Source organism: Leuresthes tenuis, unplaced genomic scaffold, assembly GCF_036924035.1.
Source record: "Leuresthes tenuis unplaced genomic scaffold, fLeuTen1.0.hap1 SCAF_2, whole genome shotgun sequence".
Classification (NCBI taxonomy): Eukaryota; Metazoa; Chordata; class Actinopteri; order Atheriniformes; family Atherinopsidae; genus Leuresthes; species Leuresthes tenuis.
In genome coordinates, this window is record NW_027325356.1 from 39,676,575 (window position 1) to 39,820,753 (window position 144,179).

At 40.3% G+C, this 144,179-nt stretch overlaps 1 protein-coding gene across 1 annotated transcript; it reads right to left on the reverse strand.

Moving 5' to 3' along the window:
• Positions 1 to 13,586: 13,586 nt before the first annotated feature.
• efl1 (elongation factor like GTPase 1) lies at positions 13,587 to 121,134 on the reverse strand. Its single transcript, XM_072381056.1, has 23 exons — positions 121,031 to 121,134; positions 120,508 to 120,607; positions 117,399 to 117,466; positions 117,199 to 117,283; positions 116,578 to 116,711; positions 116,150 to 116,287; positions 115,733 to 115,947; positions 108,130 to 108,253; positions 95,328 to 95,407; positions 91,065 to 91,201; positions 88,828 to 88,950; positions 84,485 to 84,584; positions 81,502 to 81,620; positions 80,651 to 80,805; positions 71,240 to 71,375; positions 56,684 to 56,815; positions 43,768 to 43,915; positions 37,462 to 37,591; positions 36,610 to 36,736; positions 29,302 to 29,506; positions 22,347 to 22,855; positions 18,251 to 18,435; positions 13,587 to 14,038 (listed from the first exon to the last, which is right to left on the reverse strand). Exons 1-23 carry the CDS (start codon positions 121,100 to 121,102, stop codon positions 13,850 to 13,852), a joined length of 3,411 nt encoding a protein of 1,136 aa, XP_072237157.1. The 5' UTR covers positions 121,103 to 121,134; the 3' UTR covers positions 13,587 to 13,849.
• Between the last annotated feature and the right edge of the window lie 23,045 nt (positions 121,135 to 144,179).

The following is a 144,179-nucleotide window of genomic DNA, read 5'->3' on the forward strand; positions in this document are numbered from 1 at the left end:
GCCCCCAAAAATATCCTCTTTGGCACGCTGTCCTACGATATAAGCAACAAACGTAAGAGGAGTGGGTGGGAGAGCGGGAGCGAGGCCTGTAATGCTGAGGCGTCTGAGAAGCGCACACAAGCAGAGGTGAAAAAGAAGTGGTTTGAACAGAGAGTCGGCACAACTATGGGTGACACTGCTCTGTCAGGGGTTTGGGTGTGGGTGACTCTGATTAAAGGTAAATACCTATATTTGTGTAACTCACAACAAACGTGTTCATACAGTAACCAGAGCAGAAGTGCGCCGGGGAAAAGGTGAAGCTAATTATGACACTTCACACTTTACGTTCGGGGTTATTAACATTTGCACACAGACACGATCAGGGGCTTGTTAGAAAGATCTTAAGCTGTTGTTTAACCAGCAAAAAACAGCAAGTTACTAACTTTAACCACCAACTATGATGATGTGAAGACGGGATAGAAATTGGGGGGGCACACGCTCAATGCACGTCACGGGGAATAATATTAGGACAATTACACGAATAAAGTTACTCACCAAGAAGCCACCCATCACGCACAGTGCCAGCTTGTAGTCTGTTCCCAACAATTATGTTACTGAATGTATGAATTGTGCTCCTCGCTGTGTTGCACTCCAACGCCGGCCGCAGCTCTGGTACAGTTCCAGGAGGATTGCCCTCAAAACGGCTGATGAGCCAGTTGTCATCATGTGCCAGCAAATCCTCTCAGTCTCTTAAAACACGCTATTTTCTATTTGCACTTCTTCTAATACCGCTAAAGCTGCCATTGTTTTTAAAGGTATGCACTGCAACACTTTGCGCATGCTTTTATATCCACTTGTGTAATTGCAGACACGTGTATTAATTGTTCATGTGTCTTAGATGTGCACATCACATCACAAAAAGCCTTGTCGTGCTTTTTCCTAAAGCACGACAATATCCCCTGAATTGCAGGGTTTAAAAGACATGCAACAACAAGCACCAGACAGCAAAAGATAATAAAGGAATAATAAAGGAGCAATTTTGAAAGATGACATCTACACCTGACCGTTTGGAAAACCAATCTTGCTAAAATCCATGTATAAATGGGCAGCAATTGTGGCACATGGGCCTTGCCATGTGTCAACAGGAGGGATGAACAGTATAATAGAACATTATATATATTATATTACCACTTATTATTAAAAAAAAAAATTGTCAGATTTGCATAAAACATTGTGGTTATCACCCTCAGAGTGCAGGGCTAGTGGAAAGAACTAATGGAACAATTAAGCTGAAACTGAAGAAAGCAATGGAAGAAACAGGGAGAAACTGGACTGATTGCATAGACTGAGTTCAGCTAAACACGAGGATAACTCCCACACAAGGTCAATCTTTAATTCGAAATAATGTATGGAAGACCATATTCTATCCCAGACCTAGCTAAACTGCATGCCACCAGTATGAGTAATGGAAAATGAATTCTTATATGCATTGTATTGAGTGTTACTGTGCATGAACTGCAAATGACCGAGCTGCAAGGTGCCATCCTGCCCTGTTTTCCTTAAATTCCTCTTTACAATGGTGGGCTGGTTATAATGAGATAGCTGCACTTTAAGGGGGGCACGGTTAGGCTGGTATTTACGACTGTGTCTGGGTAACCTCAACTGATGGTTGGGGAGGAAAGACAGAAGAACAATCAACTATACCCAAAGAGAGATGATCTGACAATTGGGCAATATAACTGTGTTTTTGCCTCAGTAATCAGAGCAACTCTGTATTTTGTACTGTGTTGTTCTCTTTTGCAAGATATTATTATTAAAGCCTCTTATCTCCTCAGAAGAATATAACTGACTCTGTGCATTACTAAATTTCCCCAACAACACTCTAGCAAGTTATATGAAAAGGATGTTCGAAACGGAAGATATAAGTCAATATAATAATGTTCTGAATGAGACTTTGCCATTACAGGTTGGAGCAGAGCTTAATATCGGAGACTGGGTCTTCACGAAGGTGATAAAGAGGAAGGTGTGGAACAAACCGAGCTGGGAAGGCCCGTTCCAGATCCTGATAACCACCTCAACCGCTGTCAATACTTGGATACAAGAGCCATTGTAAGAGGTACTCTTTGCCTTCCCCTGACTGCTAGAGAGGGAAGTCCAGCTACAAAGTGGACCAGGTGTATAGATCCTGGTAAACTCAACGCTGGTGAAGCAGGGACATCTCTCTAGCACTTAGCAGGGCAAGGGGCAGAGAGCACCAGAGAAGAGAGGAAAAGAAGAAAAAATAAAGGTTCAAAGTGGTTGTTGATGGCAGGACTGGTCATGATTCTCTTTGTGGTTCTGCCTATCAGGGCCCTGTTAAGCAGCAAAGGAAGTTGTGAAGCAGGGAAGGTGCATACCTTCGGAACTAAATGGAATGTGTGTCATCAGGAGAATCATCAGGATCATTTATAACTTTTCAACTGTCTGTGTCCTTCTTTCCTGGCTGAAAAAGGAGGAGCGTGTTCTAACACCTGATACCTGAGAACACAGAACCAGACGGATCTTTAACGAAAGCATCATATCTGAAGAATTGAAGGAGCATTCAGGAGATGACACTTTTATATGGTCTAACATGATGAATATGTTTGGAAGATATTGTGCCATGATTCTATTACTTATGACTTTAGCAGTATTTACTGCAATATTGGTAGTGTGCGGGTGTTATTGTGTGTCTTGTCTCCGTTCTCTATGTACCAGGTTGGTGGTCCACACCATAGAGGAATGCCCTTCTGAGTTCAGAGTGTTGCTTCTCCAGGAGGATGAAGTAGATGAAGAATATCATCCGGAGCTATATCCAATGTCGCACATTGTCCAAGAAGCTGACAATAATTGTGTTTAGACAAAAGAAAATGAAGAACCTTTTGAGTGTAAATTGATAAGGTTGTCATAAAAATGAAGCTAAAAACACTTGTAAGATACTGAAGTGAAGGTTGACATTTATTAATGATAAACAGGAGGGAAATGTCAGAAAAGTTGGCTTATTATCATTATATAAAAGTCACAGCCAGAGAGGCCATTTTATATCAAATTTTCACAAGGAGAAGTGGGGAGACAAAGAGAGCTGTGTTTTAAGAAGGAATGTTGTCTCCCCACTGATCGTTATCTTTATAGATCCACAAATAAGGACATGCCTCCAAACTCAGGAGATATACCAGACCTGGGCACATAGAGGATTGTATGTATGTGTGTGTGTGTCACCAAATAAAAGAGCAAGGGAGGCAATGACTCGTTGGAGAACTCTTGTGAATCTGCAGAGAGAAGGTTTGTGTGTTGTTCTCCCCTTGCAAGTAAAATTCTGAGGCCTCTGAGGGATTTCTTGGTTTCATGCCGTTGTCTGTGAGTTAATTTTTCTAACACCCATCACCGTTCTCTGAGACATGAGTCTGACTACAAAGGGGAATTCTCTCAACAGGAGGGGGTTCGTCTCAACCTCAGTGAAGAAAACAACAGCTAAAACGAGAACATAGGGTGTAGCTAAAATAAGACAGGGACAGACAGACAGCAGCCATGGCATCTATTTAGATTACCAGGATTTTGTAGGTTAAAAGGAACCAGCTGTGTATTGTTCATCATTATTCTTATTATCATATTCCTAATTCTATGGGATTAAGCACAGATTAATAAAAAAACTGAAGATAATGCATTACAATGAATCACCCTCCGACCCTTGACACAGACTGACCACAGAGATAGGAAGTCCCTCAGGTCCAACAGACAACTTGTCAACCTATTTTTTGTTGCAGGAATAGATGGGGTGGCTGACATTGACTTATGCTCAATTATTTTATGTAAAGACAACCAAAAAGCCCATGTGTATTCTGAAAAGTACATATGTGAAATGTATGTTAATACAAGATTTCTGAAGAATCGCCGGTGTATCAGTTGGAATTTTGTCACAACGAATAGTAGTCCATAACAGGTGATAGTGATCGGAATAAATGGCTGGAATGTATACAGCATGACAAAATAACCAATCTAATTGTATTGAATATGCTAAAGCCAGAATATAAATCTAGAAATTAAGCAATCACTCTGACCCAACTGGTTTCCAATGTGCATTACAATTGTATAATGAATCTTTTGTACCTAACACTGTAATGTAAAACTCTCTCTCTTTGTTGTTCCCAGCAGTTAAGAAAAGAGATGTACTGACCTCAGCGTTGGCTTATAAGGATAATTATATATACAGGTAAGAATGTGGATACACTCATGTCAGATAATTGTCAACAATCCATCAATGTCACTCAGGACGCAGGTAACTACTCAGCATCTTGGTTTTGGAACCAGACTTCCATGAGAGCAGACCTCTGGTGGCTGTGTGGGGAGATGAAACTGAGGTCCATCCTTCAGCCTAACTGGCAGCTGCGCAATAGCCCAACTACTGATGCCTTTCCGTCTATTCCCTATGGGGGACTTTAAGGCCTTGGGTGAGAAGCTGCAACGTCTCAAGCATTTAACTGTGTCTGGAGGTTCATTTGACAACAGAGTGTACCTGGATAGCATTGGCGTTCTGAGTCCCAGATGAATTTAAAGCTAGAAATCAAGTTACTTCAGACTTTGAATCTTTTCTTTTCTGGTGGGCAACAATAAATGAAAATGTTTATTGGATAAATTACATCTACAAGGCATTGCTGGACAATTGAAATGTTTGGAACTTTTTCCTGTTCCTTTATTCCTAACAATACTTCCCCAGATGGCAGCATCACCAAGAGGGACTCGCATCACTCTCTGCAGAGCTGATAGAAAACTCAGGGATCAACGACCCCTCAACTGACATGATGTAGAAGTGGTTTGGTCTCTATCTATTGTAAGAGCCATAGTAGTCACCTGTGCTTGATGTTGTATCACATGCTTGAGAGGACTGTCCCAAAGACTGATTGAAACCACCCTTACCCGCATAATGTATCAACAGGTAGAGGGTGATGATGACAATGAGTTACATGTGGATGATGGAGACGAGGATACAGATAACATTTAAAGTTCAAAGTACTTTGAATGACCCCGAGTGAATTCTCAATGATTTGTTTCATGATTATTTTTGCATTCATATGAAAGAGAAATGAACATGGGAATTGGACCTATTAAAAGGAAATTCCTGAATGTAGAACATTGTAAAGCTGACATGTTGCTTTGTCCTGCTAACATTTGTCCACAGGTTAAATTAACTGCATCAGCAGCAGAACCACTACAGGACTCAAAGTCAGGTAACTGACCAGGTGTTTGGAATTCTGGAGGGGGACCATCATGCCAAGATGATGGTGGAACAATCACAAATTTTTATCCACATGTGTATAAAAGGGTGGACGGCGAAGCTACGCGCTCCACCCCAACTGAATGAAAAGCTGATTTGAAGAGTTCATTCCACCAAGTAACATTTAACAATCTACAGCCTCCAACCATTGTATGGTTGAGTTATATCCTGAAAGGTCCTAAAAGAGGATTAGTTAGGGAATAAGAGGTGGTAAATACCTCTTCCTGGAAGTGAAGTGCTAGTAACCTCTCCTTCCAAGATAGCTTAGCAGTTCCAGACCCAGCCGGACTGATGTTTGGCCAGAAGCAGACGATTGCAGTGTTGGTGACGGGACTGGACTGAATAAACTGCATTGCATTATTATTATTATTATTGTTTGACTATTCTTGATTTTCATTTGTTATTATTTTTTATTTTATTATTTTTTTCCACTTAATATCCATTTCATATTGTTCATTAATTGCATTTAATCATATTTTCATTTATTATTCATTATTCTGATTTTCATTTCATTAATTTTTTGTTTGTGTATTCATTTTGTGTTTGCTAATCACACGTATGTCCATCGCCATTCATTAGAATCAACTGTTCGGAGTGCGACCTTTGATACTGAGTGAGTGATTAAGCAGTCGGTCGCCAGGGGGAGAATGGAGCCATAGGAGAATTCTCCCGTAAATACAGCAAATGGGTTTTTCGCTCCTATGCACTGCGAACAGTGGAAAATTTTCAATGTTAATGATTCAAAATGATTCAATGTTAATTGTACAAGATGCAGAGTTTTTCCCTTTTTCTTCATAGCATAAACAGGAGGAAATGTTAGAAAAATGATTTAGTTATACTATGAGAAAAGCTGCAAGAATAAGAGTTTCTGTGTTGTGGGGAGGCCTCCTCCTGCCTTTTGGTTGTCATAATACTATGTAGCAAGCAAAAGTGTTTTGACTGTCTGAACTCATCTTCCCATAACATTAAATGGCTAGTAATGCCTTTTCCCATAACATTGAATGTCCCTTTCCCATAACATTGTGTGGCCAGCAAACATAAACAATATAAATAGCAATAGCACCATTTTGTTAGTCAGACAACTCTGAGCCAGCTTCCTGACAGGTTGTGCGGACTTGTCTCTTTCTTGCAAGAAATAAATGTTTTGTGTTAATCGTATCCAGCGACTCTGAGCCTAATTTTGAGAGAATTTTTCTGACATGGTGCAATCCACTGATAGCCTATGTGGCACTATTGTTGCTCTTCCTTATAAGGAGCCAAGTGATCCTGACTGATCTTCGGTATTTTAACTACCTGGCTGTTGACAAGATCCATGGTTTTCCCTTCTATGGCCACAATTGTGAAGGACCCAAGGTAATTTGGGTCTAATTTGCCCCCTTTCCTCTGCTGGCTCCTTACATTTACACTCCAGACCTTCATGCCCATCTGAAAGTCTGGAGCAGGTTTTTTTATTTTGTATTACACATTTGTATCGCCACATTTATGCATTGTTTCTTTACTTCTGCTCACCTGGAAAATACAGTCACAAGCACTGTTTAGCGCGATGGCATACTGCTGAACATTTTGGTCAACTTAATCAGTGTGCCACCTGCGCACCTTAAAGACCCCTCCGCTGCCCAGAAGTGCCTGCATGAGCCGACTTATTATATTCACTGATAAATTAACTAAACATATAACTAGCACTGCTTGAATAGAAATCACATTCCAATTGAAAAATATCACACAATAAAACATAACAATGGGGGGTACCCAGTAGAGCCCTGCGCGGGACTGATTTCTTCATCCTCCCGCTAAATTTCTGACCATTACCACGCGCGCCCGCTTCCGCAAAACTTTAAGAATTTATGTAATAAATTTATGTAATAATAGAAATGCATTGATGCATTGTCTTCTCCCGTCCCGCAGGAGAAACCACGTAATTTTATAGGCTATTAATAAAGAGATTAATGGACAATTGAGAAACTTCTCCAAATGTCAGACTTGCCTTGCTTTGACTTTGTGCTGTAAAGACCTTATTTGAGCTTCTTTTCCACATAATTTATTGACATCCTGTCGCTAGGACACATCCCGACAGTGTTGCCAGGTGGGAAATGTAGTATTATTGTACCAGAGCCATAAAATGATCGTCTTTTGAGGGAAATTATCGTACACTTGTCATAACTAAAATAACAACTCTATTGATGCACTATAGTCACTCTAGTGTTGAATAGGGTCTAACAGGCACTCACGGCTTTGCATCAGCAGTTGCGTTAGGCTAAATGTCCCCGTAAACAATGACGAGTGGGAGCTAATGAGCCAAATCATGAAGCCTGGAGGCCACCTACTGTTAGGACCTTCTGAGGCAAATGCATGCACGTCACTTGTAGCTCACATAGAAAAGCACGATTGGCTTGAAACTTGTCACATGGAAATGGAAATGCCTTCAGGGTTCACAAAAAAATCCGACAGACAATTGCGACAGGCTGATTACAACCAGTTGCAACCACACATTCACAGAATGGTCAAATTATCATATATGTGGCTTTTTTGGGATTATTGATCGTACATCGTACACAGGGCAAAATTATCATACAAATATGATAATTATCGTACACGTGACCTGGCAACACTGCGTCCCTATTCCGCAGTGGGTTTTTTTAGCCGACCGCTCCCGCAGGACCTGGTGACCAATTAACTACCTCGGTGTTCGACCAAGTCTTTGTCAACAGAGTTCTTCCTTTACCATATACACATAGGCTGTTTGAAGGCGACCTCTTATACACCACAAACTTGGCGTCACAAACTGAGAATTTTATGCTCTGCTATTCGACTTTGCCTGACCTTCCAGTGGGGAAGTGGTATCTGAGGCCGGCAAATCAAAAGGGTGAGTTTTTCTCATCTACTCATGACAGCAGGCGCCTTACTGGAGGGGTTTTGGTGAATTCTGTTTTACAATTGGGCATGCTAAAATTACCTGTTTGGACGGTCGTCTGCCATGTGGTATGAGTCAGGGGCTCTGTCTAAATTTATGTTTTGTATTGTATTGTGTATTGTGTTGTTTTTTAAGGAATTGAAGTTAATGAAGAATAAATTAACAAAACTGTGAGTTGCTGTTCTAAGGTTTACTGAGTAATAGTAAAATACAGACTTGAAGTTTCTGAGCGTGGCAAATGTGCACGCTGCAATAGTAAAATGCAGAGTTGAAGTTTCTGAGCGTAGCAGATGCACGCTGGTTTATAGGGAGAGTTAAAGTCAAAGTGACCTGGGTCTTATCAAAATGTCTGATAAATCGTGGTGTTTACAGGTTACGTCATTTAATATCAGTCAGTGTACATAGGGGCTGAGATGAGATCCAAGGGAATCTGTATTAGGCCTATGGAGCTGGAAGCAGCTGCGGTAAACGAGTACAAGATGAAGATTTTGAAATAAAGTTGTTGAAGTTTTAAGCGTGGATGCATGCTATTGACAGTTAAAGTCCCAGTGACCTTGGTCTCATTAATATTGTTTTATGGCACTGCAGTGTAAAGGTTTGGCGCTTACCTGTTACATGTTAGACAGTTTAGCAAACTAACTGAAATGGGACCCAAGGGACTCTGTATTCAGCCAATGGAGCTATGGCAGCGTTGGTAAAAGAGTAAAAGTTGAAGATTTTGAGAAAAAAGATGTGCGCACACATAGTGAATAGTAGAAAAATAGGCAGGAGGCAATGCCGGCTGGGGTAAATGTTTTGTATGTTGTATGTTGACTATTTGGTTTGAATGTGTTGTGTAAGTGTCCTGTTGAAATGTTATATGTTTGGGCTGTGTGACTCTATATATATATATATATATATATATATATATAAGTACAGACATACTTTAATGAAGTGTTCTTATTTACAATAACTTAAATAACACAACTGTGATCTCAAATAATAACCTTCACATGTCTCATGAAAATAAAATGGGTGTATGACTGTTGATGGCAGAGCAATAACTGCCAAACTTATGAGTTCTTGTGGCAGGTTTCATTCAGTGTCCTGACATGTAAATGCTGTTTCGCTGATTTGACTGCCACAAGAAACAAAGTGTGTTTGATAAGATCTGACCATTTTCTTATGGGAGGATCACTCCGTATGGATTCTGATGTGGCTGATAAACTCATTCGTATCTTAATCATAATCTAATAAGTGAGACAACGCTCTGGCACACTAACCAAAAAAAAAAGTGTGTGTGTGTCCCCACAGTACACAATGTAGAAAAGAGAGGGAAAACAGTGTTTCTGATTTGGTGTGTGCTCACAGTGCAGAGTGTGGAGGAGAGAGAAAAGAAAGGCGTGTTGGCTGCACGGGCGCTGTGACTTACACACATATTTATAAGTTGAGAAAGGAAATGATTTTAGAGGAAGCACTGGAGTTTGGATCCCACATTTGTTGATAGACATTAATTTAGTTTTTTTTCTTTTAATTGGCTTTAAAGTGAATACTAACTGAGAAAAGAAAAAGGGGCTTCATTGAACAATTAAAAAAGATTTAGATTGTTAAAATATCCAGAATTTATAGGAATGGTGGGGATTACTCTTATTTTTAATCTTGTTTTCTAGGATGGAAATACCTGTACCTTGTGGTCTGTTTCATGAATATAAGGGGCTAAAAAGTTTTGTTCTTATTTTTCTATGGTTAACTGAATGTATATGAGAGTCCAAACAGACAGAGGGGCTATGCCCGAGTGCTACGCCCAAGTTCCAAACAGATAAATGACCGCCTGGACTCATCAAAGTCCTGCTGTATAAACAGGCCAGTGTGATTTATGCACAAGTTCTTTAAACATACAAACACATACACATACACACACACTCACGCATTCTTGCGCTTACTGCAAGAGTAAATCTGTGTGCGACTCTGAGTCTCATTGAGAGAATTTTTTTAACAACTGGCATTTTTTCCGCCATCCAGGGTCGGAGCTGAAACTGTGCACAGGGGAGTCCTGGACTCCTAACGAAAGACCCCCAGCTGAATTGCTGAAATCAGGGCCCAGCGTCCACTGAAGGGGGGAAAAGTGATGATATCGTATTTTTGAATCAATGGCCAGAAGCCATTGGCAGTGCAGGCATCAACAATTATAACGTTATTTCACCCATTAACACTTAAGCCGATGGTGTTCGACCACGTCTGTGTCAGCAGAGTTCTTCCTTTACCGAGTTATACATAAGCTGTTTGAAGGCGACAATCCCTTATACACCACACTCTCCTGTGTTACAAAAAATAAATTGAGTAATCAAACATGAGTTAAAGTCTTTGATATGCGGGCATGTTTAAATATAAATTGAACAGATTTCAAACCACATACCATATATACAGCATTTACACATGAACCTCTATCTCATAGGACTGTGAGCAGGCTACTGTATGAACACATTTGTTGTGAGTTACACAAATACATAGGTATTTACCTTGGGGGTTATCGGAGTCACCGACACGTGCTCACGTGTATTTGGGCACACTTCGGCGGTGGAAGGCCAGTCTCCGCTTCACATCGACCTTGATGTCGGACCACTTCTTCTTGACCTCCGTTTGTGTGCGGCTCTCAGACCCCACAGCATTCGCAGCCTCGCACACGATCTCTCACCCATGCTTACCAGTGGCGTGCACAGACTTTTTGAAGGGCAGAGGTGGAAAGAAAAAAAAAAAGACATATAGCGCGTCCTTACCACTGTAGATGGCACTTTAGGACGCGTTTTGGCTCCAGGGAGGACACTTGAGGGCAGTTTAGCACATGTTTTGGCTCCGAAGGGGGCAGTTTAGCACACGTTTTGGCTCCCAAGAGGGCACTTTAGCATGTGTTTTGGCTCCCAGGAGGGCACGTGAGGGCACTTTAGCACTCATTTTGGCTCCCAAGAGGGCACTTTTGCCTGTAGCCAGTAGAGTTTCTAAAAGTAGAATGGGAGGCAGAGCCTTCAGTTATCAGGCCCCTCTCTGTGGAATAAGCTGCCAGTAAATGTCCGGGAAGCAGACACCCTTTCCACTTTTAAGATTAGGCTTAAAACTTTTCTTTTTGATAAAGCTTATAGTTAGGGATGGCTCAGGTGATCCTGAAACATCCCATAGTTAAGCCGCTATAGGCTTAGACTATTGGGGGACCTCATCTGTCACACCTTTCCTCACTTTGCTCTCTTTTTCCCCCTGTTTAATTTCTCAATTGATTTTATGTACATGTGACATTATTGTGGTCATTAACTTGTGTTTCCCTGTTCCAACAGGTATCCTTTGAATGGTGTTATGGTGTTTTCCCCCCCTCTTTTCCTTCTTTTCTGTCTTCTCAAACCCCAGCTGGTCGAGGCGGATGGCCATCCTTCCTGAGTCTGGTTCTGCCAGAGGTTTCTTCCTGTTAAAAGGGAGTCGTTCCTTTCCACAGTTGCCTCAGGCTCAGGACGGGAGATTGGACTGAAGACAAGTTTCGGTGCAGTCTGTTGGTTTCCTTAGCTAGGATATTGTTTTTGAATTGGCTCTACATGAATTAATTGGATTATTTTGAAATTAATTCATTGGATTTCATTGGATTATGATTACAATGAATTGAATTCCAACTGGTTTGAATTGGACTATATTATTTAAGTGCCTTGAGATGACATTTGTTGTAATTTGGCGCTATATAAATAAAACTGAATTGAATTTGCTGATGACACAGTAGTTGTAGGTCTCATTTCCAACAACAATGAGAAGGCCTACATGAAAGAAGTAGAGAACCTGGAAAGGTAGTGCCAGGATAATTGCCTCCAGCTGAAGACATGGTGGTGGACTAGAGCAAGAAACAGCAGCACTCCTGTTACATCCTCATAATTGGTGGTGCTCCAGTAGTGAGGGTGAACAATCTCAAATATCTTGTGATTCAGCTCACGGATAATCTTACCTGGCCCATCCACCTGCACACTCAGGTCACAAAGACAAGACATCAGCTTTACCACTCGAAGCAGATGAGGAGATATAGGGTTTCTTCTAAGATCCTCAAAACTTTCTACTCAGCCACAGTTGAGAGCGTACTGACTATGAGCATCACAACATGGTTAAATAACCATGGATCATGGAGAGAATGATCACAGCAGCACTAGCTCTGACCTGCCCTCCCTGTGGAACAACTATACACTAGTGCCAGAGCAGAGCTATCAAAATCATCAAGACATTTCCCATCCCAGTAAATGCTTGTATCAGATGCTGAACTCTGGTTCTGCAGCCTGATAACAAGGTCTGAGAAACTCAGGAGGAGCTTTTATCCTTAAAATATGAGGCTCCTCACCCAGGTCATACCTCACTATCATGAGTACTAGCTCTGGAGAATACAGTAATACAATGTAGCCCATCAAGTAGTACTATTGTACACTCTGATTTCATTACTGTTACTGCATAATGCCACTGTTTATTTGCCAGTGCCGCTTTCATTGCTGTTGCTTGTTGTCATTTACTTTTTTGGGTACTAATATATCTAGATTGTTTAGTATACTTTCAGCATAATTTTTTTGTATATTTATATTTTAAATATATTCCTTGTTGTTACATTTTAACCAGTTTTATTGTTAAAACATACACACAGGTTCCGGGTTACTGTCCTGCATGGAATGCATATATAACACAGCATGAGACAAACACGACAAACACTGATAAACACGTGCTTGATTCTTGCAGCTTAGAGATAAAGAGTTTGACACAATCTATCATATCATCCTTATTCGACCTGGGTGAGGAAAATATGAGGTTGAAGTTAATTTTCCCTTTAAAATAAGGCTTGTTTAGAGGTACCTCTTCCTGAAAAACACATTCTCTTCTTACAAGTCTGGCCAGATATCACCTTGTTGTTTTGTACTTCAAGAAATTGCTCTTTGGCTCTTCTTTAATTAGTGGACCCCATGACACATCGGACTCTGACAATGTCTCCCTAGGGAAAAGCCAACAAGCCTCTTCCCTAGGCCTTGCCCAAGTCTCCCTAACTTGGGCGAGGTAATGAATTTGACATTTTAAGGGTTTTTGAAATGCACTTCATCTGGTCCCTCACCCGGAACTAATTTGCATTGTAAGACCCTGCAAGCTGCCCTTGACTACATAGCTCCTAGGACCCCTCAGGCACCGCCATATTACAACCTTTTATTTTTATCCATCATTCAAATACACTTAACCAGAGTCTTCTTTGAAAAGCTCAGTCTGTTTTTAGATCTGGATATATCTAAATCAGTCTTATGTGCCAGACTGGGTGAGCAAGGGGGAACAACAGAACATGTCTTGTATATTCCACATTTTGACCAAATTTTTATGCATTTAATGGACCTCCATTTATCCACACAAACACACACATGACTTTTCTACAGAAAAAAGGGAAGCGGAAGCCAAACTTGCATATTTTATTCATGCTGCAAGCCTTGCTTATCATCACTTTGTAGAATAGCCATTTTTTTCTGATGTGAGTACTGTTTTACAAAGAAGCTGATACTCATCTACTGTAACATGAGTAGGAAAAAGTGAATCAATGTTTGAAAGGTTTAAAGATTCATGAAAGATGTAAGAGCACAGTTCATAACACACAACATTTGTTTGATGGATTGAGACTATCTCCTATTGTTCTTGCTCAATGTTGTCTACTTGTTCTTGCTGAGAGTCCTCTGCTTCTCTGCATACTCCACTATCTTCTCCTCAACGTAAAGACCTTTCCGTCTGCGGACAGCATTCATATATTTGAGCGCTTGATTGACAGAGTCTGCTTTCTCACCGAAGTGCAAGTATTCTTCCTCTGTGGTGGGAACCCAGTATGGATCACTGCTGATCACCTGGAACACAGATGAACAATTATTAGAAAAACTGTGTATATATATTCTTGTTACAAAAAGACATCAGTTACAAAAAGATACAAAATATTATTTGGATGTAGAGAAGTAGAGAATATTGGGATTTGAAACCCAATGAAGTCAAGAACTTCGCTATTCCCTGCATGTTACTGTTTTCTACTGCCATTTACTATACAACCCCGAGTACACAAATCAATTTTGCAGGATGTTTCTTCAGCTGTTTTATGTTGTGGAAAGAAATAACATTCATGACACAAAATAATTCAATATAACAGCTGAAGAGTCCCTCTTTATACAAGCTTTTATAAAAACTTTTATAAAACCATTATTCTATTATCTTTACAAAACAGTTGACAGATCACCTTTGTAGAATGGAGCCTTACCGTGGAGTACCCACCCCCCCTTTTTTTCTTTCAATTTCCACCTTAAATTCTTAATTGGATTAAGTTCCATACTGTGGGCTGACCATGTCATTGAGTTTATATCTTTCCTGAAGAAAACTTTTAACACTCACTGCTCTGTAGAAATATGCATCATGCTTGATGGAATGAGAAAAATGTCATAATACGCCTGTGTATTTACTGTAAAAGCAATGACGGCTATGTCCCCTGGTCCTTTACCTGGCATGCAAACCATCGCTGACTGTGGAAATTTGCTTGTTTTATTGTATGTTGTGTATGTTTGTCGTGTATCAAATAAAAGTTATGGCATCATCTCCTTGCACGACACAGAATTAATCACTGATTATCAACCTCATCCAATCATCCTCAGTTCACGACTGCCTCTCTTCAGCTGATCTGGGATCTAATGGCATTTCAACAGTTTTATTCATATTAATATAAAGTTCATGTGCAACACACCAGCAGCTTGGTGGACGCTTTGATTGGAATTTTTTGAGAGCAGACAAAGAATGACAATACTATTAGAGAATTTGACTACATGCTGATTTGGTTCAGAGCTGACACAGTCATTAGTATACAGAAAAGGATGATCAGACACACTCCTGAGGCATGCCAGTCTTGCTTATTGCTCTGTCTGAAAGGAAAAAGTAAATTTCACCTCCTGTAGTCTTTTGACAGAAAGGAGTGATACTACCTAGATAACAAGGGATTTACATTTAACTGAAAAAGTTAATCAAGAATGATGTGTCACTGAATTGAATCAAAAGCAGAACTAAAAAGCATCCATCCATTTTCTATAGCCGCTTAATCTGTCGGTCGGGTCACGGGGGGCTGGAGCCTGTCCCAGTGGTCATCGGGTGAGAGGCGGGGTACACCCTGTACAGGTCGCCAGTCCATCACAGGGCCACACAGAGACAAACAACCACACACACTCTCACACTCACTCCTAAGGGCAATTTTAGAGACACCAATTAACCTCACATGCATGTTTTTGGATGGTGGGAGGAAGCTGGAGTACCCGGAGAGAACCCATGCATACACGGGGAGAACATGCAAACTCCACACAGAAAGGCCCCAGCTGTGAATTGAACCTGGAACCCTCTTGCTGTGAGGTGACGGTACTAACCACCACACAAGCTCTGAAAACTGTGGTGTTTTCAGAATCCTCTGAACAAATGTGTGTTAAAACAAAAGAATGGAGAAATTGAGTTTTCTTTGTTTTATCAAACTCTTAACACCTGAATTAAAACTTCTACTTTACACACCCAGGCAAATGCCATAACGGTTTCAGGCATATAATTGGCTGAAATTTGGAGCATAAGCCTGCGTCATGGCCCATCTCCGCAAAACAAACTCAGGAAACCCGCGAGACAGAGACAGATGAAGAGAGGATTGAGAGAAAAGAGAGAAATAAGAATGAAGTAAAAGAAAGATAAACATTTTTTTGGTTTTACATCGTTAACTCATCTCCATGTGTTCTTCGTGGCATGTTTTAACCTCCGCTGCTGCATAAGTTATCACACAGTAATAGTTTTCCCTACAAAGACAGCCAGCATAAGCTTGTCAAATGTTTGTTAATATTTTTGTGAAGTGGAGTTCACCTGACCAGAGTTGGTTATTTGACCAAGCAAGCAAACCAACTCCAACACTCGGGTAAACATCTACAGTTGTCATTTTTGACGATGAAGTCTCAATATAAACCTTTCCGTCTCCTTGGCAACGAGAAGACCCCGGTGGAGAAGAGAGACCTTCCTGGGCAACTTGAAAGTTCACGGAAATTCATCCAAAACTAGCTGACTATCGAGAAAGGTCCAGAGACAGCAGACAAAAGTTGTTAGCCTTTAACCGTAAAAAGTAACTAAAATTAAGACAATTTGAGCAAGTCCATTACATTTCTCCATTCTCTTGCCCCTTTTCAAATCACAAAGGTTTCCCTGTACAGCCTTACATAGCCAACACATTTCTCCCGTTTGTCCTTTAAGATTCATGTTTTGGTTTGGTTTCAATACATAGTTCATATATATTTAACAAGTTGTTATTGAATGCTTCTTTATGTAATTTCAGTCAATTCAAGCAACAACTGAAAGTAGCACTTTGAGATTGATTACCATTCATCTTAACATACCAGAATTTTTACCAAGATTCTGTCTTTTTTCCTTCTTTTGAAGGTGGTGCCTAGACCTAGACCTAGATGACTAGGTCTATGGATTTTCTACTCCTAAATTCAGACAAAACTAAAGTCGTTGCCTTTGGATCCAAGCGCTTCAGGGTGAGGCTGTCTAGATATATACAGTACTTAGCTACAGACTTATAAACTCTAGATGACATTTTGTTGGCTTCTAGAGTAAGGAACCTTGGAGTTATTTCTTTACCAGAATCTATCCTTTGACTCAGATATAAAACAGGTTGCTCGGACTACATTCATTCACCTTAGTATTATTGCCAAAACTAGGAACATCCTGTCTAAAAGTGATGTAGAAAAAATGCATGTATTTTTTATGTCAAGGTTGGACTACTGCAACTCTTTACAACTAAATAAATTGGATTTGATCAGATAATGATTGTGTTCCAGTGAATTGGGCTCTAATTGGTTTGAATTGGATTGTAACTTTGAAGATGCCCTGAGATGACATTTGTTGTGATTTGGTGCTATATAAATAAAACTGAACTGAAGTTTAATGAAAATGAAGGGTTACGACAGTTTCCCCCAATAGATTCTGTGGGGGGAGTATGAGGTCAGAGTCGCTTTTGTGGGCTAGCGGTCCTTGTATTACCAAAGCAAGAGCAATGTCCACATTCTCGGCACAAAATTGGCTTTACACGTTACACGCTGGAATCGGCCATGGCTCCTTGTCGCTGATTCTGTTTGTGGATTTCATGGACAGGATCTCAGGGTGTAGTTGGGAAGAGATGAGTGTCAGTTTTGGTAAGCTAAGGGATGCCTCCTCAGCTTTTTACAGATGAGGTAGTTCTGCTGGCCCCTCAAAATCATAGGTCATTGTTCTCAACTGGAAAAAGGTGGAGTGCTCTCTCTGGTTCAGGGATGAGTCTGTGCCTCAAGTGACTGAGTTAAAGTATCTCAGGATCTTGTTCTTAATGATGGCAAGTTAGAGCAAGTGAGTGAGTATAGTTATCTTATTGTTGAATGTAACCATCTTGTGATGCTTTGTCAGTGTGAAAGAGAAAGTTTAAGTATTAGGAAAGTACTAAAATAAATGAACATAGTAAAACTAGAACGCTTACCTCACAATATAGCCAACACAGTCTCACAGCAAAAAAAAAAAGTTCACATTTGGAGGTTGGATGGGATGGAGGATGGTGCTACACAGCCATCCAAAAAGTGGGAGACTATATACTGCGTCTATGTATAAATATTTTCCTGATACTTAACTATATTAAGATTTTCCATGAGACTGGCTGACATAGCAGGCCTTGAAGATAACATGCTTTTCTAGCATGTAAGTGTAACAGTTTGTCTCTTTTGTCATGATGTATTCACTTCACTTTCTGAGCATTTGATATTCTGCTCACTAGTCAAATCGGCCATGGTGAACAGTGAATAATGAGTGTCTGTTTAAAACTCTAGCGGTTTAAAACTGTTTGATTTTTAATTTGATGAACAGCAAAAGGCACATATAATTACCAAAGTATTTTTTTACACAAATTACGCAATACTAAAATGGACATAACCCGTTAACACAAAAACCATGCAGGAAGACCCAAAGTGATCACATGTAAAAGCAGGATGGGAAAATTTCCTTGTATAATATAATAACTAAGTAATATCAATCACCTCCCAGTGGCTGAAGACTAGCTGTGGACTGGCCAATCCGCTCGTCCTTTTGCGGATCTCATCGGCAAATCCAAAGCTCTCAGCAACAGGCAAAACAGCCTTGATGATAAACATATCCGTCCCTTCCTTCATCTCTTCATGGAGGACTCGTCCTTCTCGTCTACCCAATACACCATAAACCCGACCTGATGGAAGAGAAACAGCGTACACAGAAGTCAGGACACCCAGTAAACACATTCCTAGATGAGATTCCAAGAATGCTTCTTTCAAAAAAAAATATTTCCCAAGTGAGGATAAGCTAAGGCTTGAAAAATGGCCACAGAGGTACTTTCTAAATTATTTAATGGATACCTTTTGAGTTTGACACAAACATAACTATTTTTGAGTTTGCTTATTATATAAGTTTTCCAAACACGAGACTACTTTTGCAGGATGCCTCAATGTTGCTGTGATATATATACACTGAAAGTTTGCCTTCTGGCTCAGCTCCCTCCTCACCACAAGGGACTGGTGCAGCGCCCTCATTGTTGCTGATATAGCCCCAGTCGGTCTGTCCATCTTTCGTTTCAACCTGCCATTAATCCAGAACAAGATCCCAAGATATATAAACTCCTCTGCCTGATCTGGAGGGAGCACTCCACTTTTTTCTAGTTAAGAACCATGGCCATGGTTTTGTAAGAGCTGACTTTCACTCCGGCCACTTCAGTCCGGGACCACTTCCGGACCGCTCTAGTGTTCACTGAAGATCATGGCTTGAAGAAGCCTACAGAACCACATCATCCTCAAAAAGCAAAGATGTGGCGCTGAGGTTCCCAAACCAGACGCCTTCCTCTCCCATATTATGCCTTGAGATCCTATCCATGAAAATCACAAATCAATGACAAGGAGCAGCCCTGGTGGAGTCTAACAAACAAGTTCAATCTTCTGCCAAGAATACGGACACAGCTCTTGCTTTGGTTACACAGAAACCGAATAGTTCACAAAAGTAACTCTGGTGTCCCCATATTTCTGCAGCATCCTCCACAGAACCACACACCACCTCAGTCTGCCACTCCACAGGTGTTGTTCGAGAACTACATGCAACATTGAAGAGGTGTGTCAACAAAGAAAGCCCCACGATGTCCAGAGCTTTTAGCATCTTTGGGCAAATCTCATCCACCTCTGGTGCCTTACCTCCAGGAAGCTTTTTTTAACTACCCTGGCAACTTCTGCTAAGATGATGGTTGTGTTTCCTTCCACTGTCTGACATGTCCTCAGTTCGGGACAGCAGTTCTCCACCCAGGCCCAAGAACAACCTGGAACAAACACTGCTTTCTCTTTCTGAGTCACCGAATGTTTTGGCAGAACATTCTTGAGGCCAATCGAATGTCCTTCTCTATGGTCTCACTGAATTCCTCCCATACCAGTTTCAGATTGGCATTCAGCAATCTAAGAGCAAAGATACAAACAATTTTGCGGTCTAAGAACAATCTCAAGTTTTCTTGAGAATTTTATTCAGAATTTAAAAGAGGATTTAAGAAAATTCTTAAGAAGATATTGGCGAATGAGGCCCATTCTTCTGCTGGAGCATGCTTTATTGTTTTTCTTCTGCACACTCTGCTTTATTAACTGTTTTTGAAAAGTCCTCCATAACTCCCTGTCTTCCTCCCTGAGGGTTTTCTTTTGCATGTTCACCGACTTTTAAAAAGCCTATACAGAGATGAGAGGTGAGAATAACCAGATTGTAATCTGATTTTCCAAATGGAGGACAGACAGAGAAGCAGTATGCATCTTTGACATTTACATCTAAACATTTCACAGAGACATTTCCAGGATTTTATATATATATATATATATATATTTACAGGGTGTGATTTGTCGGTGGGGGTGGTGGTTTACATGTCCTACCCTCTGCTGAATTATTTTTATCCTCGGCGGGGACAAAATTTATCCCCCCCACCTAAAATATTTTCACCATTACATCGTAATTATTAACAACCAAAATACAAAGGGTCCCTGTTCATTTTGATTGTGCTGTGATATTGATCAACCGGGAGCGAGTCAGACCCGTTGCACTCGCAGAAAGCAGTTCTATTTTGAAAACCAACCGGATTTTCTTTCGTCTTCTTGTCTGCGTCATCCGCGCCAAAACAAAAGCTTAAATCAAATGGAGAAAAAATTAAAAGAATCCAGAGCAGCATATTGTTATATTTTACAGGACCACAGCAAAGCTATGTCCAGACCTATAGTCTACCCGATCAACCATTAAAAAAAAAAAAAAAAAAAAATACATTGTGGTATTTCATGTTTTCTGTTGAATTGGGAAAGAATTAAAATGTTATTTTCATTTGAGAAATTTAAAAACAATATTTTGAGAAAATATTTCTGCAAATGCAGTGGTTAAATTTACGTTCAAAATAGGTCTACCGCCTACATTATCTAGCCTAAGTGTAAGGTTTATCTACACAAGAATCAACAGATTTAATGTTTTCACACTGTTGTGTGTCAAAATTACCCCTCCCTTTTTTTTTTCACCCTATATATATATATATAAAAATATTTTGTTATATACACATATACATACAGTTAAGCTCAATATTATTCATACCTCTGGCAAATTTTGACTTGGTTCTGTTCATTTGAAAAAAAATGGAATGTCCAAAATTTAGGGTTGGGCAAATATTAAATTAATCGTATTGTTATACGCAAAATCCAATAATAAATTCAAAAGTAGCATATAACGCACTTGTATTGGAACTATACACTGAAGGAACTGAAATACAATTCAACATATTGATAAGACAATTCAATGTTGCAGTGCTTACAAATAACTTTGGCTATGTCGTCTGCGCCGTCTGGAAAAACTTTGAAATGAAAATGGCCATGTAAAAGTTCTGTAACCTTCTCCATGTTTCTTTAGCCCGTTTCATCTGACATTCTTTTCTTTTCTGACTGTTTCCTGTGAGCAGTAAGCAACATACTAAAATAAACATTTACAATAAAAATAATAAAAACAGCGTTTATTGGAGACAAATAATTGTTGGCGATAATGATAATTCATTAATTAACGCAAAAATAACTGTTCAATTTCTCCTCTCATATTTTTTACCATTCATCTTTTGCAAGGAGCTGCAAGTCTTTGAGGTTGGAAGACCTCCTTGCCATCACTCAATCTTTAGCTGCCTCCATAGATTCTCCATCAGATTCAAGTTGGGATTATGGCTGGGCCACTCCTAAATGTTAATATTTTTGTCGGCTAACCATTTCTTCACCACATTTGCTGTGTGTTTTGGGTCATTGTCATGCTGAAATGTCCAGTGCTACCCAAGGTCAAGTTTCTCTGCAGACTGCCCGATGTGGTTTTTTGATGGTGCCATTTACTTAAATTAGGTTGCCTGGCCCATTAGCTGAAAAACACCCCCAAAGCATTATGTTCCGACCACCATGCTTGACTATAGGGGTGGTACTCTTGGGGTTGAATGCTTCTCCTTTTTATGCCAAATTTCATCTGAACACAAAATAGAAGACTGGAAGTTTTCTGCTTTGTCCAGATAAGATTTTGCAAAGGCCAAGCAAGCTTTCGTGTACCTTATTTGGAAAAGTGGCATCCTCCTTGGTCTGCATCTGTGGAATCCAGCTGTTTGCAGTGTCCATTGGACTGTCTGCCTTGAGCTGTTGCCAACACCATGGCCCAGATTCTTCAGGCTGGCCTTGGTGGTGATCCTCATATTCATTTTCACCTCTCACACCATCAGCCTTGCCAGTACAGGTGTCATTTATGACTTCCTAACACATCCTCTGAGATTTTCCATGGTGTCTTGTATTTTTTAATTTTTCTTTGAATTTTGGCTACTGGAACTTGGAGAAATTTAGATACGACCTTGTCACCTTCTCCTGAGTTGTGAGCAGCCAAAATGTGCATTTGGAATGACATAGAACCTTGACTTGTTCCATAGACTGATTACATAGACTACAATGGGTATGAATAATTTTGGACATGCTATTTTCCATAAAATGTAAGTCATTTTATGACTTACACATATATATGTGTGTGTGTGTGTGCGTGTGTGTGCTTGGCAGAAAAATTCTAAGATTTGTGACAGGTGTTCTCCCTTACCCAGCACTTCAGCTGTAGCCATTATCTCACAAGTATACATGGCTGCCATTAGTCTTTGGGGCTGAGCTTGGAAGGCATGACGGCAGGCCTCCTTCATGGCAGCAATCAGCTGGCCAGAGACCGGCCCATAGCAATCTGCCAAAGCAGCCTCTGTTCTGCTTATGGCCTGGCTTGGGCCTGCTGCCATATCCTCACTGCTTTCCTCCAGTCTTCTGTCTGCCAAAGTCTCATGGGATATAGAATCCTCTTTCATGGAATCCCGTTCTGATGCAGCTGAAGACTGAATGTCCCACCTTTCCACAGAGAAGCAGACTCCCATCAGGGGCTCCTCACACATTGGCCCTGACAAAGTTGCCAGCTGGAAACCACTGACAATGCTGTTGTCAAATTCTCGAGGAGCAGCAGGCTGACTTCCATCCTGATAAGTTTTGTCATCCTGGCTCAGACACTGCCACACTGAGGGACGCTTGTAGGCCTTTAGGCTGTTCAGCAGAATGTTGGGACCATTCCTGAAAACAAGAAACATTAAAACTATAGATTTTTCTATACCTTTTCAAGGTAATAGAAATCATACATTTGTGTTCTCATAAACCAAAATAAAGTAGCCTCATTCTGAAGGATATCTGGCTGAAGTTAATTGAATGAAAGTGGTAGCGTCACTGCTACAGATTCACAATAAAATTTGTGATTGGTTACAATGATAATATGTTGGTCACTAAGCTTTTAACACCAAGGTTTATTACACCTGATTTCTTATATCCAATTATTCAGTGCTTAAGGTAGGACTAGAGAAATATATAAACCTTAAGACTATGTTCTTCTGAACTGTTCTGATGGCATACAGATTTTAATCATGCTTGAGCCCCGAAACTGCTTTGGAAAACCTGTAGGCTGAAAAAATTACAATTCACAACTATGGTTTCCAAATCGAGAACATCTCATGAGACTTGCTTTTTGCTTCATGGTAACACACACCAACAACTTGAAAACAACATATTATCATCATATTCTAGTTATATAGTTACTCTAGATGGTATTTCCTTGGCTTCTAGTCCTACAGTGAGGAACCTTGGAATTATTTTTGACCAGAATTTATCATTTTAAGCACATATAAAACTGGTTTTACTTCTTTCACCTTCGTAATATTGTTAAAATCAGGAACATCCTGTCTCAGGGTGATGCAGAGAAACTAGTTCATGCATTTGTTACTTCAAGATTGGACTACTGTAATTAATTATTATTGGATTATTATTATTATTAATTATTATTCAATTCAATTCAATTCAATTTTATTTATATAGCGCCAGATTACAACAATTGTCATCTCAAGGCACTTAAGTAATATAGTCCAATTCAAGCCAATTGGAATTCAATTCATTGTAATCATAATCCAATTAATTCATATAGAGCTAATTAAAAAAATTAATATCCTAGCTAAGGAAACCAACAGATTGCACCGAAATGTGTCTTCAGTCCAATCTCCCGTCCTGAGCGTGCCTGTGGCAACTGTGGAAAGGAACGACTCCCTTTTAACAGGAAGAAACCTCTGGCAGAACCAGACTCAGGAAGGGTGGCCATCCGCCTCGACCAGCTGGGGTTTGAGAAGACAGAAAAGAGGGAAAAGAGGGGGGAAAAACACCATAACGCCATTCAAAGGATATCTGTTGGAACAGGGAAACATAGGTTAATAACCACAATAATGTCACATGTACATAAAATCAATTTTGAAATTAAACAGGGGGAAAAAGAGAGCAAAGTGAGGAAAGGTGTGACAGATGAGGTCCCCCAGCAGTCTAAGCCTATAGCAGCTTAACTATGGGATGTTTCAGGATTACCTGAGCCATCCCTAACTATAAGCTTTATCGAAAAGAAAAGTTTTAAGCCTAATCTTAAAAGTGGAAAGGGTGTCTGCTTCCCGGACATTTACTGGCAGCTTATTCCACAAGAGAGGGGCCTGATAACTGAAGGCTCTACCTCCCATTCTACTTTTAGAAACTCTGGGAACAACAAGTAAACCTGCAGTTTGGGAGCGAAGTGCTCTGTTAGGAAAATATTGTACAATGAGATCTTTAAGATATGATGGAGTTCGGTCAGTAAGAGCTTTATATGTGAGGAGAAGAATCTTAAATTCTATTCTGAATTTAACAGGGAGCCAATGAAGAGAAGCTAAAACTGGAGAAACATGATCTCTCCTGTTAGTTCTCATCAGAACTCTGGCTGCAGCATTTTGGATCAGCTGGAGGCTTTTCAGAGAATATGTGGGACAGCCCAATAATAAGGAATTACAGTAGTCCAATCTTGAAGTAACAAATGCATGAACTAGTTTCTCTGCATCACCTTGAGACAGGATGTTCCTGATTTTGGCAATATTACGAAGGTGAAAGAAGGCAGTCCTAGAAACCAGTTTTATATGTGCGTCAAATGATAAATTCTGGTCAAAAATAACTCCAAGGTTCCTCACTGTAGAACTAGAAGCCAAGGAAATACCATCTAGAGTAACTATATAACTAGACAATTTCTCCCTGAAGCGCTCAGGTCCAAAGAGAACAACTTCAGTTTTGTCTGAATTTAAAAGCAGACAGTTCTGAGTCATCCAGGTCTTTATGTCTTTAAGACAGGCTTGTAGCCTGACCAACCTGTAGGTTTCATCTGGTTTCATAGATAAGTACAGCTGAGTATCATCAGCATAACAATGGAAATTTATGCCATGCTGTCTGATAATGTTACCTAATGGAAGCATGTATAAAGTAAAAAGAATCGGTCCAAGCACAGAACCCTGAGGAACTCCATGACTTACTCCAACGTGTGAGGAAGATTCCTCATTTACAAGAACAAACTGGAATCTATCAGATAAATATGACTTAAACCAGCCTAATGCAGTTCCTTTAATCCCAATAACATGTTCAAGTCTCTGTAACAGAATGCTGTGATCGATCGTATCAAATGCAGCACTGAGATCCAACAGGACAAGCACAGAAACAAGTCCGCTATCAGAAGCTAACAGGAGATCATTGGTAACTTTCACCAGTGCCGTTTCTGTGCTATGATGCACTCTGAATCCTGACTGAAACTCTTCAAACAGATTATTTCTATGTAAATGATCACAAAGTTGAACTGCAACTATTTTTTCAAGAACTTTGGACAAAAAAGGGAGATTGGATATAGGTCGATAATTAGCCAACACTTCTGAATCAAGAGTAGGTTTTTTAAGTAAAGGTTTAATTACAGCAACCTTAAAAGTCTGAGGTACATATCCTGTCAACAAAGACCGATTGATCAAATCCAATATGGAAGTGTCAATTAAGGGGAAAACCTCCTTGAACAGTCTGGTTGGGATTGGGTCTAACATACAAGTTGATGGTTTAGAAGAGACTATTGCTGTTGTTAGCTCAGAAAGATCAACTGGACAGAAGCTGTCTAAATACAATTCAGGTTCGAAAGATACTTCTAAAGCTGCTCTACTTGATGATACATCAGTGATAATAATGGGAAGGATTCCATTAATCTTCTCTCTGATAGAAACAATTTTATTGATGAAGAATCTCATGAAATCATCACTGCTGAGAGTTAAAGGAATACATGGCTCAACAGAGCTCGGAGTCTTTGTCAGTCTGGCAACAGTGCTGAAAAGAAACCTGGGATTATTCTTATTCTCTTCTATCAATAATGAATAATACGCAGTTCTAGCTTTACGAAGTGCTTTCTTATACGTTATTAAACTATCTTTCCAGACTAATTGAGACTCTTCTAAATTAGAGGAACGCCACTGTCTCTCCAGCTTTCTTGCAGTCTGCTTTAACGCACGCAGCTGTGAATTATACCAAGGAGCCAACCTCTTCTGACTGATTACCTTCCTTTTCAGAGGGGCAACATTGTCCAGTGTTGTACACATTGAAGCTGTAGTGCTGTCAACAAGAGAGTCAAGTTCTACTGGAGTAAAATTTAGGTAGCCATCCTGTGTCATATCAGCACATGGCAGTGAAGAAAAGGATGATGAAATCAACTCTTTAAATCTGGTTACAGCATTCTCTGACAGACACCTTCTATATGTAGAATTCTTCTCAGAAACCGTGTAGTCAAGTAATGTAAATTCAAAAGTTATTAAAAAATGGTCAGACAAGACAGGGTTATGAGGGAACACTGTTAACTGTTCACTCTCAATGCCATAAGTCAGCACAAGGTCAAGGGTATGATTAAGGCAGTGAGTAGGTCTGTGAACACTTTGAGAAAATCCAATAGAGTCTAATATAGAATTAAAGTTAATATTTAGGCTGTCATTTTCAACATCTACATGAATATTAAAGTCACCCACTACAATGACTTTATCTGTACTCAGCACTAACTGGGATAAAAACTCTGAGAATTCAGACAGAAACTCAGAATAAGGGCCAGGTGGACGATACACAACAACAAACACAAGAGGTTTTTGTGATTTCCACTTTGGGTGGGAAAAACTGAGAATCAGAGATTCAAAAGAGCTAAAACTAATCTTGGGTCTAGGACTGATTAGTAACCCTGATCTGAAGATAGCTGCCACTCCTCCTCCTCTGCCTGTGGTTCTAGGAACATGAACATTTAAATAGTCAGAGGGAGTTGATTCATTAATGCTAACATGATCCTCCTGCTGCAGCCAGGTTTCTGTAAGACAAAATATATCAATATGATGATCACAAATCAAATCATTCACTAACAGAGACTTCAAAGGGAGAGATCTAATATTCAGCAAACCACATTTAATAGTTTGATGTTTTTGTTCAGTTAAAGTTTTTGTTTTAAATTTTTTTTGCACAAGAGGATTTGCTCCTTTTGTGTTTTTTGATTGAGGGGGGGGCAGCATCAGGTGGGAAGCCGCAGAGAAGTGTGTAAGACTACAACTCTGCATCCTGGTCTCAACCCTGGGATGTCATGTTTTTGGATGACTAATAAATTCGTCCATATTTCTAGAAATGAGAGCCGCTCCTTCCAAAGTGGGATGGATGCCGTCTCTCCTCATCAGACCAGGTTTTCTCCAGAAAGAATTAAAAATTAAAAATTATTGTCCCACATATTCTCTGAAAAGCCTCCAGCTGATCCAAAACGCTGCAGCCAGAGTTCTGATGAGAACTAACAAGAGAGATCATGTTTCTCCAGTTTTAGCTTCTCTTCATTGGCTCCCTGTTAAATTCAGATGGTAAATGGACTTGTACTTGTATAGCGCTTTTCTAGTCTAGCTTCACTACATGCCGCATTCACCCCAATCACACACATTCATACAGCACGTCTTAAGATTCATAACTACGTGCTTTTCTAATCATTCATACCCCCAATGATACACTGGGGTGTCTTGCCAAGGAAGCCAGAGTCGAACCACCGACCTTCCGATTGGTGGGTGACTGCTCTTCCTCCTGAGCTACAGCCGCCCGTATTATAAAGCTCTTAATGACCGAGCTCCATCATATCTTAAAGATCTCATTGTAAGATATTTTCCTAACAGAGCACTTCACTCCCAAACTGCAGGTTTACTTGTTGTTCCCAGAGTTTCTAAAAGCAGAATGGGAGGTAGAGCCTTCAGTTATCAGGCCCCTCTCTTGTGGAATAAGCTGCCAGTAAATGTCCGGGAAGCAGACACCCTTTCCACTTTTAAGATTAGGCTTAAAACTTTCCTTTTTGATAAAGCTTATAGTTAGGGATGGCTCAGGTAATCCTGAAACATCCCATAGTTAAGCTGCTATAGGCTTAGACTGCTGGGGGACCTCATCTGTCACACCTTTCCTCACTTTGCTCTCTTTTTCCCCTTGTTTAATTTCTCAATTGATTTTATGTACATGTGACATTATTGTGGTTATTAACTTGTGTTTCCCTGTTCCAACAGGTATCCTTTGAATGGTGTTATGGTGTTTTTCCCCCCTCTTTTCCCTCTTTTCTGTCTTCTCAAACCCCAGCTGGTCGAGGCGGATGGCCACCCTTCCTGAGTCTGGTTCTGCCAGAGGTTTCTTCCTGTTAAAGGGAGTCGTTCCTTTCCACAGTCCCTCAGGCTCAGGACGGGAGATTGGACTGAAGACAAGTTTCGGTCCAATCTGTTAGTTTCCTTAGCTCGGATATTATTTTTTGAATAGGCTCTATATGAATGAATAGGATTGTGATTACAATGAATTGAATTCCAATTGGCTTGAATTGGACTATATTATTTAAGTACCTTGAGATGACAATTGTTGTAATTTGGCGCTATATAAATAAAATTGAATTGAATTGAATTGAATAACAGACGACCTGTCCAGGGTGTACCCCGCCTTTCGCCCGATGACTGCTGGGATAGGCTCCAGCCCACCCACTACCCGATCGACGGATTGACGGTATAGAAAATGGATGGATGAATAACAGACACACATCATAGTAGATCCTGTTAAAGGACCCAAGACAATGCTATTAGAAGAATCCAGGAGGATATGTAAGAACCGGCTGCAGTGGCAACAGCTGAACAACAGCAACATCCCGCAACTGTAAGGGGAGCCCCAGAGATACTGACACAGTGTGTTTTAAATATCAAGAAAATTAGTTTGGGTCTGGAGAAAATGACCAAGTCCTTAAATGCTTTAAGCTGATCAAACCAATAAACCTCCATTTGCTATTTGATGTTGTGAAGGGTATGTTTAGTCCATATAGGTTTTATGAAAATATTACCTTTAAAAAAAATGTGATTTCTGAATAGAGTAATGGGACCGAGTTTAAACCCAACATAATGAGCTGATAGAAGCTAAAATTTCCATGGCAGGGCCTACATTACTGGAAAAACAAACAAACAAATTAAATCAGATAGGATGTAGTCAAATCCGGTATGAGGATGGATGATTACAACCAACCAAACACATGTGGCGTCATAAGAAAATAGATAAACAAACTTTTGATTCAATTTTGCAAGACAACATCTATAACATATATATACGCTCAGGTCACTCTATCGCCTCTAATGTCCCACCTGCGAGGCCCAAAGGCCCAGATTCGTTCCACAGCATTCCTCCACTTTCTCCCTTGTAACAGGTTTTCTAGTTGGGCCTTCAGTCCAGCAATGGCCTCCAGGGTTCTGAGGCTGATGTCCACAGTCTTCCCCTCCCTTAGGGAGATGTTAATTTGCTCCAGAGTCCGAATTACATCAGAGCTACTCTCCAATATACGGTTCACATCTGTCCAGAAAAACAATATTACTGTCATGATTTTGTTAAATACAACAATGACCGACAAAAATTGGATGTTCATTCAGTTTTAATCTTATTTAACAGCTGAATATTATTGCTTTTGGAACCGCCTTTTTTGCAGATGAAGGAAGGAAAAATAATTATCAAATCACATAATTGTAAGTTGATGGAATCATGAACAACAACAAAAAAAATCTACAAGACTTGCATCTCCTTGTGCCTTTATGAGAGCTTGAATCCTTGGAGGTCTTCAGTTTAATAATGAAAAACAATATTCATCATCAATCAAGTTACAGCTTTCTTGTATAGTAGTTGACAGATCAGCTTTTCAGGATGTCATGAACCTTTTTTCAATTTCCACCAATCAGACAGAGATCTCAACTGTTTGACAGTTAATTTAAATTAAATGAAGCAAAAGTTAAAATACTTTTTCAAATCCAAATGGAAATGAATTTGTTGCAGTATTTTTTTTCCATTATTCATCATTAGCACTCACTTCAAATAGTTACTGCTATGTCAGGAATGACCTCCTGTATTGCTTTTAGTTGCAGCAGAGCTGAAGACATCTAACTGAACACACTCCATTGTTCCATCACGGCCGTGCATTTTGCCTCTGAAAACAATCTTTATTGTTTTGGATGCTGTGCTGCTGGGATAATTTCTGCTGGTAACTGTGGCAATTTTTTACATCCGTTATGATGCATAAGCATGACTACAGGAAAACGGTTTGCAATTTGGAGCAGTTGATTGAGCTTTCCAAAGCCCAACTAATTCCTGAAATAAGATGATACACGGGTATGAATGATTACATCTCATCTTCAACTCATGTATCACAAGATGATACAAGAGTTGAAGATGAGATGTCAAGGAGGCCGAGCAGGAACAAATAAGAGGGAGAGGAGGAGGACGTTCATACCATTTCTTCCCTTGAATATCATGGAAATTGTGATATGATTGGCAGATAAAATGGATGAGTTTGGAGTCGTGACAGCGGTAATATCAGAAAGGCAATATACTTGTTTCACTGAGACCTGATTGGAGGAACAACTCTAACACCTCTTTACTCATTTAAGACTATATGTGCAGACAGAGACTGCAGACATAAACAAAAAGTGGCTTATATTTACGCTAAGTCTTTAATCTTTAACTTGAATTTTTTAACTTTACATTTTTATCTTGGCATGGTCTGTCTAAAGTGTGAATAAGGATACATTTTGCATCTTGTACTTGAATAACTATGCTTGTGACAAAAAAAAAAATCTGAATATGAATCTGGCATAGAGGTAACAGTGAAGGAGGGGATTACATTTCTTGTTAAGAACAGATGGTGTAATCCTGAACATGTCACTGAGAAAGAGCATCTCTGCACCCCAGATGCTGAACTGTTGGCTGTGAGTTCCCATTCATGCTGTCGACTGTGAGTACCCCTGTAACACTGTGCGTGTACTCAGCTAATTTGGTGCTGAGCTACAAATATGAAAACCATGGCAATCTCTGATAGTTGATACCACACATCTCTCTCTGCAACCCTTCAACTTTCAGAAATTTTGTTGACTGATTTTTTATCCTATTTAATTATCTAGAACATCAGCATATCTTAAATAATAATTCATATTGCATCAATGTAATTTCCAATTGGGGATTAATAAGGCATTACTGAATTGAATTGATTTGAATTGAATTGATTAATTTGAAGTGAATTTGCACAATCAGTTCCAGGGCTCCAGAGATGTCCCCAGCACAGAGCCAAGTATGTTTATCAGTTTGTTCAGTTTTGTTTAGTAAATGGCTGTGATGTTGTTTGCCTTAACTCTCCGACATAAACTTACAGAAGATTTGCAACAGGCGCAGATTCTGAGAAGCAATTTCCTAAAGTGGTACAATTTCTTTAGTTCCTTCTTGTAGATAGCCTTGGTGTTGCATTTCCAGTATAGTCTGTTGTTCTGGTAAGCTTGCTTTTTTTTTTTTTTTTTATCAATCGTCCACTACATCTAATTATTTCCTCTGGAAAGAAATACAATTTGGCTGACTCCTGGCCCTTCGAAAATTTACAATGATCTCTTTTGTTTCGTTCGAGTTCAAGATTAGGTGACTACTCCCACTCAATGCTGTCAAGTGGTTAACCAGTTTCCTCTATTCAGCCTAGGAAATACTAGTAGTATGAGTAGTACGAAGCTGAAAGAACGGAGATTCCACCTCCACCATACTATGAGCAGACCATGCGGGACTCTGTGAATGTGTCGGAACAACCTGGTAGCACACATCAGGGTATGCTTCCTCCCCCTTACTCATCCGCAGTGCTCAGTGAAGCTAACGGCTCGCTCTCATCCCCGGTAAGTATGATGACGTCACATATCCGATGACGTACCACAGGGAACACCATTCGTTAGCATCACAACAACAACAAATTTCTAAACATGATCAGTAATTTTCTACATGCCTAAGGAGAACAATACAAATCCTTCAGTTATTTGATTCAGTGGAATTAGAAGACAGAATCAGAAGATCAAATGCATATTTGAAAAATCATTAACACCGCATTACATTAGATTGCACTGCATCTAGTTTCAGTTTTCAATGATCCACCAACCAACACGTCACGTGTTTTCATTTTCAAGACAGGTTTTAAGGTGAAGTCCATCAATGAAGACCTTCGAAGTCCTTGTCACAAAAGGTGTTGCATAAACAGGATATGAAGGACTTTCTTGAATTTCTTGAAACCATTTCCTCTCTTACTTTTGATTACCGGTTGCAACTGAACAATAGATATATAGTTATAGGATGAATATTAATTTTTGGAAAAATTGTTGGAAGAGTAACTGAGAGAAAAAATGGTTGATATCTCCAGATTTTTTTCTGATTTTCTTAACAGAGGAACAGAGGAAAGACAGAGAAGCTATATACATCTAATGCATTTGTAAAGAATGAGTACAGCTTTTTACTTTCCCGGACAGTTTCTGCCTGAAGTGCTCAGGTCCAAACAAAGACAACAACTTCAGTTTTGTCTGAATTTAAGTAGTAAGTGAGTGAGTAAGTAAGACTTTATATATATAGCACATTTCACACAAGAGTTGCAGTTCAAAGCGCTTTACATGAAAACAATAAAAACAAGCATCAGGAGCAATGCATGTAAGAAGAATAAAAGTTTTAGAAAGTACATAGTTCAAGATAAGAAAACTTGTGCATAACAAGAATATACTAATGCATAAAATAAATAGGAGGATAAAACGAAGGTAAAACAGGTAAGAGGAGGATAATAAGACACAATAAGATTAATAAAATGCTTTTTTGAAGAGATAGGTTTTAAGATGCGTTTTGAAAGTGTCTAGTGTGTCTGCTTCCCTAATATTAATGGGTGGTCAGTTCCATAATTTTGGGGTGTGGGTGACAAAGGCTGCATCTTCTTATGAGTCCTTCTAGTGACCTCTAATAGACCTGCATCTGATGATCGCAGTGTTCTAGCTGTTATGTACTTTGGAAGAGAGGTGGCAATATAACTGGGCCCTAGTCCACTTAGAGCTTTGTATGTGAGGATAAGTATCTTGAAATCAATTCTGAAGGTAACAGGCAGCCAGTGTAAAGAAGCGAGGCCCCTCTCTTGTGGAACAAGCTGCTAGTAAATGTCTGGGAAGCAGAAACCACCCTTTTTGATTAGGCTTATAGTTAGGGATGGCTCAGGTGATCCTGAAACGTCATGTAGTTAAGCTGTTACAGGGCGAGACTGCTGGGGGGCCTCTTATGTCACACCTTTCCTCACTCTGCCTTCTTCTCTCTCAATGTACAAATGACATTACTGATGTCATTACCTCGTGTATCTCTTTCATAGCAGGTATCCCTGGTCTGGTGTTATGGTGTTTGTTGTCCCCTACTTCCTCCCCTCTCAGCTAATTGAGGCGGGTGGCCACCCTCCCTTAATCTGGTCCTGAGGTTTCTTCCTGTTAAAAGGGCGTTTTTTCTTTTCACAGTCGCCTTGTGTACGCTCAGGATGGGAGATTGGATTGAAGTGAAGTTCTGTGCAACCTGTTGATTTCCTAGTAGCTAGGCTTCTTTCTTTCAATTGGTTCTGTGAGTATGAGTTCAACAAATTTGGAATTTATTGGATTTTATTAGGATTATATTAAAATTAATTGGATTCTAATTGGCTTGAATTGGATGATATCTTTGAAGTGCTTTGAGATGACATTTGTTGTGATTTGGTGCTATATAAATAGAACTGAATTGAAAATTTAATTGAATTCAATTATTTGCTAGCAAGCAATGTCTTTTGCCACATTGTGAGTTAAATTACTTTCTTGATGTAGGTTTATAAACCTTTCCATTGTTCCCACTAACAGTTCTCTTGAAGCCACGTTCCTACCAATAAGCCAAGTACAACAGTTCGTTAAACTCTGCAATCATTCTCTTTTCACTGAAGACTTACTTCCATATTTAGATTTCAGGTATTTGCTTTAGAAATGTATATTTTCATGTATGATTCCTTATTTTTCTTGATGACTGTTCTTTGATTCTATAATTTTCTTCCTGTGCTTCATTAAAAATGAATTCCTAAAAATGTATACATTTCTGCCTTTTATTCACAGAGGAAAATAAACATTTTAAAATAGTTTCGACATTATAATACATTGTTACAAGCGAAAATTTAACTTTTTATTTTTACAATCTTCCTTCACGGAATGTATGCAAGCTTTAGCTTGTTAGCTATTAACCTGTAAAGTTTATTTTTGTTTCAAACGTTACTATGGTGGTTACTAAGGACACTACTATCGCTGCAGCTTCCGTAAACGTCACATTAATCCCCATAGGCTATTTTTTTGTTTGTTTGTTTTAATTTGCTTTTATTCCGGAAATACATGCAGGCAACGGAGAAATAAGTTTGTTTTGGATGAACAACAGCGCACCCTGAAAGATCAGTGCCCACTGATATCTTCTGCATCGAATCAGAGCGCCGAGGCGAATGGAGAGAACCGGAATAATTACATTTAATGAGGATGTATTCATGGACAGCTAATATATAAACAAACAAAACAAAGATAGGTTTTATTTGTTAATTTCAACAATAAATAAGGAAACATGGATAAATAAATCAAAACAGATAAAAATGGTCAGGGATAAATGAGAATAAAAATGATTATTAAATAGGTGCTCTAACAAATAAACAGCTATAGACACCACACACTCATAGCGGTTCTGTTTTGAGCTAAACTAACACAGTTTGGACAGGGTGGCGCGAATGAAATGGAGCGAATAAAATGAGACCCAGGCTGGCTAAATTTACAGTAAGATCGAAATGTTAAGACACACTGTACGGAAATCCCTTCATCATCTTCACATCATCGCTAATGAACAACATTTGTAAAGCTATGTATGCAAAAGTTAAAACTGTATATGCAGATATGTATTGGCACTACAATATACTGAAGTCTTGGCCATCTAGGATCTAGTAGGTATAATTGGCCATATTAGGTCATTAGAAAATAAAATATGAAACTCACTGTAAATTATGGGGAAAACCGGATCTAAACTGGTCCAAATTTCAAAGTCTGACAGTGTATTAAGCAGACGTCAATATTTTGAACACGTGGCCACTAACTACCCCTTAAAACATGTATGATTTATTTAATCCAGCTTGGACTTTATAAGGGTCTGAGAAAGCACACCTCAAAGGGCCTTGAATGAAATGAAAATTAAACTTTGGTGTAGGACAAAAGTGAAGACATCATTGGAAAGGTCTTGAATTAGGGAGTAACATTTGTCAGTATGAAAATTGTGGGCAGCTCCTGCTGCTCAGAGCTGACCTTTGAACCTTGAACCTGAGACTCTTTTGAAGGCTTACAGAGGAGCAACAAAATGGGCTACAGACCAGTTGTAAACAGTTTTGGAAAGCTCTTGGCCTATACTGCCATCACCTGTGGGACACCTGTAGGGGGCGCCACTAAGTAGGGTCAAAACCCAAAACGTGATTTCTCCCCTTTAACTATAAGCAAGATGTATAAGCAACAGATGTGCTTCCCAGCCCATAAAACCTATAATAAGTCTGAAAGTTTCTTGGCCACAATTTCACATATTAGAGGAAACGCAATCGAACTACAAAACATATGGCACGCCACTGTGTAGGGCAATTTAGTACAAATTGTAGTTTTTATATCGTGCTTCCGGGTTAGGGTTGCGGAATTAGGGTTTGAAAAACATATCTGCGCATTCTTCAACTGAAAAGAGTATAACGCGAACATGTACGTATATGTTGTAAGAAAAGCTATGTTATGAAAACATAAAAATATGCTAATTTTGACATGCTTCCTGCCACTCGGAAAGGGGCGTGTTCAATAACTGAAACTAATGGAAGCCATTTTTCACTGTAGGAATTGCGCATGCGCACTGGTCGCTTGTCATTGGATATTCGTAGGATAATGCACGAAAATTAGTACATAACTTTTCGTACGTCTCCATACGAACCCTTTCATGAGAATATATATATATATATATGTGTGTGTGTAAATAAATAGAATCTTAAATAATGGCATTAATGGATGGATTAATTTGTATATGAAATGAAAAAAAAAAAGTTCAACTAACAATTTGCGTATTAGTATTTCACAATGCAAAATTGATCTAATTAGACTAATTTCTAAATGAATTTATTTCATGTCACTGCTACATATTTCAGGTAGATTTCAACTTATATGTACTTATTTTTTTATTTTTTAATGTCACATTTATATATTCAGGAGAAATTTATTCTTTAATGCCACATTCATTTCATGCCTTTTTATTAAATTTACTTTTTCTAAATAAGAGGGCATGAGCAGAAGACGCCTAACCTCTAAGGCCTTACCCCTAAGGCCCGTCTTTACTTAAGCATGAATAGATGGCTTCCATGGTTGTAAAACATTTGGACACAGCTACTCATTCATAGACAACCTATGCACAGTTATTTTCACAAGCTAGATTCATAGAGTATTTTTCCTCTCTATGATGACAAGGCTTTTGCTTGTCATTATTTCAGTCATTCAGCAAATTTCTTTAGTTTAGACACTATGTAGAACTTTGTTTAAAGCATTCTAAGATGTGCTTGTTGTGTATCTAGATCTTACCCTGCGGTAATGGTATTGCACGGATGCCAACAGTTGCCAGTCTGTTGGGAGTAGTGAGGGTAACCAGACCACTGGGATCAACCTGTATGCTGTCAGATAAACGACCTTGAGAAGACTCTTCTTTCACCTAGCAAAACAGCATAAAAATATTTACAAAATTATCATTTGTACTAAGGGACAATTACTAGAGGCTTATCATTCGTATAAGGCTTCACTTAAGATTATATCTGAACACAAGAAATTTGATGCACACTTCACGGCTCTTTAGAACTCTTCAGTTCCTGAAAGTATTCGACATTGGTAGTGTAAAATATTCTTCTTAAGCATGATAACTGTAAAATATAACATTCCCTTTCCACCATTTGAGTTCACCAAATAAGAAGAAACTGTATGCAAGAGCACAAATCAATCAGCATAACATTATGACTACCTGCTTTAATGTTGTGCAAGTCATAATAAAAAGCTGAGGGTGGCCTAGTGTGTCTGGTGCTAGGACATTAGTAACAGGCCCTTTGGGCCTAGTGGGTTTTGGCATGGGGTCATTTTGAATCGGGCTAGCTTCCAACATAAGGGATCAGATCCTATCAGATGAGTCTCTGGGGAGTTAGTTGGCCAGTGAATACCTCAGAGTCTTTGTGATCTTCTTTGAGCCCTTCTTCAGCAATTACACCGGGGCAAGGATGCTGGTTTTCCCAGCACAACTTTTTATTGTAACCAGATGAACAGTATTACTCAGTGGTTATAATGTTATGGGGGATTATGTAATCTTTTAATACCAAAAAGGAGAAAACACATAAAGCTTTCATGGACTTTACTACAAACTACTGCTTAATGACTTTGAGGGTAACTCACCTGATGAATGACAGCAACTTTCTGTTGCTTGCCCAGCTCCTCATTCACCATATCCACTTTTGGAGGACGAACCACAGTTTCTCTGAATGGAATGATGGGCTTTGACACACTCATCTCTATTTTAGCAAACCTTGAAAAAAAAAATTAAAGGTGACATATTATGTCCTTTTACAAAATGATGAAACAATTTCCTGAGGTCTTACTGAAACATAAGCGGTCAAGCTTTGGTCAAACTATATGTTGGTTTAAGCAGTGGTGGTGCCCCTCTCACCCCAACTGAAACCCCTCTCCAGAGACTGGGAGGCAAGTAAGCATCAACTCACTATGATTTAATAGGAACAACACCATACTTTCTACACCTCAAGTGAATAGGCATGTGATATATTAATGTTGGGGATCAAGCATTAGCATCAGTATCCAGTGATGGTTAATAACAGAAATTATTTACAAGAGTTATTACCTACAGGGCACCAATAAATATGTTGGTCTATATGTGTCAATGTGGTACAGATATGACACATGTAGAACAGGTATGAAGGCTAAGAATCCAAACACTGACATTCACAACCAGAAGTTATCACAGTTAACATACACAATGACCACAGACCACTTCTACTTTAAAATAGTCCCCTTTAAAATAGTTTATCAAAGTTGGCACAATGATTAAATCAATAGTATGAGACATACGATGCGACTTTCAGAGTAAAGTCCAGTTTACTTTAGTTACTTTAGTTTGTGATGTCCTTGACATTAAATTGCAATGGATTTTAGTTTTTGCCCTACCACACAAACTTGGTCCAATCAACATTAAACTGCACATGTATAGTCACTGTGTGAACCTAAACAGAAATACATGGCACATTACCAAATGTCACAGTATCAACTAGTGTAGTAGCAGTGCCATTTTTTACTTTAGATCAGCTTTGTGACACGATCAACTTCAAACTTGGTTAAGAAATGCTCTTTGTGAAAACTGATTTTTTTTTGCACCTGGCTCTGACAGTGTGATAAATTTCCATGTGTTGCTATGACACAGGAAGCTGTAAGTCACTCAAACGCAATGTGATCTTCCCATGATTTCGCAAGTATGATCAGAGACTTTGCCTGATCAGATCTATATAAATGTATTAATTTATAATCACAGCACCAACTTTATGCAAAAGAAAGTGAAAACTTTAAAATTGGATGAAAAAATGATTTAATGTTCCTGGGAGCTTGAGCCGAGCCACTTCAAGTGGTCCATTGATACTTAACATTTTGATGTTGCTTCATATTAAATATTTTGATATTGTGTTGGCGAATATTGATCCTTCATGGTCATGGATGCTCAAAAGCATAGGAGAGGTTCTCTACTATTTGACATGAGTTGATTAATCAGATTTCCAAAAAACAGTGCCCTTAGGGCCCCCTAGAGAAGCTATACAAAAATATGAAAATGAGAACACAAACATATCATATGTCAAGACCTACCGGTATGTAGCTGTTGACATATATACCCTAAATTGAAAAGGAAGTCAGGCATTTTCAATCAAAAGTTATATTTTGTTATGTTTTTTTTTTATGCTTTTCATTTTTTAATGGACTCCTCTTAAGGATTTGATTAGATCAATATGAGATTTTGTCAGTCAAATCTTATGTCCCTTGCAATGTTAAACTGCAAATTGCTTTTGGATTTGTTGAACATGCTGCCCCTGGCGACGCTGCAAGTTAAAAATGATACGATGTACTAGAAAAATTGTCTAACTCATTTTTCAATGTAGCCACCAGTTTTGAATTACATATTTGAAAGTTGGTAAACAGATGTATGACCAAAACATCTAAAAGAAAAAATTAAAAAAAGCCCTCTGGATCAATTACCTGAACCCAACAATAAGTGTGATTTGTTGAATGTGTTGCAGTCTCAGGATGTAGTCTTAGAACTTTACTCAGATCTACATAATAATAAATCGGTGTGACCTTTAGAAAGTTTCAACTCAATGTTGCAAAACTGTTTTTTATTATTAAGTTGAGAGGTTGTATCAGTGATGGTGTGGTGAATTTTATTATTCTGCCAGTTCACTAAAACCTGAAGTCTCTCCTTTGTGTGAGAAATGTGAGTCCGTGGTTTCACAGTTTCGCTCTCTGCCCCAAACTTCAAAACTATTGGCATGAAATATTTGATTTCTTTTCATTGATTTGGGGGATTCAACTAGACCCAGATCTTATTTTAATAATTCTGGGAACATCTGAGGGGTTAAGGAAGCTAAATAGTGCACAACAGCACCTTCTGGCATATGGCCTTATAACAGCAAAGAAACTGATTCTACGTAGCTAGAGGAAGGGTACATACTGAGCCATTTGGACCCGGTTTCCACGGTAAAGAAAACACTGGGAGCTGCAAATACTTTTACTAAATACTAAAATGAAGATATAGTTTATTACCTTTACGTTTTATAAAACCAACTATAGTGTGTTGCTTACGAAATCAATGAAGTGCTACAGTGAAAATTAAATTGTATTTATTTAATGCACACATATTGAACTCTTAAAAATAAAAATAAAATAAAAAACACGGCAAGTTGAAGGTCTCTTTCTCACCACAAATTAGGCATACTTGTGAGCCACTCTCGTCAGAAGTAAATACAAATTAATCTGCCCAGGCATCATTAAATGTTCTATTTTCTTCAGATATTTTTCTTTTCTTACATTTCTCCATACTTGGTCTACCTGGGGTTGAAAGTGTCGATAAATGCACAGCCTTTTGGCGGGCGAGTGTGACACATATTTTGAGTGACGAAAAATAATAAAATATATTTTTATTTTGATATTTCAAGATCATAATAATCTTCCAATTTAGAACTACAATAAATAAAAAAAGAACAACAATTTGATAAACCTTAATGAGAAAAATTACTCAGAATAATTCTCAGAATTTTTTATGAAAACACTTTTTTCATCCCAAACAGATGTACCATTTCCTCCTTTTATCTATATCCCCATTCCATTTACACTTAACCTAAGGTCACAGGACCAGAATCCCTAACCTGAAGTCCACATCCCCCAGGCCACCACTTGAAAATTGTATCTTAATAATTTCTTTAGAAAACATTTCTTACCCCAAATAAAACTACCATACTTTCCTTTTATATACCTTCCCCTTCCACTTGCCCTTAACCTAAGGACACAGGACAATAGCCCTAACCCTAAGTACCCGTCCCCCATGCTACTACTTTACCACTACTAAAAATTAAAATGAATTTGAACAAATTTTCTTCAAAAAAAGTATTTGTCATCCCAAATAAAACCACCATTTTCTCTTTTTATACTCTCCCATTCCACCTGCCCTTAACATAAAGGTCACAGGGCTAGAGTCCAAGAGCACCTTCAATAGGCCATTACTAGAAAAATAAAAATTAATTATAATAAATCTTTTTATGGAAACATTTTCCTCCCAAATCAAAATACTGTCTCCTCCTCTTATAGACCTTTCCCATCCGAGTTATCCTAAACTGAAGTTCATAGGCCTATAGCCCTAACCCTAAGTCCACCTCCCTCTTGCCACTACTACAGAAGTAAAAATTTATTTAATTAATTTTATATGGTCCTCGTCTCATTTCTTTCCACATAGACCACATATCACTCACCTGGACCACTCAACCCAAAGGAAGCCTCAGCATCCTACTCTGCACACTCCCAGCACACTACACCTCAAATACATAAACTGCCCCTCCCTCCCTTCCAAAAAGATGACAGTACACAGAGCAGGACCAGCCAGATCACAAGTTGTAGCGTGCACCCCCTTGGACTCTACACCAAACTCCATGGCAGCTATCTAGTTGCGTAGGAGGGAGACCACTAAGTAAAAACTCTCAAACCTAACCCAGTGACTTTGAGCTTGGATGAGCATGTGCAAAGTTTCGACTTGGCTCTTCACAAAATCAATCCTTGGTTTGTAACTCCAGTTAGAATGACAACATGTAGTCCTCTAACAACTAGAGTATGAGCTCATAAAATTGGCCTTTCAATCCATTTAGCAAAGCTCCAAATATCTGAATAGGTGCATAGAATGGGTGCATAGCCCACTTACAGTCCATGTTTCAAATTTCAAATTTTCAAATGTTTTATTTAGCGTGGATTTCTGACCTGTCCAAAACATGCTGTACAGAATAAAATTAAAAAAGAAACCCCACTTAAACTCAGACCTGGCATTGTGGGTGAGTCCCAGGGGACACTCATAAATCAGGCCCTACCATCCACGAATTAGGCTTTTTATTTTAACTAATATATTTATAAATTAATTTTGCAGCTATAATTTTTTTAACTAACATTTTTATACAGGTACTTAATTATCACCTCACTTCAAGAAAGAACATATTATTAGATCCAGCTTGCTTTTGAAAAGGACTTGACCAAGAAATGCAAATGAGTGGAAGGACATTTTGCTTTGACGATTTCATTCAACTGGGGGCGTCGTCTGCAGCTGAATTAAACTCACCTCAATACGGTGTCCTCCCTACATAGCATAGTAAGTCACAATCATATATTTACCGACAGTATCAAATTTTAGTATCTGCAGCAGATGTTTCCTATATATTTTACAGAGTTGAACTAACTTACACAAAATTGAATAGGCAACGTTTGATTGAGCACTAGTATTTGTTCTCATAAAAGCACTTCTGAAAAGCATTTGTGCAGGTTAGTTAGCAATTCCACCACGGTTCATCTTTGCCTGGTATATACAAGTTTGTCGAGTGGAAAGAGCTATATGTATCTGGTAGGAGTCCCTAAAATTAAAAAAAATCCTTTATACTGTTGCATCAAAAACTTCTGAAAAATATCTCACATGATTGAGCTAGTGTCTAGCCTGCCATGAAAAAGTTTAATGAGCCTCATTTGAATATTTGACGAAATACAAAATATTTTGCGTTTACGTGTATTATCTAAAAGTATTTCAAAACTAAAATAAATTGCATGGTTGGTACAAAAATTCTGAGAAAAATCTTGCATCATAGAAAGGTTTCTGTGTACCTTCATTTTTTTTGGGTGAGCCTCTGTTGAATATTTCAAGAACAAAATAAAATGTTTATCCTCTTACCTACTCCACACTGTCTGTCCTCCAAATGTTTATCCTCTTACATGTGTATCATGTAAAAATGTGAACTGTTGCTGTACAATACATACATTCACCATTCTTAACAGGTATTGGAAAGCTTCATCAAGACAGTTGAGAGGTCTCTGCCAATTTTTGTAACATTTACTAAATCATGGTGAGTGAAAGGCATTTTGAAAAACTGTTAGTATTTCAGATTGTTTGTTTCAGATGTTCAGTGTGATATAGGGAATGTGTTCTGAAAATCTCAACATTGCACAATCACTTTGTGATTGTTTTTGTGCCTACTTTGAGATATATACTACTCACATTTACAGTGCCCCCTTGTTTTTTACTTTTGCCAAAATAGATATATTTTCTGCTTAAGGATGCTTTAAGTTAGGTATCAAATTTCATGTTATATTCTACCGTATTACTGAAGTGGAGATACTCACCACTTTCTAGTTTGATAGCTGGCAAGACAAACTTTGTACATGCATTATTTTTTAAATAATACAGTGAATCAACATTCTGCTCCAGTCACATTTTTCAGCTTTGTCAATACTTTAAGTTGACAAGTTTTATCAAGCTTGAACCCTAGAAGGAGTTAACAAAAATAGGTTTTATAATTTTGCTCTACCAAAAAAAGGTTCCAATTGGTGAAATGCCACGAATGAGCTCAATCTGATCAGCCTTATCCAAGGAACGTGGGGATATAATTTTTATTAATGTGCGTGATACAGTTTACACTTCAAAGGGTGTGAAAATGTGACTTTCAGAACAGCACTACCACCACGGATGACAGGTGTAATTTTTTTTGCCTGATTCCAAGCCTTACGGTTTAGGCTAGCTGATGAGTTTTATATACAGAATAATATTAATTTAAAAAAACATTTAAAAAACAATAGGGTTTTAGCACCCTTGGTGCTTGAAACTACATATTTGCAGTCATGGCTGCTGTGCCCTCTGCAGTCTTTGACCCCTAAAAAACAGAACAAAAACAATATGGTTCCAGCACTTGGACCCCTGATAAACAGTCATTACATACGATCCAACAAAAAAATACAAATACAAAAGATGATCAGTATAACTCAACTGAAAAAGGGAGGATGAGATAAATGGAGATGTTAGTTAATTGAACAAGAACAACCGGAAAGCTATAATTAAGAAACAACTTTTGAAAAGCTTTTTTAAGAAATTTAGAAGAAAAGAAAACCTGATGCACCACACTCACTGACCTTTCTCGGAGGTCATCCAGACAGCGTTGCAGATGTACCTCACCAGCTGTGACCAAAACATGCTCTCCTGTTTCCTGTATCAGAACCTCAGCACATGGATCTGCCTGGTTCAACAGACGCATCCCATGCACCAGTTTTGGCATCTCACCTAAAATAAACAAATGAGTTACTTTACTGTCTTGTTTAGTGTTTAGTGGTGAGTAACTCAATAACTTGACTGGTACTAATTGGGAAATATCTAAAAAAATATATTTAATTTAACTCTGTGTTAGTGATAAGAAGTTATATCAAGTGCAAAGTATTACAAGTTACACATAGTATCAAAAATCTGTCATCACAGGCAGACAATGTGGTATCTTTTTAACATTCAAATAGTTGGGAGGCATAAAAAGAAATTTGAAAGAAAATGAAATTTCTGAAATGAACAGGAACTCTATAGCACTGCAAAGCGGTGTTTTTAAATGCTTTCTTATCAGGTACTCTCTGCGCTACCAATACTGCATTTTATTACAGCTGGATTCAAAATAAAGTTGCCCTCAGTTACATATGTTTCTGTTTCTTTTTTCAGAGACTAAAAAAAGTCTGTGATATAAAATGCCACTGTTGTAAAAACAAACCTCTGTTTGAGCTTTTCACATGCACAGTTATACATGAATTAGCTGTCATGCTTGAGAGGCTGACTGAAGAAGACACCAGATAGGGTAATGTTACAGGACCTAACAAGGAAACGATTTTTTTATGATATATGTGATAAAAAAGCATGCTCATAAAATACAAAAAATAAAAATATAATGCTCTAGTTTATCTGTAATACAGTTTTCCTTTTTCTGATTTAGATTTTTGAGGGATTTGAGTGGAATCAATACTATTCAATTCAATTCAGTTTCATTTATATAGCATCGAATTACAACAATTGTCATCTCAAGGCACTTAAATAATATAGTCCAATTCAAGCCAATTGGAATTCAATTCATTGTAATCATAATCCAATGAAATCCGATTAATTAATTTAAAAATAATCCAATTCATTCATATAGAGCCAATTCAAAAAACAATATCATAGCCAAGGAAACCAACAGATTGCACCGAAACTCTTCAGTCCAATCTCCCGTCCTGAGTGTGCCTGAGGCGACTGTGGAAAGGAACTACTCCCTTTTAATAGGAAGAAACCTCTGGCAGAACCAGACACAGGAAAGGTGGCCATCTGCCTCGACCAGCTGGGGTTTGAGAAGACAGAAAAGAGGGGGGAAAAACACCATAACACCAGGTACCAGGTATACCAGGTATTTGCGGACCAGGACATTCTGATGGTAAGTGGGCTACTGGAACAAGATATTCATGTAACAGAGTGGACAACCTCAGAATGCTGGAATGCCACTATTTCAGCAATCCCAGTGAGAGAGTATATATGCAGAGGACGTAGGACCAATGGATACTTCAAAACCCAACATCTAACCTATCTAAGAAACAATTTATGACCCAGTGTTCTAATGTTATAAAATGGAATCTGCTATTACAGCTAGAAACTGATGAGGTACAACAAAGATGCAACGGCAAGGGGGAGCCAGGATGACAGGTCAGAGGCCATACATCCCCATCATCCCTACCCGAGTAAGGGTACCAAGCCCCAATAGTTATAGCCCCTGATAGCCTTAACACAAGGACAGCTGAATAATCTGGATACTTGGAGCCTGCAAGGCCAATGCTAAGTATCTCCTGAACGTCTCCTAGAATATGTGAATGCAGGACTACATGGGATCATCATAGAGACCAATAAAGCAAAGCAATTATCCTAGAGATGCTTGGCTACAAGATAAACAACACAAAGAGCAGTAAGGGGCAGTACCCCCCATGGACATGAAGGTTGGAAGCCAAGATCAAGGCATGTGTTTATTTATTTGGAAATGCAACTTGTAGAAAATTATAGTAGGCCTATTTTAACCACTGATTTCTATAGAATATAATCCTTTTAAATGAAGCAATATTGGGGTTGGGCTTGGCCCAGGCAAACCAGTGTGGAGTAGAGCAGGTCCCAAGGAGAAGAGAAAGCTAGTTGTTGAGCAGGTTCGTAGACAGGAGTAAATGTTAAGGGATACAAAGGCAGTGGCTCAGGCTAAGCAGGGACAGTGGCTGAATTGAAGAGCTGTGGAGTATGGAGGAAATGAGTATTAGATATTTGATAGGGGCAACATATGATACTCCCCAACTCCCCAGAACCTAAAATTCTGGGTAAATGGAGACCCGTAATGTTGTAAGGTTACTGTCACAAGGCCGTATACATGGCGACATGGCGACAAAGGCAGGTGAATTTAGGAGGGTCTAAGGTGAAGAGAGTACTAATTCAGTTTGTTCAAGAGGGGAAGAAAGTTAAAAAGATAATAAGGAAGCAAAGCAGCTTAGAGGATGCTTGTGATTGGGAAATATAAAAAGATTAAGGAGGAAAGCTTGTTGTTCCCCAATAAATAGCCTCTACAAATCTAAGGCCTGAAATAGTCTTGTGGTCTAGGAGTAGAATGAGAGTCTATTTCATAGAGCTAACTGTTCCTTGGGAGGCATTAGTGGCAGAAGCATATGAAAGGAAAAAGCTTAGGTATGTGGAGTTTTTGCCAGTGACGAATAAAAATGAAGATAGAAAGACATGAGTGGGCACGGAATTATGATTTATTTGTAAAACTTGTTGTGTATAACTGTAACGTTTATAACTGTAGTTCTAGAAGGTGGAGGACCTGTTCACTGTACCAGTTCATTTTCCTGTAGCTTTATTTGCTTTACACCTTTGTACGCGTTTCCAGTTGTCTACTGCTGAGACAATAAAATTACGCTGTAGGAAAATTAATTGGAACAGTATGCCACCCTCTGAAATGGCACCACAGTTGTGCACAGAGCCTAGAAGTAGTAGGCCTATAAAAACTATGTCTAAAATTAGTTTAAACGTGGCATAGAAAAGACGTCCGGACGGGTTTAAGATGCAGGCAGGTACAGCATACATTGAACGTCATAACCAATTAGCAGGAAGAGTGTACAGGAACATCTGTGCAAAGTATGGATTAGAAGTCCCAGTCAAAATGGCAGACACCTCCAAAGGTAGTAGAGAGTGACGGAGCGGGACTTTCAGATCCAAACTAATAAGCAGGTAATGGCTAACCAACAAAACTTGCGGTAGTTTTGTTGGTTCTTTTGTTGGTAGTTTGAAACTGAAAAAAAAATCAATCTGAAAGTGTAAAAATAAATGTAGTGCTGAAAACAAAATAACTGAATCTGAAAATATAGAATTGAACTTGAAAAATTAAATAAAAGTGAAATTCTTAAATAAAAAAAACAATTAGATTAAAGATTAATCTAAATTGAATAAATATTTCTGTTTTCCAAGGTTCAAGTTCAAAATTGGACTTTCAATTTCAAAATTTTTTTTCAATTTTAAATATCTGTTTCAAAATTAATAAACATTATGGGTCTGAAATGGCATCATACTAACCTCATAGAACATACCTTAATGAACTGACTCTAATAACCTGTCCCCTCTGTGAATTGGGCTCTTCAACATGATTGCAATTGTTAAAACAATTATTTTTGAGGATTCATACTTGACCCGTTTTAGCACCCAAACCAGCCTCTGTCAGTCTTTTAGTCCCTGCAATTAGATCATGCTCCCTGCCCAAATTACCTATGACTACCCTGCTTACAATTGTGTGGTTGTCCACCACCAAGAGTACAGCTATCGCTTACTGGTGGACTAAGAAGGTTACAGCGTTGAAGACAGGGTCTGCCTGCCTTGTTTCCATATCCCTGTTCCAATCCTCATTTACAACTGTCACTGTTGCCAGCCCAAGAGACCTACAGATTTCCTGGAGGTTTCCATTCAGGTGGGGGTTGCTGCTGTTAGTGTTTTTGTCCATCCAGAAATTGACCTTGTGAGACCGAAATCCTATGTGAATAAATCTTTTGAAGAGATTTTCCTCTCAACTCTCTCATTACTCAACAGAAAACGACAACAGAGTGATGTCAGACATTCTGATAGGCTGAGGCTTTGTGCAGCCCTCTCCCGCCTGAGTTAAGCAGTAGTTATTTATCTTATTTATCTTTATTTTGTTTACCTTGTGCCAATTGGTAAATGGTAAATGGACTTGTACTTGTATAGCGCTTTTCTAGTCTAACTGACCACTCAAAGCGCTTCACTACATGCCACATTCACCCCACATATACACATAACTACGTGCTTTCTAATCATTCACACACATTCATACCAGTGTCTTGCCCAAGAACGCTTCGACATGTATCCTGGGGAAGCCAGAGTCGAACCACCGACCTTCCGAGTGGGCGACTGCTCTTCCTCCTGAGCTACAGCCGGCTCTTATATTTCAAAGGACATGAAGGACCATATAGATTGCGGTGTAAAAAAGTGGGAAGAAGTAATTAAGGGATCGTGTTATTTGTTTGTGTGTATAACGCTTTGGTGACCCACTGTATTTTTTAAAACAGGGAACTGAATAATTTGGAGTCGATGAGGGCAGCTGCAGCAGTCACGTTAATGATGAAAAACGGCTGCAGCAGGAGGCTAGCGCCGCAACATCCAGCCGGGTTCACCGACAGCTAGCCCAGCCCGAGCAGGAGGCTGGCGCAGTGGCAGCAGCTAGCCAGGTTCATCACCAGCTATAGCTGTACGGTTTTACTCAACTATCTACAGTAGTTGAATAACTCCCACCGTATAGGGTGTTTTATTCTGGTGAAACAGTGTCACACTCAAGCTCGGATATCGAGTACTGTCTTTCAGTTGTTTATTTTTTCTTAAATTATTCCTGTTCCACACATGCTTAGCTAACTCGCTCCTAAACAGTAAACGTGCCGTTAGCCAGGTAATCAACTGAAACGACAAATCTTCACCTTGACATTTCGGACAACACCCTTATCATCTGGACATGACCCAATCTGAAACGACCCTGGAGGGCGTTCTGGTCCACAACCCATACCAGGTCTCCGACGGCGACATTCCTGGCTGGGGCACGCCACTTTTGTCTAACAAACAGATGAGGTCCTGCCAGCTGGCTCCAACGTCCCCAAAACTTCTCCACCTCCACCTGAACTGCTCGCAGACGACTGAACGGGTAGGTAGGGAATTCAAAACCTTGGGTGTCACCTCTGGGACCCACACGACCCAATAACAATGAGTTCGGTGTCACAATCTCCACAGTCTCCTCCTGAACCTGAGCCCTGGCTCCCATCGGTCTCTCATTGGAAAGGTTAGCGACCAGGTAGAGGAGGGTTTGGAACTCAAGGACGGTCAAATCACCCTCCTCACCAACACTGCTCAACGACCTCTTCAACACACGGACAGCTGCCTCTGCTGCCCTATTCCGATGCGGTGATTCTGCTGGACTAAACTCCCACACCCAGTCAGTCCCAGTCACACCCACTCTTCTTTGGATTTCCTCCTTATCGACACCCGCCAGAAAGCTGTAGACATCCTCCAGTGCAGGTTTGGCCCCCACGAAGTTGGTGCCCTGGTCGGACCAGAGCTTTTTCGGATGACCCCTTAGGGCAGTAAATCGCTGGTAAGTTTTGAGAAAGCCCTCAGTCGACAGATCCTCGACCACATCTGCATGGATCGCTCTAGAGGCCATACAACTAAAGACTACGCCCCAGACCTTCTTCTTTGTGCGCCGTTTCACCACATCCCTAATTACGTATGGACCAAACAGGTCCAGTGTTGTGTACTCAAAGGGAGCTGCTGGCCCGGTGCGTACATGAGGGAGATCTTTCATCACTTGAGAACATAATTTGGCTCTGCGCTTCCGACAATGAATACACATGTCCACAACTCTACAAGCGACTCTAGGGCCTTGCACCACCCAGGCTCTTTTCCTCATCCGAAGGAGGGTACCGGCAACGCCTTCATGGTTGGCACGGTGGGCTTCTTCTGCAAGGAGGGTGCTGATCCGCTCCTTGTAGGGGACCAATGGAACTCCAGACCCTCCCGTACCAAATGACTGAATCCGGCCGTGGCACAACAAGAGACCCGTTGCACTGTCCCTGTTCACAACCAGACGGTTGAGTGTAGTCGTGGGGAAGGTCACACCTGCCTGGGCTGCGAGGCATAAGTCCTTGAACGCCTCCTCTCGCTCCTGGACTGTGAGTACTGCCTCCCACTGTTCACGCTCGTCGGTTCGATTTCTACCTAGTCACCAGAAGTACACGGCTCTGCGGATGTATCCCACAGCCCCACAGAGTTTAGTTAAAGTAGCAAACCTTAAAAGATTCACCTGTCCTACAAGAGCCAAACCCCAAAATCTTCTTATACTGCAGGTGCAAGATGCTGTTGATGAAGACCCTGTGACAGTATCTGGCGAGGGTCCCCTATTATCGACCGCAGGAGGCCCCGTGACCACCATGTCCTCAACCATGGAATTTAAACCAGTAGGACTGCCTGAGGCAGACAACTTCTTTCTCTGCGCCCTTGTAATGATGGCAGAGAAAGCTTTCCTTTGGAGCTTACTCACGACCTCCCTGGTACCGGAGGCCACCTCCGCTGCAGACTTTATGGGCCATTCCTCCACTGCCCTAGTCAGGAACTCGGGACCTCTCTGCCACAAGGAGTTACCATCAAGCTGTTCAGGGGAACACCCTCTCGTGACAAGATCGGCCACGTTGTACTGACCGGGGACCCACCACCAATCTGTCACAGGTCTGGCCTCCTGGATCTCACCAACACGGTTAGCAAAGAAAGTTTGGAACCCATAACTGTCCCGTTGAATGGCTCCCAACACAGTCTGGCTGTCCACAAAGTGGTACCACCTACCCACTTCCAACCGCCCATGCGTCAGTATGTACCCCTTCAGGCGGGCAGCAAAAACGGCTCTGCAGATCTCCGCTTTAACAGCGTCGCCCTTCTGGTCAAGGGGGGTCAATTTAGTCTTTGACTCCACAAGCCGGGTCACAACAGCCCCTGAAGTCTCCCAGAGCAGGTAGAGAACTGCCCCGTAAGAGTCACAACTCCCATCGGAAAATGTGAGCCCCCAGGGTTTACCCAGCCAGCCGGATGGTGTAATACTCCTGGGGAAAGTGATGGTACTCAGCTGAGCATACTTTTTGAAGAGATCAATTGCTCTTCCGCGCAGCTCACCAGACAGTGGCTTGTCCCACGTATCCTTTGTCCAAGTTCCGGCCTCTTGAAAGGCCCTCCTGACAAGAATGACGCCTTTCTGTTTCAGGGGCGTCGCAAGACCAAGGGGGTCATAAAGTCCAGCTACCTGGCTCAGTAACATACGACGTGTAAGGGGATCCGGTGTCTTCTCATCTATGTCTTCCAGGGTGAGGTTGAGCTCGGTGCGCATCTTTTTCCTCCTCGCTGAGAAATTAACAGCCACCATAAGGAAAAGTTTGTCCTCCCCCACGTGGTAACCCACTCCCAGGGCCTTGTTATCCTCGTCGCATAACTGGTTGGGCAACATGATAGTCTCAGTTTTGGAGGGAACACCACTAAACTTTGGCCAGACCGCAAACAAGGCTTAAGGTAAAACCCCCACAGTTGCAAGAATGGCCTCAACCCCCTGAAGGATTTCGCTCAGTCTTTTGGGGTCATTGTGGGACACCAGAATGTCATCCACGTAGGCATTTTCTACGATGACCTGTCTTTCTTCTACTTTGTCTGCAAACTGTGGCAGATTGGCAGTCTCCCTCATGGCCACCTGGGCAATACAGCCAGCCGGCTTATCGCCCATGTTCACTCGTACCACAGTGTAGTCCGCAATGTCATCTGCCGGAGAGTCCCTCCACAGGAAGCAATGGACATGCACTTGCTGATCCTCCAACCACACCGAGTTGTACATCTTGGACACATCGCCGACCGCAGCGTGCTCCCCCTCCCGGAAACGGAGCAGGACCTTCCGGATGGGGTTCAAGACGTCCGGGCCCTTCAGCAGGATGCTATTTAGGCTAACACCCTTGAATTCACGGCTGCTGTCCCAGACTAACCTCACCAGGGTGGAGACAGAGTGTGGGTTGGGTGCTGTCAGGTGGTTCACCCACCACACAGCTCCGCTCCAACTGTCCATTACAGCCCTGGAAAGCTTGACTGCCGCCCCCCTGGATATCATGTCATGCACCTGCCTTGCGTAAGCTTCCTTCCACTTCGGATCCCTCTCGAGGCTCTTCTCTGATCTCAGAAACGCCGCCTTGACAGCTTCGCGGTTGTTTGGCAGGGTAGTGGGATTCTCTTTCCAGGGGTACCTGGCGTCCCAGTGGGGCCTGTCGCTGTGGTTGTCACTCAGCTTGAAGATCAGACCTCCCCTGATGATCTCTAACTCTCGCTCGTCAGCGAGTGACATCTCCTTTCCCCCAGGGGCGCACTTCCCACAACGACAACCACCACACATAGGGTTACAGGCGGCCCCAATGCTGTCCTACTGCAGCCACTTGACAATCTCAGCATTGCAAGCAACCGTGGTTCCAACCTCAGCGCTGCCCTTTAGCTCGGGGCAGTAGTTATGGAGGACCTTGACTCTCCTGGACTCTGCCCTCATGGAGCATGCAAAGTGGGTCGATGAGTGGCGTGTGGTTACCTCAACATCCTCAAACAGATCCGGGTGCACACCACTGATGGTCTTTCCAAGTGGACCATCCCACAATACCAGATCATCACACCTCATCATCCGCTCGGGGGCAAGGCGACCTTCCCGGGTACTGATAAGTAACTCAACTTTCTCCGGGCGGGTCAGTCCCCCCGGTTTGACAACACCAGGGAAGAATTTGTCCAGGCGCTCCGAGTCCACTGCATGCTCCACTCTGGCTATCTCCTCCAGACCATAGCAGAGCATTTCATGGAGCCGCCATGTCCCCCTTTTTGTGGCTACTTTTATACTCACACAGTACCTCTTTGTCTCAACCCTCACCTCCATACCACCTACACCGTATACAACCAGCGTGATTGGCTCACCTGCCAATCCAAGTCTCTCTGCTGCTTGGTGAGTGATATAGTTAGTATCAGAGGCTAGATCGATTAGGGCTCCGACCCAGTCTCCTCTCTTGGTCATGACCTCCACAATCATCATGAGGACTGGGTACTCTTTCTGTCCACTTTCTCCCATCAAATCTTTGCCAGCACATATTGTTGAGGACACCTTGTTTGTGCAAGCTTTACGCACAGCCTCTAGCTGCTCCGAGGTCAGGCCTAAACCAGCAAACAAAGCCTCTTGGTCCTCGGTAGGACCACAGGGATCTCTCCTCTTGTCCTTTGTCTCCGCCCTAGCAGTGTCCTTTTTGGTTGGTGATTTGAGGCACAGGAAGAAGTGGTGATCAGACGGGCCGTCACCTCTTTTGCATTCGTCATTGCGACAGAGGAAGTTCTTATTGCACAGACCGTCCCTCCCATGTAGATCCAAGCATTTGGGGCAGGCTTTGGTCCTTTTTACCTGAGTCCTCCGCTCTGCTGGGTTGGCCTTCTTAAATATCTTACAGTGGTATAACCGTCCAGGATGCCCCTCTTCGCCACACACACTGCAAGGATCCCGCAAAGATTCTTTCCTCACCTCACTCGCTGCGGCCTTGGTAAATGAATGCCTCTCCAGTTTTCTGTCCCCCAGTCTTTCCTTAGGCCTTTCACGGGGGTTTGGTTCACAGGCTCTGGCAGAGGCTGGTCGTCTTGTGATCTGTAACTGCTCCAGTTGCACCAGGACCGTCTTCTGATCTTTCAGGAACTGCCATAGTTTATCGAACCGATTACGTGGGTTGACGTTGCTGGCCGCATCACATCGATACAAAAGCCACCTCTCTTTCATGCTGTCTGGTAGCTTACTTTCAAGTGACCGGATCACCAACTGGTTTTTTATGGCGTACTTACAACCCAAGTGTATAAGGTCCAACAGTGCCCTTTCCACCGCTTGGATCAACTGCAAAGTTTCCCTCGGTTGGTTGTTGCGAACAGCTGGTAAATCTTGTAGCTCCAGTGCAATATCGTCCACTATTTGCGACATGTCCCCATAACAGTCCTCCAGAACCCGGAAGACCTCTTCTGCAGTACGGCAATGAGACAGCCTGAGTTCGCGTTTTACTGCATCAGCAATACTGTCCAGCAGGTGGAAGAGTCTACACTCTGAGGAGCCCGTGGATTCGGCTAATGCCTGAAGGGTCCCCCAATTACTCTTCCATCGCCAATAGCCTCTCCTGTCTCCAGAGAACTTTGGTAGGCTGAGGGGCGCGAGCGCAATCCTGGGCCCAGTTAACCTCTCGGAAGTGGCAGACACACTTCGTCCTAACCCAACACTATCCGGTAACACAGCATGTGTTCCTCTCTGTTGCTGCTAGAGAAGCCGCGGGAAAATGTTGGGTTCATGGACCATTGTGGTGGATACCTCTGTGGTGGAGCTTGGGGAGACACTAATGGGATGCCCGTGCCTTGTGCCCCATCACGACGGTCCACATAACCGGTGCACTGCCAAGCACAGCAGTAGTTGGGTTGGTGGCTGGGCCTGCACCTGCACATAGGACACCATTATGCTGCACCGTGCCACCGTCTCCAGCACACTGACGATCGTCTCCGCTGTCAACACCCCCCTCGTTCTTCTCACCGCTTGCCAGGACACCAAGTTCGCTATGTGTTGACCTGTTGTTTTGGCGCATGTAATTAGTCAGTGCAACTAAAGTCATTCTCCTTTTCTCCTTGTAGTCCTTGAGGCAAACCCGCATGTCATCTACCTCCTTGTCCGGGACATGACAGTCCCAGCATTGCACAAACTCCTCCAGCGTTTCGACTCTGCCTTCTAATGCTGTATGGACCATATCATACTGCTCAAGGGTCACGTGGCCTGACCAAACACTTCTTTGAGATCCACCTTCAGACTGCCAAATTGACCCGTCGCAAAGCGTGACCACAATGTCTCTTTTACCTTCATCTCAATGTCTTTGTACTTTGTGCGGCAATCATGCAGCCTTTTCTTCACATCTGCTACATCCACTTCGTAACCACTTGCTTCTCCCTCTTCCATAACAGTGCCCTCAGTTCAAGTTTTAGGTCATGTTCATTTAAAAGATCCATGTTAAATCCAATTGCATTTGCCTTCCTGTTAAAAGCCCCTTGTGCATAAGAACGCTTTTTCTTTAATTCCCCACAGTCAGCCATGCTTTTATTCTCTCCTTTACTTTTGATGACATACTTCCATCCACCGCACCTGTACCAAGATGGCAGTCCCACTTCCTTTTCCGGTTGGCAGCTAGCTGACGTGCTAACACCGTATTTGCGGCAATCGGCTTATCCTGTGCTGTCGCGCTAAACAGTCACAATGAAAGTCACCAAAGCACAGTCACAGACCAAGCCATACCCTTTGCTGAGGGCTTAATGTGAGTCCGATGTACTGTCGGTCAGCCAGGATTTTCCGCCAGGTCCTCTCCGCACGATAGTATCCTGTAGCTTGCCATTTTGTTGACACTGTCCGGCCTCCGCTTCTCCGTCACGGGGCTGGCTTAGTGTTGATTACTGTACGGTTTTACTCAACTATCTACAGTAGTTGAATAACTCCCACCGTATAGGGTGTTTTATTCTGGTGAAACAGTGTCACACTCAAGCTCGGACATCGAGTACTGTCTTTCAGTTGCTTTATTTTTCTTAAATCATTCCTGTTCCACAGATGCTTAGCTAACTCGCTAACAGTAAACGTGCCGTTAGCCAGGTAATCAACTGAAACGACACAAATACACTAAACCACAACATTAATGACACGAACATATTAACCACCGTATAATCCGCATACACAAACATATTTCAAGTATTCAACATAACTTGTTACATTTTATATAACTCCGAACTCACCAGCTCAGCTTCACCAGGCAAACAAATGTATCCATATAAAAGAGAAACTGAAAGGTTAACACACCCACCCCAAATAACCTACAGGGGGCGGGGGGTTGCTATCACAGGAGGTTGACTGTGACACTATACACAAAATGTGGAATAACTTCACAATAGCACTAGAGCAAGAGGCGGGAACCTCGACATCAGCTGGCTGCCGCTTCCAGCAGGTTGTTTGGACAACTACATATGGTGAGCATACTGTCTATTTATAGGCCACGTGCCAATCTTTGAATAATAATAATGGAAGATTTGTGTGATTTATTAAAAGCTCTTTTTTTATTTTTCATTTATTTTTATTCTTTTTTAAAACATCTTTCAAATGATCAGCTCGTCACCAAGCTCTGCAGTGGCCTGATAAGGAGCCATTCATTTGAATCAGGTGTGGTGGAGGAGGGAAACATCTAAAATATGCAGGGCAGTGGGTCATGAGGACCGGAATTGAGAAACACTGATATAGACTGATATTTTTAACCAAAAACGGTGGGTTATTCAGTAAAGGAGGACCTAGGACTTTATCTGCTCAGACCAAGACTCCTTTGCACAAGCACACTTATGCAGCTAAGGCAGCACTGAAGAAGACTGAGGGAAATACAATTTACACATAGGGAGAGGCTGTGTGCTCTGGTAAGCATCTTTTTACATTACATTAGTAGATGATTTTAACAAAGACACCCAAAATGAGACATACTGGGAGGCAAAGTGGAGTTTAGTATCTTGTACCCTATAGCACCCTATATGCAATATATATGTATGTGCTATTGAACCAACAGCCCAACAACCAACAGTTGAAAAACAGCCACTATACCTCTGAATCTACAGCAGCCCATATCTTCAAATACCAAAAAGTTGTTTGTGGCTGCATCAAAGTTTGAATATTTTTTATGGGAACTTCAGCACAAAGCTGAACAAAAGGTGTGTGTACACAAATGGATGTTTAACAAAAAAACATTCACCACATATTTTCTAAGAAACATGAAAGGTGAATGACTAAACAGAAATTTCAGTTTCAAAGAATAATTTATAATATAAAACAGTCCCAATATTTTTAGAACTGTGTGAGTGGCTGCCAAAACCTACTTGGATGTTTGGGTTCTATCGCAACCCGTACGATGGGTGTTGCCTCAAAGTTGAGTGGGGTTAAGGGTGGGCAGGCAGGTGAAACTGACAGGGTAGCAGACTTCAAGACACACTCCTCCAGCCCTCCAATACCTAAGACAAGAGGAAGAAAATGGTTAACCATAAGTAACATTAGGGTTATGCCTTGTATCAAGAAGAATGAGAACTACCAAAAGCAAGTAAAAGTATAGAAGACCCCTCCTCATTCAGACAACGGAATGCCTAGTTTATGAGCACAACTACATACCACACATGTAAGGCACAGATAAACAGACACAGATCAACATTCAATTTTTATGTCATGACATCAAGGCAAGCAGATTTTTTTCTGTAATGACAATCGCCTGCCCAAAAGTACTATGGTCATTTTGCAAAAGAAGGCACGTGTGAACAGTGCAGTTTTACAGAAAAGCACAACATGTCTGAAAACATTTTACAAACAGTTTACATGAAGTAATTAGTTTCATAATGATTTCAAATGTATATTACATTTTTACACAACAATTTGTGAGTACAAATACAGTCTGTGAGTACAGTCACAGTTCACAAGTGTGGGACAAATGGAACGTGAGATTGACCGACGGATCAGTGCAGCGTCTGCAGTGTTGCGGGCTCTGCACCGACCTGTCGTTGTGAAGAAGGAGCTGAGCCAGAAGGCGAAGCTCTCTATTTACTGGTCAATCTACATTCCCATCCTCACCTATGGTCACGAGTTGTGGGTAGTGACCGAAAGAACGAGATCGCGAATACAAGCAGCCGAAATGTAGTCAAGCACCCTATCTCTCCCTTAGAGATAGGGTGAGAACCGCTGCTCCTCCGCATTGAGAGGAGTCAGATGAGGTGGCTCGGGCATCTGGTTAGGATGCCCCCTGGACGCCTCCCTGGTGAGGTGTTCCGGGCACGTCCCACTGGGAGGAGACCCCGGGGGAGTCCCAGGACACGGAGACTATGTCTCTCGGCTGGCCTGGGAATGCCTCGAGGTCCCCCCGGAAGAGCTGGAGGAAGTGGCCAGGGACAGGGACATCTGGTTTTCTCTGTTAAAGCTGCTGCCCCCGTGACCCAAACCCCCAGATAAGCGGTAGATGATGGATGGATGGATGGAATTTGTGAGTAACTTTGGGTACTTGCAAAAGTGTGTTCAAATCCATACACAAATACCAAGCAATTTGAAGACATGTAAACATGAGGAGTTTTTAAACTCCTTTCACAGCCTAATAACTTCTCACAGATCCACAAATACATTCTGCTTTCAAGTACTGGTGGAAAGCTGAGCAATATTGATTTTAATTATTTCCCTCTATAGTTCTCTCCAGGTGGAAAATGTTTTTCTACGGCAACTGAATGATTCAAGACCTTTTGATTATCACACACTGCATTTACTTTTCTAGATACTAACAATATTTATATAGACATAAATGCATTGGAGAGCTGTACTCTTCCATCTAAATTTATTGCAAATCACCAAACCTTTGAAGGGATGTCTACCCCCTTGTCAAATATAAAAGTCTAGTGAGATTTCCCAGACTCCTATTGCCACATTCCAAAAGGATAGCGCAACGGACCATTTTCTTCAACTTCCAGCTGAATGTTAAAATTGTTTATTATTCTTGTACAGGTCATTTAAGGTTCTCATTGAGATCAAGAGTTCTATTTTGATACCACTTACATGATTTTGTGAAGTATAACAAGGAAAAAATTATTAATTAAAAGGTTTTACATTTTTCAATGGAGCCACAACTATCAGAAGTATTTAAGCCCAAAATAATGATTAAATCAGACATTGGAATGAATGGCAACCCACAAATCCAGGTGGGTTGCAAGGAAAGCTTAACACAAGGTAGATATGTTTGGCGCCACAATCAAATTTTAAGGTGCTTGGTTGCAACACTGTATGGTAACTTTAACTAATTTATTAGTCCCATTTTCAACAGAATAAGCTTCATCGTCAGAGCTACCTATGGTGTTCTGCCTACTCAAACCAATCTCCAGCTCTGGTTTGGAAAGGATCCAGTTTGTCATCTCTGTGCAGCTCCAGCAACCCTCAAACACATCCTGGAGGGTTACAAGGAAAGCTTAACAAAAGCTAGATACGTTTGGCATGACAATCAAGTTTTAAGGTGCTTGGCTGCAACACTCAAAGATAAAATAATATCAACCAATGTGACTCCTCTAAACACCCAGCAACAGATAATACTGTTCATACAAAAAGAGAGCAACAGCACAATAAGCCCTCCTCTTCCTATGCAGGCCTAATAGGCACAGCAAGGGACTGGAAAATGCGTGTTGACCTACACCAAAAGCTCACCTTACCATCTGAAATCTCAAACACCGACCTGCATCCAGAGCTGGTTCTATGGTCCAGATCTTCATGTCTTCATCAATATTTTCTCATTGCCATAGTATCACCCACTGACAAAAGTGAGTCATATGTTTTATGCTTGGAGTTATTATGCTGACAGTGTTCACCTTATCAATTTCAAATGTGTATTCTGCCATTTTGAATGCAAATGCAGTTTCAGTTTCAATTTTGATTTACGGTTATAACAAACCCCTCCAACACATTCACTCTGAAACTTGGTTAGTATAAGCATTAAGCCCTTGTCATTAGAGGTTATCAAAAGTTTTACCCCTCGTGAAAGGGTGTGGCAACGGCAGCAAATTTAACTTTAAAGGCACCTCACCACATGAGAATGATTTTCAAACCCCTGGTAATACTACTACTACTACTATTAATAATAATATATTTTATGTATAATGCACTCTTCATCAGGGATCTCAGAGTACTACAAGGTAAAAGCAACAAGTTAAAAGCATAATAAAGAAAAATAATCAAATACACAGATCACAGTCATGTCAGCAGTCAAAGGCGTTTATGAATAAGAAGGTTTTTAGGCAAGCTTTGAAAGAGTCCAGACTCTGTGCAGCCCTCAGCTGGATAGGGAGACTGACAAGGTGCCGCCGAGCAGAAGGCTCAGTCTCCCATGGTGGGGAGCTTGGTGCTGGGAGCTCGGAGGAGGAGACTGCCAGAAGATCTGAGGTAGTGGGTGGAGGATTGTGGAGTGATGAGTTCTTGTAAGTAGGGAGGTGTGAGTCCATTGAGGTATTTGTGGGTGAGCAGCAGAATTTCATAGTTGATCCGGAATGGGACAAGGAGCCAGTGCAGTGAGTAGAGGATGGGGTTATGTGCTCATATTTTCGGACTCTCATCAGGACCCTGGCAGCGCTGTTTTGAATGCATTGCAGCGTCTGGATGTACTTGACGTGAATCCTGGTGAAGAGTCCATTGCAGCAGTCCAGTCTTGAGGAGATAAAGTCATGGACAAGCTTCTCAGCATCTGGCAAGGTTAAAGTGGGGCGAAGCCTGGAAATGTTGCGAAAATGGTAGAGTGAGATCTTGCACAGGTGCTTGATATGGCCATTGAAAGTCAAATGGGGATCGAACCGAACTTCCAGATTTGTGTCTGAGGAGGAGAGAGGGATGATTTGGCAATCAAAGGAAAGTTGAGATATGGGTGAAGATTGAACCTGATGTGGAGAGCCAATGACAAGGGCCTCTGTTTTATTGCTATTTAGCTGGAGGAAGTTGCTGTTCATCCAAGTCTTTATCTCCTCAAGACAGGTGGTGAGGGATGACAGGGCTGCAAAGGGGTTTAGAACAGTCTAGATGTAGAGTTGTGTGTCCTCAGCATAACAATGGAAAGAAATCCCATGTCTGCTGATGACACGGCCAATGGGGAGCATGTAAATGATGAAAAGGATGGGCCCAAGGACTGGGCCCAAGGACTGAGCCCTGTGGAACACCACAGAAAATGGGATGGAGAAAGGTGGAGGAGTGTACAATGGGAGCTTAAAAAGACACTACGTCGAGCTAAGGTGGAGTACAAGAAAAAGGTAGAGAGACGGTTGGAGAACAATAACACCAAGGAGGTGTGGAGGGCTATGAGCACCATCACTGGATACAGACTGAAAAACTCTGTCTGGAAGGTGATTTGGACAGAGCCAATACTTTCAACCAATATTACAACAGGTTTGATAGTGTGGCTTTTTCCATCTCTGCTGCTGCTTCCTCCACTCCCACTACTATAGCTGCTTCCTCTATACTGCTTCCACTGTCCAGCTGTACTTCCACCTCAATGGCAACTCGCATCGCCAAGCCTACTCCTCTGTCTGACTTCATCTCAACCTCTGCAGCAACTCTCACCAATAGGCTTCTTCTGTCCAGCTGTACCTCCACCTCTTTGGCAGCTTCCACCACCAGGTCTCGTGAGTCAAGCTATACCTCCACATCTGTGGCAGCTACCACATCCAGGCCTCCTGAGCCCAGCTTCACCTTCACAACTCTGGCTGCTCCCATCACTCACATCCCTCTTCATAGGCTCTTCAATATGAGCCTTCAGATGGAAAAAGTCCCAGTGATGTGGAAAACTTCTTGTCTCATACCGGTGCCCAAATTAGAGCAACCAGTGGAGCTGAATGACTACAGACAGGTGGCTTTGACATTTCATATCATGAAGACCTTGGAGAGACTTCTTGTTCGTCGCATGAGATTGACCCCCTCCAGTTTGCCTATGAGAAACACATAGGAGTGGAAGACGCGATTCTGTACATACTGCATCGGGCATATACTCATATGGATGTGCCTGGTTCATATGTGAGAATCATGTTCTTTGACTTCTCCAGTGCAGTGTGGCCCTCTCCCTGACATCGTGGATTATAGACTATTTGACTGCAAGACCACAGTATGTCAGGATGGGGATATGTGTTTCTGGAACACTCCTTTTCTTTTCACCCTGTACACATCAGACTTCAGGTACAACTCAGAGTCCTGCCACAATACATAAAGTATTCTGATGATACGGCTGTTGTGGCATGTGTGCGCGGTGGACAGGAGAAGGAGTACAGGGACCTTGTGGAGTCCTTCTATGGCTGGACCAAAAATAACTTTTTGTTCCTGAACACTACCACAAACAAAGAGCAGGTGGTGGACTTCAGGAGATCTAAAACTCCATACCAGTTAGTCTGCATTGATGGAGGGGAGATAGAGCAAATATCTGGGGTGATGCTGGATAATAAACTGGAGTGGTCTGCGAACATAGAAGCAGTGTACAGGAGGGGCTGTCTCTTCTTCCTGAGACGGCTCAGGTCCTTCAATGTCTGTAATGATATGATATGCATGTTTTATCACACTAACATTGAGAGTGCACTGTTCTACGCTGTTGTCCGCTGGGGGAGTTGCACTACAGACAAAAACTGTAGGCGCCTGGACAAACTGGTAAAAAAGGTCAGTTCTGTTCTCCTTAATCTGTAGGAGGAGTTCAATCAAATGCGAGGTGTGGAAAAAAACAAAATGGCACCAATTTGTCATCTTGTCAAACGCCAAGGAATACAATAGGGCTTTGCTGCCTTGCAGCTCGGGCCCTGATTAAAGCTGCAAGCAGCCACGAATGGGCTCGCAGGTGTGAACATCGGGGTATGTGCTGGACTCTGTCCGATGCGCACTGCACAGCCATCCCTCAAGTGTAGAGTTGGATGTGAGAATCCCAGCCATCCATAGTACCTCCAGGCGTAAAAAGTGACAAAATTGGCCACCAGTAGGTGACACTATAAGCAGGTGTCATTTCTGGCATATGTATGTGTTCCGGGTGGAGCCCAAGTGCAGCCTATGAAGTTTGGTGCACACATTGTATGATCTTCACCAAATGTCATAGGCTTGCCAGGGACTCTGCCCTGACTGCATACTTATGTGCATACTGACACTCAACTATAGCGCCACCTGCTGGTGGTTGGAAATGTCACTGCATTTGAGCTCCACTGATTTCCCCCACTGATGGATGAATAAAGTATTTTTCTATTCTATGCTGTTCTATTCTATTCTATATTCAGTCTTGTCTGAGAGGTAAGACTGGAACCACTGTAGTGCTGTAGACTGTAGTCTGACAGTCCAATCATGTTATGGAGGTGCACCAGGAGAATGGTGTGGTCCACAGTGTCAAACGCAACTGTCAAATCAAGCAGAATAAGAAGTGATGGTGATCCTGCATCTGCTGCCATCAGTAGGTCATTCGTTACCCTAAGCAAAGCTGTTTCGGTACTGTGGGCTGAGCGAAAGCCCCAATTGTTTTCGAACAAATTGTTTAGTTTGAGATGTTCCTGAAGCTGAGAGGCAACTGCTTTCTCCAGTACTTTAGATAGAAGGCTTGAATTAGACCTGTAGTTTGTGTGAGCCTCTGGATCCAGGGTGGGCTTCTTAAGGAGGGGGCGGATGACAGCAACTTTGACAGCAGGTGGGACATGACCAGTTTGAAATTAAGGGGTTCACAGCCTGGGTGATGACTGGGCTGAGAATTGGGATGTATGATTTGAGCAGGAGGCTGCACTGTGGTGTTGGTTAGCACTGTCCCTTCACAGGTTCAACTCCCAGCTGGAGCATTTCAATTTGCATGTTCTCCCTGTGTATGCGTGGGTTCTCTCCAGGTACTCCGGCTTCCTCCCACCATCCAAAAAAGTTAAATGGTGTCTCTAAAATTGTCCTTAGGAGTGTGTGTGAGTGGTTGTGGCAGGGGGAGAACGAGGGGAGGAGCTGGGCATCAGAGAGCGGATGTTGTTGACTTTGGATCTGAAGAAGTCAATGAAGTTGTTACAGCGTTCATTTGTAGCTTCAGTAGAAAGTGATGGTTGTGGCTTCAGAAGATGGTTTATTGTAGAGAAAAGCTTCTTGGAGTTTCAAGTATTTTTATTGATTAAGTTGGAATAAAATTTTGACCGAGCCTCTTTTAGGGACTTGGAGTTAGACGATTTGATGTTCCCGAAAGACCAGTTTTTGAACAGTGAGCTCAGTCAGTGCGGTTACATGCAGGCAATCGGATCGGATTAATGGCTAAATATCAATAAGATTGAGTTGTTCAGCTCATGTAACTAGCTTAATCCGACAAGAAATCGAATCGGATCGGGTTACTTGGGATTGAATTAAGACCCTGAGATAACTCGATCCGATTGCCCACTTAACGTGCCTTAAGACGACAGTGGATAGGATTAAGCGTTCTGCGCATGCTCAAGATTTATTCCCGCAATTGTCACCCGGAAGTCGAAGGATACAATATTACTGTTGTTGTCACCGCTGTCATAAAGAAACAAACAACGCGATGGAGAATGTGCCGTTGTGCATCGCATTTGATCGCATGCTCATCACAAATGTAGAGGGATGTCGCTTCATCTTGCTCTTCGTTCGCCATCTTTCTCGAATGCCTCAGTTTTGTTGTTGTTGGTGGTGAAGACGTCAACCAGAAGTGGCTCTATTAGCGATAGATTAAATGGGTACAGCGCCACTTATCTACTGTGGTATTGCATGCTTTGTGCCAGTGATTTGATTCATTCACCGCCATGTAACAAAGGATAATTACCCTTGCTCAGATAAGGAGCATAACCCAACTATAGCTATATTCGAGTTAATCTCATCATGTAACCCACTGAGTGTTTCTGAGTTGGTACTCCAGAGGACAACCAGCTGTTTTCATTATCCGCAGTTCCTGTGTGAACCAGTGGGCAATAGACCTCTCGGTTCTTGATGGAGGCTGAGTCAGTGATTACCAGATCTAGTGTGTGGCCCCTGTTGTGTGTAGGGAACTTGACATGTTGCTGCAGATCAAGAAATTCAAGGAGACTCAGAAATTCTGTTGCAAAAGGACAGGAGGGGTTGTCATATTGTGGATATTTAAATTGCAAATGATGACAATATTGGTTGACATTATACAAAGTGATGTGAATAGATCATGTATTTCGGGGAGGAATGAGCGGTTTGGTCTAGGGGGTCGGTATATGAGAAGGACTGTGAAGTTAGCCTAATGCTAGTTAGCCACGCACAGAGCTGGAGGACTGGCCAGATGGTCAATTGCATTGGGAAAGCTCTAGCTGACAGCCGCCGTCAGTAAAATCCGTGCAAAAAGAGTGTGGCTTAAAAATAGCTAGTAAAAAATATTATCTTTTGTTCTGAGCGGGAGAAGTGGCGAACAAACAATCGCCAGCGGCCTCTCTCGTATCTTCTCAACTCAAAAAACCAAGATGCAGTGACAACAGGCCCTGCATGGTACTCCATAAATGATGGATGTTTCAGGATGTATCAGGATGTTTGCGGCCTTGGTACTCCATTCCCAACTCACTTTGATTGAAACTCTTCTTGTTTTTAAACCCCTCTGCAAATATGTCTGTGCCATTGACATCTTTATGCATATACTCTGACAACGCCATAGCCCCGTGTCCTGACAGCTGGAAGTCCCATCTTTTTAGTTAATAACCAACGACTTCTATGAATTTACCCCTTACAATTAAAAGTGTATCAAAAAAGGTTTAAGCCATTTGAGTCTTTTATTATTTTGATGAGGAATTATTGTAAATCTGGCGCCACAAAGCACTTGTTGTGGTTATTACAATTACAACATATTCTTAGGCCAACCCTGTTGAATCTTGTCTGACATTGTAAGCTACTTGTGTGTGCAAGAGGTTTTTTTGCCATCAGACCATTTTTGTGAATCAGATGGTGGTGGAAAAATGGTACATGATGTTGTTTCTAAAGCTTTAATCTTTTGGTACTGCTGTTGCTGAAATGAAATCAGTTGGATTTCATCATGTGTATGTAAACCCATCAAGTCAGTATCACCACCATCTGTCACTGATGATCACAGTATTCCAATGAAAACAATTGTCAAATTTTTTAATCACCAAAGCCCTACCCTGTCAAAACAGGAATGCACACGGTTTGAACTTTTATATTAACTATGAAGCCACGCAAAAACATACATTTCAAACTTTGCTCAGTTGGTCCCTCATCTTTTCAATATGGTTTAGTCTACATAATATTATTTATAGATGCTTCCTTTTAAATGACAGTCCTTCACCATGAAACCGATGTTTGATGTTACTCAGAAGTGCTCTGTCCTACAGAACTCATACTTTGCATGATTGCTAACAGCTAATCGTGTTTGCATGTCAGCATTGACTCATATTAACATTCTCACAGAATGACTGTTTGGATGAAGCAATCTCTTCAAGTGTTTCAAGTGCTGTGCCCGAAAAGCTGGAGCCTGAAAACCTCATTGGCGGTGTCGCAGGGGTCCTTGGTTGCTTCACTAGCCGAAGTGCCACCAGGTGCAAGGGCCTTTATCGCTACTTGCACCTTCGGTTATATTTCTAATTCTAATTTCTATTTCCTTTCTCTATTCTCCTCCACCGAAGAATGGAAGCAGGGGGAGGGAAAGTGTACAGCCCGGTCCAGTGGGGGAGTTGGTAGCCCGATCCGGCCCCCATCCCTCTCTAAATGATCTGTTGTTGCATTGTTCCAATTCAAATGAGTGATTCTCGGGTGAAGTGAATGAGCCTTTGGTCGACCACAGTGCAATTCCCACTACACAAACATAAAATGAAATATGACTTTTATCCCGGATGGACCAACCATGCGGGACTAATAGCATGCCAAAAACCATGATGGAAACAGGAAAATAATAAATATGCACAACAATAATATGTGTGCCCTGATGCCTTTGACATTGGCACCCATAAAAATCGTCATTAGCCTCGACTTTTAGCTTTGTCTCTCCATAAAGCCACTCTGCTCCTTGTTAATAAAACTACAATTCATATAAAGGAGCGAACAAATCCAAACCTTCTCCGAAAAACAAAACAAAACCGCATCCCAGGTTTCTTTTCAGCATTGTTGCCAGGCTGACAAAGAGTCTATCAGAGAGAAGACTCCCACTATTATCACTGATATATCATCAAGTACAGCAGCTTTAGAAACATCTTCATCTTGATTTGTATTTACATGGCTTCTGTCCAGTCGATCTCTCTGAGCTAACAACAGCAATAGTCTCAAAACCATTAACTTGTATTTTAGACAAAATCCCAACCAGACTGTTCAAGGAGATTTTCCACTTAATAGACAATTCCATATTGGATTTGATCAATCTGTCTTTGTTGACAGGATATGTGCCTCTGACTTTTAAAGTTGCTGTAATTAAACCTTTACAAAAAAAAACTACTCTTGATTCAGAAGTGGTATCGACCTATATCCAATCTCCCTTTTTTTGTCTAAAGTTCTTGAAAAAATAGCAGCTCAACTTTGTGATCATTTACACAGAAATAGTCTGTTTGAAGAGTTTCAGTCAGCATTCAGAGTGTATCACAGCACAAAAACAGCTCTGGTGAAAGTTACCAATGATCTCCTCTTAGCCTCTAATAGCTTGTGTCTACAATTTGTCCTGTTGGATCTCAGTGCTGCATTTGACATGGTCGATCACAGCATTCTGTTAATGAGACTTGAACATGTTATTGGGATTGAAAGAACTGCATTAGGCTGGTTTAAGTCATATTTATCTGATAGATTTCAGTTTGTTCTTGTAAATGAAGAATCTTCCTCACACACCAGAGTAAGTTATAGAGTTCCACAGGGTTCTGTGTTTGGTTACCGATTCTTTTCACTTTACACATGCTTCTATTAGGTAACATTATTAGACAGCATGGCATACATTTCCATTACTATGTGGATGATACTCAGCTGTACTTATCTATGAAACCAATAGGTTGGTCAGATTAAAAGCACATTTTTTTATGCCTTTATTGATTGACAGTGGAGAGAAACAGGAAACCAGGCAGAGAGAAGGGGTACGACACACAGTAGAGGCTGTCTGGTTCAGGACTCGAACCGGGGCCGACTGCAGCGAGGACTATAGCATCTGTACACGGGGCGCCTGCTTAACCCACTATGCCTACAAGCACTACAAAAGCACATCTCAAAGACATAAGGACCTGGATGACTCAAAACTGAAGTCATTATCTTTGGACGCGAGTGCTTCAGGAAGAAATTGTCGAGCCATATAATTACTCTTGATGGTATTTCCTTGGCTTCTAGTACCACAGTGAGAAACCTTGGAGTTCATTTTGAACATATAAAACAGGTTTCTAGGACTGCCTTCTTTCACCTTCTTAATAAATATTGCCAAAATTAGGAACATCATGTCTCAGGGTGATGCAGAAAAACTAGTCCATGCATTTGTTACTTCAAGATTGGACTACTGTAATTCTTTATTATTGGGCTGTCCGTCAAATTTTCTGAAAAGCTTCCAGCTCATCCAAAATGCTGCAGTCAAAGTTTTGATGAGATCTAACAGAAGAGATCATATTTCTCCAGTTTTAGCTTTTCGTCACTGGCTCTCATTGCTAGATATTTTCCCAACAGAGAACTTCGCTCCCAAACTGCAGGTTTACTTGTGGTTCCCAGAGTTTCTAAAAGTAGAATAGGAGGCAGAGCCTTCAGTTATCAGGCCCCTCTCTTATGGAACAAGCTGCCAGTATATGTACAGGAAGCAGACACCCACTCTAACTTTGCGACTAGGCAAAAACAGGTATCCGTTGAATGGTGTTTGTTGTCCCCTCTTTTCTGTCTTCTCAAACCCCAGCTGGTCGAGGCGGATGGCCACTCTTCCTGAGTCTGGTTTTGCCAGAGGTTTCTTCCTGTGCAAAGGGAGTCGTTTCTCTCCACAGTTGCCTCATGCGTGCTCAGGACTAGGGATTGGACCGCAGAGAAGTTTTGGTGCAATCCGTAGGTTTTCTTAGCTAGGATATTGTTTTTGAATTGGCTCTGTATGTATGAATTGGACAAATTTTGAGAGAGTGTGTTCCAACTTTAGGGGATCAGACTACTCAGTTTCCCCGGGAAAGTCTGTTGAACCTCAGATTCAGGAGGAGCAGTGTAATTCTAGCATCCAGGCATGCACACTGCTTCTACAAACATTTGTGGAACAAATGCTCTCAGGAGCTCAGTGAATTTCCAGCGTGGTACAGTAAAAGGATGCCACCTGAGCAACAAGTCCAGTATAGTACATCACCAACTGAAATACAAAGCGTTGGATGCAGCGGTGTAAAGCACACCGCCACTGGACTGTAGAGTGGCCTCTAGAGTTGAAAAGCGTTCTCTGGAGTGAAGAATCATGCTTCTCCATCTGGCAATCTGATGAATGAGTCTGGGTTTGGCGGTTGCCATGAGAACAGTACTTGTCTGACTGCATTATGCCAAGTGTACAGTTTGGTGGAGGGAGGATTATGGTGTAGGGTTGTTTCTCAGGAGCTGGGCTTAGTTCAAGTGAAAAGAAACTCTGAATGCTTCAGCATACCAAGAGATTTTGGACAATGTCTTGCTTCCAACTTTGTGGAAACAGTTTGGGGATGGTAAATGGTAAATGGACTTGACCTTCTATAGCGCTTTTCTAGTCTAACTGACCACTCAAAGCGCTTAAAAATGGGACCTTCCTGTTCCAACATGACTGCGCACCAGTGCACAAAGCATAAAGACATTAATAAGTGAGTTTGGTGTGGAAGAACTTGTTTGCATTTTGGCTTTTTACACATTATGTGATCCTGTTGGCTTCTTCAACCCATGATTTTCAGCATGCACTGAGGCGGTTTCCAGTTGAGAGTGAAACAAAATCCGAGGCCATGGTTCTCAATCAGAAAAAAGTGGATATGGGATGAGGCTCTGCCTCAAGTATGACAGAGATGAACAGACAGATTGGGGCTTTGTCAGCAGTAATCAGGCACTGTGCTAGTCCATTATTGTTAGGAGGGAGCTCAGCAGGAAGGCAAAGCCTTTGAATTCCTGGTCTATCTTTGTACCAATCCACAACTATGGTCACAAGATCTGAAAGAAACAGGTCACAGATACAAGCAGTTGAAATGATTTTCCTTCGAAAGGTGGGCTGGACTCAGCTTTAGAGATAGAGTGAGGAACTATCCAGAGGGATCTCAAAGCAGAGCTGCTGCTCCTCAGCATTGAAAAGAGTGGGCTGAGGTGGGTTAGTCATCTGATTAGGATGTCTCCTGGTTGACTCAATTTGGAGGTTTTTTTCGGGCACAGTCAACGGGGAAGGTGGCCCCAGGGCAGACCTAGAACATACTCAAAGGATCCCCCAGGATAAGCTGGAGAGTGTAACGGGGATAGAGATGTCTGATTTTCCTCCAGGACAGTTTCCTCCCGTTTGCCTCTGTGGCCCTGCCTTGGGTGGGTGGGTAGATGGATGGATGGATGAATGATTTGGGTTAAGTAACACCAGGTTTTGTCGGCTATGCAAGACCTTGGAGCTACTGTATAAGCTTTCATCATGAAGTCACTTGTAAGGATAGGGCTGAGCCTACACTTTACAGCAAAGAAAATAATAGAATAGAAAAAAAAAAGAAAAATACTTTATTCATGGGTGAAATTCAGAATTAGTCGAGTAACTTTTTTTTTTTTTTTTTTTTTTTTTTTTTTTTTTTTTTATTTTAACAGTGGTTATAGTGGAGTGGTGGTTAGCACTGTCACCTCACAGCAAGAGGGTTCCAGGTTCGATCCCTGCCTGGGGCCTTTCTGTGTGGAGTTTGCATGTTCTCCCCGTGTATGCATGGGTTCTCTCCGGGTACTCCGGCTTCCTCCCACCATCCAAAAACATGCATGTCAGGTTAATCGGTGACTCCAAATTGTCCGTAGGAGTGAGTATGAGTGTGCATGGTTGTTTGTCTCGTTTGTCTCTATGTGGCCCTGTGATGGACTGGCGACCTGTCCAGAGTCTACCCCGCCTTCGCCCAATGACCACCCGCTACCCAATTAACGGATTGACGGTATAGAAAATGGATGGATGGATGATATATAAATGAACAAATGAATTTGAGAAAAACATGTCATTAGTCACTGTTAAAAAGCCTTATGGCTATGGAGACAAAGGACCCCCTGAATCTTTCAGTCCTGCAGCGAAATGAGTCTCTCACTGTAGCTGCTCCTCTGTCCTGCCAGCATGCTGTAAAGAGGATGTTTATTGTTCTCCAAAAACAGAATATAATTTTGTCCTCATCCATTGCTCAACCACATCACTGAGAAGGTCTCGCCTTCTGCCTACTACAGAACTGGCCTTTTTCACCAGTTTGTCCAGGTACCTACAGTTTTTGTCTGTAGTGCAACTCCCTCAGCAGACAACAACATAGAACAGTGCACTCTCAATGAGCGATAAAACAAGCACATCATGTCACTGCTGACATGACAACATTACAAGTTATGTGTGGACTACTTTGTGGACTACTGACTATGTAACATGTATAGTACACAGAGGGAAGTTATAAAAAGATGGAGGTTAAAAACACTTCAGATTGTTTATTAATTAGTTTTTAATGAAAAATAGCTATGTGCAGTTATATATACAGTAAATATGAAGAGACAATATGTGAGATTCATCCAGATGAAGTTAGTTATTGTGCTTTCCGTCAATAGCAGGTAAACTGAAAATGATAAATCCATGCAAGCCGAATTATGTCAAAAACCCAAAAATTAATCATCACACACTCCACCTGTCTAAAAGGCACAAGGCACATCTGTATTGGCTTTTCACAAGCTTTGAGACACTTAAAGAGGCTGAGAATATGAGTAATCCAAACCCTTTTCAATAATAGCACTGAACAAATGCAAGTAAAACTCTCTAAGTGAAGAGGAACAAATAGACATACCCAGGACATTTCCTGCAGGGACTTCCTCCAGCTCTTCTAGCTCTCTGCCCATCAACAGGTAAAGGCTTTCCATAGAACAACAGGACAGATGAGGTACATCAGACACACAGTCCGTTGCACTGCATCCCTCTGGGAGCTAGCACAAATCAGAAAATATATGAGCATAAAGAGAAAAGAGGTTAGAAAATGATAAATACAATTTTTTCCTTTTTTTGTTTGATTACTACATTTATGCTCGGTCAACCATAAACAAAAAAAAAAATCTCCATATTGTAGGGCATTTCAGGTTCAGTTACTACAAAATCATCCATAAAACTGTCTCTACATCATGGCTGATTCTTAAAAGGCCATATCATGGCTAACAAAATATCACTTGTACAAGCAAGCAATATCTCAAAATCAAAATGTAGAGGGGACCCAAACTCAGATGATAGATTTTCTGAGTTTAGGTCTCAGTTTCAGAATTTTCACACCCCTAATTGAAATATTTTTCTTTCTATTCAATGCCATGTTTTTTCTGCCATTACGAAAATGGTGAATTCACAAAAATTGTTAAGGTATGTCTAGGGATGGGAATTGTTAGGAATTTAGCAATTCTGGTTCGATTATCAATATCGCCTATCGATTCAGTTCCTTATCGGTTCTCTTGTCGATTCTCATCCACTTATATGTAGTACAAATGACTTTGGTTGCAGTAACACTTTAATTTCAAGTATGCACCAACATTTCATCTATTTTTGCCTCTGTCATTTTACTTTTCCCAGCCTTGATGGATGGGGTAGCTACAGGTATGCGGGAGCCTGCCTGTGAGCCTGTCTCACTCTTGCAGGCCTCGACACCTAATTGTCAATATCAGAAATTATTCATGTTAGTATAATGTTAGTATGTCGCTAACATTATTACAATCAACAGGACCTAGAAGTTTTATGTTATAATACATAAATGTTGCATTTACAATTTCAGTCTGTTGTCTACCTCCTGTTCTCCCAGTTTTGAAACAGTATTTGGCTTATTCCAGGTCCCCCACTATCATCCCCTTTGTCCTATTTAAATTTAAAATGAGGAAATTCAACCTAAATTTAACACAGTAGTTTGTTCAGATACAGTTATTGGTCATATTAATTAAGCTTTAAATGATAAAATATGTTTAAACTTGACACTAGTTAGTGTTCTCTAGAGTACACCTGACAAACATGTTCTAGTGTTACAAGATCACCATAATCTTCACATTTAGAATTACATTTTAAAAAACAAAATAAGTCAAAAGTAAATACTCATTATTTATTGTACAAAGCCACAGGGAGCCACTCCTTGTTGCCAACCCCTGCTCTAGACCTTCAAGCACATTCACAATAACATTTTTCCGACTATGTTCTGCCTATGGGACCAGTGACTAAGGGCATGAGAGTCTTAATTGCAGCCCAGTCTTCAGAGGGGAATAGCTCCAAACACGTGGTGAACTAAGTAACCCCAGCCCACCTTAAACAAACAATTCGCCTTCAAATTTGCACTTTTCCAGATTCACATCTGTTGGCTTGTTTAGAAGCAAATCCATGGATGCAACAGGACCTAGGTTAACAAATTTTCTTAAAGCAAACTTCTCTACTAAATCAATTTGTTTCTGGACAAATTTCCTCCAACTCCTTTTTTAAACAAACAATTTCCACGACCGCCATTTCCCAGCCAATTTCTCTGCCGTTTTGAAAGAAGATAGCCCTTTGTTCCTCTTAAGAAATCCTCCAGTCTACACTGCAATCTTCCCACTGATTCCTCCATCATTTTCAACAACATTTTCATTATATTGCGCCTGTAAGAAAAATCCGGAATCTCATACGGTGATTTTACCAGCAATTTCCCCAACATTTTTAACAAAAGGCATTAACAAAAGGCATCTCCTATACATAAATCCGCCATCAATCCTAACCAAAAATCCTCAATTTCGCACCCAAAACCACCTGTGGTCCAATTGTTGAAAAAAGGCATGCTTAAGTGTCCTCTTGGGAGCCAAAAAGCATGCTAAAGGGCCCTCTTGGGAGCCAAAACACATGCTGAACTACATTCAAATTCCCTCCCGGGAGCCAAAACACGTGCTGAACTACATTCAAATTCCCTCCCGGGAGCCAAAACACGTGCTAAAGTGCCCCCTTAGGAGCCAAATCATGTTCTAAATTGCCCTCAACTGCCCTCCCAGGAGCCAAAACGCATGCTAAAGTGCCCTTGCGCTATATATGCCCTTTTTAAAAAAAAAAAATTTCCGCCCCTGCCCTTCAAAAAGTCTGTGCACACCACTGCCCACAGGTGAGTGTCTGTTGCTAAACAGCTGAACTGCTTACTGATCCTGTGGCACACCACTGATGAGTAATCATTAAATATTATGAGAATGCTGTAACCAGATTTAAAGAGTTGATTTCATCATCCTTTTCTTCACTGCCATGTGCTGATATGACAGAGGACGGCTACCTAAATTTTACTCCAGTAGAACTTGACTCTCTTGTTGACAGCACTATAGCTTCAATGCGTACAACACTGGACAATCTTGCCCCTCTGAAAAGGAAGGTAATCAGTCAGAAGAGGTTGGCTCCTTGGTATAATTCACAGCTGCGTGCGTTAAAGCAGACTGCAAGAAAGCTGGAGAGACAGTGGCGTTCCTCTAATTTAGAAGAGTCTCGATTAGTCTGGAAAGATAGTTTAATAACGTATAAGAAAGCACTTCGTAAAGCTAGAACTGCTTATTATTCGTTATTGATAGAAGAGAATAAGAATAATTCCAGGTTTCTTTTCAGCACTGTTGCCAGGCTGACAAAGAGTCCGAGCTCTGTTGAGCCATGTATTCCTTTAACTCTCAGCAGTGATGATTTCATGAGATTCTTTATCAATAAAATTGTTTCTATCAGAGAGAAGATTAATGGAATCCTACCCACTATTATCACTGATGCATCATCAAGTAGAGCAGCTTTAGAAGTATCTTTCGAACCTGAATTGTATTTAGACAGCTTCTGCCCAGTTGATCTTTCTGGGCTAACAACAGCAATAGTCTCTTCTAAACCATCAACTTGTATGTTAGACCCAATCCCAACCAGACTGTTCAAGGAGGTTTTCCCCTTAATTGACACTTCCATATTGGATTTGATCAATCGGTCTTTGTTGACAGGATATGTACCTCTGACTTTTAAGGTTGCTGTAATTAAACTTTTACTTAAAAACCTACTCTTGATTCAGAGGTGTTGGCTAATTATCGACCTATATCCAATCTCCCTTTTTTGTCTAAAGTTCTTGAAAAAATAGTTGCAGTTCAACTTTGTGATCATTTATATAGAAATAATCTGTTTGAAGAGTTTCAGTCAGGATTCAGAGTGCATCATAGCACAGAAACAGCACTGGTGAAAGTTACCAATGATCTCCTCTTAGCCTCTGATAGCGGACTTGTTTCTGTGCTTGTCCTGTTGGATCTCAGTGCTGCATTTGATACGATCGATCACAGCATTCTGTTACAGAGACTTGAACATGTTATTGGGATTAAAGGAACTGCATTAGGCTGGTTTAAGTCATATTTATCTGATAGATTCCAGTTTGTTCTTGTAAATGAAGAATCTTCCTCACACGTTGGAGTAAGTCATGGAGTTCCCCAGGGTTCTGTGCTTGGACCAATTCTTTTTACTTTATACATGCTTCCATTAGGTAACATTATCAGACAGCATGGCATAAATTTCCATTGTTATGCTGATGATACTCAGCTGTACCTGTCTATGAAACCAGATGAAACCAATAGGTTGGTCAGACTACAAGCCTGTCTTAAAGACATAAAGACCTGGATGACTCAGAACTGTCTGCTTTTAAATTCAGACTAAACTGAAGTTGTTCTCTTTGGACCTGAGCGCTTCAGGGAGAAATTGTCTAGTTATATAGTTACTCTAGATGGTATTTCCTTGGCTTCTAGTTCTACAGTGAGGAACCTTGGAGTTATTTTTGACCAGAATTTATCATTTGACGCACATATAAAACTAGTTTCTAGGACTGCCTTCTTTCACCTTCGTAATATTGCTAAAATCAGGAACATCCTGTCTCAGGGTGATGCAGAGAAACTAGTCCATGCATTTGTTACTTCAAGATTGGACTACTGTAATTCCTTATTATTGGGCTGTCCCACATATTATCGGAAAAGCCTCCAGCTGATCCAAAATGCTGCAGCCAGAGTTCTGATGAGAACTAACAGGAGAGCTCGATCGTGTTTCTCCAGTTTTAGCTTCTCTTCATTGGCTCCCTGTTAAATTCAGAATAGAATTTAAGATTCTTCTCCTCACATATAAAGCTCTTAATGACCGAGCTCTATCATATCTTAAAGATCTCATTGTAAGATATTTTCCTAACAGAGCACTGCGCTCCCAAACTGCAGGTTTACTTGTTGTTCCCAGAGTTTCTAAAAGTAGAATGGGAGGCAGAGCCTTCAGTTATCAGGCCCCTCTCTTGTGGAATAAGCTGCCAGTAAATGTCCGGGAAGCAGACACCCTTTCCACTTTTAAGATTAGGCTTAAAACTTTCCTTTTTGATAAAGCTTATAGTTAGGGATGGCTCAGGTAATCCTGAAACATCCCATAGTTAAGCTGCTATAGGCTTAGACTGCTGGGGGACCTCATCTGTCACACTTTTCCTCACTTTGCTCTCTTTTTCCCCTGTTTAATTTCTCAATTGATTTTATGTACATGTGACATTATTGTGGTTATTAACTTGTGTTTCCCTGTTCCAACAGATATCCTTTGAATGGTGTTATGGTGTTTTTCTCCCCCTCTTTTCCCTCTTTTCTGTCTTCTCAAACCCCAGCTGGTCGAGGCGGATGGCCACCCTTCCTGAGTCTGGTTCTGCCAGAGGTTTCTTCCTGTTAAAAGGGAGTCGTTCCTTTCCACAGTCCCTCAGGCTCAGGACGGGAGATTGGACTGAAGACAAGTTTCGGTGCAATCTGTTGGTTTCCTTAGCTAGGATATTATTTTTTGAATTGGCTCTATATGAATTAATTGGATTGTGATTACAATGAATTGAATTCCAATTGGCTTGAATTGGACTATATTACTTAAGTGCCTTTAGATGACAATTGTTGTAATCTGGCGCTATATAAATAAAATTGAATTGAATAAATTAACATACAGCCCAATAAAACAACACAACCATGCTGTCTTTTTAACTTGTTTATCAGCGTAATGATAAAAATATTAAACTACTAAGAAACAAGAAGCTGTACTGATCTTTAACTGACATACAACCCAAGAAGAAAAAGCAACTATGCTGTCTTTTTTACTTGTCTGTTAGTTTAATGATAATCATCTAGTCAAGATTCAACACCTAATCTCACTCCTCTTACCCCGCTCTAACCTCACTGACTCTCCCACTCTTCCTAATCTTACCCTGGTCCTTTTTTCTTATCCAAACTTCCAACTGCTACTTCTCATATCTTATAAAATCACTATCCAACTATTACTCCACACCACATAATACACACAAACCAAACGGGGAGGCTCTGCCCAGTTGTCTATTGCACACAATATCTCAAAACATCTAAATCACATTTACACCACTCACCACACAGATTCTTTGCTACTCCAATGCACCCACAGCACATGACACAAACAAAACAAACTACATCATACACAACCACACCAACTTTCCCTTCTGCATCCAACTCTTGACTAGATACACCACATAACACTCACAAACAAAGCAGAAGGGTCCGCCATCTTTGCCTTTTGCATGCACCATCCCAACACATCAAAATCCCTTTTGAGCTACTCACTCCAAGAATTCTCCAATACCCCAATGCACCTGCAGCATACAACACCAACCAAGAGAACTACAAAATACACAGCAACACTGTCTCTTGCCATAATATGGATTAAAATAATAGTCAAATAGGGCCATACACTGCATAGACCTCTGTACCAACCCTACCTCTGTACAACACAACTGAGGGGCTCAAACACATTAAGAAGGCAAGATATTCCAGAAATGAACTCTCGACAAGGCACACCTGTTAATTGGAAACCATTCCAGGCGACCACCTAATGAAGTTGATTGAGAGATTGTCAAGAGGGTGTAAAACTGTCATCAAAGGTGGCTACTTTGAAGAACATAAAATAAAAAAAAACATACTCTGGTTTGTTTAGTTCCGTATGTGTTCCTTCATAGTTTGAATGTCTTCAGTATTAATCCAGAATGTAGAAATTTGAAAATGTAAAGAAAAAAGATTGAATGAGAAGGAGTGTCCAAACGTTTGACTGGTACTGTATATTATTTTCATATTCGATTAGTTGTAAATTTGCCTTCGTGGTCATTGTGAATGTATTCTTATCAGAATCACTCCAAAGATCTGCAGTGGTAAGAATAGGTATGTTTTGATTCATTTTGACTGTGGTAGTCATATTGAGAGATCTGTTTTGGTTACTAATGTATATTACCATAAGATTAGTATTTTTTTCCTCATCTTTAATTGACATTATTTTCATCTTTTAACTTGAAGGGGTTTAGGGTATTATTTGTTTTATTAATTTTATGTCTAATGATTGATTTAACATGACTGTTGATTTCCAATTCCATATGTTAGGAATAGATCTCTGAATATAATCAATGACTGTTATAGAATAGGCGATGGAAGATCCAGATTATGCAAAAACAGGGAATATTTAGAAGGAACAGTGGCAGAGGTGGAGACTTTCCACCAGGCTGTCAGAATTGTGGAAACTGCAATATTTTTCAAACAGTTGTGGGTTTTGAGCAAAGTATGAGATTTTCAAATTGTGAAAGTACGTCAGTGGCGTTATTATTGGTTTAACTGATCTATTTGACTATGTACTGTAGTTAATATTCAAAGCATTAACACAAAAAAGGTGGTGTTTCTAAACCCCCCAAGATTTATTTTGTTGAAAGGTGGCATACTTGATTTAGCTTTTCCAATAAAATTGTGAGATTTAAGAGGGTGTTTTTTTTTCCTGCTGTCGGAATGACAGCAGGTATTGAAAAGAAAAGTTAGAGGAAGGTTGCTGTAGATTCTGAGTGAAAGACTTGACTTAGACAGCCTGGGGGAAATGCTGATACCACAGAACATGTTTTCAACCACAGGCACAGAGGATGGAATTATGCAGCTCAGACCTCACTTTCTTTCACTTTTAATCTGAGATTAATAGGTGGTATTGATCAAGGTAAATAATCTGCAAATGTCATAGTTCACTTTTTTTTTTTTAATCAAACTTGTCTGATCAAGGATTTAGATGGCAGCCATTGTCTCTATTCTTACCGTTAATGCTTTTGTAAGGATTTTCAACACTGCGGCCACTCAAAAAAAGGGTCTGTAGATGGTGGCTTGTTTGGATTTTACTCTTTAACTGCTGTTGCGGTTGTATTCATATGTAGTGGCACCTGGGATGTATTTGTGATTTCCTTGATAAGACCGGTGAGACTTGGTAAATGTATGAACTGAAGTGTCTGTAAAATTTAGCACGGAAACCAATAGATCTAGATAATTTACCATCCGTCATCTATTAACAAACTTTATGGAGTTCTGCTAAAGTTTGCGGTGTCATGAATGTCTGATTTTTGCTTAGATGGTTGAAGTAGATTAAAATAATTGAAAAAGGAAGGTATTTCTTCAAGATTAATTTTTGTCCTGATGAGCAGAATTTGTGATGATTCATTGCTGTATTAAAAGATTTGATATTTCATTCATTCATTCACACACACACGTATATGTTTTTATCTATTTATAACAAAATCATATCTTAAACTTATGGAATTAATAAAGTATCATTGAACTGTACTGAATTCTAGATCAGGAGCAAAGTATTAAGGTGCCGTTTGTTGAAGGACTTGGTGTGAAGCTCTATACTTAATATTACAGATACAGGTTTTCTTCACCATAGTAGCTCTTGTAATAGTCTATTTGGAAGGACGATTGTTGAAAAATATGTTTTCTGTCCATCATGTTTTATGTTGTTCAACTACTGCCAGGGCAATAAAAAAGCGCAGAAGTAAGCTAATACAAATATGTGGGGGTGACAAAGCTGTTTGAAATATTCAAACTTAGTGCCAATGGTTTTTCATGCATTTCTGCCGTGACCCAGAGATTAGTGATGTTGTTGCCAATGTCTGATCGAAGTTTGAGTAGTATTGCCATGAAGTCCTTTAGTGATTACTCCAAACTTTGAAGCGAGTTTTCCAGTCTGTTATGAGATTTTTCTGCGTTCATCGTTTTTCTATGGAATGAAAACAAAAAAGTGTCTTTTTTTTTTTTTTTTTTTTTAAATCACAAAGATAACTTGTATTATTGCAGTTATCTCTTTTTTTCTTTTCCAAACACTCCACTGTTTTAACACATTGTTATGAAGAGGATTAGCAGTGTTATTATTTACATTTAAAAACTTATGCAGCATTCTTCTTTTTGCAATCAGGTCCAAGGGATCCAGAGCAGTCCCAGGCACAGAACTAGTCCTCTTTATCAGTTTGTTCAGTTTCTTTAAGTCATTGGTTCTTATGGTGCTGCCACAAAAGATGGCTACAAAGCAGACCGCATTGTCCCCCACAGACTTGTAGAATATATGCATCATCTTGATGCCGACACTGAAGGACCTGTATACTTAAGAACAGTCTGTTCCATCCCTTTTTGAAGACAGCTTCAGTCTTGTGTTTCAAGTCTCGTCTAATGTCCAGGTAAACTCTCGGTATTGCTTAACCACCCCCACATCTCCTCCTCCAAAGGGGGAAGAGTTTGGCTTATTCCCAGTCCTCCCAAAAGCCACAATCATCTCAGCCAGGGAGCTGAGATATAGCAGTTCACAAAATTATTTGTTTTTATGACAATGGCGTTATATCACACAACTGTAAAGGTTGCCAAAAACAACATGAAAACAAGCCTTGTGTTACTTTAATGCTCTGTGGTTATAATATTAAAAAAGAAAAATTATTTCTCTTTTTGGTATATGTCAGATACACTATCCTTTGCACAAAGTCAAACCATATTTAAGGCTATTTGCTTAAAAAAAATGGTCTTTCGAGTATTTTGTCCTTTTTTTTTTAATTATGCAAAAACAACAAACTGGTAAAAAATATTTCTAATCAACGAAGATCAAATCACGATATGTGTATAACTAACACAGCGTTAATATCTAATTTTAATAATCTCACTAATATAAAGAAAAATGGTTGGTAAAGAGCTTACAAAACTTTTTTTGTTCTGTGACAGAAAAAAAAACTATCACAGTGACCCTGGCACATTTGAAAGCTGGACAAACTTTAATTCATCAGACCTTAAAAAAAATATAAATTATATGATCTGTCCTCTCTTGGTATAACCTACTTGATACTGCAATTTCAGGAAATTGCAAATTTACAACAAATCTATGCATATGATAGAAGAGAAGTGTGGTGGTTTACCGAGCTCAGACCCTGAGCAGGGTCATACTTTGGTCCCAGAACAAATATTCTTTGACCTTTCTTGACTGTCCCACTGTAGACCCGGGCAAATGCTATGAAGGTCTCCTTGTCCTGCAGTGGTTTTGAGTCTTTTAGTGTCAGACTCTCCATATTAGCTGAGAAGGGAGAAAAAAGATACATAAATGACTCAATCTTAGTTTTCTGTCTGACCCAGTTTATCTGCCATATAGCCTTATATAAACACGAGGCCCAGATTGTTTACCCAGTTACTAATTATAATTTCACTCTGGACCAGGTAACAGCATAGCAGGCAAGCCTATGGCTGCTCAGGAAGGCGTCATTAGTACATACACCAAGTTTATACATCAATGCATCGCAGAGATATAGCCTCACTTCCTGTTTCGCGTGTTGGCGCCGAGTTTGATCGGCTGCTACGGTCAAACGGAGTTACAGAGTTACTACAGAGTTCACTGTTCTGGCTTGACAATTCTTGACGTTGACCATGGCACTGTCCTGAATATGTGTGCCAAGCGTTCTAGGCGCTGCCTAGTGGAAAGTAGATCAATAATAATAGGAAAAGCTACTAACACAATGGGTGCCTTCGCAGCTTTGCTGCTATGCCGGCACATAGCAACTAAGTATTATGGCAGTATTAGAAGAAAATTTGAGAAGTATGTTTGATTTGAGTGAGAGTTGTAAAGTTTAGTTGATTGACTCCAGTGTCTTTATTCAACGGGTTAACAATTATTCTAAGCATAGCAGAGTTCAGAGCAATCAATAATAAGTTTGTCAGTCAAAGATTAGTCTCAGCACTGGGCTGAGTCCAGGAGACTGGCCTTCTAGTTTAATACCGTCAATATGGGTGACTTCTTTGTGGTTTCCTGCTACTGTCTTATCAGCAACCATCCTCTCCGCATGTCTTTGCCTAGCCAGCTCCCTGCGCTGGGCAATCTCCTCCTGGCTCAATGGTCTTTACACAAACAAGTCAAAAAAGAACACAAGAATCCCATTAGACATGAGTAATACAAGTAGTAGTAGTAGTAGTAGTAGCAGAAAGCACTGCTTCAAACAAGTGACATGTTGATGAATGATTTGAAAAGTCTAGCACCTACATTTCTTTACTTCAATTTAACCAACCCTGATCTTATACATTACTGTATCTCAATATGACCACACAACAACATCAATATATTGAACAATGAGTATTTGAGACTTTTGTTAGCAGGCAGACCATTCTGACACACTACGACCAGAAATTATTTCTGAATTTATGGCTTGGTTTAGAAAACATTTTTTCAGAAATAGATTTCAAATTCTTATGATAAGAGATTTGAGGGTCATACAGGATCAGTAAAAACAAAACACAGAATAGAGTAATTTGCAAATTCCCAAAGGGCAATTACAGTGGAGTAGAGACTGACAGACCGACGTTTACCCTTTAGATATTTTCGATTACAAACTAATAAAGTATCTTTTTTTTTTTTTAAGTGTCACACCTTTTTTCATAGTTTGGCTGGTCCTGCGACTTATAGTGAGGTGTGACTTATATATCAAAATATATATAATTTAACATGTTTTTAAATGTTAATTCATACTGACTAACATGAACCAAGGACTCAACACTAGGGGTGCAACGGTACAGGTAACCCACGGTACAGTCCGTACCTCGGTTTTTGGGTCATGATTTCGGTTCAGTTTCGGTACGTGTTTTGTGCGTAAAATTCTCTGGTAAAATTTAAATTCTGACTCGGAGCTCAGAAATTCCAACATTCGTGTACAACTTGAACGTACCATTAGTGGCAGCACACAAACGCTACCCTCTCAATGCGCGCTGCAATGTAAATTAATCTAACTAACAGAACATTATTCCACTGTTAGACTCTGTTAGCCCAACCGTCCAGACCAGAGACCAGCCCCCACTCGATGGCCCGCCGACCATCGGCAATCGCCGAGCGGGCAGGCCACTGGGAAATGTCCTGGTGCTCCCAATGGCTAGTCCACACTGCTCTCAACTCCTCTGCTAGTGCTGGCCATGCCTCTTTGTTTTCTTTTTTTCCGCTTCCGTGTGCAAGCTGCACTTTGAACCTGCCTCTAGTTACAACAGTGTGACTGACAGGGGGTGCGTGGGTGGAGGTACAACGGTGATTGGACATAAACTCGCATCTTGCGGGGAAGGCTTACAGTGGACTGTACAGCATCAGTGCAAAACCAAAAACCCGCGGTCAGGCTGCACAGTAGTGTGGTGATTAACACCGTTGCCTCACAGCGAGAGGGTTCCAGGTTCGATCCCCAGTTCTTCCCGTGTATGCGTGGGTTTTCTCCAGGTACTCCGGCTTCCTCCCACCAAAAACATGCATGTTAGGTTAATTGGAGACTCTAAAACTGTCCTTAGGCGTGAGTGTGAGCATGCATGGTTGTTTGATAACTGCTGGGATAGGCTCCAGACCCGACCGACGGATTAAGCAGGTATAGAAAATGGTAGATGGTAAACCTCATACCTCATCCATAAGGGTGTATTGTCCCGTGCATAGCGGACCGAATGGTTCAATATTTTACCGAGCATCGTTCCCTAGTAAACATTGTTATCTACATCCGCGAGAGGACACTCTAGGCTTGTGACAACTATATGCTGCTACTATACCACTGAAAAAATTAACTGAAACATTAACTTAAAGACAACAGAGAAAGATTGAACACAAAAATGCCGCCAAAAATATAATCCTATTCTGCAGATATTCTCTTCTACAAACTGCAGGTAGTAAAATATACAGCCGAAAACAGTAATCGAGCAGCAGAAAGAAAGTTTGGAGTGAGTGAGAAACTTGTGAGGGACTGGCGAAAAGCAGAAGTTAATCTTAGTGCAATGAGGACAACAAAGAAGTGAAAGCTATTCATGGGCTGAAAGTAAGATGGCCAGAGCTGGAGGAACGAGTCCACACGTGGGTGCTTGAACTACGTATTGCCGGGAGAGACCTGTCAACGGTGCAGTTACATGTACTTGCCAAGGAGATGAAAATATATGACTTTGCAGGCAGGCCTTTTTGGTGTTACCACTTCATGCAACGCAACCACCTCTCTATCAGTGACTGGAGAATCAGCCTTCTTTAAATTTGAATTAATTGCACTAAATGGCTTGCACTAACCATGCTCTTCTCTGTTATGTTGACGGTTGTTACTGAGACACCAAAATTGTGCGCTATTGTGTGGGGACAAAAGCCCAACCAAAGACAAATGTGAAAAACGACTATAGATCAAAATTTGTATGTGAAACGGTAAAAGAAACGTTAAATGAGAGCAACAAGTTTACTTCCTCCTCACTAGGGCTGCTCCTCAATTCAGTAACATTCTGGGGGCTAAATGGAAAGCTGCTTTCACTGCTTTACATGGACTGCACTGAGGAATGTTCTTTAAATAGGGGGGAGAAGACAGCTTTTGTGCTTAAGTGATACTTTGCCCAAAGCATGTAAAAATTCTGCCAGTTTGTTAAAAAGAAAAAGAGCATAATATTCCTCCATTACCAACCACAAGGTAGTAGAGGATACATGGCACAAGCAGCATCCCCTGATCACGCTGTCAGTTGGTAAACATACACAATATAATATATATCAATATATATCACATCAACTTATATTCGTGTCCTTTGACCATTATTAGTACTTGCCTAACCCTGGCCTTGCATTTAACCTAAACTACACTAGTCTTTTTTACCTGACCTTAACCTTTAACTGAAATCTAACTTATGTCAACTATGAATTAAATTAGCTAAAATCTAAATATTTGTTGTATGGGGCCCTTCATTAGATTTACAACATGAGTAATAAAACTCAACGTCACCTCTGTCTATACTGCGGCAAGGCCTTGGTGTCCACAGCAAACATCTTGGATACAAAGATGATGACAGGAGCATTATCCACACTGGAACACTGGATGAATGCTGAAAAACACCCAAGTGGTGAAAATGATCACATCTGAAATCTTTACACAGGAGACAGAGAAAAAAAAAACACTGAACAACTTTTAAGTTCCTTTTGGATTTTCCAAAATGAAACAATGAAATACAACTTGTATCCCAAAAAAAGGGGGAATGTAATAAAAAAACAGAATGCAATGATTTACAAATCATTTAAGTAGAATAGAATAGAATAAATACTTTATTCATCCCCCAGTGGGGGAAGTACTGTAATGAACTGAAAATAGTGCAAAAATATCATGCCAAATGTTTGAAAAGATTATGTTTTGTCATTCAAAAACAAAACAACCATGCTTGCTTGATATAGGATTTCATCAGCTTAACAAGTCAGGGCTTTGTTCTATTTCACATATTGTCAAGGTGATGGGTCTGAACTGCGTTGCTCCTCAAGACTCCAAGGTAGAAATACTTATGTAAATGGTGCCTTCACAGATGTGAAAGTTACCCATGCCATGTGCAGAAATGTGCCTCCATATAACCATGATTACTAGCTTTAAACAAGCCAGATAGTCCTTTTCATCTTTAGGCCAAATGCCATGACATCCATGGTCTTCAAAAACAATTTCACAATTTGATCATAAATGACTATTGTTACATAGACATTTGAGGGGGCCATTTTGAGTCTCGTTCAGCATGGGTGATCTGTCCCCAACCCAATTTGGTTGTGTTGATCTTGTTGAGAAGCTCTGTTTTTTTTCCCCAATTTTTTTGAGAATTACAGTTTTTCCAAGTGGCATATACCAAATGGACAAATGAGAAGTTACATTAGAACATGTCTATTGACATGAAATTAAAAGAAATTCAAAAACACATTAATCCTCAAAAGAAATTATAAAGTTGTTAGTGTTTATATTATTATTTTAAATCAATCTTACAATTGTTCTACATAAGAAACGACATAAAGCCAGTCAGGGAAAGAGACCTCGCCTGAAATAGGGAAATCTTGGCACCCACTGGAGCCCCACCTGGTGGCCAAGCCCAAAGAAGCCACAGGGTGCCACCTCCCTGTGGCCCACCACCTGCAGGAAAAAGTGCAGTTTGAGCAAAGTGGCAGGCAAAGGCAGGGGCATGGCTATTGGCTCTTGGGATGTGAAACATCACCTTGCTACTGGGGAAAGAAAGTGAGCCAGTTTTTGTGGTGGTACAGTACCAAATAGATAGAGTTGGGCTAAACTCCACACAGAGTAATGAGGATGAACTGGCAACGTCTGGTGGAGGCCCATGTCCGGAAGATCTTCAACAAATACCTTCAGGAGAATTTTTCCAAAAGTACCAGAGGTGGGAACATGGAATCAGAATGAACCACACAAGACTGCAGAAGAGCTCATATTCCCTGCAGCCGGAAATATGGAATCAAAATGATTGATGAGACAAGCACTGGCTGTCCCCCCATCTAATGACATTGTTGCAAGACATACATGTGACATTTCAAGTCCCCTGGAAGATCAACTCAGAAAAACTGAAATATGCTTGTTTCGCCTTACACGTAGATTCGACTTTTCACAGCAACAAAGACTGCCTGCTTATTTCTTATGTTCAAAATGTAAACTCAAAGTCACTAAGTGAGGATGTGCTGTTCAGCAAATATGTTGCAAACAGAGCTGTGGAGGTCTTTAACCTTACCATAACAGATGAACACCTGACATAACATGGCCTAAAACGAAAGAAATTCAGGTGTTTTTGGTGGAAGTTGCAGCCAAGGAAGCTGATGATCAGTTAATGATGAAACTGCTATATCTTGGCAACATATTCTAAATAAATCTCCAGCTTCAAGGTAGACACCAGTACCTTCCTTACCTAGCAGACAAGAAAAAGTTCACTGGACTGTTGTGGAAAAGGAGCATTCACTAGTTGGGCAGAGGGATGTGAGCATTATGCTTACTCTCGCCACTACCAGCCTCTTTAAGACTGGCTTTTCTGATGCTGCCTCTCTGAAAACAACGTACAGTTCACAGCAGAACATAACCTTTAGCATAATTTTAGAGTGGCAAGTATAAGCCTGCTGCCCTGTTCTGCAAGACGTGCAGTGGAAATCAGGCTCATTGTAGCCATTAATAATGACAAGAGACTCGCTTTTATCCAAAGCAACTAACACTAGTAAGTTAGGCAGTTAGGATAACGGGTCTTGCCTGAGGACCCCTACTGGAGGTAGTACCTTTCATGCAGGGAATTTGAACCCAGGTCACCCACATAAAACGGTGGCAATCTTACCACTACACTATTATTATTATCCATTATGATAGATACATTAATTCTATACAAACTCTTATATGAATGGCAAGAAAACAGTCTATATATTGTCACAATCAATTCTAAATACTTCAAAACAGTGGGGTTTAGGAGCAAACTATTACTCAAGCAATCTTTGACCTATTCTGATAAACTGAAAAATCCAAGGTATCCGGTATAGGGCTGACTTTTTCAGCTTTGTCTACATAGGCATTTTCTCACATCTTCTTGATTCTGGCTGAATTAACTGCTCCTTCATACAAATCTGATTTGGTTAGAACCTGAAAATTGCAACCTCTGGATATATTTCTTCCACGAGGATCTTAAGATACAGGAATGTATCTGGCCACGTGGTGGTGCTCTAACTAAGGCTTAAAATATCACTTTGAAAGGCTACACTCTGCATTCCACGAGTCAAAATTACTTGAAATTTGACATGTGACTATCTTAATATTTATCTACGCATCTTCTTCTGCTATCCGAGGTAGAGTCGCAAAGTCAGAGAAAAACCTAGGCATCCCTCTCCCTAGAAACACTCTTCAGCTCAGGTGGGGGGAGGGGGGATTCCGAGGTGTTCCCCGGCCAGAAGGAATGTGTAATTCCTCAAGTAAGTTGTGGGTCTGCCCTGGGTACTCCCCCCAATTAGATGTGCCCAAAAAAACCTCCAGGCTGGATTCTACCAGGACGCATCCTAATCAGATGTCAGAATCAAAGCAGCTGACTTTTCTATGCAGATGAGAATAGAATTTAAGATTCTTCTCCTCACATATAAAGCTCTTAATGACCGAGCTCCATCATATCTTAAAGATCTCATTGTAAGGTATTTTCCTAACAGAGCACTTTGCTCCCAAACTACAGGTTTACTTGTTGTTCCCAGAGTTTCTAAAAGTAGAATGGGAGGCAGAGCCTTCAGTTATCAGGCCCCTCTCTGTGGAATAAGCTGCCAGTAAATGTCCGGGAAGCAGACACCCTTTCCACTTTTAAGATTAGGCTTAAAACTTTCCTTTTTGATAAAGCTGATAGTTAGGGATGGCTCAGGTAATCCTGAAACATCCCATAGTTAAGCTGCTATAGGCTTAGACTGCTGGGGGACCTCATCTGTCACACCTTTCCTCACTTTGCTCTCTTTTTCCCCCTGTTTAATTTCTCAAATGATTTTATGTACATTATTGTGATTATTAACTTGTTTCCCTGTTCCAACAGGTATCCTTTGAATGGTGTTATGGTGTTTTTCCCCCCTCTTTTCCCTCTTTTCTGTCTTCTCAAACCCCAGCTGGTCGAGGCGGATGGCCACCCTTCCTGAGTCTGGTTCTGCCAGAGGTTTCTTCCTGTTAAAAGGGAGTCGTTCCTTTCCACAGTCGCCACAAGCACGCTCAGGACAGGAGATTGGACTGAAGACAAGTTTCTGTGCAATCTGTTGGTTTCCTTAGCTAGGATATTGTTGTTTGAATTGGCTCTATATGAATGAATTGGATTATTTTGAAATTAATTAATTAATTCTTTGGATTATGATTACAATGAACTGAATTCCAATTGGCTTGAATTGGACTATATTATTTAAGTGCCTTGAGATGACAATTGTTGCAATTTGGCGCTATATAAATACAATTGAATTGAATGAGCAACACCTCAAGCTCCCACTGGATGTATGATCTTCTGACCTTAACTCTAAGGGTGAGCCCAGCCACCACTCTAAGGAAACTAAATTAGGTCGCTTGTATCCACAAACTCATTCTTTCTCAACTCATTCAAGTTCAGTTTCAACATCTGTTTTTGTGCCATTTCTGCCTAAATACAAATTTATCTACAAACCACTGCATTCTGTTATTTTCATTATACATAGCCTCTCTGATTTTTTTTAGAAACAAATAAACAACATATTTAATTGATCCTTAGTAAAATGTGTAAAAATGCTTGTTTGCTTTAAATTAAATAAGACATCAAGTGAGTGTGTGGGTGTGTATATATGTGTATGTACCCATTTTCAGTTTTTGCGTCTGGTCAGGTAGCGAGTCAAATCGATGTGCTCCAACACTCATCAGTCTCTCCACCCTCTCTGCTGTCATGTTTAAGGGACTGGGAAGCTTATCACAAACCATCACTGTATTACGTGTCAAAGAAAATTTACCATTTGGAACAAACATTATCATACTTGCATGGGATGGCTTTGATTTCCCTGGCCAATCTTGTGAAATAGAAGTGATGTAGGACAAAGCATGTGACAGCAAAGGAATGATATTTAAAGGGGAACTCCGGTATTCTTAAACTTAGACCATATTTCTGGCATGAAATACGTTCATCTATTCACTCAGAGCAGTTTGGTGAAAGTTGGCGTCCTTCGGGAGATATATTGATTCCTCAAGATCCATATAACGGAGTGAACAGGGCATGATGATGCAGCCTCTACATAAGGCATTATCTGTCTTTATTTCACCAATACTTCAAGACGAATGAATGAATGAACGTGTACTATTGCAATATTAGCTTATAGCTTCCATGTTGTTGTCCTCCAGGGAAATAGGTGGGCTCAGGGGTCTTTCTACATAGGCATCTACTTGGATGACGTCATCGACTTGCGCTTATTTACTTCACACGGAGTTAGCTCCTGCTGGTAACATGGTTTGTGCTTGCGTCTTTCGAAATTGTCCAAACAAAATGACTAGTTGGGCGAAGTTCAGCTTTCACAGGCTTCCTTTTTGTGACCTGAATTTACTAAAGCTCTGGTTAGTTGCGCTGAAAATGGACGTGAATACCGAAGTGGGAGCATTGAAGTGTGCGGATTATCGGGTGCTCACTTCACTCCAGAAGACTTTTTCCCCCCAAAGGTACACAAAGAAGGCCAGAAAGGACAGCGTCTGATCCTCAGGAAGAATGCCATCCCGATGGGACGTGCAGCGGTCTGTTGTTCTCTGGCCAGCTGTTCCTCTCTCTGCTTCTGCATCCTCCTTTCCAGGAGCTCCTCATCTGTATACTCTGGCTCAATACGGTAAGGATGTCCATCGTACTCAAAGTCGTCGTCCACATCGTCAAAATCTGATAAATATTCTAACATGTTGAACAAAACTAGCAGTAGCAAACTCTGTACGAAGTTAGCCAACAATCTCAGAGCAAACAAGCGTGCGCCGATACGTGCGCCGATGACGTCATCCAAGAAGACGCCTATGTACAAAGCCCCATTTCACTGGAGGACAACAACATGGAAGCTCGAAGCTAATAGTGCAATAGTACGCGTTCATTCATTCATTCGTATTAAAGTATTGGTGAAATAAAGACAGATAATGCCTTATGTAGAGGCTGCATCGTCTATTCCCTGTTCACTCCGTTATATGGATCTCAAGGAATCTAAATATCTTTTAAAGGATGCCGACTTTCACCAAACTGTTCTGGGTGAGTAGATAAACGTATTTCATGCCGGAAATAAGGTCTAGGTTTAAAAATACCTGAGTTCCCCTTTAAGAGGAAATCATTGGAAACATGAAAATGTGTCTGAGGCATATTGTAAATGTAAAATAAGTTCTTATCAAAAGTTGGAAACAAATGATGGAGTGCCTTTGCATGGCCCCTAAGTGTTGAAAAATAACATTTACTGTTTTCAAAAGGCGGGGCTTACTGAATATATAAAAGTAGAAATGTTCACTACATGACTGGTATAATACATGTGAAAGAATATTGACATATACATCTGTTCAGGAGCTGACTCCTATCCAACAAGTGATGTTTGGTGCAGATTGGATTTCATATGTCTGTTCACATCATGAAGGGATTTAGCATATTCTGAAAAATGTTGAAGTGTAAGACAGTCTTGTTGGAGCAGAACCTAAATATGTAAAACAGTTACACTCCCTGTTATTAGTGGATGTGGCTAAGGCGATGATGGGAAAGTTGGGATGAAGAGCTGTCAGAGGAGGACTATGATTATACCTGAAAAGTCTGATACGCTTTCAAACGAAAATGGATGATTTTGGGCTGGGTTTAGGCAATGGCTCAAAAACCATTTTTTCCTCCCCATTCTTGGCATGTTTAGTGTGTGCCAATTTTAAGTGGGGCTTTTCTGCTGTCACAAAAAAGGCATTGTGGATTTTGCTCCAAACATGCAAGGGAACCCCAAAATATATGCATTGGGCATAATAACTTTTGAAAAAACTTGGAAACTTTTGAAAACAGTAGACCCCATTTAAAAGTTAAGGTAAGACAAACATACACATCAAAGGATACATAAGACAGCCTGCGACACAGGTAACCACTGGCTGCAGATAGCAGACAAGAGGACTTTTGGGTCAGAATGACGCAAATCCCTTGGTGCCACCTTTATCTCTAGTGATGACACCACTTTTTCCACTCTATCCTGATCTCTGGTAAAAAAGATACAATGCACATCCTGACAAAGAGCTTGTGTAACAATAATGGTACATGGTTCTGATCTGCTGGCCTTTTTGACAGCTTCTATTTTTTTCATATATTTTTACATACATACATACATACACACATACATACACACGCTGCTCAAAAAATAAAGGGAACACCTAAACAACACAGTGTAACTCCAAGTCAATCATATTTCTGTGAAATCAACTTGTCCAGTTAGGAAGCAACACTGATTGTGAATCAATTTCACCTGATGTTGTGCAAATAGAACAGACAACAGGTGGAAATCAGAGGCAATTAGCAAGACAATCCCAATAAAGGAGTGATTCTGCAGGTAGTGACCACAGACCATTTCTCTGTTCTAATCCTAAATAATAATAATTAGGGCCAGGACTTTAAAGCATTAATTAAGATTGATTAATTATACAAAAATGAATGTGTTAAAAAAATTAACGCATTTTAATCGCACATATTTTTGCACCGCGGAACGTTTCTCACTGGATGAGTTTAAGGCATACCGATTATACTGGAGCACCAACTAACGTTCATGACTTCAGACAACAACAAACCACAGTGAACAATAGTCAAACATGAACGAAGAAGCTGATGAGACCGCTTTGGTTGGCCCCGTGGATGGGTCATTTTGTTTTAAAAAACAGACGGATGGAGTGGTCGGTAGCGTAGTAGTGGGTTGTGCAGGCGCCCCGTGTATATATAGCTACAGTCCTCGCTGTAGTCGGCCCCGGTTCAAATCCTGTATTGGACAGCCTTTTACTGCGTGTCATTCCCCCTCTCTCTGCTTTCTGTCTCTTTTTATCTGTCCTGTCCATTAAAAAGAAAAAAATAAAAGAAAACAGACGGATGGATGGAAGCCTCGATAAGAGCACGGTTTGTTAAGTACCCCCTTGAAAAAAAATAAACAATGTTTTGTTGCTTAAGCTTAAGTACTCATTATTCAATGGTATACTGAAATCCATGTGAAAAAAATTGCTTCTTACTGTTCACAGGTCAAATGTTTATATGTGATTAAAAATGCCGTTCATTTCGACTAATTTATTATAATACAAAGCCTCTAATTAATTAGAAAAAATTTTTTAATCGAGTCCCGGCCCAAACAATAATAATAATATTAACTTTAATTTATATAGCGCCTTTCAAAGGACAGGATTAAGGGGATCACTGGTTGAAAGCCATGTTGAAGAGATGAGTTTTGTAAGTGTCCAGGCATTGCGTATATCGGGGGGCAAGAGTTCCAGAGGGTGGGTGCGACAAAACTGAAGGCCCGATCCCCAAAGGTGTGGAGTTGGGAGCGGGGAATGGAGAGCAGGCCAGAGTCGGTGTAGAACAGAGTCCGGGATGTGGTGTGGAGATGGAAGAGGTCAGACAGGTAATGGGGGGCCAGGTCATGAAGGGACTTGTAAGTGAGGAGTAGGATTTTGTATTTCATACAGAACTTGACCGGGAGCCAGTGGAGATGAATGAGGATGGGAGTGATGTGCTGCCAGGGTGCGAGTAAGGACCCTGGCAGCTGAGTTATGGACATACTGGAGACATCTGTTTGAAGAGTTTCAGTCAGGATTCAGAGTGCATCAAAGCACAGAAACACCACTGGTTTAAGTCATATATCTGATATATTCCAGTTTGTTCCTGTAAATGACGAATCTTCCTCGCACACCAGAGTAAGTCATGGATTTCTCAGGGTTCTGTGCCTGGACCGATTCTTTTTACTTTATACATGCTTCCATTAGGTAACATTATTAGACAGCATGACATAAATTCCCATTGCTATGCTGATGATACTCAGCTGTACTTATCTATTAAACCATATGAAACCAATAGGTTGGTCAGACGACAAGCATGTCTTAAAGACCTGGATGACTCAAAACTGAGGTCATTATCTTTGGACCTAAGAGCTTCAGGGAGAAATTGTCTAGTCATATTGTTATTCTAGATGGTATTTCCGTGGCTTCTAGTACCACAGTGAGAAACCTTGGGAGTTATTTTTGACCAGAATTTATCATTTGACTAGCATATAGAAATGGTTTCTAGGACTGCCTTCTTTCACCTTCATAATATTGCCAAAATTAGGAACATCCTGTCTCAGGGTGATGCATAAAAACTAGTTCATGCATTTGTTACTTTAAAATGGGATTACTGTAATTTCTTTATTATTGGGCTGTCCCACATATTCTCTAAAAATAATCCAAAATGCTTCACTTTTAAGACTAAGCTTAAAACTTTCCTTTTTGATAAAGCTTATAGTTAGGGATGGCTCAGGTGATCCTGAAACATCCCATAGTTAAGCTGCTAGACTGCTGGGGGACCTCATCTGTCACACCTTTCCTCACTTTGCTCTCTTTTTCCCCCGTTTAATTTTTCAAATGATATCATGTACATGTGACATTATTGTGGTTATTAACTTGTTCCAACAGGTATCCTGTTTTTTCCCCCCTCTTTTCTGTCTTCTCAAATCCCAGCTGGTCGAGACGGATGGCCACCCTTCCTGAGTCTGGTTCTGCCAGAGGTTTCTTCCTGTTAAAAGGGAGTCGTTCTTTTCCAGTCGCCACAGGCACGCTCAGGACAGGAGATTGGACTAAAGAGAAGTTTTGGTGTAATCTGTTGGGTTTCCTTAGCTAGGATATTATTTTTTAATTGGCTCTATATGAATTAATTAATTGGATTTTATGTTAAGTGTATGTGTGGGACCTTGGACATGTTGTGTGATGTTGAAACAGTCCAGGAGTGACAGAAATTCAATGGCAAAAGTGCAGGTGCTGGAGTTGAAGTCACTGAGCAGCAATGTGGATGGAGATTTGAAGCCTCCTTTCTGGCTGATGTTTTGGTCAGTTTTGCATTTTGTCAGTGCTCTCACCCTTAAAGAGCATGAGGCGGTGTCTACAACCCACAGAAGTTGCTCAGGTAGAGCACATCAATGCTCGCTGTGGCAAGAAGGTTTGCTGTGTCTCTCAGCACAGAGTCCAGAGCATGGAGGAGATACCAGGACACCAGGAGATGTGGAGGGGGACGTAGGAGGACAACAACCCAGCAGAAGGACCGCTACCTTCTCTTTAGTGCAAGGAGGAGCACTGCCAGAACCCTGCAAAATGACCTCGCCAATGGCACCCTGTACTCTTCACAGATGAGAGCAGGTTCACACTGAGCACATGTGACAGATGTGTCAGAGTCTGGAGACGCAGTGGAGAATGTTCTGCTGCCTGTAAGATCCTCCAGCATGACCGGTTTGGCGATGGGTCAGTAATGGTGTAGGGAGGCATTTCTTTGGAGGGCCACTCAGCCCTCCACAAGCTACTCAGAGGTACCCTGACTGCCATTAGGTACCGGGAAGAGATCCTCAGACCCATTCTGAGACCATATGCTGGTGCAGTGGGCCCTGGGTTCCTTCTGATGCATGACAATGCTAGGCCTCATCTGGCTGAAGTGTGTCAGCAGTTCCTGCATGATGAAGGCATTGATGTTATGGACTGGCCTGCCCATTCCCTTGACCTGAATCCAATCAAGCACATCTGGGACATGAGGTCTCATTCCATCCACCAATCTCACGTTGCACCACAGTCTGTCCAGGAGTTGACTGATGCTTTAATCCAGGTCTGGGAGGAGATCCCTCAGGAGAGCATCCGCCTCCTCATCAGGAGCATGCCCAGAAGCTGTAGGGAGGTCCTACAGGCAGGTGGAGGCCACACACACTACTGAGCCTCATTTTGACTTGTCTTGAGGAATTTCCACAGAAGTTGAATCAGTCTGTAATGTGATTTTCCAATTTCATTTTGAGTATGATTCCAAATTCAGACTTCCGTGGGATAATAATTTTGATTTGCATTGATCATTTTTATGTTAGTTTGTTCTCAACGCATTCCACTATATAATGAATAACAATTTTCAACTGGAATATTTCATTCATTGGAAGTGTTATTTTAGTGTTCCCTTTACTTTTTTGAGCACTGTATATGTACATGCATAGATAAATATACTATTACTAGTAATATACTATTACTATGTAAAATAGCTATATTTCACATTTTAAATGATCTTTCTTTATATTTTATAACTATTACATCTACAAATTTACACACACAAATGTACAGTTAAACCCACCTCCTCATGACAACTGCTTCGTACAAATTCCAAATGTTATTCAACACAAGCTGCACAAACAGTGGCTTCTTTCCTTTTGCCTGCGAAAAATAGAAAGACAAAAACAACGCAAAAGAGTATAGTAGAAATCAGAAAAAGATGATATTTATTATTATTTTTATACACACACACTGTGTATATATATACACAATACTAGGCCTCATGTGGCAAAACCCTCATATATATATATATATATATATATATATATACACACACACACACTGCCTAAGGCCAGGTTGTTGGATCAGAGACTTTATTTTTTTTCGTCATGAATTTGATTTAATTATTCATAACCATCTATTTTCTTAATTTCATACCTTTTTCTTGGTTGCGCCGCTTCGAGTAGGAAATGTTTATGTTAGAGCTTTTATCCAATCATATTTCATCCATCAGGTGTTGCCATATCTACAACATCTGGCTTGATGTCTTCAGAATCAACAGAGCTACCTGCTCTGTTGATTCTGAAGACATCAAGTAATTTAAAATCAATGCCAAAGAAACTTGTTTTAACCAATCTGATTCAATTAGAGTTGGTGAGATCGGCCCCTAGCAGGTGTACAGTAACGCTGGCAATTTCACCTTCTTTGATTGGATGACAGAAAGTGTAAGAGCTACCAAAAATACAGTTGACCTGCACAGCTAAAACATTTTCATGATTTGATAGGTATTTTTTTTTTTCAAACTTGAATTGTTAATTCAGTAGAAGACATTCATTTGGTCAGAGATATATTAGTCTTTTTCAAGATGAAGTTTTCAAGAAAAATTGGACATCATGAGAAAAGGCAGCCAACCTGTAAACTAGCAAGAGTGTCCCAGCTGGGGAAAGGGATTATCCGCCACTTTCAATTCAGTGACCACAAGTAGTAGTCAGTGACCACTGGAGTTCAATGTATGTGTTTTGTTTTGATTGTAGCTGCTGAACCGAACAACTGTCTAACTTGTGACATTTCTTGCTCCTCTTGGACTGCTAATAATCACGTTATTTCTCCCTATAATTTACATATTTTGCATAGTTAACTCTATCGCATACTTGTTATATTCAAACACTCACTCTTACTAATCTTTAGTCTTTATTTTTCACTTTTCAGCGGTTTGTCAGGTTCTCTAGCTTAGCATGGCTACCAGTTCTCTTCCTACATATCTCCTGCTTTCACCTGATCCGTGTGTCAGATGTTTAGTTACTCCTCTGCCTCCTTTAGCTATAATGGTACATGTAACAAATGTAGTCTCTTTGTAGTTTTGGAGGCGAGGGTGTCTGAATTGGGAGCTCGGCTCGGCACCGTTGAAAACCATCCGATAGAGAGCCAGGCCCCTTTAGCCAGTGCGGAGCCCGTGGTTCACCATCAACCTGTCAACGTTTCAAATAGATTTTCCCCACTCAGCGACACATCCGCTGAGGACAAAACCCTGGTAATTGGCAGCTCTATAACGTGGCATTACCAACACCAGCGAACATAGTCAAATGTATTCCAGGGGCTAGAGCGGGCGACGTAGAATCCCATTTAAAAATGCTGGGTAAGGATCAGCGTAAATACAGTAAAATAGTCAGTGGGTTTACATGAGATTAACTCGATTATAGCTATAGTTGGGTTATGCTCCTTGTCTGAGCAAGGGTAATGTTCCTTTGTTACATGGTGGTGAATGAATCGAATCACTGGCACAAAGCATGCAATACCACAGTAGATAAGTGGCGCTGTACCCAGTTCAACTATCGCTAATAGAGCTACTTCCGGTTGATGTCTTCACCACCACCAACAACAAAACTAAGGCATTCGAGAAAGATGGCGAACAAAGAGCAAGATGAAGCTACGTCCCTCAACATTTGTGATGAGCATGGTTATGGTACAAACGCGATGCACAACGGCGAATTCTCCATCGCGTTGTTTGTTTCTTTCTGACAGCGGCGACAACAACAGTAATATGGTCTACTTCAACTTCCGGTTGACGATCGTGGGAAAAAATCTCAATCATGCGCAGAACGCTCGATCCTTTCCACAGTCACTTCAGGCACGCTCAGGACGGGAGATTGGACTGAAGACAAGTTTCGGTGCAATCTGTTGGTTTCCTTAATTTGGATATTGTTTTTGAATTGGGTCTATATGAAAGAATTAGATTATTTTGAAATTAATTGGATTTCATTGGATTATGATTACAATGAACTGAATTCCAATTGTCTTAAATTGGACTATATTATTTAAGTGCCTTGAGATTACATTTGTTGTAATTTGGTGCTATATAAACTGAATTTAATTGAATTGTCTCTCATTCTGAAATAATTAGGAACTATTTATGGGTGCCAATGCCAAAGGCAGGGCACACATATTACTATTGTGAATACTTATTATTTTTCCGTTTCCGTCACGTTTTTCAGCGCGCTACTCCTCCCGCAGCGAAGGTCCGACTAAAATAAAAAACACATCGCTGCGTGCACGCCGATGGGCAGAAGTGTGCTTGTATTTATCTCTCTCATTACTCGAAAGGAATAGCGGATAAATGAGAAAAAGTGGGCAAATTGTCAATGGGAAAATGAATGGAGAAGGCCTTAACGAGGCCCCAAAACTGCCTCCCCTTGGAGGCCTCTGAACTCAGCCATACAAGGTCACACACACATCATTCAAAGTTTGTGTGTGACAGGAAAGACTCAGCTTTAACTGTGGTAAAGGGCTTGTTAATAGCTTATACGGCTTTGACACAACGGCAGTTTACGTTTTAGGTGTCCAGAGGAGGTCGTCTCATGTCGGTTACACTGTAACTGTCACTCTAAAAATCTTTAAAAAAAAAAAGAATTCTCGAACAAATGCCTCTCACGTCCAAAATATCTGCCTGATCTGGATAAATTATAAATCAAAACGTAGGTATTTTAGCTCTCTTTCACCCAATGTGACTGTCACAGATTTCTCACAAATCACCTCTGAGCGCAGAGAGGGAACATTCCATCCCATTATAAAACGGCCGAGCCCTGAAATCAGTCAGAAAACTCATTTTAAAACTGCCATAATAAAGGAGCCACAGGGGGTAGAAGAATAAAAATGACACCGCTGGCTTCCCCCGTCCCTTCTGGCGCTCCCGGTGAAAGAATTATTCGGATACGACTTCTACTTTTCGAACAGCGAGCCTTTGTTCCAGACTTGTGCCTCAAAATGAAAACCCCATGATTTTAAGGGGACAAAGTGAGGTGCAGATTTGACAGTTGACAGTTGGCAGTCACAGCTGTTGCCCATAGCAACTAATGCTGACCACACCCAAGATGGCTGCCCTGTTCTATCACAGCTGATGAAGCCAGAGCCAAGATGGCGGATGAGGGCAGAGCCAAGATGGCTGATGAGAGCAGAGTAAACATAGCAGCAGAAGGGCAGCAGCAGGGCAGCAGAAGGGCAGCAGCAGGAGGGCAGCAGCAGAAGGGCAGCAGCAGAAGGGCAGCAGCAGAAGGGCAGCAGCAGAAGGGCAGCAGCAGAAGGGCAGCAGGAGGGCAGCAGCAGGGCAGCAGCTAGGCAGCAGAAGGGCAGCAGCAGGGCAGCAGCAGGGCAGGAGCAGGGCAGCAGAAGGGCAGCAGAAGGGCAGGAGCAGGGCAGCAGCAGGGTAGCCAACATGGTTAAACAGCTTCATGCCAGCTGATCATGAGACAAATGCGTGCGATAGCGCGCACTTACTCATATGTTTTTACATTAATCTGAACAGATCAACTGGGCCTTATGTGTCTAAAGCAGGCAGATTTCACCAGAACAAGCCAGAATCTCATATTTCAGACTGGATTTGAAGTATCTAATCCTGTGTGTCTGTGTAGACGGGCAGAAGACAGGCAGCAGCTTGGCACCCATCAAAATTTCTTCAGAAATTTTCTAGTTAGAGTTACTATGGGTGCAGAGCTAATCTAGAGGTACCTAAAATGAGGAATAAAATACCTGTACACTATCCTGTCAGGTCTATTTTTAATATTTGCCAATTATTTCAGCTGTAACATCAGTTATATTATTAGAGTAGAAAGAGGTCAGTGTAGTCACAAGTGCAGGGAGGGGTCAATGACAAGCAAGTCAAGCTAGCAGTTACTTAAAACAATGGCCTTTCACTTTGGCCTTTGGCATTTACATTGACTATGTATTCTCAACCAAAGGTCTGTGTTAGGCAGGTAGTGGATAGCCACTAGTCATTTATTGCCAGAACTGTCACACAATCTGAATAACATAAATATTATGCTGAGAACATAGAGTCCCAAGGAAAGCTTCTGCTACCAAAGCAACATTGAGTAAAATTGAGTATGCTTATGATGGAAAACAGAGGCAAAAAAAAATTTAAGAGTGTCATATAGAGTGTAGCGATCTCAAGTGTATAACTTAATACAAACTTAAGACTTTGGAAATCTCCCACATTCCTGTGTGGAGATGTTCGTGTGTAAGGACCAGAGATCCTCTAATTTCCAACTTCCAATGGATGCATTAATGACTTGGTGCTAACTGAGCTGAACAAACAATGGACCCTCTTAGGCTATGGTCACACTGCAGTTGCAAGTGACCTGAATCTGGGGGGGGGATTGGACAGGTCTTTTATTACTTAGATTATTATTAGTGTTGGTCTGCTCAGACTTATGGGAGACGTGCTTGTTTCCTGCCGTTCCTACAGTGACGTGCCAAAGAAATTTTTATTACCGTATTTTCCGCACCATGAGGCGCACCTAAAAGCCTTTTCACAAAAATTGTCCGTGCACCATATAATCCGGTGCGCTTTATGTGTGCACTGGATTCCAAAATCTGTCATGGATACCGCCATTTTGAATTTACCGCAGGGAGCGCCAAACATTCATCGGGGCATTAAGCCCCCTCTGTATCACTCACCGCTCTCCGTTCGCGCCGCTCACCGCCATGTTCACTTTTGCCGCGCCTATTCACTCTCGTACATTGGAAATTAATGGCAACTGGCCACTTCCGTCGCTCGCTTTGCGTTTGGTGTGAATCCAGGGTCAGGCGGATCTCAGCCATTCACTCTGAATGGGGCAAAGATTGTATCGAGCTCGTACTTAGCGACTGAATCATGTCATCATTAATGCTTTTGCCCATGTCCCAGTAAGAGCCTGTGCTTCAGTCTGAGATGGGTGATGCAGACTGATGTGCAGTTTATAAGTTTATAAGTGTAAAAACGACCGACGATGTTGTCCTTGACCGTAAGACTATTTCCCGCTGACACAGGGACGTAATACATACACTACGTGTGCTGGCAGCGATAAACCAATCACAAAACATTACGTAATATGTACGCCTTATAATCAGGTGCGCCTTATGTATGGGTTAAGTACAGAAATGGACCCCATAACTGAGGGTGTGATTTATAATCAAGTGAGCCTTATAGTGTGCAAAATACGATATATATTTTTTTCAGCGTGAGAAATACCATGTGACGTGCGAGTGTGAGAACTTGTTGAAATGCGTGTCTCGTGAGACTGCAGTACCAGTTGCAGTTGCCATGGTCACTTCAGTAAACACCATTGTGGCGTTTGATGCCCACATCAACTGTGCATGTGGGTCACTACAGGAACGTGAACTGTTCACACAGAAATCCGTAGTCAAGCCACATTTAGAGAGGTAATGTGAACAGCCAAACAAAAAAATAAATAAATAAAAATAAATCGGATTTGAGCAGTAAATCGGAATTGTGCATAAAGACCTGCAGTGCGACTGTAGCCTTAGGAGAGTATTGGAGAAAACCCAGACTTTAACACTCCCCACCTCATCTTGACAAAAGTAAACCAAGGGTGACATATACCCCGACTCTGATCCAGCCTGACGAGAGACAGACGTCTCATGGAACTCTTAAAATGTCCTTACTAAGATTCACTTTCAGCTGAATCTTGAAACTTTATTAAATGTGCTTTATATCTTTGTACAAGTTCTTACAGGTTCTCAGTGGAATCATGAGCTCCATTTTAAGACCTTTTTCACAATTGTACTTGAAAGACTAAGAGAAAACATTATTTTGGAAAATGACTAATCTGCCTATGGAGCCACATTGCCCCCTCGTGGTCCGTAGTATTCAATAGTTAAACCCAAAATGAACTTTACATTTATGTGAACTGTCAACTGATGTTTCCTGCTGTTTCTTCTTCTATTCGATGTTTAACATAGGAAAATAACATTGTTTGGTTCGTTATTCATTCAGTCTTTATATCATACGTCTATGTTTTATCTTTAACCTTCATATCTTAACAACTTGTGGTCTTTTCAGAATCCTCTATATCAGGGGTCGGGAACCTATGGCTCGCGAGCCAGGTGTGGCTCTTTTGATGATTGCATCTGGCTCGCAGATAAAACCAAATATTCTCACTTGTTTTAATCCATCCATCGATTTTTCACTGCTCATGTCCTGTTCAGGGATGCAGGAGCAATTGTCCATTATTTTAATTGGATGATACTGGACTACGTTGGCCGTTGCAGCGTAAAACAGGTAAACGCCCCCTTTTGAATCAGTCTGCTCGGTCATTAGCTCAAAGCTAACCCTTCGACGAAGAAGATGGCGAAAAGAAAAAAAGATGACGAGTATCGTACATTTCAGGCCGAATGGACTGAAGAATTCACCTTTGTGGAGAGAGCAAATTCTGCGGTGTGTCTAATTTGCAATGACAAAATTACATCGATGAAACGGTCGAATGTAAAGCCGCACTTCGACACGCGCCATGCTACCTTTGCATCAAAATACCCGGCAGGAGACAGCAGAAAGAAAGCGTGCAAAGAGCTACTGAGCAGGGTACAAGCTAGAGCTACTGAGCAGGGTACAAGCGAGCCAGCAGCAACTCCGCATATGGACCCGGCAAGGTGACTATAATTCCGCTAGCTTTGCTGGATCTTCAGCAATAGTGAGGAACGGAAAACCATTCACAGATGGCGAGTATGCTAATAAATAATATGCTAATATATGCTAATATAATATGCTAATAAATTCAGAGGCTTATTATACTGACATTTAGTTTAATTCACTTTTAAAATATATTATATGGCTCTCATTGAAATAAATTTCCAAATTTTTTGCTTTCATGGCTCTCTTAGTCAAAAAAGGTTCCCGACCCCTGCTCTATATTATGTTTTATGAGACGGAGGAATAGAGATATATAGTTTCTTGGTTTCATCCAAAATCTCCTAACGCTAGAATCAGATCGTCTTACAAAACATGCCCAGGCAGACGTCACAACAATTTCACGAATACCATTGGCTGAAAGTGTAGCGTAAGCCAACGTCATGCCCCGCCTCCGCAAGTCAAATTCCTGAACCCGTGATGCAAAGTCAGAGTTTTGGATGGAGTTTTGAAAATGATTGAAGGCAAAGAATCGAGAGCAAAGATGAGCACATGAGAGCAGAAAGAGAACAGAAAACAAGACAGAAAACGGAGAGAAATTAAGTAACCAGAAAGATGATAGGAGAGAAAGATGAGAAGGAAGAAAAAGATCTGAACAAAGAAAGAAACAGGATGAAGTAGTAAAAAGACAGATACTTTTGTGTTTCTTCGTTCACCCATCTCATCTGTCTCCATGGCTGTTTTACGATGCACGTTTTAACCTCCGCTGCTGCCCGCGTCATCACACAGCTTGTCTTACCAAGAGAACCAGCGTTAAACTTGTCAACCTTCTTGTGAATATTTTGTGAATTTAAGTTCACTTCATCAGAGTTGGTCAGCAACCAAACCAAGTCCGACACCTGGACATTTTTGTCATTCTTTGTGGTGAATTCCTCTATACCACCCAGTTCCGTCTCCTTGCACCGAGAAGCTCCGGAGTAGAAGCAGCGACCTGTTCAGGCCACTTTAAAGTCCACGAACATCAACCACAGCAAAGGCCTTGAGACGCGGACCCGAAAGAGACCTCTTGGACCCAATGGCGATCACCTGTCGTTGAACTGACTTAACGGAAAGAAGGTGTCAACCAAGTACGATCAACCCTGTTCTTACATTTCAGACAGAGTATGCAGTGGGTGTCGAGAGAATTCACTGTTAAAATGATTAATTAATCCAAGATGTTAGCCTTTAACTTCAAATAGTAACAAACTTAGACTATTTGAATAATTCCGGTATGCGCTGGTCCTTATGCCCGTATGTGTTGATGTTTTGAGCTGTCATTAAAAGTAAATATAAATGGATCAAGCCGTCCCTCGATCATTCTACACACTATCAGAAGCAGTTCCAATGTTTCAAGAGACAAAGCAAGAAGACAGACAGTGGAAAAAAAAAAAAGGGTAAGTTTAACCCTCCAGAAAACTTTACGTTTGAAAAGTCGACGGAGTGGCCCGAGTGGAAGCAACGGTTCGAGCGTTACAGAAACATAACAAAACTTCAAAGATGAGGGACAAATACAAGTGACCTGCCTGATTTATGTCATGGGCAACGAGGCAGAAAACATTTTAAATTAATTTTCAGTTTAACGACGGAGGAACAAGGAGGAATATTATCCACGAACGGGGGTGTTACCAGTGGATCAAACAGCCAGGTGAGAAGGCAGAATGTTTCATCAGAGCCCTGTATGATCTCTCGGAGCACTCCGAGTTTGGAGTAACTCGAGAGGAAACTATCCGCGATCGTATCGTCGTCGGGATACTGGATAAAGAGTTCTCACGCAGGCTGCAGCTGATGGCAGACCTGACACCGACGCAGACAATACAGACCATCAGACAGTCGGAGGAGGTCGAAGCACATGTGAGTCTGCAAGGAGATGCTACGGGATCAGTACAGGAGTTGCAGTTTAACTGGAAAAAGCATGAACTGGAAACCACAACAAGGCAAGTCAAAGGACAGAAAATGGGGGGGAAATGAGAAGAAATGTGGGAAAATGCAGCCTAACAGAGATGAAAAGTGCCCTGCAGAAAGAGATACATGCCACGACTGTCACAGAATGGGACACTGGGCCAGAGTATGTCACAGCAGGGCAGTGAATGAGGTCACAGAGACTGACACATCTGAGCATTATTTCCTGGGTTCGGTGTGTGATGAAAAAAGTGAACCGTGGACTGTGCAACTACAGGTGGATACCACTCCAGTAGAATTCAAAATTGACATGAGAGCTGATGTCACTGTAATAAGTGAGGACACATTTCACGCACTCACCCCTGAGAGAATACTGGACCCTACTGACATTCCTCTGGACAGCCCTGGAGGTGAGCTGCTGTGTCTGGGCCGCTTTAATGCAACAGTCAGTCAAAAAGGAAGAGATTACCCGTTCACAGCCTACGTAGTACGTGGACATAGAGTCAACAATCTCCTCAGCCAGGCCCTGTCAGTAAGAATGAACCTGGTGAAGTGAGTAAATGAGTTAAAATGCATCAACAGCCATATACAAACCCACAGTGAACTTGTCACTCTAAAAACTGAACCAGTCATAATCCAGTTAAGAGATGATGCTGTACCATATGCTGTGCACACTGTATGCCCTATCCAATGTTACAGAAGGTGAAAGTGGAAATACAGAGGATGGAGAAGGATGGGGTCATAGAGCGGGTGACACAGCATACTGATATGGTACGCTCTCATGGTACCAGTCATGAAGAAGAACACAGAAAGAGCCAAAATCTCCGTTGACCTGACAAACTAAATAAGTCAGTCAAAAAAAGAATGCTACATCCTACCTACCACAGACGAGATAAGAGCCAAGCTGAGCGGTGCAACTGTGTTTTCCTTCCCTTGATGCTGCCAGTAGAATCTGGCAGATCCCTCTGCATCCAGACAGCTGTAAGCTGACAACATTTATAACACTGTTTGGCAAGTACTGTTTCAAGAGATTACCTTTTGGCATAACAAGTGCACCTGAGCTCTTCCAGCGGAAGATGCTAGATACTCTAGAAGGACTGGAAGACGTGGCAGTCATCATGGATGACAACTATCTGTGGGACCTCAATGGAGCAACGTGACGCCCAACTCGAGAAGGTGCTGCAGCGTGTTGAGTAGGGATGAGAATCGAGAACCCTGTAGTTTGATTTCGTGGAATCATTAATCTGCCTGTCTAACGACAGGTTCTGCTAACGTTGCTGTTACTGTACTCCCTTTTCATGGTTAAACAACCATTTAACAAACTTGAACGGGTCCCTGTAAAACGCAGGCCTTACATATTCTAGCTTCTTTCTCTTTTCCCTGAGATATTCAGCCCTTCTGAGTATTGCTAGCCTGAAAAACATTAATTCCATCCCTCCCTTCCTCTGTAGCTCTTTTCCACTGCTTTCTTAAGTTTCTTCTTTCCTTAACCAATTTCTCCATTTCTCTTTGCCGTCTAGACTTAACTAAATGTACTCTTTCAACCCTCTTTCTATCTTGCACCCCAAATCTTTCTACACCATAGGAGTAAATTATATCTCCCATCTTCTCTAGCCTATCGCTTGCATTTCCTCCTAACCTACTTAATATTACTGACAAGTCTTTATTGACTGCCTCCCATTCTTTGTTGCTATTTGCCCTAAGCCACTTAACTCTAGCTTTCTGCTCCATATTTCTCTCTCTAACTGGTCTATTCAGCTGCATCCCTTCTTAGAATCTCCTCCTCCACCTCCGTAGCTGTGTTATTGACTTCTTAAAAAGTACTGATAGATGCGGCCACACTACCCTTCTTTTACTATACATCTCTTTCCTCCCTGATGCATTTTAAGGCCTCTGACATTACTTTCTGCCAGCCACAAGCACAAACCTGAAGCTTATTTACATCTAGTCTACCACTTTTATTTTCTCTAGCTATGCTCTCTTTGCTCTGAGAACTATTCTGCCCAGCTCTAGCCCTAGAGAACAGGTCCGTGCCCCTATCCTTCACAGAGTCACATCTCCAACTCATAGTCATGTTCATTTCAGTGTCAGTTGCCATGTAGTCTGCCTGTGAGTCATCTTCCACCCCTGCTCTCGCTGACCCCAGGGGTATTCTACTTAGTTTAGTTGTAGAATATGCTAATTGTAACAAAGCTGCTAGGCCTCACTACTGTTACCATGGATTGCTAGCCCATGGCAGAACCTTTGGGGTCTTTGCCTCCTGTCAGCTGTCTTTCCAATCTGTCACATGGTATTTCCCTTGTTGTCAGCTGCCCTATTCACAGCAAGAAACTTGTGCTACAAAAGAAAATGGACCAGACTCAGTGAATAATCCCTAAGGATACATGTTATATTTGAATATGAAATATTCTGGCTGTTACTGTGTGTTTATTATAGTTCAAACTGCACGGTCTGTTATGATAATGTGGTGCACCTAAAAAAAGGCGTCACCACATATTTTTGGTTATATGGTAATTTTGAAATGTTTTAATGTTTTTAAATTTGTTCGTGTTCTAAAAAAACAGTAACAGTAGTGGTAAAGTGGAACCTGGGTTCGGGGGGCGTGGATTCCAGGTTGGTTTCCGGGGCGGACTTCCTGTTTACGTCAGACGCAATCTGGATGCTAACAGCAGCGCTCCGGTCTTCATTGTTCTCTGCTGTTTATTTATTCTTCAGGTCAGTACACGATGAAAACACACCAGAACTATCTTGTAAAATGGTTACAAATTCTTTTAGTAGTAGATGGTACTTTGACACGGTTTATGTGCGCCGTTCTGCTAATATATTTAAGTTTTATCAGCAGAGGGTTAGCTTGGCAGGATGCTAGCCCGCGCTGGGGAAGTCTCGCAGGGCTAGGTGATTAAAAGACCGTGATATTTGACCAACTCCGGTTTTGGGAGTTTTCTAATGATTTTGTTTAAATCATCTTCAATAAATGTTATTTAGTGACACTGAAAGTAAAGTGAGTCCAGCTGAAGTTAAAAGTAAAGAGAGAAACCATTCTCTGTTCATTAAGTGTGGGAATTCTGAGGTTAATGTTGAAAGAATGCCATGCTAAATTCTACATTAGTTATAAGTCTGGTAATACTAGTTTTGATAGGTAGTAAGTTAAAAATGGAGTACATGTTGATGTTTAGACCAGTCAATATGCAGTTAAATGCAGTAAAGCTCAGAACAGTTAATTAATCCTGTTTAATACACTTAGTTGCCTTTATTGAAGTGAAGGATGGCAAAGTAAAAGCATGTAGTAAACGTAGTTATTACGTTTGAGGAAAAGAAAGGTCATGTAAAGCATCAATGTTGTACACTGAAACAGTTCTGTTGTAATCAATAAATGAGACGCAATCTGGATGCTAACAGCAGCGCTCCGGTCTTCATTGTTCTCTGCTGTTTATTTATTCTTCAGATTGTGCACATCACTGTTTCATCAGTCCTGACACTCAGGACCTGTAACAATAACAACTAAAAAGTGGAAGATGTCATAAATTGTTATATAGTGGAATTAATGTTGCCACAGTAACAGTTACTTTGTAACGGAGAATGTTCGCGTGGAAGTGACTGTTGTTGCCGGGGTTACGGGACATTTTGTTTTAACAGTGTTCCGTGCTTTTTAAATCAAGAGATGATAGTTTACTCAGCATCTTTCCAATTTCTGATACATTTTTTTCCCTAAACACCAAACAGTTTGCTTCTTGTAGAATTTTAAGTGTTTTACACTTAACAAAATTAAAATTCAAGGACAATGGCATTTATTGTAATAGCCAGTAAGAAGGATACAAATGAGCCTCTGGTCATATCTCAAAGACAAATTAGAAAACCGCAACATTGGCACTATTTAACTACACATCTAATGTTAACACTTTCCAAGTCTAATTTAATGATAGACTTCTAATTTTTTGTAAACCCCAGTCTTGCAGATAAAATTAATACATCAAAACCCACAGAAGAAAGGTGAGAGGAACAAAGAGGAAAAAAAAAACATATGTTGAGACATCTAATTAGCCATTACCTCAGCTCCTTTCATGATCCTCTTTGCTTTAGCGTCAAGATAGAAATCTCCCCACAAGGTTTTCAGCAGCACCTCTGCCTTAATACCCATTCTCTCACTGTAGATGTAGGCAAACTGCTGGATGCTACAAAACACAAAAATCAAGTACTTAGTTGTTCATCTGCATTTTATGAGACTGCATGGACAACTGAAAAGCATTTGTCTTCTTGAAGGCAATTTGATTTGCTATTTTTTTAAACTGGGTGAGTTTTTCGTTACGGTCTTGTTAAAGTAAAAGATATTGCAATATTAAAGTAAATAAAGCAAGCTGGCATTGATTGCGCTTGAAAAAGCATAAACATGTCCACTTGGGGATCAAGCAGGAGCTGGATTAGTTATTAGCAAACATTAATAAGTGTCTAAGGACCGTGAAACGGTGAACAATGAAAGCTATTACCCACAGAGGCACCACTGACGAAAGTCATAAGCTAATAACTAAAACCCAGTATCAGGCTCAAGGTATGTTGGTCTATACAGAACTGATATGGAGGCCAAGCATCAACTTGACTAAGTATATTCTATATGAATATAAAGGATGCTTCCGAAAATCAGACCACAATCTGGTTCACCTCACCACCAACCATATACCCATTGATCAGAGGCAATCCTACATTAGACAGACTGAAAAAAAATTCTCAGGAGGCTGAAGATGAGATGCTTCAAATCCACAGACTCGAATGCACTACATGAAAATTATATAAATTCCATGACTGAATGTGTGATAGATTACATTAACTGTGTGGAGAATATTATTCTCACAAGGACAGAGAGGTGCTTCTTAATAACAAACCTGCAACGGCTGGGGGAAGAGTGGTCGTCTGCAAATTGGAAGGTTGTGGTTCAACTCCCAGTTTTCCCAGACCACATTTCAAAGTGTCCCCGGGCAAGACACTGAACCCCACATTCCCTGCCAATGCTGTCATCAGTGTATTAATGTGTGTAGCCTGTAACATTGGATGAGATGTGCATGTAGATGGGTGAATGTGGCTTGTTGTATAAAAGTGCCGATCAACTAGACCAGTGGTTCTCAACTTTTTTGAATCACCATCCACCCAGAATGATGAATGAGATTTGTTCTTGATAAATGTTAGCGTGTAAAATGTAATTTCATATAAATACACTATATTGTGTACAAGTATTTGCTCATATGCCTTTACACGCATATGAATTTAAGTGAGATTCCATTCTTAATCCACAGGGTTTAATATGATGTTGGCCCACCATTTACAGCTATGACACTTCAACTCTTCTGGGCAAGCTTTCCACAAGGTTTAGGAGTGTGTTTGTGAGAATTTCTGACCAGTCTTCCAGAAGCGCATTTGTGAGGTCAGACACTAATGTTGGGCGTGAAGGCTTGGCTTGCAGTCTCCACTCTAATTCCCAAAGGTGTTCTATCGGATTGAGGTCAGGACTCTGTGCAGGTCAGTCAAGTTCTTCCACACCAAACTCGCTCATCCATGTCTTATAGACCTTCCTTTGTGCACTAGTGAGCAATCATGTTGGAACAGGAAGGGGCCATCCCCAAACTGTTTCCACAAAGTTGGGAGCATGAAATTGTCCAAAATCTCTTCATATGCTGAAGCATTCAGAGTTCCTTTCACTGGCACTAAGGGGCAAAGCCCAGCTCCTGAAAAACAACCCATAAAGATATATAGAAAATGTATATAGTTGAAAATGTATAATTTTATTTTGATCTTTTATTTTTTCCAAGATACAATTTGTTTTTTATTTTCTCCGCAACCACCTGAATTAGACTTCATATCTGTTCCGTATGTGTCATATCTGTCCCAGATTGACACATATAGACCAACATACTTTGAGACTGATACTGGGTTTTAGTTATTAGACTCTGACTTTCATCAATGGTGCCCTGTAAGTTATAACTTTGGTTAATAATTTTACAGAAACGTAATATCCGTCCTTGGACACTTACTAATATTTGCACATAACTAATCCAGCTACTGCTCGATCCAACACTCTACTATTCTGTAAGTAGCGGCAGATGATACAAGTGGATGCCCCCCACAACCACCTGGATTATTGATTACCTCAAAAACAGATCACAGTTTGTGCGACTGAGGAGTTGTGAGTCTGAGAAGGTGACCAGTGGCACCACAGCGGACTCTCACTGTTTCTCTACACTCTGTACATCTCAGACTTGTTATCTCCAGAATTACTCAGATGACTCTGCTGTTGTCAGGTATCAATGATAGAAAAAGAGGCCAAGTACAGGGAGTCAACCTGGACAGAAGACTAGATTGGAAATGCAGTGTTGAGGCTGTTTTCAAGAAAGTATGCAAATGACTTCTTAAGGAAGCTTAGGTCCTTGCATATCTTTATCTGTGGATCATTTTACTAAGTCTGTCCTGTCCATACATGTTTCTCAAGTATGTTTTTATCCCATTAAGACAGGAAAATGAGCGCTCTGCTGATGTGCTGGTAGCTGGTATCTGGAGTAAAAGGTGAAGCAACCTGTAGGCCTGAGTCTTGCGAGAGTATACCAGTTCTTCTTCATCTGTTCATTGTGTTTCTTTGTGTCAATGCTTCTTGCCAAATCCAGAGGTTCGTTAAAACTGACATGTCTAAAGGGCTTCAATTTCACTTCAAAGTCTACATGACATATCTACCATGCCTCTCAATTGCCCATGACAGGTTGGCAAGGTCAGTGAATCCTGTGACGGTTCATAGGTAGTTCAGTGAGCAGACTCCTTGTCAACAGAAGACCGGGCAAATTGCAGCTGAAATTTTGCTATACCAGCTTGCCAATGTAAGTTTCTACATTGAAAGTCCGAAATCCTCTCTTCCTTTCCATACGCAGCTCCGGATGATGCACTGGTCTGCCAGTCAATTTAATTCTAGATTGATGCATTAGTGGTAGATTTGTAAAATTGTTTTGTTTTTCTCCAAATAAAGCCAGCAGTTCCAGAGCAGATTAAATTTGTAGATAAAGCCTATATTAAGAGCCATACAGGCCGACTGCAGGCAGTCATGGAGGCCAAGAGGTTTGCTGAAACGGCCGATGGCATGGCCAATTGCGGGGATGGAGCCGAAGAAAAAACGGATAGTGGAAAAGATGGCATCAATACATGAAGACTATTCAAAATCACACAGACAACAGCACCAGGAAACTGAGTTATTGCAGTAAAGATGCCATTGTGTTCCCAATTACGGAATCTCTGACAATCAACGTTGTCAGGTGAAGAATGGCTGTTTTTTCTGTCAGATTTTTGTCGGAGCAGTTCAGTGGAGTGTGATGGACAGGTGTAGTGCTCACCGACTATAGGTGAGGGACTCCAGCAGGAGGCTACTGCTGTGAGGGAGAGTTTGTTAACCTGAGGTTACCTGTCGTCTCCGAGGCACCGGAGGATGCAGAATGTTGGTGAATCACGGCTTAGATTAGGAGCCTGCAGCAATGAGAGGAGGACATTGTCTTCACAGAAGTCCGCTTGATCAGGTTCCTACTACCCAGGTGGAATTTACCAGCATTACCAGAACCATCCCTGGGAGCTGTTGGTAACACTGAATGCACCGACAAGAGCGGAACTACTGAAGGGTCAGATAGGGGATCAGAGGCCTTTTCAAGCAGCGCTGAAAAACGATTGGAAAGTCTGAGGCAAGATGGTAATGTAGTTGCACTTTAACAATTCTGATGGTTTATGGAAACCACATCTGACCAGGAAAGCGACGTCCAGGAACTAGAGAGATTAGGTGTGGAGGTAAATAAATGAGCCTTGGGTCTGGCTCCCACACAAGCCCATTCGACATCCAACTGAGTCTTGTTAGGTGCCAAGGGAAGAGGAGCACTTGGCTCAACAGCCTCAACAGGAGCTGCAGCAACATTTTCCAAGGCTCAAGGCTGGAATCTGTCAAGTCACTTTCCACAGCTTCCAAGATCTGTAAAGATAGGACGCTTTGCTGCAGGTTCCACAATGTTAGCCACAGAAGAGTTATAGCTGTATCCGAAATGAGAGCCTGGGAAATTGTGGAGGGTGGCGACATGACCAGCGGGACAGCCAAGGACACCTGCATAAGTGAAATATCCCTGGACTGTCATAAAGCAACAGACATGAAGCCGTAGAGGAGTTGCCTTCAAGTCGCCAGTAAGTTCAGATACAACTCTCACATACAGAGCTCCATTCTGTGCATTGTTAGTTAGTGGCAATAATGTGCTCAAAAAAAAAACAATGCCTGTCATTTAATCCCAACATCCAAGTCCATTTCCATATGCTCCGTTTTAAATCAGTGATTACAGGTAAGCTACAAAAGCACTTTCCTAACCTGTTAACAGTTGATTTCCTGTACAGTTTGACAAACTAAAGCAGCCTGTGGCCAGCAGGACGTGTCGGATTGAACCTACTAAAAGTGGTGTAGGTCTGGGGGTGCATGATTCATTTTTTTTCTTTTTTTGGTTGTAATAAATATTTATTCCACGAGATATTTCAATTCAATTACATGTCATGATTTCGGGGACTTTACTGAATAATTACACTTTTAGTTTCCAAACACTGGTATACAAAACGCAGAGGAGCAAAAGCATAAGTTTGCATCCCCACCTTGAAAAATGGTTGTGCTTCTTGCTCCATTGCTGAGGCAATTCACATACAAATGGATACATATGAGGCAACATGGGGTTCAGTTCTACTGATTGGAAGGGGACTGCTCTTCCCTCTGAGTTACAGTCGCCGCAACAAATACCGGAATGCTTCAGACCAGTAAATTGCAAGGCACTGCCTTAATAGAGGTTGTCATCCTTGCTAATAATTAAGAAACAGATTTTGATTAGCCACACCTGGTACCTCCATACCCTCTTTTCTTTTGAATATTTCTGAATGTGTTTTAATAGCCTCCCGACACGCATGCGTACAGCCATTAATATGACAAAACTACTCTAACCATGGCAGCATAAAGCTCATCTGGAACTGTGCCATATCTTGTCACATTTGATTATAAAGCGTTCACGCAGACTGCTGCCAAAAAGCTCTGTTTTCTACATTTTGAAGCATCTTCTTCAAGTGACTTGGCTTTTTAGTTTTAACTTTTCTCTTTTTAGGCCTATGGAATAATGATTGTCCTATATACGCCACCTAGCACCATGTTGGTAGTTGATAGACTGAAAATTTTGGTTATTGAATAGGACCGACGGCCGTAGACCGGACGGCCGTTCTGGACTTTTCCAGAACACACAGATTACCAGTCCGCCCCTGCCGCATATCGACAGGTACCGCTAGCAAACTAATCAAAGTTAACAATGTTGTAAACTACATGCAGACTGTAGCTTCCTTGTTCACTATACGGCGTTTCAAAATTATTAGCCCCCCTATGAAATTTAAGTTTTTTTCAAAAAATTTTCCTAGTGCTGTTAAACAGATCATTGATTTTTTTTTTTTAACCACAGCTTTTCCAAACATCCTAGTTTTACTTTGGATGCTTACATTTGTTCACTTTGCACACAGAAACTAAATTATTTTATTGAGCCAAAGCAAAAACCAGTGTAGTGCAATCATGTGCTTTACCTTCGTAATGCTCACAAGTTGTAATCAATTAACCAATCAAGTCAAAACTAAGGGTTATCCTACACTTTACACATAGTATAAAAACCTCATTAAGCGTTTGAGCTGTCACTTGAGAAAGCATCATGCCAAAAACAAAAGAATTCAGTTCAGAATTGTTGATGCTCACAAGGCAGGAGAAGGATAAACAAAGTTATCGCAGCGTTTCCGAGTGTCAAGAGTGAGAAGTATCATCAAGAAATTCAAAGAGATCCACACAGTACAGAACAAGTCTGGCAGAGGTAGGAAGTGAAAGATCTCAAAGACTCTGGAAAGAAAACTAGTGAGAGATGTGTCTAAAGCCCCTAGAACAACTATCAAAACCCTAGTTAATGACTTAGCCAAGTCAGGAATTGTAGTGTCAAACAGTCAGATAGTCAGTACAGAGCCCTGTACAGAAATGGACTGCGAGGATGCAGGCCAAGAAAAACTCCACTTCTACAGAAGAGACACCTTCAAGCCAAACTGAAGTATGCTAAGGACAATTTGGAGAAAGATCATGCATTCTGGAAGCGTGTTCTTTGGTCAGATGAGACCAAACTAGAGCTCTTCGGTTATAGAGGTGTTGCTTATTTTTGGAGAAAGAAGGAAGAGGCGTATAACCCAAAGAACACCGTCCCCACAGTTAAACAAGGTGGTGGGAGTATCCTGCTGTGGGGATGCTTCAGTGTGTCTGGAACTGGGATTCTAGTCAAGGTTGAAGGAATCATGAAGAAAGTAGGATGTGTGAAGATTTTGAAAGAAAACCTAAAGCAGTCAGCAGCAAAACTGGGTCTAGGTCGTCGCTTTGTCTTCCAACACGACAACGACCCAAAACATACACTCCTGGTGAAGAGTTACCTCCAGAAAACCAAAGTGAACGTTATCGACTGGCCCGCACAAAGCCCTGACTTGAATCCCACTGAAAATTTGTGGGGTGCACTGAAGACCAGGGTCCATGCTAGAAGACGTCAAATCTGGAGGAGCTTGAAAGAGTTGCCAAAGAAGAATGGGCTGGGATTCCTCAGGAGATGTGCCAGAGACAAACCACAACAAACGACTGCGTGATGTTATCCAGCAAAAAGGATACACAATTGACTATTAACATCAGGGAGGCTAATCATTTTGACCCTGGTAGTTTTTGGTTTTTGTGAAATAATTTATTTAGTAAACTAACGTAAGCATCCAAAATAAAACTGGGATGTCTGGAAAAGCTGTGTCAAAAATTAATTGATCTGTTTTACAGCACTTCGGTAATTTTTGAAGAAACCTTAAAATTTCATAGGAGGCTAATAATTTTGAACTCAACTGTATCTGCAGCAGCCTGTAAAATTTAGGAAGGACTTTGTTTAAGTAGCCTAGGTTAACAGTTACCAAATTAATTGCTAAGCCAAGTCTACATGGATGTAGCTTAACGTTAATCTAATTGCTGTTTTAAAGTAGCCTACTTTTACAATTTCAGGGACACCTGATAAAATTCCAGGTTGACACTGTCAAAAAAAAAAAGAAAAAAAGACCACTGAAATTGCACTGAAAGCAAGCACACATATTTCCAAATACATTTGTATACTTCAAACAAGCTTTCATGGCGCTTCTTCACATTGGATTGAAATAGCCTTCTTAAGTGACCGTGCTGATCAATTTTTGCAGTGTATAATGATATTACATAGATTGATAATACAGTACATGCTTTCATACAGCAATGCAGTCTTATCTAGACCAAAAAGCATGTGTCTAATGATAGAACGTTCATTTCAGTCATTCGAGACTTCACTTGTTATTGGTTCTCAAAGATTTGAGACTTGACTTGGACTTGAAAAAAAATTACTAGTGAACATGTCTGGGCTCTAAAGATCCAGCTTTGCCTAATTCTATACCATAAAAGTCGCATGGAAATGTGATATATCCATATATCCAATATCCATATTGAATTCTTGGTATCACCAAACTGTTTCATGAATATTGCTATCTGATTTTATAAATTTACATGAATTTATGAATAATCAAAATAAGAGATTCTTAAAAACAAACTTCACCTGAAACCCCATCCGTCTATGGCGCTTGCAAAGACCACATTTCCTTGGTCAGGAGAAAAGTAGAGGTGAGAGTCATCAGCCTCTTCCAACCCAGAGCTCCAGTCATAAACCTGGTCACCACTCAAGTTCTTGCCCTCCTTTTCCTCCTCCTTCACTTTCTCTGCCCGTTCCTCCAGCACTTTGGATGTGAACAATGTCCCCGTTACGGCATTCACCTATGTGGGAAAAATTACTGTGGTCTACAAAAGACTAGCAAACTATTTTCTACATTTCAACTGAAAAAAAAACAGACTTTATTCAAAAGGGGTATAACAAAAAAGTACCACTTCACTCATTGGTGCCTTAACAAGCCATACTGTAAAAGCCTGACAAATGTAGTAGTTGTGGCCTGTGTCAGATGAGAGAAGAGCCCACTACCTGTTCTAGGATCTTCTTCAGGTGGGTGTACGCTTCCTGACAGGAAAGTTTCAGCTCCATGATGAGTCTGTCCATCTTATTGATGACCAGAACAGGCCTGATGTTCTCCAGCCATGCCTGACGGAGTACTACCTGGGTCTACAAACAATACAAGCATGCAAAATAAAACAATAATCCCCATATCTATACACGTTAACTTTGTTGCCTTCCCATTTTTTTTGTTTCCTTTTTCTTTGGGTGAGTATAGATTTGTATGAACAAAGTAGATTTCATCCTAATAAAAGAGCCGTAGAAATGCAAGTGGGTGGATTTTCTCATTTCATTAGTGTTAGGCATTTTATTCATAATAAGTATTTTGCTGATAATCAATAACAAGGACTGCGTGAACATTCTAATTTTAAAGTTACAAGATCAACAATAACATTTACCTGTGGACATACTCCCTCCACAGCATCAACAACGACAATTGCTCCATCACACAGCCTGACAGCAGTGGAAACTTCCGAAGAAAAGTCAACATGGCCAGGAGAGTCAATAAGATTTAGCAAGTATTCCTCATCTCCTAAGGAGAGAAGATGACCAAGAATATTGTTAAGTGTCCTCAAAATGTATAAACACTGTATTCAAAAAATTGATTTATTTATTTTTAATTCTCAATTAAACTCAAAACACTATTTGTCCCTGTGGGGGCAATTTGTAAGGTAAGCAGAGTCGTATGATTAAAGAAAACTGTAGACATGATAGGATTTAGTGCAATATCAGAGTAAGCTACAATAAAGAAACAACAATTATGGTTTAGATGTTAGTAATGCAATGACAGATATGATAGACTATCAAGAGAATATCAAGGTGCATATTAAGGTATATAATTATTGATGGATAACAGTGACAACATGGAATTGTCAATGCAGCTGATCTGTTCCACATTTAAAATATACAGTACTATCAGACACAAGTTCGCAAATGTGAAGGACTTCATTGAAAAATACAATATTCAACTACAACCACAATGGCATTAAAAAGTAAGAAATGTTGGAGTTTGGCTTTACCTTTGCTAAAGTGTAGAGAAATTGCACTAGACTTCATTGTGATTCCTCTGCTCTGTTCATCTTCTCTGCTGTCCAAATACCTCAGCTTGAACAAAATCAAAAATAAAAAACACATGGCCAACTATAGAATCTTATGCATCATGTGCCAGTAAAAGAGTATGATGGCTAAAACAGTCACCATTGAAAATAAACTGCCCTACCTTCCCAGCCAGTCGACTTGATATGATGCCATTGCTTGCCACCAAGCTGTCTGCTAGAGTGGTTTTGCCTAAAAATATGCAGAGGGTGCCAAGAGAAATTACAATTTACATTTTTTTTTTGGTGTGTGTGACTTCTGTAGACATGGTCCAACATTTCCTTAGGAGATTATGAGAGGAAAAATTTGTCAGAGGTATTTAAATTCATTATTCCAATGGAAGCATAAGACAAAGGATTTGACCTCTGTGACAAGACAGAGGGTTTAATCACTCATTGGCAGGCAAAGAGACTGCTGTAATGACCCATAATGCACATTTAAAGGTATTGTACACAGTGGGAAAACCTAGTTGGCCTATATTATGAACAATATAACTCTTGAATAAAACCGGCGGACGCTGACTTGCTGGAGGCAGCTGTCTGGGGCGGCCTTGTCCGAGTGGAAATGTCGTCCTCGGGCACACGGGGATCTTACTCTACTGTCCACTGGGCTGGAGCGTGGCTTTCCTGTGATGGGCTGCCTGGTTTCTCTCTTCCTTGACTGGGGATGCAGGTTGCCCAGGTCTGGGAGCCTTTCCTGTCTGCTCCTGATCTCCTGAGTTGGGTGTGGTTGCGGCCCCCTTACCCCATTACTATACACAATTCATGTAAAAACCTTGGCATATATTTGACACACACATACACAAGAATTCATTCGCCCCACTGTTACAATGTCACTTTGCAGCTGTAATAATAACCAGTAACTACAATGACTCTCCTTCTCATATACTTGCTGCTGGTGATTGTTTGCTGTGCGTTTCTCTCCATTTATGTTTCTGCAGGTGCTTGTGATGATCCTGTGTGTGGCCGCAGAGTGCTTTATTTTCTCTCCACAGATACAGCAGTTGGTTAGCTGGCTTTTGGCGTCTATCTTTTGAAGCTCTCTCCTCACTCATTTAATTTCTCCTTTCAAATATTTAAAAAATAAATAAAAATAGTAAAAAAAACAATGGTGCTGCAAACTATGATGAGAACACTGGCACTTTTGGCTTTGGCTTTGCTGATGCCTGTGCCTCTGAGTACAGCCAAAAAAGAAGAGTCTTACTCCATAATGATCTACATAAGTGAGAAGGTAACAATTGGCAAACATTAACATTCATTCAAAAGAGACTCTTATTAAATACACAACACGTCATGTTAATTGCACTGTACTTCCTAAACAGAAATAAGCAAAAGGCAAAACAAACACAGAGCCAAAACTGTAAGGCAGCAACATGCCTGATTAGCTTGCCTGATTACAATGCAAACCTCTTTATCTGCACTTGTATTTGATCCGTTGCAGTATTAACGATTCACAAAAACACATTCTCTCTCATACCATGGACATAATGTCACATGTACTTGTTTGTTGTGTCTTTTTGATGCTGAGCAGAACAGCCGTAGACCACATTAAACCAAGCGAAAAGGAGTGCGTTCCTACTGCCATATAATCAGTTTCTGGAAAAGTCAAAGTTAGGCAAAACACCGGCTCTCCCATAAAAACATTTGTTTTCGCCTTTGTTACTACCTCCCTTGCTAAGATGATAGAGCCTGATAAATCCTGGTATTATCATCTTGGAACAGTCCTCTGCCATCAGGGAATTAAAAAACATTAATCAAATAAACCTCTCATTCTGTGTGTTCAAGTAGTCTGCTTATGTCATTTATAGGGCACATAACCCAAAATGCACATCAGATCAACTTCAGACCTCTAGTTTGCTTCTGTGCTCTCAAACTTGATGCACAACATGGGCATATCAGTCCAAGCTTGTAAGGCTAAGGCTGCATTTATCTATACAATTCAATACAATAAACACATGGGATGGTGGGTAGCTCAAATGGTGGTGCGGGCGCCTCATGTACAGAGGCTACAGTCCCTCGATGCAACCTTGAGTTCAAAGTCCTGGCTCCAGCTGTTTGCTCCATATCATCCCCCTTCTCTCTGCCTCCCATTTCCCATCAAGCAACTTTGAATACAACAACACTGTGAATTTCCTTGCAAATGTGCCAATTCAGATGAATGTCAAATACAGTTAGTGTACAAACTACATAGTATAATACTACAAGTATAACTCAAGTACACTATGAGTATACACAGCACACATAACACTGATATAGAAGTATATACAAGTATAATTACGGTAGTTGACTATAACTCTTTCAAGAGCAAACTAAAAATTTTCCACTTCAGTTTAATGTTGTGCTTGACGACTAAGTTAAACACACTTAAAACATTTGAATAGCACCAAAGATTGTAACTGTCTTTCCTATAATAAAAGGGAGTGCATAATTTCAACTTTTTTTTTAGTAAGATCCATTGTTCTCGTTTGAAAAGACCAACATGTCAAACTGATAAACTGGATAACTGACTTTCTGTGGTCATATTCCTGCATGCTGTAAACTACATTTTTGGACTGTGGAAGCTCGTGAACAGTGGAGCAGGAGCTGGCAGCAAGTTTTGTTTATCAGCATAATGGTGTCATGCTGAAATCTGGTCCTCTGCCAAGTCTAATCCACTAAATCAATAATCAAACTATCAAACAAAGAGCACTGTGTAGCCTGTAACATTGTATAAACTAAGACGTGCTGTATAAGTGCGTGTAAAGGTACTTTGAGTGATCAACTACACTAGAAAAGCAATACATAAATGTACTTCATTTAGCAGTTTTAAACTATAATCTCTGCCATATACATATTTTGTTAGTATGTTTTTGTTTTAACTTTGTTTTAAAACCCAGATCATTTACTTTGTTAAATCCAGGTGGTCTTTTTTGGCTAGATAGTATATGACTAACATTTGGACATGAGTAGAAATTTACTGAGAGCTGATTTTAAAAGCTAATCGTACAGTGTGTACATAAAAATAGGACCCCGAGTTTAAAAAGGATGCCTGCATATAAAAGAGCATGGGGAAACTTGGCGTCTAAAAAATCACACGTGATGCCTACTTCACATTCTCTGTAAGCTTAATAATTACAAGAGATGTCATTTCAGTCGTTGATTTCAGTTTATTATAGACTCACTACTGTATGTAGAATAAAAAATATGTACACTATAACATCAGTGATAATTACTGCAATATAAATGTTAACTTACCATGGTCAACATGTGCCAGAATGCACAGATTTCTGATGTTAGTTGTGTTTCTCTGCAGTGCAATGATCTTATCCACGCTTACAGGTCCCATCACGAACGCCTAAATAAATTACAAATTTATGTTTAAGGTATACTGTACAATTTACCTTAATTTGCTAATGATCTAAGTCTAGATAGGGCAATACTCTTTGGTGAAATGATAGTACAGACCCAGTATACCGTTTCGCTCCTCTATGTAAAAGCGTAACCACTAATGTAGTCGGTTTGTTAATTATAGCAAACTAACACAAATAATGACAGTAAAGTTCAATTGAGGTACGTGCACTTATTTCTCTTGGACTACAGATAGACGACACCGGCTAATATTGTGGCACGATTAATCCAAACGTAATCCGAGGATAAACGATCGGACTTTAATTATTACTCGCGGAACAACACAACTAACCCACATTGTGATACTTTGTTAAGTTAAATATTACCTAACTAAGCCCATATATTAAAAATGTGGACATGGGTAACTCACTTTAGTTTTCTTCCTAACCCTCCACTTCTTCCTTCTCTTCTTCTTCTTTTTCCTACAGCAGCTGGCATCCATGAAGTTGCATTACTGCCATCTACTGGAACAGTCTACATGTAGAGAACTGCGGTCAAGCAAGCCGTCTCTCGTTTTCGCGTCGTCAAGCCAGCAGCTCAAACATTTTCCAGTGCGCCCTTATTGCCGACTTTATGGCAAATACTTTGAGACAACTAGGAAAGTCAGCGCTAATTTACTGCTGCGTGTGGAAACTTCCGGTTTTCAAAATAAAACTTAAATATTAAATGTATTAAACGTTTATTTAAAAAATATGAAGAATGTTAAGATTTGATTTAAAAAAAAAAAAGAAAGAAAGTAAGAGTTGTGTCTCATAAAACAAGTATGATCCTGAACTGATTTTGAGTAAATAGGTCACATAACCTGGAAGGAATGCTCATATTTACAAGATGAAACGTATTGTAAGAATTAAGAAGACAAATATGGGTAGTGTTAATATATCTATAAAAAGAGTTGTGTCTCATACAGCAAGGGTGTTTCTACTGTCCTACATTTATTCTGAGCCAATGGCCAGTGAGAAATCCAGGTCATGTGACCTGGAAGCTCAATAGCTTCCATGTCATGTGACCTGGATTTCTATTGAGCTTTAATCCTCATATTTATATTATAAAATGCATTAAAAATTTATATAAAATATGAGAAGCGATAAAATGCTATAAAAAGAGGTGTGTCTCATACAGCAAGTGTGGCTCTACTGCCCTACATTGATTCTGAGCCAATAGGCCACATAACCTGGAAGCTATTGAGCTTTAATGCTAATATTTACATTATGAAATGTATTAAAAATGCATGTAAAATATAAGATGTGATAAAATGCTTGAAAAAGAGGTGTATCTCATGCAGCAGGTGTAGATCTACTATCCTACATTGATTCTGAGCCAATAGGTCACATGACTTGGAAGCTATTGAGCTTTAATTCTCATATTTACATTATGAAATGTATTAAAAATTAAAATAAAATATGAGAAGTGATAAAATGCTTTAAAAAGAGCTGTGTCTCATACAGCAGGGGTGTTTCTACTGTCCTACATTGATTCTGAGCCAATACAACGCTATTGAGGTAATATTAACATAATTTATTATTAATGAACAAAACAAAGGAAAAATAATAATAAAAATAATTTTTAAAAAGCAGCATGCACCCAACCCTCTGGGTCTTATTTTCCTTGTCGAAAGTATCTATTATGAGAACATTTTATAAAAAGCAATCAACAACTCAGAACATAGAGGCCCATATATAATTTTATGTGCAAAGTTGCCTGCCCTTGCATTTTGCAGCTTATCTTCCTCCAGGTCCATCAATTTTTCATGGTACCACCTTTCACACGTGTCACACTATCTGTAAAATAAGTAAACAAAGACAATATCAGTGCAATCTTCTCAGCAATTCTTTTTAAGTGAGCCACAGAGAGTGATGTCTGTTTGTAGACAAAAAGAAAATGTGTGCCATAATCAATTCTATTCAGATTCCTATGAAAAGGATTATGTCTACCGCATTACACTTTTCCTATGTGTGTAATGTGCTGTTCTTAAAATCAAATCACTTTATCACTTACCATATCCCAGTAATAATTGTTCCTGTCTTGTCTTTGTCCATTATGTGTACATAGGGACAATTATTTTCCCTATATCAATTAATAGTCTGCATCGTATTGTTTGTCTGCAAATTTAATATGTTAGCTTTCCTGTTTGCTGACAGTCCAAGCTTTCATGTGGAATAATTGGGGAAAAATCATGGGGACAACTTGCATTTATGGAGTGCCCCCTAGTGGTCATGGATATATATAAATATTAAATAGCAAATTGAGAAAATTACTATTTGTCTATGTATTTTCAAAAGTATCATCTCGGGACAAATATTGTTGTGCTGCTTTCCATTTTTTAGTGATACTTTTGTCTGCTCATAAATCAGGTGTAGCCCTTTCCTTCGCAGTGCTGTGCTTTCACCCCTCCCTGAAAGCCAGAAGTCATTCTCAGCCATGCTATGCCATGCCATGTTTAGTTTAACTTTTTGGTTACAGGGATTGTGATGAGAAACATCAACAAGTACTCTTCCACTTTCCAAAATACTTTTTTGTTGCTGATTTATCATCCTTAAGCTATGCGTCTCACCATTTTGCAAGAAATGTGTGCGACTGTGTGTGTGTAATGTACTGTGTTTAGTGTAATTAACATATGTCAATTTTGAGCATAACATAATTTAATCAAAATGAAAAAAAATAAAGAAGACAAAAGGGGTGATGAAGACCCTTAATGAGCTTCATGAGCTTTAGTTGAATGTATGAGTTCCAAAAAAAACCCCAGAGTTATTTCCTCTGCTTTCAAACAAGCCATTTTTCTAATAAAGATTTGAAAGCTAGGGTCTCTATCTGTGTTGAGGACAGTAACCTAAAGTTCTGGCAAAGTCAACCATCTAAACCTTTACTGTCTTTTTCTTGTATTGTTTTTAGGGATTTTGGAAAGTTATCCCATGACATTGATTATAGTAAATTTGTAGTTTGCTTAGAAACACTCCTCTATAACTATAAAATAAACCCCAAATCATAAATGATAAATAACAGTGAAAAAACTCACCCAACGAGTCATTGGAGGTCCTGATTCAGGGGGCTTTGAGGCACAGCACGTCACACAGTTGCTGTCCAGGTCTAACACTGAAATAAAATTATTTTCTGTTATTGTTGACATATTGTCATATGTACACATTACACACTTGGTTGACAGCTGTGTAGCTATCAATGTGGCTTGTCAGCTGGATCATTTATAATAATTAATACTGAAGGAGGTTTCAAGTGTATCAAAGAAATTAAACTGTCAATATTATGGTTCCTTAGTAAAGAAAATAATAATTCTACACCTCTGAGATAGATTTTGAGTTAATCTGAGATGTATGTGAATTTTTAAATAAAATCTATGACACTTTTCACTAAAATAAAAGGGATTATGTGGAATATTTTTTAGAGGATGTATATTATTTTGATGTGTTCTATTTCTTATCTTTTAACAAGATGAAATATTTTAATATAAAAGAAAAGAGAACAATGACTAAATAATGCCAGGGCAAACTTTTTCCTTTCCGATGCCATCTCCTTTTTAGATGTGCCAAATGACAGGTAATACAGGATATGCCTCCATCACTGCCTTTGCCATCTGCATCAACAATATATAAAAATAATAATTAGAATAAGAAGATTTTTTTTTTTAATTCTATTTTTAACAGCACTTTATTTACACTTGGTATCAAAACAAATCACACAATTGGCTTAATAAAAAGGATCAATCAATGAATTTAAAAAAAAAAAAGGTGCAAATTGCACCTGGCACAAAAGCCCCTCATGAGCCCACTGATGTGCAAAGTTTCCGGTGACTCTGTGGAAGAAAAACTCCAGCCTCAGTCTGGCTTTAACGTTGTACCTCCACAGAGTCGTAACATCAAGGGTCGACCCTCCCTGGAGTCTGTCCCTGCGGGTCAGATATAAGCGACAGTTTTGCCTCTCCTACCAGAAAATTTGGGAGTTGACACTTTTGTGTTTTTGTCTTTTTGAATTTGACACCAAATAAAACCAGAGACAGTAAAAGTAGCACCAAATAGGTTAAAAACACGAGTTAAAACAATAAAAAAAAAGAAACTCTGCTAACCTATTGCACTCAGTAAAAACATGAAAAATGTTTTCGGCCAGACCACAGAAAGGGCACTCATTTAAAACACTGAGTAAAAACAGATAAATAGGCATTCGTGGCAATGGCACCATATAAAAGTCTCCACTGGAGAAGGAGAATAAAACAGAAGTAAGCTTTTCATCTTTGAAACATTATTTGTAAAGGATAGCACAGTAGAAAGCCAAAAGTGATTTGATTGGTCAACCAGTAATGTATCACCTTAAACATGTAAATGAAAAACTATGTTGTATGTACAGAATTTTTCAGTTAAGCACCAGAAGTCTGACTCATGTTTGTTTGAGAGAACCATCTGAGCCCCCCCCCCAGCCACACACAGAACTCCTGCCCTGAACCCCCCCCTCCATATTTTTATTCAGTGTTAACTGTTCTATTATATCTTCACTGTGTTGACCGAGAGTCACGAAATTTCAATTCCTAATATGTATGAGTATGTATTACAGAATTGACAATAAAACTGACTTTTACTTTCACTAAACAAGGGAACATTAAATGAGACCAGATAATATGTTCTCCTTTCAAAATTTCTCATTGTCACAAACTGGCTCTGTAAATGTGACAAGGAGAGAGCACACAAGTTTAACAAAGAACAGATGAAATGTTCTAACTAAGTAACAAAAAGAACATACAACAAGGTGAGGGAGTCTTTAGGATTTTGCGTGAACGCTATGCATGGAGGGCTGCACAGTTTGGTGGTTATCACCGTCACCTCACAGTGAGAGGGGCCCAGGTTCACCTCCCAGCTGGGGTGTTTTTGTGTGGAGTTTACATGTTCTCTCTGTGTGGGTTCTCTCCAGGTACTCCGGCTTCCTTGTCAACACTGGTGAGCTTGGTGCGAGGCGTGGTGGAGATTGGACCCGGATGCAGATATTGTAAAGGAAAACTTCATCCATCCATTTTCTATACCGTCAATCCGTTAATCGGGTAGCGGGTGGGCTGGAGCCTATCCCAGCAGTCTGTAAAGGAAAACTTGATTTATTTAAAACAAGAGGAACACAAGGCGCAGCTAAGCCGGAAAACAAACACATTAAACGGATTATGAAAAACTAACAAACAAAACATGGCATGAAGCATGACTATAATTAAACTGTGGCAATGAACAAACCTGATGTAAGAACAATGATAGTGAATCACTGTGGCATAGAACGGTGAGGATCTGGCAAAATGCATGGGGGAACCTGGAAACTAAATACTGAAGGGAGGTGATTGGTGAAGAAGTGTAGCTGAGGGGAAACATGGAAAAAAAACAAAACTATTGACTAAATATAAATCTAAAACATGAAAACAAAAACTATAATCATGACAGAAAAAAAAAAAAAAATCAAGACACAGAAACACAACAAAATCCAATGACATGACATTCCTCCCACCGTCCAAAAACATGCATGTTAGGTTAATTGGTGTCTCTAAAATTGTCCTTAGGAGTGAGTGTGGTTGTTTGTCTCGTTTGTGTCTGTGTGGCCCTGTGACGGACTGGTGACCTGTCCAGGTTGTACCCCACCTCTCACCCGATGCCTGCTGGGACCCCCCGTGACCCGACCGACTGATTAAGCGGGTATAGAAAATGGATGGATGCTATGCATGGATGAATGTGCTGTGGAGGTGTTGAAAGTGCTACACCAAAACCAAAAGGATGTCAGCAAGTGGATGAGAAAGTCCGAAATCACATGGCCAAGCTTTTATAGGGTGGAGGGCCCAGGTGGATTTAATGAGCTTATGAGCCTCACACCTACATCAATTGGCAGCCAGGATTGCCAGGTCAGCCTCCAAGTCCATGACAGGATTTTTCTTTACGAGAAAAAAGGATGACCTACTGTATTCTTTTTGTAGCATCTGCAGACTCAGCTTTCTCAGACTTATTAGCCATTGGGTCCAGTAGGAATACGTCACTTTTGGAAGGAAGCACATACTAAAAAGAATTCATAATTTTTTTTTCCTCAAAAAAAGTAAATAAAAATATACACAACACAAAAAGATTTCAGATGAAGCAACAACCACTGACCAGTAACTTCCAGTGTACTTCCCCAACATTCACGAAAGACAGTATGGCCTCATACACTGAAAAAAGGAGACTTAGATTTATGTAAGCATCTTGGGTGTATTTATTACAATTGCCTTATGTTTTAAAGTTAAACATAATTATATACTGTAGAAACTACATAATATGCAGAGAGGGTACATGAATTTGTTTAGATCATGTCGGGATGAAGTGAGTCAATTATCGTGATATCACACGTGATCTCGTCTTGCACGCTTTGCATTGTTGGTAGAAGAAAGAAGTAACCGTCAGATCCAGGGGGGAGCCGACCAAGATGGCGACGGGGCCAGACGTATTTTAACGTGTCAGCCATAATTATCTGCACAACTAACTTAAGAAGACGTCACCAACAAATATACGGACAATAAAGAAAACTGAGTAATCTCCCCAGACAAGGATTTAAATCAACGTGATTTATTATAACGCTACAAGAGCAAATAGCACCGTCCCAAACCAATTACCTGAGAGCTAAATGCAACCTCAGTTTTCCTGAAGCGCTCTCCTCAGTAACTACACTTGAGGAGAGTGCAGCTATGAAAATTAACATACAAGGCTCTCTCCATTCTAGGAGAGAAACTGAAAGGCTATTGAAGATTACAAATAAACTCTCTCGCTCTCCTAGTGAGGCAGGCATGAACAAAAGAAGCTCTCTTGAAAAACAGAGGCTCTGTGAACTTTAGTCGGTTAACTATGGGCACTCCTTTAACGGAGGCCTGATAGCTCTCAAATCAAAGCGCTCTATTAGCGGAGATTTCTATGAAATATTAACAACCAAAAATCTCTCCAAAAAATGGAGGAACAAAAATCAGGCTATGGAAATTACTCAAACTAGTCGTACAACTATGGAAAATATTGCAAACAAAAAGGCTCTGCAGGAGGGTGACTCAACTACAGGCTCTGGGATTTAAGGCTTGGATATAGCAAAAGGGTTTCAAGGCGCAAAGGTAAAGAACACAAGAGTTGCGACACACTGGCACAGGACAGAGGGAAATGCAGACTATTTGAACACATGAGGGAGCATGGGGAACAGGTGGAAACACTTAGGGATCAGGGCAGACAATTAGACATCTGACACAAGAGGAAGGGCAAGGTAGCTAAAACGAGAAGGAAGTTAATATTTCAAAAGCAGGAAATGACTAGACAAAAACAGACTTCAGGACAAAATATGTCACAAGTTCCTGACAGAAAAGATCTGTTCGAGAGATGCATTCTTACGCTTGCCCTGTTGATGATGATGGTGAATGTAACTCAACACCAAGCACACCAATTAAGCAGAAGGTGAAGAAAGCTAGGAATGAGCCGATAACTCAACAGGAGGAGCCAACATCTGAGCTACAAAGCACCATAATCACAGCTGTCATTGAGAAGATTAATGAGAGAGCGGATCAGATCGACAAGGCTGTCCATTATAATACTACACAAATTGATGACTTAAAAAAAAAAAGTCACTGGAATTCTGCCACCAAGAAGTCATCGATCTGAAGAAAACAAATTCCACTTTGCAAGAACGCTGTAAACTCCTGGGTCAGAAAATATCTGAGCTGGAGCTCAGAGTTAATGACACCGATCGTTACAGCCACCGGATGAACCTACGTTTGTATGGTGTCCCTGAAGACAATGACATTAAGAAAACTGTGCAAGGTATGTGCCAAAAAATGCTGCCAGAGACCGAAGTTAACATGGTGCTTTCTGCAATGGACATTGTTCACCGCATTGGCAGTGTTTGGCAATGAGACGGGAAAACCCAACCTTTTCCACGACCGGTAATCATCAGATTCCAGAACCGAATGGCCAGAGATGCGTTATGGAAAGGATCCAATGCTGCCATTCCGACATCTCGCCATTCCGACATTGGCCTCCAATTGTCGGAATGGCGACACTTATTTTTTTATCAAACGTCCCGTCATTCCGACACTTTTTTCCTCCTATGGTCGGAATGGCGGTATGTTTTTTTTTTTGTTTTTTTTAACATACCGCCATTCCGACAGTTCCTTTTAATAGCCTATGTTTTACCCAAAACATTTTGCACTAATGATATGCCGGCGCAAATACGCCCTAAAGTTTGGCGCACAAACTCTGCACATACCGAGGCCACAGCCTCGCAAACAAACTTTAATAATCTATTATCAAAATCCCCTGAAATGTCTAATATAAAAATACAGATATTAATGTAACTCTGGCGAGACTGAAACTGATTAAGCAGAAATACAGTGTCAGTGAGCTGTCGCAGCAGCCAGCTGGAGCGGAGCTCTCCACAGAGCCCATGCGTCTTTTGCACGCTGTCATCATATGCAAAAGTCATAATTGCAATTAAAGATCACGGCTACTGCACAGGACACTGTTGCGAGCACTCTGCCTTGCCTTGCCAATAGGAGAGGAGAGAAATGACAGCATAGAATGTATAAAACACAACAAAATGCAGTAAAAACGTTTATTCATGTTATTCACGTGATTTATGAGTACTCGCTCCAATTTTGGGAAGCGCGGATGGGCTTTGCACATTTGGCACAAACACAGCCGTTGCGCAAGGCTTTATACAGCCTGTTGATATCTTAAGGACTTAACTGGTCACACCTGGGAGTAAATGTCATGTAGAGATTGTTTTTACATGTAAGGGGAGCTGAATATATAGCTTTCATCCACAAACCAACTTGGGAGAGCCCGAAGACGCATGTGCCAGACGCACATAGGCATGCGTAAAACCGATTTTGACCACTTCATGTTTATTTGCTTTCTTTTAGTTAACTTTAGTTTATTTTGGATTCTTATGCGTATTATGGAGCCGTTTCGGTCCATGTTTGTAAGCCTTTTTTTCCTGGTTTAAATTTTCGGAAGTTGAAACAAGTGGCATTGGAGTGTGTGACTGAAAACAACCACTGTCTGCTTCTCCTCCTCCAGTTGCCAAGACTTTGTGTTTTTAATAACGCTTATCTGTAAACATGTGTTAAACATATATATTGCATGAACAGAAAGAAGGGGCTCACCTGTTGAGTAACTCACATTTCCATATACGGAAAGCCTTGTCGGAATGGTGGGACGTTTGAATGTCGGAATAGCGGGATGTCGGAATGGTGGGATTTCGGAATGGGTGTTGCCACCCGGATCCAAGAACAGCAGCTACCTCAAACACAACAAGCTCAGCTTTAAAGAAGACCTGACAGCGGCAGATAAAGAAATCCGAGGCCAGCTGTGGCCAGCGGTGGAGGAAGCCAGGAGGTGACAGACATTCTTTCGAAGTGCAGATAATTGTATGTCAACTATTTACTTTTAGTTTTGCCACTGAACTGTAGGTGTTACTGTTACTTAGTGTGCTACTGTTCGTGTATGTCTATTTCTATTTTTCTGTTAATGCCAGGGGTATTAGAAACCAACTGAAAAGGAAAGCCTTATTTTTATACTGCCTTTACAAAAATGCAGATATTTATTTTATTCAGGAGACCCATGCCTTAGAAACTGAGGTGAAGTTTTGGAAAAGTCAGTGGGGTCGAAAGATATGGTTCTCTTTTGATAGTAACAAATCAGCTGGTGTAGCTATCCTACAAGGCAAATTTAAAGGGACAGTTCTAAGACAAATGGCAGATACTGAAGGCCGGTGGATTATGCTTTTGACTGAGACTGATCAATCGCAATTTTTAAATCATCAACACATATGATTACAATAAAAAACAACACAATAAACAATTATTTCTGGTCGTGGAAGAAAAAATTTAACAAATTTTACTCTCATTTCCTACTGCTAAAACCCTATGGGGAGGTGACTATAATATAGTGATGAATGATAATCTGGATAGATGGCCTCCAAGGAATCATATGCCAACTGAACTACATTATATCTGTGGCAGATTAGGAATCATAGACATCTGGAGATCCAGACAAGTAAACAAAACCTCCTATACATGGACCAACAAAGACAGGACTCAACAGTCACACATAGATTTTTGGCTGATTTCCTCGGACTTAGAAGACAAAGTGATAGACACTTCAACAGAACCAACAATATTGACAGATCACAAAGCTGTCACAATTAAAATAGATGTAAACAGAGACAGAGGGGCAGAATAAAGACTATTGGAAATTAAACAGCTCTTTATTAAATAATGAAGAGTTCAAAGTTGAAGTAATTACATTATTTAATAAATACTGGATCCAGGCTACTCTAAACAATAATTTTGGTAAAAGCTGGGAATTATTTAAATTTTAAATTAGAAAAAAAAAAAAACTTGCAAAAAAAGGAAAGAAAAAGAATTCCAAATAATAAATGACATTTTAACAATGTCTGAGAAAACCAGTGTATCTGCAGAAGACAGAAGAGGAACTTTCAACACTACAGCTAAAACTTGAAAAACTCAAAGCCAGGGACAAAGGACAAAGCCAGGGGAGCATTTGTGAGGTCCAGAAGAAAATGGTTGGAACAAGGAGAAAAGTGGTCCAAAGACTTTTTCAATTTAGAGAAGAGAAACTTTGAACAAGCATGTATTGGTAAGCTTAAAATTAACAATGTACTTTGTGAAAATTAACGTTATTTCCAATTATGTCTCAAACTTTTATCAAAATTGATATTTGGTAGATTTAAAAAATGAAGAAAGTATGGACACATTTCTAAAGGAGCATGAAATGGATACCAACAAGATTGATCATGACTTTAAGATAACTTGTGATAGAGAAATTAATTTAAAAGAAGTGCAAGATTCCATTTGCTCTCGTAAAGAGAACAAATCCCCTGGAAATGACAGGATAAGCTGTGAATTCTATAAACAGTTTGCAAAAGAATTGGCACCATTTTTAAAAAGAATCAATACTGAGGAGGTGAATTACCCCCAACTCTCCAACAAGGATTGATTAAACTCATCCCCAAACCCAAAAAAGATGAGTATTGAAAATTGGAGACCAATTAGCCTTTTAAATAAAGACGCTAAAATATTTGTAATTATCTTTGCCAAACAACTAAAGTTTGGTTTAAATTATATTATTAGTGAGGAACAATCATGCTTTATGTCTGGAAGAAACATTAACAACAATATTCAACTGATATTGGACATGATAGACTACAGTGAATTTATACTTGATGACAGCTATATTCTGTTTATTGATTTCTATAAAGCATTCGATACAATTAGTCATAAATTTATGTTCAAGTCCATTAAATATTTTGGATTCAGAGACTATTTTTCAAAAGCTATTAGTACCCTATATCAGGGATGTAACAGCTCGGTCAAGTTGGCACATGGCACAACGAAAAGGTTCAACATCAGCCATGGAATTAGGCAAAGTTGCTCCTTGAGTCCATTCTTATTTCTTCTGGTTACACAGATGTCTGTACATATTAAAAAAAAAAAAAAAAAGTCAATTTCAAGGTATCTTAACTTTAGGTAGACTCTTCAAATTATCACAGTTAGCTGATGATACTGCAATATTTATTTCCAATGTACAGGAGATGAGTACTGTAATTGATTGCCTTCAAGAATTATTTTTTCAGTGTCAGGTTTAAAAATTAATCTTAATAAATCTATTCTGTTCCCACAAAAAAATTCCACACTGACATAGGTTAATGGTATTCCTGTTAAGGAGAATTTTACATATGATACATATGGGATGATTGAGAAAAACCAAAGTTTACGTAACATTTCAAACTTTGACCCCATTATAGAACAAATAACAAAATTTAACATGTGGCTGGTAAGAGACTTGTCATTAAACGGAAGGATATTACTGTCAAAAGCTGAAGGAATTTCCAGGAATGTATATATTTCCTTGTCATTAGAAATGCCAAAAAAGGTGTGCAATAAATTAGACTTCTTTATGACTTTATATGGAAACATAAATGTCATTACTTAAGATATTCTTTGTAATAACAAAACATTTGGTGGATTAGAGGTCTTAAGTTTTTAAATGTTAAATAACTCCTTCAAAATTAAATGGTTAATCAACTTATTAAAAGGAAATGATTCCGTTTGGAATACTTTCCCTAACCATATTTTTTAAATCAGATGGGTGGACTCCAATTCTTATCAAAATGTGATTATAAAATAGAAAAATTACCGACTAAGTTATCCAGATTTCACCAACAGGCTGTCCTGGCTTGGAAACTCACTTACAAACACAACTTCTCTCCGACTATGTGTCACATTTGGAACGGGAATATTCTATAATATATATATATATATATAATATTCTATACAAGCATAAATCACTTTACCATAAGAACTGGACGATAATGGAATTGTGCTTGTCCAACAACTCTTAGATAATAATGGATCCTTCGTGTCATATACAGAATTTTTGAACAGATTTAACATACCTGCAATGCCAAAAGAGTTTGTTAAAGTTTGTTATAGTATATATAGTATTTGATGCTATACCTAACGCTATGAGGCAGCTCTTTAGAGGAGCAAAACAGAACATTTCAATTAGAGCCCAATTTAGAAGCCCCCTAATGCTCGGTGAAGTGGAGGTCACTAAAAAGACATGCTTATAAGAATGTATCTACGGAAGATTACTTTAACGTATGAAGTGAGAAGTTTATTGGAGACAAGTTTGGTTAATGGGCGATAAATTTAAAGAAGTAATATACAGTTATCCATAATGTATATCCTGCTAAAAAAAAAAAAAAACTGGAAAGATTTAAACTTGACAGACTATTCTTGTAAATGCTGTGAACAACACATGGAGACAATTTCTCATTTATTCTTTCACTGTACTCAAACAATATCATTTTGGTCAGATGTACAACTTATAAGGCTGAAGACTGGACGAACTATTCAACTTACAGAGAAAGACATTCTATACTTTGATAAGGACATGGATCAAGACTTGATCTTCTTCACTCAACTTCTGCTCATTTTGGGGAAATACCACATTCACAAGAAGAAATAGACAAACTCCAAGCCAAACATAATCCACTTCAGTAAGGAACTCCATCTATACAGCACCATAATTGAAGGACTTAACAACAAAAAGGCAATAAAAACCATGTCAATTATAGAAAATCTTAATGTGAATTTTAATGTGTAACGTGTAAAGTCGATTAAGACATTTTCTTTTCAATATTTTATTTCATAGTTGTTATTATACCCTTGGCAGACAAATGTTATTTTTGTATCGATGTTTGAAAAAAAAAAAAAAAAAAAAAAAAAAGTCACATCCATGGAGTCGCAGTATGGTACGATACGCCACTATTCAGTCTGGATTTTCTAATTGAATATTGTTGAACTCTCAGCCAAATGTGTAATGTAAAAAGTTTAATGTCTGAAGAGTCACTATGTAAAGTTAACGTTAAATAAGTGCCATGTGCTGATTTGCTCGCGCCATTTTCTCCCATTTGAAATAGTTTTTTGAGCGGGAGCCCTTCATGTTACATCCAACTTGACTTTGACATTAAATTTGTTCCTGAAGTCTGTTTGAATCGGTTTGACAAATGACTGTTCAGTTACATTGTGTGTTAACTGCACCTTGACCAGAGCATTACTGACATTTGGCCATCAAGCAGCCTTTGCTAATGTCATCAGCGGCGTTAAGTTAGCGACTCCAAAACACCGTGAACAGACACATTGAAGGGGAACTCCAGTATTTTTAAACCTAGACCTATTTTCTGGCATGAAATACGTTTATCTACTCACCGAGAACAGTTTGGTGAAAGTCGGCGGCCTTCGGAAGATATTTAGATATCTCGAGATCCATATAACGGAGTGAACGGGCTTAGATGACGCAGCCTCTTAATAAGGCATTATCCGTCTTTATTTCACCAATACTTCAAGACGAATGAATGAATAACACGTACTATTGCACTGTTAGTTCATAGCTGCTGTGCCGTTATTGGCGGCTATCAGGGGTTTATAGAGGGCTTTCTACACACTTATCTACTGGGATGACGTCATCGATGCGCTGCTGCAACACAGCTTATTTACTCTGTGCTCTGTGACAGTCGGCTAACTTCACACGTAGTTTGCTACGGATAGTTTTGTGTAACATGGCAGGATATTTATCAGATTTTGACGACGTGGATGACAACTTTGAGTACGATGGATGTCCTCACCGGACAAGTCGCAAAATCTCATGCTGAAGGTGTTCTAAGACATTTTTCAGAAGCACAAGCTCCAAGTTGACAGAGCTGTAATAGATTAAATAATCTCTCTGTGCGCAGAAAATACTGTAAATAAGGTTATAGAGAAGGATGGACCTTTGAGTTCTGCATATCAACGTAAGCAATAATACAAGGCAAGATTGAATGTTGTTGAACCACTTGAATATATTTTGGATACGAAAGAGAACAAAACATTCCACTTTGTCCCCATCCTAGAATCCCTGCAAGTGCTGCTGAGTAGGAAAGATATTGTGGACAAGATAGTAATCATGCAACACAAAGGGAGACAGAGACTGGAAAATAAATTGTGTATAGGTCTTATAAGGATGGTCTGCATTTTAAGGAAAATAGTTTGTCAGGGGAAGACCTAAGTTTATCCATAACTTTGTATGCTGATGACTTCGAAGTCTGTAACCCTTTGAGCACCTCCCACAAAACCCAAACTTTGTGCTGTGTATTGGGTACCGAGTAACCTTCCCCCAGGGTCTCATTCTAGTTTGTCCTCAATTTTCCTGGCCATTTTGTGCAAAACTGCCATTGTAAAGTCATTTGGTTGCGACAAGGTTTTTGAGCCCCTAATACGCGACCTGAGGTCTTTGGAAGTTGATGGCATTTTTGTCCAACAACTGAACAAATCACTAAAAGGTACAGTGCAGACTATAGGGGGCAATGCCCATGAAAATTGGAGCCCGTTAAGATTGCTCCCATTTCTAATTGGCCCCAAGATTCCTGAACATGAGCCAGTATGGCAAGTCTTGTTGGATCTAAAACAGATAATTGAGCCAGTTGTTGCCCTAGTTCTCAGTGAAGAGTCTATCGCTTTCCTTGAGCACAAAAATTCAGATCATCGACAAAGGTATCAAGAGGCGTTTCCTAACAAAAAAATTGCTACCAAAACACCACTACATAGAACATTACCGATAACAGTTACAGCTTTTTGGGCCTCTCGTGAGACTTTGGACCATGAGATTTGAGGCAAAGCACAGCTTCTTTAAAAAAAAATGTCAGGATCGCTGGAAGAGGTAGGACCCAGATGCAGTCTTTCAAAGTAAACGTGGTTATTCTCTTAAAAAAAAAAAAAAAACAACACACACAAAAACATGGAACAAGGCAAAGCAGAGGGCGCTGCAGAGCCGGATTCAAAAATGCTTAAATTGTGAATTAATAAAAAAACAAAACTGTGAAAACAAGGCTATGGATAAATACTTGGAACACAGACTATGGCAAAACGATGCTATGGATAACAAGACGATAATTTTAACTGTGACAAGACTATGATGCAGGAAACCAAACTTATCTTTCTGTGGCTGTGGCATGAAGGGTAGTGAGGATTCTGCCATGAACAAAAACGAAACCAGGAGACTAAATGCTGTGGAGTGATTAGTGATGTCGTGCAGCTGATAACTATGAAACAGGTGACATGAGTGAGACTAACGTGACAGGGGAGAAACATGACAAGAACCTGAAAACATGAGAAAGAAAACATAAGAAACTGAAAACAAGACATTAAAACATAAACTGTGACAAAAAGTCATGAAACACACTAGTTGCTTTAAAAAAACGTGCCTCTGTCTCTGGCTATGAAACATCAGATTATGATTGGTTATCACTTGTCATCTCCAAATATTGATAAACCATTACTGGATGTATCAGATGTATCCACTGTCCCGTTAAATGTTTTGAAGGAAGAGCTAGCACAAGCTTTTAAACAGAGAGATTCTGATGCATCTGAAATAAACCTAGCAAAAAACATTTGGAGCAAGGGAATAAACTACAGACCAGGCATGACAGTGGCATATGGTTCTGAGGGTGGCTTGCCTGAATTCGGGGGAATCCATCAAATATGCATTTTGCAGCAGAGACAATTTTTTGTGTTGAAACTACTGTGTGGATGGTATTGTGAGCATTATGGAGCCTTTCAGCTGACTCCATCTCCAACACGAGAACTTGCTCTTGTGGAAATCTCTGAACTGCTTGATGAGTATCCACTGGCTGCCTATGTTGTTGGGGGTGTGTGGATGGTGACCTTGAAGAGATCAATCTATGTGTTCTGGTAAGATAATGTAAAAATAATTGTGCCTACAGTTGCATACAGTCTTTAAAAGGAGGCCCATGGTTCTCATGGACACACAATTCCAGCAAAAGCTATTAACTTGTCCTCTCCTTTTGCCACTTCTCTTTCTCTCCTCATCTCTTTCCTTGTTATATTTCCCCCTTTCTTTCTGTTTATCCTATCTCCTTCCCTCTCTTTTCTCTTTCTGTCTTATTTCTGTCTCAATTCCATCTGCTCTTCTCTTCCCCTCTTCATCTCTTTAATCCTCACCCTTCTCTCTGCTCATCTCTTCTTATTTTCACTCCCTTCCTCTCATCTCTTTCTTCTTCCTCTCCTACTGCTCTAATAAGAACCTCAGTTTTGTTCCCAATGATCACTAAAAAGATCTATTTAAAAAAAATTATGTTTATGTATTTAGCAGACGCTTTTATCCAAAGCGACTTACAAATTAAGATATAACAAGCTACCTAAAAAGCTAACAATAAACTACATAGAAGGAACCCAGGAGTCCGACTCTGTCAGAGGTGACAGAGTAGAGATAGGGTGCAGGCATAGAAGGAAGTGCAGAAAGATAAAGTGCAAAGATAGAGGGGGTAGGTAAGTACAAGGTAAGTGCTAGGATAGGAGATGCTCTCTGAAAAGCTGAGGGTTATCTCAGAGACAGTAAGTTTGACGAAGTTGCAGAGGCACTCATCCTGAAGCATCCATGTTTAAAAGAAAAAGGCTCATCCACTAGCTACGAAGGATTGAAGATGAGCTTCAAATACAAGTTGTCAAACTACCGCACACATTTCCGGAAAGTAGGATGTCCTGAAGTATGTGTGAATTCTTTTAAATATAAATCAGCTGAGAAACGTTCCCCTGGTTTTGACATAAAGAAACCAAAGAGGGGTGAAGTGGAATACTGTCCCACTTTTCCACTTGGAGAATGTGCCCAGTCCCTGGAGAATATGAGGGTCAAACTCCTTTCAGATGTCAAGAAGCCCAACAACAGAGAGACAATTAGGGCTAAAATGGACAGAACATTTATATTAAGAAGGCAAGAGCTAATTTGTGATGCTCCCATGATCAGCAATGTACAAGAGATATGGCCAGCTCTTTTAGATGCAATGGAGGTAATTTAAAAAAATTATGCCCTGACTAGTGGTGTCATAGATAATGTGTTCATGTGTAAAAGTCATGCTTGACTTCATTAGGATGTGTTTCCAAACATTCCACAGTAGACCCCAGATGATTAACTATGCACAATGCACACCATATGTGGCGGGCGGATGTAGTTTTGATATTAGAAATGTCTTCTAAAATCTGTTGGCTGTGCTGTTATTTAAAAATAATTTCATGTTTCAGATAAACGCGGAGTTTAAGCACATCACCACCATGCCTCTACAATCAAGGTTTCTGTCGCAGCTCGACCTTCTCTGGAAGTCTGCTGAGAGTGTTATCAAAGCGATTGGGGGAGCAGGGCAAAAATCTGAAAGACATAGCTGCCATGATGACAGTAAGAACTTTTAACTCTTTTAACTTTTTACTTAACTTTTAACTGGTTTAACTATAAAGTCTATATGTATTGCATTAGGTCAATAAAAGATTTGTATGCATCCATTGTAAAGCTCAACTCCCTTTACCTGTGAGTACTGATTCCACTGAAAGGACCCAGTCATTTTTTTCTCATGCATTCACTGTCCACTGTGAGAAATGTATCTTTTTTTATATAATCTCTGGAGATAAAGTCCAGTCCATACAGGTCAGGTCCAAACAGGTAGTTCTAATGTTGTTTTGTAGATACTGGTGTCACATGCTGACTGTTTAAAATGAGTCATTGTTTTTGTCTTTGATCACTCTCTTCTGTGCTACTGAAAATATGAGTTCAAATATCTCTATTTTCTTTGTTATAATTCTTAAGGATGACATTGAAGCCAGAAGGAAGTCTCTCATTAAAGGACTCTACATCTATCTGAATGAAAATCCTGGGTGCAGGAGTACATGGTCAGTGTTTTGTGAGTAGACTTAGGCTTTAATACATTTCAAAACGTATTTGGTTAACCCTGTGATTAGCGCTGGGCGATATGGCCTAAAATTCAATATCATGATATATTGAGCAGTTCACCTCAATAACGATAAATGGGCAATAACTACCACCACCCCTTGCGCAAAAAAACCTTTGGACACTAGTTGGGGCTGTGGCAGCATAATTTCTCCACAGACAGTTAAATTGATACTACTATGATTCCCCTGGATCTATTTATCGCAACTATTTTTGTCACTTTAAAAAGGACTGTAAAACCTACAGTGTCTGAAAATAAATGAAGATACAAATTAAGTACTTTTAGTTCAGATTTATTGAACAACTAAGCACAACTGAACAAGTTTAAAAGTATAAAATAACCTGCGTATTGAAATACAACCACACGACTGAAGACGCGTTTTTCTTGGGAACAAGCTGCTGCTCTTCCTCCTCCTTGACCAAGTCTACCTCCGCCGCCGGCGCTGCAGCTGCCGCTTTGACATTTGAACTGTCCTCCATTTCGTCATTGTCTCTTCCCCTTCTTGCTATAGACTGGATAGGGTGGAGTCACGTGACTACATACGCTGTACTACGTGTGCCACGTCTTAAAGGGACATGAACACAGCCTACCTACACAACAGCCAAAAGACGAAAAACACTTTTTTTTTAAACACCGAATATACCAACATGGGCAAAATGAATTTGGTTATAGTCGTAACTTTCGGTATCTCTAAATTTTCGGTATATTGCCCAGCCCAACCTGTGATCCTACTTGGACTGTTTAGGTCCATTTTCCTTCTATGACCTTAGCAAAGTGATTCCAGTGCTGAGATTAAAACAAATGGTCCAAACACTCAGAATCCCTCATTATGAAAGTGAAAAACCACCTATTTCGACCCCTCTGCCACTTTCTCTTACATTAGGGATTACACCAGTGTGAGAAGGAAAATTCCACTATCTTCCTACACTGCACTGACCCTCATCTGACAAGGGGAGAATTGGGACTGGGATAAAATCCAGGTTCATGATAAAAATCATCCTCAATATATCTTCATTTTCATCTTCATCTTCATTTGATCTGGAAGTTTTGTCTGTTTTGTTTCTTTCTCTCAGACATTCACCATGAATGGCAGCATGGCAGGGCATTCTTTGGCTGTAGTAATCTGCTATGCTGCTTACATGGATTTAAATAAACTATAGCATTAGAATTGCTGCATTCAAAAGCGATCAGTTAGTTGTTTTATTTTTTTTAAGTTTCAAGAAATGTTTTATCTTTAACCAGGACATGACTGAGGCCACTGCACTGAGTGCCATCGAGAAAACAACAGTGGGAATTTACATCACCAGAGAGACGCCAGACAATGACTTTTCTGATGTTGGCATCATCATCGAGGGTGTGGTGGTTCTTCAAGATCTGGATAATGTGGCCCTTGCAACAGCCTTGCTGTTTGAACTTTTTTACTCTTTGAACATGAGGTGTCCGTCACAGCTCCGCTACACTTTTGAAGTGATTCAAAAGGTGATAATGGAGTTGGATGTGACTCAACTCTCGAGGAAAGCCCAAAGCTTAAAGACAAAACTGCTCCAATGAGGACAGCTCACTGTTGTGCACGTGAGGCACAAGTTTCAGTCTAAGTTTCTATCTATATTTACAGGTGAAGAGATGGAGAACTGTACCGGGTCTAAATCAGTGGTCCCACTTTTGGGTCGCGGATCTGTTTTCAATAGGTCAGACTCTGACTGGAAAAAAAAAAAAATAATTTTGAAGGGCTCAGAATACACGCTATTCACACTCCTAAACAGTAGGCGGTGACGATACCATGTAATTCTAATGTGGTATACAGAGCCATCAGTGGTATACCAACATTGTTATTATTTATAGGTTTAATATTATTTGCACTAAGATAAGGTCATGAATGTGTTGAAAATTGTCTGTGTGTTGTCTGATCGGGAAAGGTTCGTTTATTGTTTGTCAAATGAGGTGATGCAGTATCTAAATCTCACCAGCAGAGGGCGCGTTCACTACTATGAACAGCAAGGGAAATCTCGCGAGAATACGCTGTAAGAACGGGAACACACACCTGAGTGTGAAGATGTGTGTGGCGTAACGCGATAAATAATATATATTTTTGGCTTTTTGCAGGTAAGAGAGGAGAGTGGTAATTGTGTGGTTGATGGGTGAATGTGTTAAGTGTGAGTTTATGGTCTCTGTTGGATTTTAGATCATATTGTTCAGAAACTTTACTTGTTTATAAAACCTAACGGTCTATCAGTTGATAGTACTCGTTGCCTATTAACCTCGAGCAAGCGTAAGGCTGGAGAAAGCTATGAGCGGGTGTAAAGAGCCCGGACTGTTCGTGTATTGTTAATAGATAAATAAATAAGTTAAGATAGAGACATAATTGATTTCGTTAATGTGATCATTTTGGTAGATATGAATGGCTGATGGTGTATTGGAGAAACAAATTGATATTGAATGTACAAAATAGGACAATTGGTCTGGAATAGCAATGTAACGGTCATGATTATTGTTTGGATGTTTTGTGCAGATATAATTTTTCTGTGTTAGGTGAATATGCTGGGAGAACGGGAACACACACCTGAGTGTGAAGATGTGTGTGGCGTAACGCGAGAAATAATATATATTTTTGGCTTTTTGCAGAACAAAAATAAAAGACCTTCAAATTAAATGTGTAGTGGAGGACAACTTCAATTTGCACCACGCTACACTAATCGACTCCCGCCATTTCACAGATAGAAGAAAAGCTACTGTTGGTTTTCATATGAGAGTGACCGTGGCTAAACGCAGATATGACATTGACTACATAAAATATGGATTTTCTTATATTTAGGACAAAAGGGGGGAATTACCTCAGTGCACTTTTAGATTTTGAATTAAAATGCAGCCACTTGACTGTTAAAGGGAATTTTTCCTCTCTACCACTTTTTTTGCTTTTGTTTATCATTAAACATGAATTTTGTGTCTATTGACACACTGATATTTTATTTTATGTCAGGTTCAAAGTGCAACATGTTTTCATTAAAGAAATTTGAGATTTGAAAATTTTCCTGGGTCGCAGCTTGTCTATAACAAATGATGGTGGGTCCTGAAGCCAAACCAGTTGGGAACCACTGGTCTAAATAATGCCATCAGGGCCGTGTGAAACAGGATGTTTAGTTTAATTGAATTTTCAATACTTCTAAGAATACAACTCAGACATAGCTCTTGTATGAATAGCTTTTCTTCGTATACCGGCCTAGGGACCAGAAATGTGTTTAGGTTAGATGGTTTTAGGCTAGTGTGTAATTCATGAAACTTTAACCTTGTGTAGATTATGTCAAGTCCAACTGCTGTTCCAATTCCTACAACAGTATTGTATTAGATATTGACACAGTTCCTTAATCTTTGTCACGTCCCGGTGAGGTCTTTTGTTTTGCAGCCTTGTCTCGTCATTTCCTGTTTTATTTTGAAAGATTAACCTTCCCTCTCGTTTTAGGTTACTTGCCCTTCCTCATGTGTCAGCAGTCTCATTGTCTTCCCTGATCCCAGAGTGTTTCCACCTGTTCCCCATTTTCCCTCTTGTGTATTTATAGTCTGCGTCTCCCTCTGTCCCATGCCAGTGTGTTCGTTACAATCCTTGTGAGAGTTCGTCACCCTAGCCTTCCTTGTTATCCACAGCCTTGATTCCAAGTCCATGCGAGAAAGCGTTCCCTCCATCAGAGTGGTTTTTATTTTGTTACCTTTGATCCATAGTCATAGTTTAGCTTCGTCTAGTTTCCAAAACCTGATTTGGTTCCTCCGTAAGGAGTGATCTTTTGTTTTTGATAACGTTTTATAGTGCCTCAATTAAAGGAGTGATTGTGATTTCTTGCAACTTCTCATGGTGCCTTCATAAGTGGAGTGATTTTGATTTTGTAACTGTTCATAGTGCCTCTGTTTTATTGGAGAGATTTTTTTATTGGAGATTTTCTTTCTGATTTTGTATCATCTCCTTAGAAGAGAGCGCCTAGTTATTTTGTTAAACGTTTATAGCTCTTTCAGTTTTCCTCCTGGAATGGAGTTAGTATTAGTTTGATAAAGTTTTATAGTCACAGTGACCTCATCCTAGTTATTGAGGAAAGTGTGTTAGCATTTCATAGCCCCTTGATTTTCCCTGACCTGGAGACTCATAAGTGGTTTGTTAATAAACTATCTTATTCTGAAAACCCTGCATCTGTGTCCTGCCGGTTTCTGATAATCTTATGTACAGGCTCTTATGTTCATGGCCGGACTGAAGGCAGTGTAACAGTTTTGAAATATTTTATGTAATAATATATAATTTACTTGTATAAGTAACACTTAAACCTTGAATCTTAGTTGATGACCAGATTCTTTTTTTCTCCATATGGCATATCTCAGATTATTGGAGACAAAACATGGGTTTTTATTTTATTGCACTTTTTGTATATTGTCTGTAGATTTCAGTTATATATTTTAAAGGCAGTTGTCTCAAAATGAATGTATATTTGCTGTACACTCGCTGACTATTTCATAACTGGAGTTATAGGACATTTAAAATCAGTTTTGGAATTTTTGACATGCAACTGCTCTTTTTAATTTTTTTTTTTTAATGGGTAATGTTAAAGAGAGTTAACAGAAATGTATTACACATTAAAATAAATGATTGGTGGAATGGCAATGGTAACTAACGTTTTTGCATTTCAAATCAGTTCTATAGTTACCTCGAATTGTTTACAGTTACAATTGTTATTTAATTTAATCTTGACAATGGAGACCTTGAACATGATGTTTATATTGTTCTCTCCGAAGATGGGTGCCTGTAACCTTTTTCAAAAGAAAAGGTCTAATTCCCATTCTGTGTCTGAGCTGGTAAAACACTGAAAAACTGACATTACTTGTTCACTGTTGATTTGTATTACAGTAGAACAGTAGCGTCAGTTCAATTCTTTACCAACTGTCACTGCAGTGAAATTAAACATTTTATTTTGAAAGGTTACTAGTGGTTACAGGCAACCATCCTCAGAGAATACAAACTATCTGTTTTAAAGCTTCCATTGTAAAATTGTGTAATTCACACTAGAATATAATACTACCATGTAATATGAAAATAACGTGTAGTATTTAAGTGACCTAATAGTATTAGAGTAAGTTATTGAATCGTGTTGAAATAAAGTGATACAATTGTGAAGGATTAAAATGTTCCAAGAGCTCAATTTACTTTATCAAAA

Coding starts and splice junctions, on each gene's coding strand:
- efl1 (XM_072381056.1), bottom strand. CDS start 121,102: ATGGATGCCAGCTGCTGTAGGAAAAAGAAGAAGAAGAGAAGGAAGAAG. Junction 108,254..115,732: donor ATAGACGGATGGGGTTTCAG/GTGAAGTTTGTT, acceptor TGTGTTTTGTAG/CATCCAGCAGTTTGCCTACA. Junction 95,408..108,129: donor GGATCATGAAAGGAGCTGAG/GTAATGGCTAAT, acceptor TATTTTTCGCAG/GCAAAAGGAAAGAAGCCACT.